Source organism: Ylistrum balloti, unplaced genomic scaffold (assembly GCF_031769215.1).
Source record: "Ylistrum balloti isolate Yb309-2 unplaced genomic scaffold, AGI_CSIRO_Ybal_v1 Utg369822, whole genome shotgun sequence".
NCBI lineage: Eukaryota > Metazoa > Mollusca > Bivalvia > Pectinida > Pectinidae > Ylistrum > Ylistrum balloti.
In genome coordinates, this window is record NW_026781989.1 from 163,660 (window position 1) to 283,370 (window position 119,711).

Below are 119,711 nucleotides of genomic sequence, written 5' to 3' on the forward strand. Positions count from 1 at the left end.
TTTGTACTGTTGAATTCTCCATGGATGCACCATATAAGGAGATATTGCAGTGTGAGCAATGTAATCCAGTGATACAGTTGTCTGAATTCCACTCGTTATCACAGTTAGTCCAGGGAAGTTCTGACTGGAAAGAGTTGACAAGGTATTCAATAATCCAGGAACGCATCGTTGTGTCATACACCAGACTCACTCCATTGATGATTAGTACAGCCAAACCGAACCCTTGGAAATAGATATCGTCCAGTTGTGCTTGTTTAATCAGTAAAACAATGTATCTGTCTAGTTACGATGTGGCAAGTAAGACTCGTCATTTACAATTGATAGTATAGTACTGTATCAGTGTTTATTTAGCATATAAGATAATTATATACATATGTATACTTAAATTAATAAAATAAAAAGATTTTTTTGTGGGTTTCATTGATATATGGTAAATGTGGGTCAAATTATTCAGTAGGATATCTGCATCTGGATGTTTAAATGCCGACCAATATCCGTTCTAGTACGGTGACTTTGCATAATGTACAAGACACGTGGTGTTCATGTCTAAAAAGAAAGGTGTTAGTGTATTGTGTAACCAACATTGACTTAAACAACAGCATTACAACGACGGCCCATAGAGTCTGTATATCGTCAAATATTGTGTGCCGGATGGCGTTCCACTCCTCGTTCAATATCTGCGTTGGATCCTGTAGATTGTAGAACAGATCTGGAGCCGTTCTCCTCTTCCAAGAGTATTGTTCTCTATGGGGTTCAGATCGGGGATTTTGCCGGCTACTCAAAAATATTTTCGGCTGTAAGAACGTTCTAGTCTCATCATCGGTGTGTGATGTCGCATCATCATGGTGTAAAATGAACCTAACGCTTTGCCACTGAGAAAACGGAACAGCGACGGGTGCAAATATTTCGTCCCGATACCGAATTGTCATTGACAATAACTCATATATTTCGATTTCCACTGAATATGCCGCCCCAGATCATCACACAACCCCAACCAAGTCTGTCAGGCTCGCCAAACAGCAGTCTGCAAAGCGTTCCATTCGGCGACGCCATACTAGCTGCCTTCCATCAATGCACAGTAAACAAATTCTCGGCCTTCGCTGAACAAAACGTTGTTCCACCGCCGTCATCGTCGGTGTCGTCAAGTCCAATCAAAGCGATTGTTGTGATGGTGTTGTCTAAGGACGGGCCCTATGTAATGTTTCTCTAATACGTCGAAGCCTGTTGCGGATGGTCTGGCTGTCTACCCGTCTATAAAACAAAATCCTTGCTCATACGTTTGCAGGGCTTTACGAGGTATGATTATTCGTGGTCGTCCGCTCCTTCGGCAATCGGATGTTGAAGTGGTTGCATTAAAACGTTGAGTGCTGTCATTTGGCTACACCCAAACTGTCATGCAACCTCGTGTTGCGTCAACTTTAGCATGCCAACAGCCCTTTCTCTCTCTCTTTTCTTTCCATGGACGACGATGCATTATCTATATACTTTAAAACTTAATGAAGATTATTCAAGTTATAAAGGTTTTAAGATAATGCATAAAGCATTTACGAAATTCACATGAAGAGCCAATCGTTGAATTTCACGCCTGACTGAATTCACTAAAAAAATCCAGAGATTCCCTCTAACACATTACTAACGGAATAATCAGCCTACGTTTGGTGTACAGCAAGGTAACTTGATAATCTATTTTATTTGTTAAGTATTTATGCTTCAACTGAGTTTTGAATTTTGGTATAATTGATATAGTTCGTGCAATACAGGTTAACGTTCTACCTTCTCTGGCATAACTATTAATTACCTGCAACTTGTTCAAACTATTTCATCGGTCTTCGCTTGGCTGATGTTATCCCAGGTATATATGAATCTGAACTTCTTAAAAACCCATGTAGTTAAATTAATCAATGGTGTTTTCACATGTTACTTGATAGGAACTGTTTGATTAGATATGAAAATTGTATTATTATATCTATGCATTCTGTTTTGGGCTTGTTTTTGTTTTGTAATGTTTTGATTATTATTGTTGTTGTGAATGGATCGACGGCATCATAACTATAATGTTAATATCATTTCCTAAGAATGAAGATGTTCGAGAGTAGTTTTCGGTACATTCATTTATCCTGGCTTTTTTATTTATGACATCTTTACAGTTCATTGTTTAACCTTTCATCACAAGGTACCACGTAATGTTGCTTTTGCTACCTACCTCTAAACAAAGGGCAGATGTCCCATATCTTCCATGGGCCTTTACAAGAATATTGAGACATGGCTATCTCTATAAAATACAAGGGCGCACCGCATAGCAGCATCAGCAACGCATATGGAATGAGAAATGCCCCTGCAGACGAACGTAATGCTTGATTAATTATTCGAAAGAGGCTCATCTAGGCAACTAGAGCACTGGATACTGTACTGCTGAAATACATATTACAGGTCGTACTATCAGTAAAAATATAATGCTTTTCCACCTAAACCTAAACTGTAGGACAATTCCTGAATATCAAAGATATATCGGGTATTAATAAGGCAATCATGTAAACTAATGTTCGGAAAAAGTTTACAATTAAATCCTAATAACAAAAAATAAAAGCTTATAACATTTTAGGTAGAGCCAAACAATAAGATTTTAAAAAGGGATTATAATGTACAAATGAATATCGACTATGCAAGAACATTTACATCTGTTTTAAGTACAATATTGTATAATAATGTATAATTATGTCCTTGTATTGTATATCCGACCGAACAATACAACGGCGAACAGAAATAAGATAAATATCACATGTGTTGCAAAAGGGAGGCAGATCAGTTTCACATTAAAAAGTAGCAAGTGCTCGTTACGATATCAATATGCATGCAGTTCAACCAAAACCAATGATAATAAGATTTAAAAAAAAGGATTGTGATGTACAAATGAATATCGACTATGCAAGAAAATTTACAAATATAACATCTGTTTTGATTACAATATTGTATAATAATTCTTTGCAACAGTCAGTATTCTATATCCGACAGAAAAATACAACACCGAACAGAAATAAGATAAATATCACATGTGTTGCAAAAGGGAGATCAGTTTCACATTAAAAAATAGCAAGTGCTCGTCAGTATTTTATATCCGACAGAACATAGTTGCAAACAAAAACAAAAAAGGAAAAATAATAATTATTATCTTAGCCCAAGGCTTCATGAGATCATTCTTTCCTATCCTCGTGGTGTCAACGTGGGTGAATGAATATTTCCTCTTACTATTTGCGGCTTCAATACAAGTAATTGTGTTATTAATTCAATGCTGAACGTTGATGACGTAATGTTATTGTGTTGTGAATGAATTGTATCTTTAAATAATGTCATACCATTGTCTTGACATAGGAACACCCTCGTTTCCCCCCTATGGTATGGCAAGGAAATATCATCCATCATATAACACGTGGAAAAACATGTTTAGAGTAGGAGAAATCGAAAAAATCCATTCCTGCTGACGTAGAGAATAGCTGTTTCAGTCATCAATGACCTGGGATGAGAAAATATGTGTATTTTTTCTCTTAAACAACTCCGATTTCCCGCCCTCTCCATATATAAACTGTTGACACGTGGTCAAACAAAGAGTTTACACAGTATTTCCCTCTTGTTGGTGGCTCTACACTCTTTTCACTTTCATATGAATTGTACCTGCGTGCAACGTTTTAAGTCATGGGACTAGAGGCACGGTTCAGTTAATATACATGCACTTGATTTTTTTCCCCTAAGGTTAACAGATATTTTGAAATTCATTAATTATAGGGTTAGTGCACCTACCAATCTAGATTTTGACATGTCATTCGATCTCATTGAATTTTCCTCGGTACCTCATTGGCTCTTAGATATAGGCCTGATGATGCCGTTTCAATAATTGTTTGTTTCCAGTGTCTCTATTCCTAAACTTGTATTTAAGTGAGTTTATAACTTTAGTATGTTTTGTATAAACTTATATATGATATGCATCTTCATGATGAGATAACGTGCGTACACATCTTTACGGCCTGGAATTAGATATGTGAACTGTATTCGCATGTGTTACTTGTGATTTGTTTTTAGATATTTGTCAGCATTGATGATTATATTTTTTTATAAGTAATATAAAACTTGTAAGCAACAACATCTGCATTTGTTGGTAGTTTAGTACGGTAACTAGATCCTCAATGGATAGGTCACTTTATACATGACGAAGAAATCATTTCATATATGATACTCGTTACTGGTGTATGCTGATTACAGTTCAAACCAATAATTTAACATTTTTGTCACTAAACATCAAATCCGAAAATCACTTTAAAGCAAAACTGCTGAAATGTAATAGCTGGCAAATATTCGATATTATTATTTCGATAAATGAGCATAATGAGCATATACAGTCCATATCAAAACGACGAAAAATGTGACCGTTAATTTCAGGTGTCACTTTCGTTGCTTTCTATGTTCTATGTTACAATATTAAAATATGAGCGATTTTCAACTAACATTATGGTACAACAATAAACTAAGGGACCATTGTGGCATCATTGAGGGACGTTTTCAATGAAAAACACATTAATTCTAAAATAGAGACATTGACAAATTAAAAAAGGCTCCCATTTCGAACAAAATGGACATGAATAGAAATCAAAATCACGGATGACGATTATCTCGAGACAAGACGATGCTTAGAGCTTAACATGACGAAATGTTGATGCATATTATTCTAAATTATCCTCTTCTACCGTATCAATAGAAAAAAATTAAATGTTCCTTTCTTGTCATGATGACAGCAGGAATATGTGAAATCGGTGGTCATTTGTAGCAAAAATAAAAGAAATAAAGTAAAGTATTAGTTCTAACCAGCGCCCTCAACTTTAGACGAATGACTGTAACGCGATACATGGTAAATACAACAATTTCTAGATTAATCCGTTAAGTGACATACCTCCACCGTTCCTGTAAGTGAGGTAGGGTAGTCTCCATACATCAGGAAGACCAAACGAATATCCTACTAAGGTTACAAAAAAATCCAGATTAGATGTCCATCTAAGTGGGACAGCTCCTGCAACCTCCATTGCTCTGTGTTGGCTATGATGTATTAACAATTTTGCGAACTCTGAATGCTTTATCGATTTTTTAAATATTGACAGCTGGACCTCATGATAACCACTTGTTCAGATTCCTGTTAAACGGAAACGGGGAAGAAAACGTGTTTTGACGGACTCTGAAGCGAAAAGAAGGAAGATGGCGCGAGACAGTGATATATCAAAGGCAAACATTTATATTGGCGAGCATACGGAAAGATGGAATGCTGTGAAGACCGAACTGAATTTAAAAACAAATCACGAAGTAGCGTGTATCTTGCTCGACAGGTAAGAACTCAATCCACAAATATAAAAATACGGGACAATGAAAGCTTGAATATTTATGTTTGGTTATTTTGTGCGTGTGATTAAAGTATGTTTGTTGGTTTTCGTGACATATGATGACCTGACAGCTAAAGAAACTAAGACAAATACGATGTTCTACATGCAGCTAACGGAGATCAAAATTTCGGGGGCCCCTTGAGGGGAAATCATAACCCCTCATAATCATAAGATTTTCGAATAAGCAGTCTTGATCTAGATACCTTGAAATATCCTTAATTTCTCATTTTGATGATGTCTCCAATTCAGAAACACTGGTATCGTTTTTCAACGCAAATTTATCCTATAATCTTGTGCATCAGTTTTAATGCAACAGATAATATATATACAGGTGTGATAAAAGTGAGCCTGAACTGACAAACTGTGAACACTCAACAGTCGAACGATTTAATGAATTAGCTAGGTGAACAAAATTGATCGCATCAAGGTATTTTAAAATATATAGATAAAGGTTATATGGATTAATTATCGACTCTCTTTATCTAAAAGTGTCAATATTATCAATTATAGAATGTAAAGTTATAAGGCATGGACAATGTATATATTTTCCATATACATTCTACACAGACAAAACCAGGATGACAGACACGAGTGCACAACCAAAAGTGTTTTCTACACCCATTACCAAGGAATTCATGGCAGCAGAACTCATGGTTTCAGAAATTTCTTCAGTGAAGTCTGATGAGGGGTAAATTTATACATGTAGACATATACATGTGTGCATAAAAGTCTGTCATAAAATCAAAATTATTTCTTGTCCTAATTTTGATTCTTCTACTGTTGACTTTTATTGACCAGGAATAAGAAAAGGTCTATTAATTAACATCACAATAGTTTCAAACTAATTAAAGTAGTAAGTTTAATGCATAAAGTGAAGTATATGTATTTGAATATATTTTCATTTATGATTTGGCAATATCTAATTCTTTTGTGCATACAAATGTTCATGGGTAGCCTTTGGTAACAGTATATTATATATATAATTATTTTGTATTGTATAATATTTATCGTACATGTACAATGAACTTATAATTTTGCAAGCGAAAAACAACAGAATTCTTATCACTAACAATTCATTCTATACAGTATAATCAGCAGCGTGTAAGGGCACTCTCAGACCATGTACAATTCTGATCAGTCTGGAGATCACTTTACCTTGCATTTTATGAATTCAAAGTGAAAGCATCTTCGTCTGAGGCATCTGGTGTTGGAGAACTTGATTCTGGAAAGGAAATGGTTGACCATCCCAGCATTTCCTTGTAAGTACAGTATATCACATTATGGATATAAGCAAACTTACTTGTGCATTCTAGATCTGCATGTATTAAGAAAAATATTCTGGCTTGCTACAATATTTAGGGCGCTGTGTAACCAAATGGTTCAGGCATACTACCATTAATTGCTATAACTTTCACCTCTGGGTCACATGTTCGAGGCTTACGTGAAGCAGTTGCCAGGTAATATTGACTACAAGTTGTTGGTTTTCTCCAGGTACTCTGGTTTCCACCTTATATGACCCTTGCTGTCCATAGGACGTAAAACAACAAAAATAATAAGTAAATAAATAAATGCTCACAACATCTAAAACTTCACATTCTTTAATTACTCAGACTTTTAGACTATCGATAAGCAGTAAAGCAACAATGGAATAAAACCTTAACCTGAGTTTGGAATTATGTAAAATCTTAAAGCCATGAGTATCAATGTTTTAACATTTGCGCATGTTTATTTTGTAACAGAGGAAAGAGAGTACCTGTCAGAAAACAGATGTCAACATCTTTCATGGATCCTTTCAAGTAAGATTACTGTATTCTCGCATTAAATTGTATGCAACGCCTTAGCTTTTCTCTTCATTTTAACAGTTGATTTACTAGTTATCAGTTATATTTAAAATGTAGGAGGTTTTAAAGAATCACACCATGTCTTTATCTTTTCTTTTTTCTTTTATTTTATAATTTTAAGAGCTATTGAAAAGTACACAATATGAAAAATTAATTTTTTCTCCACTGGCACGAAGGGCAAACATTGTCTGTCTGTCCATCCCTCCATCGTCTTGCGTCCGTCAACTTTTCCTTTAAAAAACTTGTGAAATAACGATAGGCCTAGAGTTACCATATTTTGCTGGAAGGTTCTTTGGATGAAGCCTAACAAAGGTTTCCAAAAGAAATGACCTTGACCTACATACAAGGTTAAAAGTGTCAAATGTGTTAAAACCTGAAAAACAACTTATTCTAAAATACTGGAAGGTCTAGAATGATCATAATTGATCAGTATGTTCCCCTGATGGTGCATAACAAAATTTAAAAAGACTAACCTTGTTTTTACTTCTTGAATATATATTCTGGGCCCCTTGTTGTTATATTAAGTAATATAATTAAGTTATATTTAGTTTTGTTTTCTATTTGTCTTTTACATGGTCATCTCCTTTGCACCACGAGAGATAAACACTAGAGTTTGCATACATCCTTCAATATAAAATCCATTTAATTGACACCAGTGTCAATTACAAAGTTTTTCCTAAATGCATATTTTTTCATGAAAGTCTTCCTGTCATTTGTAACAAGTGAATTTATACATCAACCATTTTACAGAGGGGGAGAAATTGAAGAACTGGAGGACAGAGCAGGGGCAGACATTGTATTTGGGGAGGAAGATGATGATGACGATGAAAGTGAGAGTGATGATGATATTGATAAGAAAGTCATTGGTCCAGGAATCTCCAAAATGTCAACTGCAGATGATGTGGGAACCTTATTGGATGACAGATGTACCTTGGTTTTTCATCCATCAACTAAAACACCTTGCAAACTTGAATGACTGTAACACGAGACATGGTAAATACAACAATTTCTAGATTAATCCGTTAAGTGACATACCTCCACCGTTCCTGTAAGTGAGGTACGGTAGTTTCCATACATCAGGAAGACCAAACGAATATCCTACTAAGGTTACAAAAAAATCCAGATTCGATGTCCATCTAATTGGGACAGCTCCTGCAACCTCCATTGCTCTGTGTTGGCTATGATGTATTAACAATTTTGCGAACTCTGAATGCTTTATCGATTTTTGTTTATATTGACAGCTGGACCTCATATAAACCACTTGTTCAGATTCATATCACTTAATTATTACTAAGACAGCTTTTGTCTTTGAAATTAGATATTTCAAAGCACTTGAATCACTGTTTAATTCTACCGGTAACCGCGTGTAAAAAATGAAACTAGATGGTTGCATGGAATGTACATGTATTCTTGAACTTTTAGACTAAGAAGATTTTCAAACATTTGCCTCGAGACTTTAGTGTTTTGGTGTTGGGCTCTCAAATATTGAGAACGTACATCTGTAGAAGGGCCGACTTTTAGTCATATATTGTTTGTTTTGTCTTCCTAATTATTCATTCGTATTTATTAGTTTCCGGTTATAGCTGTATGTCGTCTTAGAGTATAGTCTAGTATCGTCTGCTAGTATCGTATCGTGTGGTCAGTGGTCAGTTTAGTCTTTGTCTTACGTCATAGTCTTATGTCTTATTTTATTGGCTCGTCGATTTCGCGGTAGTTTTTATGTTCCGGTCATTGTTTCATTGTGTGAGCGGCCGGCAAAGGACGAGCATCGTAAGTTTAATCTTTATTATCCTGTACTCCCCTACTGGTGGTATTAAATTATTATATTTATAAAGAGTAAGATTTATATTACTTTGATGTCAAATAGTTTCATTGTTATGTATTGGTACAAAACTACGATAAACCAGTAATGAATTCAAATGACATATTATTTGAATCTGTTAAAATCTATTTTTCGATATATGTACATTATACTATTACATAATGATACAGTTAATTTAGTCCGGATTTCTAGTTTCTCTGTTTGTAACTTTACAGACTTGCCCTACCATCCATAGTGGTCGCAATACATGTATGTAAAATAATTGACAAGGTTCCTACAAACAAACAAACATACACGGGTAATTAATTATATATGTATTCCACTAAGTATGTAGTAACTTATAGTATTCAGGTTTATTTATAATACTTACTTCATATTGTAAATAATAAACTAGGAACGCATTGTTCATAGAAATATCTTATATTAATATTATTCGCTATATCTGTAATGGAATTATGTAACAACAGTTTAATTTAATTCAATATAACTCAATACTGTACTAGTGTTGCAAGTATACAGTTAAATGATCTATTTGTCAAAGTGATATATGTATATTTTGCGTGTGTGATATTTGTTATATGGTTAATGTTATTTGTGTATTGTCATTGCAGAGTTCGTCTTGTACGTACACCTGTCTATGTTGGAATAAACAGACCGAATGGTCCACCTGAACTTACGCAGGCGTCACGTAATATATATGCATGAAAATCTGACCCTGTAACACATCAAGCTTGCAAACAATTCACATCACTTGAACATGTATCAACATCGTCAGGTCGTTCGCCAAGTGTGGTTCAAACAGCATACAAACAAAAAATGGCATGTCATAATTCTGTAACAACATCGCAACCTGCACATTGAATCATGACAAAGTATGTACCTGATATCTGATAACATATAAAGTACTTTCCAAGAAGTGTTTACAAATTATCATTACCCCTTACACATTTAAAATCACTTTGTGTAGAAAATTAAAATTTAGACGTTACACATATGTTTACGAAATGAATTATTTAAAACTGTTAATCACTTTTCTTTCATCTTAAATCATGCAGGTGCGAGAAGATCTGTTTCCTTATATCGTAAAACGCTATACACTAATAATATATAATGATTAACGAACGTGATTTGAAATATGTAAATTATGAAAATAATGTAAATCATAAATCTATAAATTTACATTAATTTCTTTCAGAAAAATTATATCTTTGGTTTCTTTTCGAAAACGCAAAATCACAACTAGATGTATAAAAGTTATATCCTTGATCTAGCAGTCACAAGAATTTGAAGCATTTGCGACTGTCGGTAGTTAAAAGCTGCGACAAATAACTTAAAAAAACTTAAATCCCATCAAAATTATAGAAATTGTTTCAGACGTAAGTGTGAATCAGATACACCATGAAAGTCATATTGATAATAAGAGAAGACATTATGACAAACAAAAGAGATGCCTTATCAAATGCATGGCCTACTGTTTTCCAAGTCATGTCAACCTCCAGGTCATTGTCGGTTTTAGGTGTTGTTAACTCTCTTTCATTTTTTAATTGTTTCTGCTGATCAGCTGGTGATTTCCTGCGCGAAACATCTTTCTTGTTATTTCTATCACTTGACACAGGTTCAACGTTAATTTCTACCGGTTCCACTATAGCAGCTTGCGATTTCCTTTTTAGCCATTTGAATTGCATAACATTAACAAAGGTTACATAATTTTGTGGTATTTTCTCCTCCTCTGACATGTAGACCTTGATCGATAGGATAGTAAGTAGCATGATTAAGACACTCATGGCCATCTGTGTGAGTAGAAGGTAAGACAGCACGGATATTTGGGGTTGGGACGCTTCCGGTAGAGCATCTGTCACGATCGTAAGATACACTGCTATAGATAGTAGATTGGTGATTGAGAACCCTACTCGTTCCCCAGAATCGACCGGAAGTATAAATACGAAGGAGTTTATAGCCGTCATCAGACACAACGGTAAAATCATGTTTACTACGTAAAACACATACCGCCTTTTGAACGAGACTTGCATTTCGACAGCCTCAAACATATCAGAAATAACTTTCAATCCAGTCGTGGATAATTCCCATTTCGAATTTGGACTAAACAATGTCACATCAAGCTCTGAATTCAAAGCAGTGAAAGAAACTTCCGACGGAGTAATGAACCAGGGCGTAAATTGTACTTTACATACCTGACTGTCAAAAGGATAATACTTCACGTCGGCATCACAGGAAACATCAAAGACGTCCGCCGGCATCCAGGTGGCGTCACCGGTGTACGTATACCGGATGTAGAAGTCATCGGTGCCGAGAAATTTCAAACTGCTGTATGTATTTGAAAGCATCATATTTGGTTTCCACACCTCTTTCTGTGACAGGAGCGTAGAAGTAAGACCACCGTAAGATGCTGGTGTCCATGTTAGCCGGTTGTCCACCCAGGTAATCGTGAAAAATCCTGTGATTGAAAATTTTCCTTCAGTTTCGTCGAAACCTTGAATTGTCATTAGGCTAAATCTAATATTTACACTTAGCGGGACAGAGTAATCTGTTCCAGGTCGGACATGTTTCTGGTAACTTGTCATTAGAGCGGTGTAGAGGTTCGTTCCCTCTGTTGACGACTGGGACATTGACGAAGGAATCAATGCCACTAAAGCTAGTATGATAAGCATTTCCTAAAGAAGACTGACTTCCAAACTGGAGTGTAATAACTCAGAGAATCGAAATATCTTGTTAGGAATCGTCTTATGAATGGTAGCATATGACGCTGGATATAATCCGTAAGTATTGAATATTGAAAGAACAATGAACAAACTGCCGACTTCAAAGTAACCAAATATTGTGTCAAACTTTGTCATGTGAATGCTTATATATGTGGCACTGAATGTAATTCGTATTCAGTGTCACACAATAGATGTGGTATCGGCAGTCATGGCGTACATTGAGATCTTTTGTAAGTGCTAATGGGTTATTGACTGGTAGTCACGCTTATTAAAAAGAACACGTCTATTGTATCAGGAAACATATCATCACGTGCTACATTAAAGTAATAAGATTTCTGATAATGTATACATATATATTGTTGATTAAATCAAAAGTACATTATATTTTAACTGATACCTGCTATTGTTTTGCAATTATCAATGAAGTTCTCCCCGTCGACACATTTTGTCTACAGAACAGAGGTGATTCCTTTTTTTTTTTTTTTTTTTGAAGATACCGACGGTTTTTTTTTTTTTTGTTTACATGTGCGATCATTAATCGTGCCTTGTTGGATGTCGTTGTGTAGCAAATGTCCTTTTGTTCTAGTCCACGCATTGGCCGGCTTCACCAGTTAATTTCTCCATTGTGTTAGTAGCCTATTGTAACTTCGATCACGACTTTTTAAAACCAGAACTCATGTTACCAGGGACAAATCATCCTTAAAAGAAACTAATTGTTCAACTTGTGGGGTATCTAATACATCACAGTTGTATCACAGATACTGCCGGGGGATTGAAGAGTTAAAGAAGATATATTTACAGTTCTGTTGTGTAGTCTCTATTGGGTCATACCAATACATTTTATCTTTACATTTCGGTTAACGTCAAGACTGACAATCTTTCCGGACAAAATAGAATCAGCTCTTTTGCTAGTCCATCGATTGTCGGGATTCCCCCTTAAGTGAGTATAATGTCTAACGAATGACAAATATTACTACTTCTTTCAAGTAGCGTAAATAGAAAAATAACAGCCAAAATGTAAGTATATATTAATGTGTGTGTGTGTGTGTGTGTGTGTGTGTGTGTGTGTGTGTGTGTGTGTGTGTGTGTGTGTGTGTGTGTGTGTGTGTGAAGGTATGTATAGATGTGTACATCATCTGTACATACTTTTATATGTGTAACGATGTTTATTAGTAATATAATGTGAAATACATATATATTATAATTGTCTGTAGAAAAAAATGAAAAAAAAAACCCACAAAAAAAGAAAAAAGACAAAACAAATACATATCTCCTTAGCGCGAAAATTGATACTGTGTAATTGCAAATATTCCTGAGGTATTTTATTTCTTTATGTTTATGAATTCGCGGATCTAAACGACTCGTAAATAAATATGTTTTTCTTTGGTAAAACGTTCTTCTTAAACAATACGCAAGCCATTAGTAGTGGTTCTCAAAGTACAGAATAGGAGACGCATTTGTATAGTTTTGTATATTTAAGAATACATCACTTAAGTATTGTAACATTTGAATTTTAGCCCTAATACATACTAACTCACTGACTAACAGACACCGACTACACGGTGAATCATGAATTATTCTAACAACAACTGATCGTGCCTTTTTAATCCCTACACCAACGATTATAGAGATTAATAAATGAATGCCAGTTAGGGGGAATCGCCTGATCATACATCTTATAAAGAGAACAAATTACAATAACGTGATATACGTCAATGTGTCTATTACGGAGAAATTAACAATGGCTTCCTTACGGTATCCGATACCAGATCATACAATGGTTGTGTGACGCCGCGTTATACATGACCTTATTATCACCTATAGCAAGGTCTGTTATCGTCGTCGGTTGGAGTAATTAATAACAATTAACAATTAGCGTGACTTAATCTTTAATCGCAAGAACCAGAAACGATAGCCCCATGTCGTTCCTGTAGATAACTTGGTAATGCCCACACGAATCCGTTCACCAGTACATTTTTTCAGGGCCATATATACATATGTGTGTATGTATGTTTTCCCATTTTTGGGACTAGCGAATATTCATTGAGAAAAATGATCCATAGGTATTTTAGAGAACATATGCTATATATATATAATTCAACATTGTATAACTACCCGTAATAGTTTTTCTTTACGGGAAACACAATATTAAAATATTCTGTTCGCCGCCATAACAGAAAAAAATATTCACCGTAATAACCGGAAAGATTTATACATGTTTCATTGAATTCAAACCCCAATATAGCAAAAAACATACACTGTGCTATTTGTACCTGTTTAGGCGAAATTTGTCTCGGGCATACAACCGAATTTACTTTTTCTATACGACATCAAAAATACACTTTTATTATTTAAGCATTGAACCTCTTTCAGTTGGCATTCATGGTCATATGAATCAAGTGAATTCGAATGTTTAGTGGAAAATTTGGACGCGACCGACGGAATACTTCGAATTAAACGAGCTCTTTGAGTTATACAAGTTCGAGAAAAGTTGATCGACTATGTCTATATATTCACATTATTAGTTATAAGATAATTGCGCCATTTGGTCTTTTTTCATAGAAATTATTACAAACCTCGCAATGCTGACAGCATGTTTCATGTTCAAAAGCCCAAACTACGTAGATTAATACATGTAAGTTACATTTCTATATGATTTCAAAGTCAATTCCTAACTTATATGTAAGATATTTGATTGATCGTGATGTTCTGTAAGTCGCATTTCACTTTAATAATAAGCATTTGTTCCTTCATGTGATAGTAAACATGTATGTATGTTATCGATAGATAAATATTGAGACTTATTTTACAATAAGTGTCACGTGATTAGCAAAATGTTTGCTTTACATTGATGATGAAAGCATGAACATCACAACATTGTCAGTTCAGAAATCGGTGACTTCAATTTTCAATCAACAAAGAACAGACAAAAGAAATTAAGGCGGAGTCATTCAAAACTTTTGTATTTTCGTGCTGAATATAATCATGTAAAACATATAAAATGTATATATGAAAAGCAATCAGACACCATTAGACGCACGTGTGTAAACATAGGTAATATTACATTTACATGTATTTAGCCTTCACATCGCACCTTATCATAATTGTCTCCATACTTAGTTGCACAGTTTTATCTAGTAGAAGGGAGGTAACAATGTCATAACCTATCGACAGTGTCGTTATTGGATTAAGGGAGGTAACCCATCTTCTATCTAAATGAGTCAGAGACGTATATATCACATATGATATATACGTCTCTGAAATGAGTTGGTCATTCAAGCGCTTACTAAATATCCTTTATATACAGGTGCTGTATCAGAATAATAATATAAGATATACGAAGTTTCAACAAGATTGCAAATCTCTGGATTTTATCGATAAAAAATGGAAAAATAATAAATAAGTATGTGTCAAGTATGTACATGTATATTTATACGCCATCAATGAAATAAGGAAACAAAGGCTTGATGTTTACTGAATGTTTAATGTTTATTCAATGCTAAATGTTTACTGAATGTCTAATGTTTATTCAATGCTTGATGTTTAAAACCTCAAACTACATTAATTGGCTGATTACAATTGTCCATAATTTGCAATCGATCAACATGTGAACACAATCAAAATAGACATAGATACACTCTTCTGTTGTATCGACGAGATCCGCTGTATATGTCCAAATAAGTAATGTCACGTTCTCAAAATGAGAAATGAGAAGGTAAACAACAACAGAACAGTCGTACATGTTGATCGATCATGATGTCTTGAAGTTCACATCTATCTTAAATATAAACACTTGCTCTTTCATATGATAATATCAATATGTAAAAGGTGATTAGTAGATTCGTTAACTGAGCGATACCACAGAAAACATGAGCAATTGCAAATTTTTACAAAAAATGACCGAAATTGGAAATCTCTATTTCATATTTACTCAAATACTAAATAATGCACATCAATTTTGAAGAGTTAAAAAAAAACTCTTTTGCAAAATTGTTTAATGTAAATCTTCCTACATGTACTTTATACAGCTTGAGCTTGAGTTATTCAAAACTTGGCTACGTTTTTATTTTTACGCTGAAATATGATCAGGGCAGTATTTATCATAATGCATATAGGAACTGCAAAGACACGGCATTAGAATACACGCTTGTACACACAGGTTATGTCACATTTGCATGTACTTTATATCAGACCTTGCCCGTTCTGTTTTATCTAGCATAACTATCGGAAGGTAGTCTACCCCAAAGCGTAATGAAATAACAAGAACTCTATAATTATTCTATATGAGAACCTGTCTTGGTAGATCAGATTTACAGTTTATAATACCAGGTAGTCATGTTTCCGCAGACTGAGTTGTCTCCCCCACTTCCACTCGCGGAATAGCGCAACCTGATCAAAAGATGATAAAATATTAGAGATTCAGGAGAAGAGATGTAAACAAAGAAAACGACATGACACTCGATATGAATTGGATGAATATTCCACTATAAAATCATGTATTTTCGTAAGGCTTAATTTTCATGTTTTGTTTTCTTCGTCCAAGAAGGCTACTATTATTAAACAGTCAGTTGAAATTTCATCGATTCATTTATTCGCGGACTTCCGCATTCGTTAAAAACAACCACGAAAACAAGAAAATATATTCCTAACGAAAATAAATAATTTTACATACTTTTATGATAAAGATGACGTTTGTCAGCATTTTCCATAACATATATAAGCTAAATCATTTTCTTAGTATTACCGTTACTTGCTAGTTCATACCACAATATCAGTTTTCTTTTAAAAGTAATTAACAACTCTCTCTTTCGTTTCTGCTCCTTTTCGGAGGGGATGGTGCTCGAACTGATAGCCTCCGAACACGTCTTTGCATGTCTCCAAAAATAGGTTGACTTTGACCTTGTCCAGTCACAGATTCGCCTGGTTGGATAATATTCAGGATATCACGGTGTTCAGTAGTGGCTAGTTTTTGTGAGATGCTGGTTACGTGGTCAAGGATTTCTTCCACATTTCTCTGCATTCTGACGAATCCCTGCTCCCTCTCTCCGTCCATTATGTTACGATCACCAACATTTAACTTAAGCACAGACCTTGAGTCTTGTTTCCTCCCTACAAACCAAATACATTTGCTTGTCATAAGTCATTCACTTACTGATTAACATTACATTGTGAAATCTCGATGAAAATCATAAAGCCAAATGATATCGTTAAAAAGTGCGTTATAAAAGTCTACCGATTTTAATAAATGCAGTAAACCGAATTAGCACGCTATCATTATCTAGATAACGAATTGTGTAACTGATATGAGCATTGTTGCTTAATTTCTCTAGATACTTTGTAATACCACTGCATTGTTAATATATACATAAATATACATCTAGTATCATCATGACATTAAAAAACCCTGATATTTGACGTACATACTTTCGAAGGTCATATCATCCAAGTCCTGCAGTAGCTTTTTAAGGCGTTCGGCATTGTTAGTTTCGGGATCTTTTTGTCGCCAAAATAGCAGTCCTCGGAAGCACAAGTTAAGGTCGTTTGGTTCGTCTTCCATCGCATGTTGATCTATATCTAGTAGTCTCTTTAACTCTTCACGGGTGTGTTTATCTACTACAAGAGCAAATACATAACTAAAAAAGATTGAGGATGTTGAAGATTACTGAAGATATGCCCGATTTATGATTAATGTAAACAATACCGTATATAAATAATGGGGAGTTCATCTTGCCTTAATACTTCGCCTTGTTCTCATTGTACTTTTTCTGGAGTCCCCGTGTGAAAGTTTTGTTCATATTATGCCATATATTTGCTGAATCTATTCAAATTGAGTTTGGGTTATGACTTTGTTGACAAGTTGGTATTTTCTTGTTGTTTGTTTGTTTCGTCATCTTATATGAATTGGATGATATCTTAGTGTTTTGATGATAAATATATATATTGCAAACATCCTACCACATTTCGAGGCGACGAACTGTATCGTAGAAAGAGCTTCTTTTGGGGCTTGGTCGCTTGTCGCTTTGTAACTATCAGCTAAAGTACGTTTGCTATCGTCTGACCATTTTTGTATCGCCTTAAGTGCTTTTTCAATTTTGTCAGTAAAGAAATCGTCGTTTGATGACTTTGTCATTTCTAATAGTTCCAATATTGTTTGGAGTTTCCTGTCGCTTTGTTTACTTTTTTGCTGAAGACACACAGTGGAAATGTCGAGAGCATGCTGAAATAAACACGCATTAAGATACTGTTATAAAACAAACTATAATAAGACCAAAAGTTATCAAATGAAATGATGTAATGGTTTATACCATACTTGTGTTCATCCGGCGGAACGTTCTCACGCTTTCAACGCAGGAAGACTTTTTATGTGTGTACTTAGGTGAAAGAGAATAAGTCTGTGTCCTTACTTAATGACCTGTTTAATGTTTGTTTAATAGTGACTGTATACTCGCCTTGAAAATTCGAAATTTGTACTATAATCATTATAAACAGCATATCCCAAATGACTCATGATAAATAGAAATGTGTTTTGCTAAAATCTTAGACATTTTAAAGCTTTTTTCAATAAAGTACAATGTTACCTTCAACGTCGCCAACTCCTTTGAAATGGCAGCATGTTCACAAGTGACTTTCTCGAAATGTCTTTTCATTATTTTGTCCAATTCTTCTTCATTTCCGTTTTCATTTTTTACAATGACGGTGTCGTTTCCTATCACGACACTATCTGCGATAGTTTGGAATTTAACATGTTTAAGAATTTCTTTTATGCTTGTTTTGTATATCTTTTTTTCAGTCTTTATTTTCTCAACTGTCTGCTCCAGTCGATCTAGTTTCTTTTCAACATCCCTGTTACGGTAATACGTTTTCCATGGTTTTGGTCTTTTCTTTTTTAGAGGCTTTGCTGTGTCGTCTACTTTTCCAGATTCGACACTTGGGGCATCATCATCCACCTGCATAGACTCCGTTGCTGGGGTTACCTTTGACGTTGCCATTTGTACTCTACGTAACTCTAAATATACAAAATTTTTCCATATTATCTGCAAATGGAACAGCAGCAGTAACAGAGGGCAAATCATAATGAGGAAATTATACGAATCAGTTAAATGACCTACAAGTTTAACACTTTACAGCTTTTCTTACAGAATCTGACAGAAAATCCATATTCAGATTTACATAACGTTTAAGTAAACAAGTGTCCTTACCTCACGAGTTGAAACCGACCAAAGTAAACAGAGTGTGTAATTTATGTAATGATATTTCGTTTCGTTTATTTGGTGTTACTTTTCTCTGTGCAAATTATAAAAAAAATCTAGAAAGATTTACGTTATTATCAACAATGACTGGTATGAAATATTAATTTTACCCAAATTGTTTTATAATTAAAAACAAAATCATTATCGAGATTTAAAAAGGAGGCAGTTAAACACACACAAACACACATTTTATCTGTAGGCCCATTTAAAACAAACATATCATTAGCATGAACGCATTAAAACACATACAGTCATGATATATATAGAACCCGTAAACTGAACAATATGTTACTTACCTAATACTCATTCCATGGAAAGTACTAGACGATCAACTGTTATATGTGATTATCGCATACTAAAACCTTCATAACTTGTAAACTTCTGACCATAACCTCATATAGTATACACGTTATTGATAATCTTGAAATGGTACCCATTGTTACCGATATCTTATATCTATATATATGTATACATATATCTTATGGTATATTAGTTAAGTGTGATAAATTATCTAATTAGATGAGATACCTGACAGAACCATTATCAGTTGTTTTCTTCACAAAATGTCTTATACAAAATACAATTTTAAAAGCGCTATTCATGCAGGTGTTTTTTCGAACAATTTTGTAATTGTATAGAAATGAATATTATTCTAGCTAGTAAAGAAGATAATTTTACAGAACATTGTGGTAGTTCTGTAAAATTAGCTTTAAAAGCACGCGTTATCTAAACTGAAGATCACGTAGAGTCGATCTTATCTGGAAAATTAAACTACAGCGATCAATAGTTGTCTTCAAACACAATGACGACGCTTTTTTATACGGCTGTCACTGTGTTTAACTAAGGTTTGAATTGCACCTTATTTGCGGAAGTATTGACATTACACGGGTCGTAGTGTTTTGTACACGAGAAAATAAACATGCTTTAGCACGAAAATCATTTTATCATGAAAATATGAATACACTTGTCAAAATCTACTTTCTATCACCGAACGTTTCTAACCGTAAATATACTCAATTTTGTAACTATAGCATACATATCTTCTAAATGATCTTGCAGTTGTTCAAGTCAGAATGTACATATTCCTGTTGTAGTGTGATCTGCCTTGTGTGTAAATTGCATAACATTTTCTATTGATCCGTAGGTACGGGCTACAATCAATGTGTCTTAAAAATCCTGTTCTACTACTTATTATATTAGGGGACTTGGTATAAGGTGGACCTTTAAAGTTAAAAATGATGTTTTGTGTTCTGAATTCAATGTACCTATATGACAGTACAGTGAAACGCCGCTCTTTTAGGGTGGCCTTGAACATGGATGGTTAAAATCAATATCATTATATCCTAATAATACAAATATTGAACTGAGCAAGAACGAGGTCCTCCTTGTCAAATAAGCTCTTATTTTCATTACTTGATCACAAATGGGCAATTATTTATCGGAACAGTATGTATTCTGTCAACATCATAATATATAACAATAATATAAGAATATAATTATCTTGGTACATATATACAAATGTCATTAGAACAATATAAGTTAATGTTTTCCCTATAGCCATAGCAATGCATTTTGAAAGAAATGTTTGCTATCTCACTGTATAATTAGTCGATGTCTACTGTGACTGTTCGTGTATTTTTAATCTTCGTTTGAATACAACCAAATTACTCATTGTCAATTTTAAAGCTTAACACTACTGTAAAACGTTCACTTTTACAATTAAGGTATAAGAGCTGTAAAAAATATATAAAGACATTTAAATTGATATTTAATAGTCAAAACTAAAGCCTGACAATTTGCCAAATATGTAACCAATTACTTTTTATGTTACTTTCCATATTTTTCTTTAAAGATATTTTCCACATCTCAATCTCTTTCTCTGCTCTAATGTGTTCTGAAGCATTAAGTTGCCAAAAGGCAAATAACTCCTACTTAAGAATATATTTTTGTTTTAGTATGTTCTCCTTCTCTCTGCAGTTTGTACTATATCATCATGTGTGTGTACACCTGCTTGTACGGGGTATCATAACTCTAGACCCGGCTAACATTAAAGCATTTTGCACATGCTGTAGATTTAAATACAATGGCTATCAGCTCTAGTGACTTACAGTTGATATAATGTAGCATTACTTCGGTTGTTTCAATTGATATTGATTAATTAATTAATTAATTAATTCTATCCGTAGATGAAGAAAGTTGGCAGATGATATTGAAAATTTAAAAGTATAATCATCGTGATGATGTTAATAATTAGGATTGATTTTATATAAGATATAACTCGTCTCCAAGTTTTAATTTTTCTCGCCAAGACTAGGAAAACTCAATCATAAAAGACACATTTAGTAAAGTCACATATAAAAATTAAAACAAATCTAAGATATTTTGGATCATGTAACTCCGATAATTGATATTTTACAGGCTTCGTTGTCAATACGTAGAAGACAAAATCAAACAAGCAGCCATTCGTTGAGTCATTTTCAATTAATGAATGGACAACGTTTCATGTTATATTGCGTTAGTGACATAAATTAAAAAACAATATTAAATGCACGAATTCACACTGAATAAAAGTCGGATTTTCCTGTAAGAGGTTCCATAAGAGTTTAATTAGCTTGTAAGTCAATATTAGTTTAAGCACCATTTAATTTCATTGAAGTGTGTTACAAGTCTGTCCATGTTTTGTATTTTTTGGATAAATTTATTTTGATCATATTTCACAAAGCCTAGGGAGATTTTTTTCGCTCTAACTTTCGCTTAAGATGAGATAACATGATACGAAGCAGACAGCTTGACATGCCGAATAAAACCATTTTTATACATTTCACAGAAATACATATATGATATATACGATACCTTTTTCTATGTGTGAATTAGATTACTTAAGAAACTCATCCAATGCGTCTTGGCCATGACGTTATGACCGGAAATGTGGAAAAATAAAGTAAATACCAACATGTCATCATAATGATAATCTAAACTCAAATTCAATACAACAAGTTCAAAATATGAACAAAACAAATATTTAGTCAAAGTTTCATGAAAAAGTACTAGGAGAATAAGACTAGGTGTTCCTGAGGAATAAACACATTCAGCTTCATCGATGACATCAGCCATGAAAACTTTTGTGAATCCAAATGAGAACTAGGTGGAGCTATGTATCTTATCTATTCTTTTTGTTATCGAACAGGTTCTACTTACAAGTTTGAAAGGCTTTATGCCATGGACAGTGAAGCGTGTTATCTTAACAATCGATGGTGACTACCTTAACATCCAAACGGTCCTTGTTGGCCATAAATGGAGCGCTCAAAACTGAAAATATATAAAGCATCCACATGTGTCCATCCATCTACATGTGTGATTTAATATTACACTTTAAACATATTGTTGGGTCATTGCTGGATATGATTGTTCTCGAAATAAACAAAACAATCAAAGCTGATCCATTGTTTTCCGTTTTATTGAAATAAATCGATATGAAAGTTAAAACAATATAAATTATTGTCAATAAATAGAGTGATTAATGCGATATTATCGTGTTACAACACTTCACCGCGAACTTTGTACATTGTCATAGTGCCGCCTAGTACATGCAGGGTGTTGGATTTCTCTTTTCTTATCGGTAAATCCACGTCATTATTTTTCTTTGATGCTTGTGCGAGTAACCATTGTTCCTTTTTACCTCGGCTCTCGTGCAACATGACATCTTTACTATGAGCCGAGTAGTATTTTGCATGAGGAAGGTTTCTGTAGTAATACCAGTTTAAACTGTCCATATTATTTAACAATGTTCTGTTACGAATAATATCTTCCAGACAATCTATGGCAGTATTATCCATTTTATAATTGAATTTATTTGCAAAAAGCTGCGGCCTGCTTGTGAGCCAAGTCAAATCTTTTCTACCAAAGACACATACACCTCGAATATACCGACCTTCGCATGAAACTTTATCATTTTCCCAAATAATTGCACGTGACAGGAAATTACCAAAAGTGTGACGTATTTCCATTTCGTAACCTCCAGGTGCCCATGGCAACGTGTTAAGAGTCGCCCAAACGTTTTCTTCTGGTGAGTAAGTGTTGTTTAACCAAGCAATGAATTCTTGTGCAACGTCGTCATTTAGAATGAAATCCACAAAATTTCTAGAGAATGACCCATAAGCACTTCCTTTACTAAGCTGTAGTTTGTATTTAAATGGTTCCTTGTCCTCAGTCGTCTCCACATTACTAGTTCTTGTCAATTTATACTTCTTTTGGAATCTCCATTTTTGCAGCACTGGGTGATTGTATGATTCGATATCATTAGCACCATTTAAAGACTTTAGAATTCTTACAATTTCTAAATTTGTTTTAAGAGGAAATTCTTGTCCCGTAAGGTTTATATAATATTTCCATTTTACTCCGGACTCTGTGCATTTGCGCATGCATTGCATTTCACTTACCACATGCGCGGAACTGGCGTATATGACATTGACGCGGTCCCTGATGACGTGCACATTCGGAAAACATCTGCTGATATTCAGTATGAGGTTATAGACAATGTGATGGGCCTTCCCATCTATATATAAACAATAAACATTATGCGGTCTGTATATAGTCCTGAGTAGCTGTTCTACTTGTTCCGGATCTCTGTGAAGCTTGATTGAGAATGCCAAAGGAAACTCCCTTTCTTCTTTAGCTATTCCGTCAACAGTGTATTTATGTGCAGTTCGAAGCGTGTCGCATTTTTTAACTAATTCTGTGAGTTTACATTCAGGATATTTTCTACTTCCGGTAGGATTAAACCTCAGTGGTTGGATTAGCTTTTTGGCGCCTTTGATGTATATGGAACACGTGCCGTCTAAATTTGGACTCGGCAGGCATTTTGTTGCCAACGGATCACGTGGCAAATCATGATTACAGTACCCAGTTTTCAGTAATGGTGGATCCAAGCGTTCTGAATACATCGGCTTAAATAGCTCTAAAGTTTGCTTCTTGGCATGTCCTTCACTTCCTGGATGAATCCAGAAACTGAAAAATGTTAACATTGAAAACAACTGTACGGCTACAGTAACGATCCAAACACTCCTGATAGGCATGTTGTTACTATTGATACGTCAATTTAAATATGCAATATTCCATGTAACTGTTCCTTTAAAAATCTTCTTTTTAAGTTAAGTACGTCAAATTTCTTAACTGTCATCGTCACTGGTCTCTGCCACTCGTCTCAATAGCTGAGTTTCATTTCATGAATGAGAGTCGTCAGTGCTGAACCTGTGAATATAAATACTCATCAGGGATGTGTATCACTGTCTCGTGATGCTTAGCAAAGGGAAGGGTCCGCCATTTATAAGACATGTATTGTGTTTCTAGGGGCGGAGATTGTCAACTGTCAGTGGTGTCCCTCCCTACGGAACACCGCCGTATATAACAGACAAGGCGATAAAGCAGCTTGCGGGCATGTCACATCACCACAGCAGTCGTTTTTGTGCTGAAAAATAAAATTAATATATAAAAAGTACTACCTATTTTTTCTGTACTTTTACACTTGAAACACGTAAACAAATACCATTACCAAAACAATCATCTCTTTCAGAATTGGGGCGTGTGCGATATGGCTCCGCTCCGTTATTGCCGAAGGACTATTTAGCGTGCCTAATTGTGTTGACCTCATCAGGTCAAATTTCAGGCCTGGTTGAACACATATGCGATTGACGTATTTTGCCCTGAGTGCATTTGTTTGTTACTATATATAACAACGCTATTAAATATACCTGATTTATAACGTTCCCGGACGTATGCAGTATACAATGTACATGGGTACGTCACAGACATCAGTGACTTTGAACAGAAATTTATGAAACAACTCGATCAGAAGGAGAGTTTACTAAGGCACTGGTTTTATAGAATTAATGAAACACTTATTGAATTAAATTATTGTAGAGTTTTGATAGGACAAGAATTGTGATTACTTTTGTAAGATGACCATGGTTATCAGGATCTAAATAATTCGACAGTCATCATACCGATTGCTATTGACTCTAGACTCCTGACGCTATCCTGAACAAAATTGGTTCTTTGGTAAAGCTGTAGCCCCTGAATTAAAGACCCATATATAATGATATATAAGAAGTCGTCTTGTCGCCAAGTTGTCAAGTTGTCGTTTCTAGAATTAATTCCCAAGTACAGTGGTATGTAACATATTATACATGGACTATATAAAAGTTACCGTTTATGTCGAAAAATTTCTATAAATGACGAGATTTACACCTGTCCCTATATCTCAACTATATATATATATGTCGGATTTATCTTAGGCGAGGAATCAGAATGGCGATTTGTAGTGTATATTACTGTCCTCTGTTGACAGTTGGACAACAAACGAGTGGACAGACACACGTATAAAGTATGTACTGGTGTACGTTGAGACAATCAATTTACTATGTCCGGTCGTGTCACTGACCATGTCCGTTCATGCGCGTGTTACTGACCATCACCTAGGCCAATATACACGTTGTTGTATATCTTAAAGAATTATCAATTTGCCTATTATTGATAAGCTTATTTGATATGTTTTACAAAATAAACATAAGTGAATAGCACTTTTTAATACAAATTTAGAATGAGATTCATGAAAGCCAAACAATGAATTAAACTGCATCAAACAGTTTTTAAGTCCTTGGTAAAGCTAAGGGTCTAAATTTTGAAGCTAAGAGAAGTATTTGATAACGAAATATATTTATATACGTCATTATTTTACCATTAACCTGCAGAATTTAAGGTAGACATCCCTAGGTCAGCTGACGAGGAGTTTCGCTAAACAAGTCGGAAATTATATTGTTACAATTATGAAAGTTTTAAAGATTGTGTGTACCTAAACATAGAAACAAAACATTTTAAACAGAGCTTAAGAAACATATGATTCTTTCTTCTTCTACTTCTTTTTCGTCTTTATTATTATAACTACTTTTTCTAATTTTCTAATTACAATAATTATTTTATTTTCAATGTTATCCATATTTGTTTCATTTTTTTTTTCATCCTCGAAAATAACGAAAAATAAAACCCGTCAGTAATAACAACATTGACAGTAACATTTACCTTGCCATCATTTATGCTAAATATTTTACACTTTAAGTTTCCAATAATGATGATCCTTAAGAAATTTTATTATCTGCTTTAAATATATACTGTTTCTTGTATCTCTTCTGTACACCAAGACTTTGATACAAATTTCCATTTTTAATTTTTATTCGACTATTGGTCAATGATCTTCCCTGTGATACGTATATCGATACCTACCTTGAATACGCGACTTATCTCATTAAACGTCGTCCTACGATGGCCCGAACCTAAAGCAGTCCCAGAAAAAATCGTGTTCACCACCAAGATCCTTTTGCTGCCATTTCTGTGAAGTTCGTTGTATTTAGATTTTTACGCTACTGCATTTTCTCCTCTATAAATCTTCAATTCACTTTCCGTTTCCTAAATTATTGTTTTCGGTGTGAGTCTGCTTTAGGTGAGTGCCTCAGCATATAGTTTCCCTGTAATCAAATGAAAATCTCTCTTTGCAGTGTCTTGACGGTAAACATGCGGTTTTGTTCCTCTCGTATACACCTCATCGTCATGTTTCCTTGTTTCGGTCGAGCGGTCACATGATAACTGACCACACATCACAGGGGACATGTTAACTGATATGGCCGAATAGATAGGAAGTGACAGTTACATTGTAATTTACCTGACGACAAGATTAAAGACACAGCTTTCATGTCCCCTTGATGTAGTGTGTTTGTTACTCACTATATACAGAAAGCCTGTAGAAGTTTTATGACGTTCGCCAATCGCTCCTAATATATCATAGGACAAATTTTACAAGTACGTGCTTATGTAGAATTTGACGTCAAAGGACAATTACTTTCACAAAACAGGAACTAATTAATCATGAAGTATGCTGCGATTTAAGAACGTTCAATAAAAGAAAAACACACGTGTTTTTGTTGATGAAGTATTCTAGAAGAAAAATGCTCTACCAGATACTGGTAAATTAAAAATTCTTTTCAACAACGTCAATTTCAGTTCTTTTGCACATGATTTTCGATCGTACTAGTTACAAACTACGGTTATTTAGTAGAAGATATCGAACTTACACTTGTTATTGAATTACGTAAAATAGTTTGTCAAACAGTCAAACCGATGAATTACAAGTTTTAATACTTGATCTTAATCTTATACATCAGGCCCCACTTGTATAAAACATCTCAACTTGAGATTTCCTCAAGTCGAGATTTTCCTCAGCTGATATCTCCTTATAAACGGCTTGTATAAAATTTTCTCAAGGAACAGGAGGAAGTCATCGGCTAGGATGTCCTGAAATTCCTTGAGGAATTTTCATACAAGATATTTTCAAGGAGATATTAGCTGAGGAAAATCCCGACTTGAGGAAATCTCAAGTTGAGATGTTTTATACAATTGGGGCCAGGACTTTCTCAGTTCTCTCACGAAAGCATGTCGTTATAAAATAAAGTCGAGGATTGGTGTTTGCTAGCTTTTATTTGCAGGCTGTAAGTATTCCAGTCGTTATCTACTCCCTTTATGTAGCATTTTATGTTTGAAAGAAACAATATTAAAAATAATGTTGATGCCGTGATGATGATGATTAACGGAAATATATGTGTGTTATCCTTACTGTTTATGTATAATATGTGATTTATTTTCAAACTGAATTAAATAAATACAAAAATAAAGAATAATTCGGTCCAAATATCATTATTTATTATCACAAATGGTCATTCTATTTTAATCAAACAATAAAAAGTTATGATAAACGGTTTCTCTCCTTTATGTGTTCACAAATTTACATAGCTTGTTTTGACCGTTTGCAAACAAAACTTATTCTATAGATAATAATTTGGATAATTAAAAGACACGCATGCCAGTTAAATCCTGTCTCTTCCAGCACATTGTGGTGTTTAATAATCAGGCCCCTCTTGTATAAAACATCTCAACTTGAGATTTCCTCAATAATAATATTGTGATCTGATGTAATTACCGGAAGTTTTAATGTTGCATGTATAATTTTACGAAGTGTGTTGAATAAAATAGTACTTATACGAACTCTTAATACGCATCAAAATTTGCACACCATTATCACCTTTATATTATCTTATTTGACAAACTCATCTTTTCTGCTGTTTGGGATATTACATGTATTTGTATGCTGGTATAAGATTTACACAAAATTACGGTGATGTCCTCGTTGACCGGACCCAAAAGGTCAAAGTGACAGACATGGACAGATATGTATACATGCAGAAGACTTCTAAATGATTTACTTAAAGATATAAATGATACTGGTATGATAAACAATGATACCCCTGAGGCATGTATCGCCCAGTTGTTCCTTGTACATGTAGAAAACACTGAAAAACTGCATGCTGTATGCACCTGAACATACATTTAAAGTTAATGACCTGAAAAAATATGCAGTTTTATTTTAAGTAAGTTAAAATTCAGGCTTTGACGGAAACATAACTATCAAGACATGCCATTACTAAAGGTACTATAAAATATATGTAAAAATTATCTAACAGATAAGTCAGTCACTGATATTTAATGATATTTTATAGATTTAGTTATGAACTTATGGAACACAAAATCAGGAACATTAACTTGTTTGGAAAGATACTGAAAAAGATGTAAATATATATTACATGGGGTAATTTAACTGAAATCAATCACGCGAATTTAAGTGACTTTTGACCGTCCTTAGGTTGGGAATTCGTGCCAAGTCCCTGTGGTGCAAGCCAACACACTGCCGACTAAGTTATCGTGACCTTATGCAAAAAATATCGAAAACAACATAACACTTGATCCTACACGAGAAAAACAAATCAGCTTTATCAATTAACACTTGATCCTACACGAGAAAAACAAATCAGCTTTATCAATTATTCAAACTGTATAAAAACGTTCAGAATAAACCCTATTTAGCACGAGAGAAAATATATTGTTACAACAGAGGCCAGGCTGGTGGTCTCACTCTTTCACCATGAATAATTAATATTAGGCAAAGATTAACGTTATATGTCTCTACACAACATTGTAAATCACCTTTGGCAACATTTAACCTATATCATAAATCTGTATAGGGTAAATTCTGTCAAACATCTTATATAATTAAATACACTGCAGTGACCCCTGGTTTGTACGTGTGTGTCCTGAAATACCACACAGTCACCACACAAAAGCGAAGATGTTCCGCACACTTCTGTGGGTTTTGTGACGCACTGGCGCTGGCTTTTAGGCTAAAATCGGGGTAGGGAGTGACGCAAAAAAACGTCTTCATGTTTACTACTATTCAAATTTTTACCCATCCCTGTACCAGTAGTTAATACACATCAAACCCACTCACAACCGTTAGGAGGTAGTCTGGGCTAAATATTTCCTAAACCATACGTGCAAACGTAATTATACGCGATTTTCCTTCGAAAAAATGAAGTTTTGTAAAGCTGGCGGTATTTGTTTCGAACTCAAACATCTCGAAAATATCGTTGTATGAAAACTTACCTATTACAACCAGTCTTTTTTTTATTTTTGTGAACAATTAAAGAATTTAATTGTGAATGTATTATGATGAAAATTAGCTGTGAGAAGCTCTATGATCTATTTGTAACATCAATCTGTTTTAACTTGACAGCGTAAATTGCTAATGTTGGAAAAATTTGGCGTTGATGTTCAATATATTTCTTTCTGTATAAATGGAAATAAAAAAATCCGTAATTAGTACTCAACGTTTAACAATGACGAGAATATAGATTAGGGTGAGTATTTAGGTAAATTTGAGTCAAACGCCAATGATGCAAAAAAAAAAAAAAATAAATAAATAAAAAAAAAAAAATACAGTTTACGGTATTTCGATATTTGTATCCAATAACTTGAACCATGAATTGCTTCTACGTGTGAAATATTACTGTCACTTTCTCTAAACTAATGTGAAATATTTCTAACTTCGTCAAAAATTTAAAAAAAAAATGGTGTGAGCGACGAGTACAAAGAACAAAGCGCCCAATGATTGACAATGTATATATGTTTTGTTTAGGTCCTGCGCTAATTTGGAGCCTACTGGTTAGAAGTTTTACGATTCTGAATACCTGACATTGTCATCTTTGATTTTTTTTTTCAGGGATATCCGCCTACATATTTCTTTTGTTAATAGTTTGTCCTAGTGCTATTGAAATTGAGTTTGACAGAAGATTCTGTCGACACGTCAGTATTTTTTTGAATAACATATATTTTATAGACGTTATTGGGTATTTTTTTCTTTTAACTCCTGGAGTGTAAGAAAAATGATAAGATTGCATGTTTATAACGAATGCTTATGATCTTGTGCAAAATGTAAACATTGAAGAAGAATTAGATAACGATAGAGATCCTGGTATTGATAGTAAAATTTCAGTGTGTCATACTACTGTAGGTTTAAAAGAATCCTTCTCGACAAATACTCTATTCATTACAACACAATACGAAATGGAAAAGATGTCCTTTCATTTAATCACCGAATATTGAATAAAGCTACATTGTTTGTGAAATGACTCCTAACGTTTTGTCTCCTGTAACAGTATAAAGTAACACGAGTAGAAGTCTGTGAGACACTAGTTCTATCAGCTTCACTTTTTAACATACTGTAAGTTGATAAAAGATACACAGTATAACAGATAGCCTGATAAGCACACCAGTGTCACAATGTATGTCTGTTACAGCAGTAAGATACAAATCATATTTATGTTATACAAAGGACACCACAACAGATGTTTAATAATGATTATGGTATTTTTTGACAGATTCGGACGTCCCGAACTACAAAATAAATTATATTTCCTCAAGCCTTGGGCCGTACATTCTATGCATTCATGTTAAACAGCAGTTTTTTTTTGTCATTGTTAATAAACCATGACTTCGGCAATACTTTTACTAAAAAAACTAACATTGTATTTCAGAGTTAGACACCACGCGGGTTCGGATATGATATTTTGATATTAAATATAATGAGAAAAACATAATTTAAAACAATGCAGATATTCCTCTCAATTTAGCTACAAAATCCATCAAAACGTTCAAATACCTACTTGAGTATACTGTAAATAAACAACTAAGCAGGTTAATCTTGCTGACCTTACGAACGCTATCTACACTTTTCTCATTCATTTTCGTCCATGTACCTGATATCCTTCGTGACTCCCTTCATAAAAATGCACTTCCAACTTACCTTATTGATAGAAAACATTTTAAAACATTGATCCAATCGGCACGTTTCACGTGAAAATATGCAATTTCTAACTCTTAAGAACTGTTGATTTCAATAATAAGACAAAATATGGGCCAACAATTATTTTTTATTGCTTTCAATGCACCGCCGATAGTGAGCGCTTAAAAAATGGTAAGTACAGAGTTTACTTGTGTAAGGCTTATTACATTTGGAATTAAGAACGATCTAGAGGAAAAGCAGTCACGCCATTGAAGAGAAACAAACACAGCATCATGTATTGGGCTTGAGGATGATATACGCCACTGTCGAACACGTAATTACCTTCAAAGATAAAAAATAACAAAGACAGTACCGACAAGTCATCAGAATCTGAATTCAAACTCATATTCAATGAAACGAGGACAAAATAGGAATAAAAAGAAGTACCTGTGTTTGTAGATTGTGGTTATCGTTTGACAAAGCACAGACTTGGAACTAGAACTATAATGGATATTTTGTTTCGAAGGTGAAGCAATGTTTGGTCCGCTGCATTTCCAGTATAATGACTCCGAACAATTTCTTGAAATAATCGTTTTTCCAACAAGTTCACCTGGACATAGATAGGGCTCTTTTTGTTTTGCCTGCCACCGTAACTATAAATAGGACTTTCTTTGCGACAACTTTAGTACGCTTTGGCCGATCTACCTCAAACTCCATACAGTGATTCTTAATCAGATGTGCTTGGTTTGAAGTGTTTTTCGGGTTCAAAGGTCAGAGGTCCAAGTCTACGTTGCTACAAATAGGAATTTTTTTTTTCATGATAACTTCAGTTCCCTTTGTTTGGCAGACCAACATCAAACTTCATACAATCCTTCCTTGCCAAAAGCGCTTCCTTCGGATTGCTTTTGTGGTTTGTAGGTCAAATGTCGAGGGCAGTTTTACCATATACAGTGAATTGGTTTTTCATGTGAATGAATTTGAATTTGCTTTGGACAATTACACTCAAACTTCATGCAGTGCTTCCTCATCAAAAGGGCTTCAAATTGTTTTTCGGGTTTGAAGGCCAAAGGTCAAGGCCACTTACTATAAACATTAAATTTCGTTTCGTTCAATAACCTTATCAAAGGTATTAGCTTGAGATTGCTTTTCATATCAAAAGGTCAAAGGTCAAGGTCATTGTATGTGTAAACAAAAACAATGGTGTTATGTGATTACTTTTCTTTGGACAATTAGACTCAAACTTCATGTATTGTTTCTTAACCAAATGGGCGTGTTTTAGATTGCTTTTCAAGTGAGTTGTCTCTGTTCCTGCCGTATTTAGGGCAAATCGGTACTTTTTAAATTTTAATTCAGCGCATAATTGTGATATACGGATATATCCTCGGCATTCATTTTCCCTTCGAAATTACACATCCAATCTGCAAGTGTACTCATCCCTCAAACAACTGATGGACAATATATATATAAATGGAATAAATACAATAAATATACATGGCTATTTTTCTATATAACTCATCTCCAGAAACCTTACTGGGCAAGCAACACACCCACTTCCGTGGAATTCTCGTTTATTGCACTGGTTTAAAAATTCCACCGTGACAATAAGTAGGTAAATTCAACTTTTGAACCAAAGCCTCGTTGTTATCGATAAGAGTTAGAGGCTGGATGACTGTGTACATGTAATACAACAGGCAATATTTAAAATTGGTGTTTTTGGTTTTTTGGGGTTTTTTTTTTAAATATTTATTCATATATCTTTTTGTTTTCATCAACAGAACAAACGTCACAATTGTCAATGAATAATTTATTTTACGGTACAAAATACGAAAATACGGGATAAGTAGTGTTTCCTTGCTCTGCTTTAAAGACACTCTCTGAGAAAGTATTAATGTTGTATATGTACAAATGTGTAGTAAGCAAGAAATCTATTGAACTTCTTAATGCATGTACATGTAACAACTGTGTATACCTTTACACAGTTTACATGGATTATCATCCAACTGTACCTTTCTTATAACAGGAATCATTTAACAGTAAGGCTATTTTCTACTGATATATATTTAGAAAACATGAGCAAAGTAACAATTTATTAAAAGCACCAACCTGTCCTAAGACAAGTTTCTCTAATCAACACGCAAAAACATGTACGTCTCTGACTGTAACAGAATTCTGGACAAGCAACGCAAAGGGAGATAATAAGTAACACTATTATAAGCTTTATACATTGAGAAAGGAAATAATTAAGTTCCTAGCTCGATGAAATATTCCTGATATAATAACTGATATGTTATGATACAACCTTATCAACCTGTACATTTATAAAAAAAGAAATTAGACTTAAAATTCATAACAAGAACATTTGTTGCCATTATAATGAAAAAAAAAAAAAAAATTCTATAGTTCATATTTTCAATAACTGCTGAAACTTGAAGCAAATGTGATGTTTTTTTTCAAATATACTATAATGGTTTTCTCTTTTAGATATTTCTTTTTCATGTATCTATTTTTTCTTGTTTGATTCCATCCATCAAAAAAGAAATGCCTCCCTCAAAAATAGCTACCCTTTTGAGCTAGTTAGATCTGGAGTCTGTACTTAAAACCAGGACAATTTTCCAAAGGGAAACGTTTCTAGACAAATAAATTTACCAGCGTCTTTATACCCTACAACATGATAGGAGTATCATAAACACTGTCAGAAATATGAAAAATAATCCTATCTATGGACATATATTGTATATATAACATGGTAATGAATGGCCCTCTCGAATATTATAATATATCGGTTATTATAACATTTCTATTTGGAAAATAAAAAATCATTGTAAGTGGATTTGATTGCATAACCATAAATCCCTTTAATTACATGCAAGCTCAATAATTACGCCTGAATATCGAGTGTGGATGTCACACACATTTTGAATCACCAGTATGAATTGATACATCAGGATAGTCAAAACCAATAAACACAAATGTAGGAACAAGTGATCATTGATAACATGTTATAATTTTATCTGTATTTAACGAATTACAAAAACCTTAAACATGCATTCTTGAAATTCAATTAAAAAAGTTCAAAAACATTTGAAAATCTAAAGAGGGATGGACTCTTTTATATGTCTGTGGTCAGAAGTATGTTTTCTACACTGAAATTCTATATCAGAGTTTGATACAGAAGTTTTAGTGGCATAAAACAAAACTGATTACAACACAAACTGCACATTTAACTACAATAAAAAAATTACGGAAGGATTCAGTATAACATTAAGACACAAATGTTTGATGTTCCTGCATGAGGCTAATATGAAGCGTTATCTTCATTGTGATACAAAAAGGAATTGGTGAAATAGAACATGTAACATATCACAATGTATTTGATTATCACAATATACCAGGTATGTATTCATTATGTGCCTTATTTCAGTGAACTTCAATGAGCACATTTTGCCTGCTGATATCTGGCTTTCGAAAACTATACTGTTGGATGGATGTGAGGAACAGGATATCACACTAGTGTTGGTTATTTCTTATAACAGTGTTATGCATACATAAAAACTATATATTCAAAGTGTTGTGCAATAAGGAAAAGACTGTAAACTGTTGTGATAACTTTATAAAATAACCTCGATGTAGACCGTCAGCATTGCCAAAAATATATCCCTTCTAAACAGGGAATCATATATACAGTGTAGAAGATAGATGTTATCTACAAGTACACTCTTCATCAAAACTCTGAGTTACATTTGTAGTCCAAATTATTCTGACATTTTATCAACTTTTTCGATATTGGTCTTGAGTTCATCAAGTCTAGACCGATATAAAAAAAGTCAGCAGAACATTAGAATAATTTTCACTATAATAAAAAGATAACAAACATACTTCACCAGAAACAATCACAACGTAAATATCATCAATTACAGAACACCTTATATCATCTAGTAGAAATAAAAAAATGTTCTCTGTCATCATGAAAGTTTTCGATTTCTTCATCAAAATGAAACTCTTGTATGAACTCTAACTAACTGACTTTTTGTAAGTGTTAATCAATTTCTGTACAGGCACATATGTCCTGCTACAGAGGAATGTGTGATTGGTGTAGAACTATATGAATCTCTGCACAGCCATGCCATTTACATTATCCTTGTTCTATTTGGAAGGATGTAGGATTAATGTAGGACTGCATATATCTCCCCATAGTCACCTACATGTCTTGTTATGGAGGAATGTGTGATTATTGCAGGATTACCCTGTACAATAAGATTTGTGGATTTCTAAGTCCCGCATTCTAGAATACATCTTATCACACTTTTCACACGAAAACATGTCCTTCTTGGTATAGTCTGTATCACTGCCTGCTGTAGTTATCTCCCTTGTTGCTTTGGATATTTTACCAGAAGGTGGCCTTACACTCACGCCTATAATAAAAAAATACAGTTTTCATCATTAATATTACATATAAGATGGCCAGATAACCATCTACATGTACGGCAATTCCTGAAATAATATTTTTGGTGACTAATTCAACTTTTCTTTTGATTGTACATGTAGCTGCAAGAAATGTCAAACCACAAAATCAAAGAGTGTCCTGATTATAAAATTACAATATAAAATATCATTGACTGAAAACTATACATACAAAACATCTTTCAAATGAATTATTGTTTTTTTTTTTTTCTTACAAACCTTTGGAATGTGTCATGGTGTTAAGATCACTGACTCCAAGTTTTGCAGCCTTCCTTATCTGTATGTAGGCACTTATGCTGCTTGAGTTGACAGGAGCCATCACTTTCCCACTGGAAGGTCGACTACGACTTCCAGTACTGGGAGTTTCCCCTCTCCGACTGGCACTTGAAGGTCTGCTGCTCCGTCCCACGACAAACTCCTCCATAGGTGTTTTTGTCTTACTCTCCAACGGAGGGGATTTGGCTTTGCTGTGCTCTTTTCTAACAGTACTGTGCTGCTGATTAAACTGTGTTTTCATTTCTGGGTGTCCACCATTCTGTTCCCGCATAGGAGATGTGGTGTGTTCTTTTGCAGTGGAACTAAATAACAGAAAGTGAAGTGTTTTTTTCAGAACTTATCTCTCATAATATACATCCACATTTATTGGTGCCATGGTCTTAAATCCACTGTAAGATTTATTTAAGCATGCAGTCGGAGAGTCTTGCCAACCCTCTATTTACGAAAGCATGGATATTTACACAAATTCTCAACTTCAGTAATGATGGTGTATGTGTAAAAATTGACATCTGCATTCATTTACAGGAATCTTCACAATACTAGCATCATATCCTACCTCTCTGGCATCCACACATTGTTAGCCTCACTTTGAGCTTTGTCCAACTGTTGCTGGTTCCAGAGTGTTACTGGCTTCAGAGTCTAGAAAAATAAATAAATAGATAAAGAGAAGTAACACCGATGCTACATTAAATTTAGTTTCAACATAATCTGCTTCTGAAAGCAGTAACATTTCATTTAATTACAATTTATAAATATCAAAATGAAAATAGGGATCCTGTTTACATATCTAAAAACAAACAAAAAATACCACTCAATGAGAAAGATCAAAATTAATGATAATCTCCATTTTGCAGCTGTATTGCTTCCTCATACTTATTTACAAAATATAAGTTACAACACATTTTGTATTAAGACAAACGGAACATATAAAAGAGGTGTATCCAGTACTTTCAAAGAAAAAGTTAAAACCAATATGATCAGTAAAGTCAACCGTTGGCAAGCTATCCTAACGCACAATAAATTATATATATAGGCTAAGAATCAATTACACAAAGACATATGTACTGTGTATTATATATTTTTATATTATCAAATATCAATGGAAAATTGTTGAGTGCCATTTAAACTTAACCAAAGAAACAAAGAGAAATGATTGATGGCATCAGTACCGTTTCAACCCATGCTTGTTTTGGAGGTGACCCACCAGGACCTCGCTGGATAGACAAAATCTTGGTAATGGAATTCCTCAGACCCTCATTTTGTTCCTCAAGAATTGTGATCCTTTGAGAGTTGGCCTTCACTTGGTTCTCCATATCAACCACAATATCACCAGTACCTAAAGGGCAAAGGAAGAATATAATCAAGGAATACTACTGACGAGGATAAAATGACAAAGACTATAATACTGTACTTATAGAGACAACATGTTCATAGAATTTCAATTGAAACTAAAAAGCAAATGACAGGAAGATAAAATATCAACCACAACAAAAAAAAAAAAACATTTACAGAGAGATTACTGCAGAAGTAGGAGAATAATACCAGGTTTTCTGAAAGGGTAAGCATTTTTAGCTTTAGTTTAGCCGTTCTCAAGTAAAAACAAGATTAAAAACAATACATTTTACAGTCATACCAAATGTACTAGTTAAAGTATATTGAATACATCAAACATCAAATTGTCAAGGAAATGAAATCCTTTCCCAATCAGAACATTGAGGCAACATTGTGCCTCCCTGTACATAGTTACAGTGAGAGCAAATATTGATGCTGAAACATTGAGAAAAACTGGTAAGAGATTTTGTGAGGGTATGGAAAAGAAAGGACAGAAGGAAATAGGGATGTCAGGAGAGGGAGGGAAATGAGAGAGAGAGAAATTTTTGTACCTGTATAAGATAAGACAATTGATTACATTACTGGAAAAGGTGAGGAAAGAGAAGAGGCATTTGAAATTAAGAACACAGCAATTTGGACTAAAGGTAAAGGGATAAACAAAGACGTAAAAGGGGCAAATATAAAACTGCCAAGAAAGATGGTGGGGAGATGAGGATGAGACGGCAACAGTAAGGTGTTGGGAAAAGACCAAGAAAAGAAGGATAACATTTTTACTTACTACAGATTACTACAGACATTTAGCTAACTTGACTAGAAATTAAAATGACACTGGTTTTACCTTGGAGGTCACGGTTGACTGGTCCGTTAAGATCCGGGTACTCTATCATCAGTCTCTCTCGCTCCTTTGCGTCCTCCAGTTGATGTTCTAAAGTCTTTATGCTGGTTTCCAACTGACTGATGGATTCCTGTAGCTGTTCCTTTTCTGCACTCAAATGTTCTATCAATTCCTGTTTTACAAATCAAAGCAAAATTCCATCTTTAATCATGACTGTGCCTTTGATGTTCTACAGAGCATCCACCCCAGTGTACCTGCCTCTCCTCCAATAAAAATTCTCTGCATCTCTTCCTTAATATAATTAGTAGGACATCATCCCCTGTAAGTGCATTCTCTTCTACAGTATCTCTTTAACCAAAATTACATGTTATTGCTAGTTGTTGGACTTCTTCTCAAACAAAATATTTCTATACTTCCTCGTAAACAAAACAACATCTATAAAACCTAATTAGTCTATTATGTTATTTTCATCCAAGTATTATTTTTTATTCTCTTCATCTTTTACATTAAGTGACATTTTCCCACGAAATTTTAAAGCAAATTATCCTGTTTACAGGGTCGACTGTTCTTACCTCATCACCCTTGATCTTGGTCTGTAACTTGGTGACCTGCTCCAGCGCCTTCTCTAGGGATTCCTGGGCTGCCTCTCGCTCCTCCTCAGCCAATCCCACCTGGTCCTTCAGTTCTTCATTCTCTTGGTCCAGTGTATCCAGTCTCTGCAGCAACATGTCTTGTTTTGTCTGTAGACTCTGTATCAAGACAAAGTTCAGACTAACAGATGACTACAAATGGATATATACATGTGCTAGTCATATATATAGAACTGAAGAAACTCAGTGTACTTGTTACATACATGACATATTAGTGTCTGGATTGTGTAAAGGACTTTTCAAATATTGATAAGAATCTACAATAATACTTTAATCTGATCTTTCTATCAACAGTAGATATACTAAGTAATCTCTTTTCAATTAACCTCATATACAAAATTATCCATAAAGAGAAAAGACATTTAATAACCTTCACCAACACCATCCCATTCTCCCCTCCCTCCTCCTAACAACAATATATTGTAGACTTGAAATAACTGTCAAGATGTACCTGTTATCTATATATGCATACATATATTTGTATACCCGTATCTAAAGCAAGTAACTTGTATAGCCATTCGTAAATATTACCTACCTCACACAAAGGAGAGTAAAGATGATGAGCGAGACAGATAAAAAATACAATACATATAATAATCAAAGAGTTCTAAACCTTTTAATGTCAATGTAAATTCTTACCTTCCCATGTTTTGAAGAGCTCTTATTCTTCGCCAGTTCACGAGAGAGCTCCTTCGAGGACTTCTCAAACTGACTTTGGATCTTTATAAGTTCACTTTGAAGTTTCTGGATGTCTTCAGCATTGGCTTTGTTTTCCTCCAAATCTTTCATTAAACGATCTCTTGTGTCCTCTGTTTTATCAAATGGTGGCATGAAATTAAAGATATTGGAATTTATCTTAATGCAACTCCAACAGTATGGTACATTTGTAAGTGTTTTACCAGATTTATCAATAAAAAGATTGACTTTTATTTACATCCATGTGACAAAGAATTTTTTATTTTGTACTTGGATAACAATACATAGTTTTGTGTTAATCTGGAAACATTTATCATAATGTTTTACCTACCTGAGAATTTACCAAAAGTGGTGTTTCAAGATTTTAAAAGGCTGAGGTAATCAAAATTAAAATGCACAATTTAAGAAAAATTAATGAAATTAATGCATTGCTGTACATGCCTAGAGTTGTTAGTAGGGATTGTTGTCTTTCCAAGTCTGCTTTGTAAGCCTGCAGCTGTTTTTCTAGATCTGTCTTTGTTGATGCTAGCTCATTCTTTTGCATGGTTATCACAGCAACAGTTTCCTGGTGGTCATGTTGCATGTCCTTGACCTTGAGGTCAAACTGTTTCCTTAGAGCTGACTGCACTTCACGTTCTGTCCTCATTTCACTATCAAAGTTTGACACTCGCTTTTCCAACTTCTTACACTTTTTTTCATATGTTTCCACCTCATCTTTGAGGTTTGCTATAACTTCCAGAATGTTGTCCTGGTTTTTGTTGATTCTGTTCAGGTCTTTATTTTGTTCTCCTGCCCATCTGGCCATATCATTGGATGATAACCATTTTAATTCAGCCACTAATGGACGATATTGCTGTAGACTGGACGGTAGTTTCTGATTTTTACACATATTGACAATTAAGTCACCAGTTGTCTTAAAACTTTTCTGAGCAATATGACATGCTTCACAAGGAACAAAAGCTGTCTCTTTTGTCTGACAAGATTTACTGTTGGCGTCCCTTGCAATCTCCTCAAACTGTCTAGCAGTGTAGATGGCACTCATGGCTGTCACAGATTTGTTGGACAACTGACCCACACTGTTCAGGGACATGTTTGAACCTGTGCGAGAACCATCCTCTAGTGGGTCAGACATCTTCTTCATGTTATTTTCTATCTCTTCTAGTTTTCTGTTTTTTGTTTTGATCTGAAGCAAAAATACAACATAAATATTCTGACACAAATGCAAATCATATATTAATATAGATTGTGAAATGAAGCCAGTTTCTAGTAAGCAAATCTCAGATAATAAAAAGTCCTACTTCACCTGATAAAGAGCTGATCAGATTAATGCTTCAGTTAACCCAATCATGATCAACTTAAGTTGAGCATTGCCAACTCAGTTTTATTATATGCATGCATTAAGTGCTTAGAGGTCATACGATCAAAATGTTATTGGTATGAAAACACTTGTTCTGCATTTATACAGGATTTGTACGATCACTCTAAAAGCTATTTACATTTTCATCCACATCTAAGGCATTCTATTACATCTTCAAAGTGATCTACTTATACAGAGTTATTTGTACTTCAAACAAAATTCTTATTGCAGTTTATAAAGGGATCAGGAACGTTTGTACATTAAGGAATAACTATTTAAGATAATATCTCATTAAATCAAGACATTTTTGCTGATTTGTTTATATGTGGAAGCCTTACGTCTGACATGGTTTGTTGGAGCATGGTCTGAAGCTGTATCTGTCGATTACAGTACTGCTTGACGACCAGGCCAACAGATGTACTACTGGTGTCTGTCAGATCTATGCCACCTCGAGACATGGTCTGCTTATTGTAGGCTGACAGAGTCTGCATCAAATACACAAATCTGAAACCAAGCATAAGAAACATGTACAATGATTCAAATCCAACAAATGTGTTCTGCATTATATACCACCAGTAAACTGCCTTTTTGTTATAGTGAAAAGTTAACTAGTAAACTGGTAAGTTGATTTGATGTAATACCTGTCCTTAGGAAGTCTTTGCATCATGATCAGAAAACAATGTATTACAAAATCTGACCTACTACATGAACATACTTTAACTATATCATTCTATCCTAGTATGAATTATCCTCATGTTCCATCAGCTTTTTGTTTTATACCAGTCTGAAATTGACTCTGGATCGATGTAATTCAAACTGATTCTATCCCTATCTGCCTGTTTGGGAAATTTAAAGAGGCTAAAAATGTTTTCCAATCATAAATCATGATTTACCATTTTTATTGATATATTAAATTCTATCAAACAGTACAAAAACACATTATATGCATGTACTTGCAGAATGATTTGTTTGTAAAATATCAGTACATGTACAATTAATGTGATTAGTTGAAAGTTTGCAATAATGTCAACTTTTAAAAACTGAATTGAGAACCATGTTTACTTACCTGTCAATAACCAGTTCATACAGTGCAATGTGGGCCACCTGACATTCTTCTGTATCATCAGAATAACTGTACAGATCAAGAAGATCCTCTATGTCTAGGTCACATGATAGTTTGTCGGGAAATTTCCATGATGGATGCTGCACAGGCCCAATCCTTGAAACAATTTCACCAATGGCCCACTGCAGATCAGATACATCTTGTTTCAGACTCTCAAGAATAGCCGCATTTCCCAGCAACTCAGCCATGGTTCTAGATATACATTTGTAGTTTGTTGTAATCGATATTTCAGCATTTTATATAGTACATTTCATGAATTTCTGATGGTTGAATATTGATGTGTGTATTATAACTAATTATATTAATATCAGCACAAGTGTAAGCCGCGCCTTTCAATACGTTCACGTAGACTCTACTCATTTATGTAGAATCAGTGAACTGACAGGCGGGACAGCGCCATAGTCACTAGTACAGTATGTACGTAGTACCTATGCTACATGTACATTTACCAGACTACCATATCCTCTTACTGACGATAAAACATTACTATATATACCTAGAGGAGTGAGATTACCATGCATAATAAGTTCTCGGATAATACCTGTCTACTTCAGTTGAAAAACACTCTTCATTAACAGTTAAATAATTTGACGAAGAGGTTGGGAACACTCAGCAGCCATATTGTTTACAAGAATGCTAACGTGCGGAATTCTCCTGCTTTATTATTATTCGTCTGGTAAAGTCTAAAAACTCCCGAATGTATGTTATCTAAGGGGAGGTTACTCTATTAGATAAACATCCACGATGGCTGCAGCTGCACGAGTGACACTTGCTGACATTTACAGAGCTCACGAGCGAATACTTCCATATATACACAAAACACCCGTCTTTACAAATTCTACATTTGATAAATTAATCGGCAGAAATGCATTTTTCAAAGCAGAGAATCTTCAGAAGACAGGATCGTTTAAAGCGCGAGGAGCTTTGAATGCTGTCAGTAATCTACAGCACACTCACAGTAGTGCACGGCCAGTTAGCCCAGTAAATGTTGCTTTCCCTTCAGGTTGACAAGGACTTTTCTGCATTTAGTGACACAAATATATACTCAATGTTTTCATTAATTACTTGAAATCGTCGTAAGTAAAGAAATCAATATACAAATGCACTCGCACATTATATTTTATGGTGTTCACAGTACACTGATGTTTATGGCATTACACATGTACATGTGTAAATAAAGCGCAATTGTACAAGCTTATAATCAAATTATATATATTACTGCATCCATCGTATATGTGTCGTTAACATGAGATTGTCATTGTAGACAAGTCCTTGTCTGAAATTGACCTGCTCTTCTTGTATTCTAGTATAGGGTTCTAGTTGCAAACTTTTAATATTAGATTTGATGTGCATGCCTGCATGTAGTAAAAAGTACTTGTGTTATCAGATGTTATTGTAAGTTATATTCACCGGAAGTCTTCAGACCTTGATGTTTTTTGGTTACATTTGTAGTTAGAAGTAACTTTGGCCTATTTATATAATATTTCATGTTGATACCTTTAGTAATTTAGATTTTTTAATTTGTTTTTTATATTGCATTGGTGCATTTGAATCAAAAAGGTAATTAGATTAACATTACAGTGGCATGGTATCGATTAAAGTGGCAAAATAAATTACAATGGATACAAGTGTACATGGGAATACACATTTGAACTGGTTCATTATGACTAGTTTCACACTTTTAAGAGATTTTGAATCAATAGTTTAAAACCAAGTTAATGATTTTGCACAGATCATGAAAAGTCTTGATTATGAAGCATTGGCATGTCTCTTTTTGCTTTTGCTGCACTCTTTGAATTTTGTTAACTGAATTTTAGCTTTTTGTCAATGAAATCTCATTATCTTTTTCAACTGTTTCTTGTACCAAACTTTTGCATTGGATTGACTTCAACCTGTGTTGATTTTTTTTACTTTTATTTTTAACTGGTATAGATTTTATCTAATATTTAGTCCTATGATAAGTTCTTGGTAATTTAACACACTGTGTTAAAATTTCCAGTTTTACTTACATTTTTTTCTCACATCATTATATTACTTATTTGTCCATGTTATGCAATGCACATGCACAAACTAGGAGGCTAAATTCTCAGCTGTTTTGTTGTACTGTAGCCGTAGTGATCTTATCCTTGGCTAATTCTTGCACTCTTTTAAGAATCCTTCACTTTGTGTTACATTGCAGCTACCAGTGCATGTACATATGAGGCCAAATAATATAAATGCCCATTTCACTCCTTAAAGGTTGTCCTATCTATCTTATTTAGTTTTCATTTTATTTTATTATTGTAGACAAGTCCTTGTCTGAAATTTTATTTTATTATACACACATTGGTAATGTATACATTTGTCAAAAAAGGACACACTTCAAATGTTTTTGAAAAAAGGGTCAAATGAGACAAGGTGTACATTTAGAGACATATGTATGTAGTGTAATTATGGACTTAAAAAACAGAAATTAGAATTAGCTAACATGTTATAATGTTCATCTGTGTCCATATTTCTTTGGTACATATAAATATCTAAGTTATGAAAGTTACAATACATTATACAAGACAATATATTTTATCATTTGTGTACCAATAATTTTATTTAAAATATCTAGACATCATAGACAATGTGTTAATATAAATATTCAAATATTCATGATCACACACTTTGTAAAAGATTATATTTGATCTGTTTTTAAATAGGTAATGGCACTTAAGGAGAGAAATCCTACAGTTGCTGGTGTGGTAAGTGGAATTTAAAATAATATGATTGAAGAAAATTGACTAGATTTAGACATACTAATGTTTTTTTAGACACGTAGTATAACAAAAAAACAAGATTAAAGGATTCAAACCTCTTTGTGGAGAGGATAGCAGTCTTTAATCAAACCAAACTTAAGTTTGAAAAAGTATTCTGACTATTTTGCTTTGTCTCAATTTTTTGTCAGGGCAAATAGCTTTGAAGACAAATATTTAAATCTAGTTTGTTGGCCACTAGTCACCATGGTTATATTTTATAAATTTGTGTTATGATTATTACATCATGACCTGTTAGTATTTTGTACTTCTGAAAATTGTAAATATATTGAACCATTTGATTTTACAATGTATTTGATACTTTTTCTCATAAGGAGATCTCCTGTCAGATTTCCTTTTACCCATGCTTTACTTTGTCAGAATGACGTATAGCAGTATTTCCCAATTTCCTTTTTGATTTGTCTGTTCTTCTTATTTACATATTTTTGTGATACATATTGTACAATACATGGAATTACTATAGCATATTGCTGGCTGCATGTGCTTATGTTCTGGTTTGTGTAATGTACTACACTGCTTCATAGTTTTGTATAGATGATTTTATTGGGTATTTATTTTATTGATGAAATAAGAAAAAAAATATAGAGGTTAAATTTGAATTCTGTATCTTGTAAAACGTTATCGGAAGTTTTAGAATTATGCAACTGAATCTATAGTAGCTTTTTGTAGGAAAAACTCTGTTTTATTGTGGTGTGCATTTTAATGTGTTGTGCCCAATAAGAGAGGAGATGAAATCATATTCGAATAAGGAAACAATTACCAACCAATAGCTTATAGGTGTAGCTACTAGTATAAATAATAGATATGTAGATATGTAGAAGGTGGCTTTACCATTAAGGTCACTGTCATCATCATCCCTGTGCCAGTTTTAACACTACCATGCACAAGTTTTCGAAAATCCATCTGTTGCTTGTACAGGTAACCCACAGTACAGGTAACCATGGCCAGGCGTTGGCATGGGCAGCAAGCACTGTAGGCCTTAAATGTGCAGTTGTTGTACCACGGGACACTCCGCAGGTTAAGAAGGACGCCATCACAAACTACGGAGCAGAGTTAGTGTTATGTGAACCTACCCCTCAGTCCAGGTTAGTTTGTAGGCCTAGCATACTATTGAACAGTACAGAATTTTGGATACCTGGAATTTCATAAGTAAATATAGTGATGCCTGCTAAGAATTTTGAAAAATTAAAATAAGTAATCATATGTATTCCAAAGTTTTCTTAATAGTTCATTGTGATATTTTTGTATTTTAGACAAGAGACATGTGACAGAGTTGCTAAGGAACAAGGATTGGAGTTTATACCCCCGTTTGATCACCATGATGTAATTGCGGGTCAGGTGAGCTGAAGTTACTTTGTGTACTAGCAGCTACTTGAGGTGTTTAATTTCATGCAGGAAAAAAGTGTTACATATCTAAAAACTTTAAACTCATAGTTGTCAGATTTATGTATTCATACACATTATCCAATAAGTTTCCAGACAAACACATGTGATGCTTCAATGTAATTTAAACATCTGTTAGTGCATGTAAAGCTCCTTAGCCATATTTATTCATTTCATTTGTGCTGACCATTATGCACCATCTGTCTCATATTAACGTTTCACATTTTTTATGAAATTTTATATTGTTGTCCATAAACCTGTAGCACAGACTTAAATAAAATTAGAATATCATAGGTATTATTGAGATGTCTTGTAATAATTAACAGGGAACTATAGCTATGGAGTTGCTGAAACAAGCACCAGACCTTGATGCCATTCTAGTTCCTGTCAGTGGAGGTGGCTTGTCATCTGGTATAGCCATTGCAGCAAAGGCCATCAAACCGGGCATCAAAAGTGAGTAACTGTCACCAATATAACCTTGAAATCAGAAATCTAAGATGAGTTTCTGTTATTCTAAATAGTCTGTAAAAATAAGGCATCAAAAGTGAGTTAATGTCACTTCAAAAAGCCATCAAACCAGGCATCAAAAGTGAGTTGCTGTCAATTATATAGACATCTAAGCTGGCATCAAGAGTGAGTTACAATCTCTATATAGCCATTGAACCAAGCATCAAAAGTGAGTTACTGTCACTTTATATAGACATCTAAGCTGGCATCAAAAGTGAGTTACTGTCAATTATATAGACATCTAAGCTGGCATCAAAAGTGAGTTACTGTCACTTATATACACATCTAACCTGGCATCAATAGTGAGTTACTGTCACTTTATATGCCCTTCAGGCTATATAGACTTCGTCTCACTTTTATGCAGAGCCATTATAAACAAGGCATCAAAGTCCTTTCCTGTCACTAAATATACATGTAGCCTTGTATTAATATTTGATCACTTATTTAAGCAAGCGTAAGAACCTTTGATACCAGTACGTGTTCCATTTACCCATTTAATATCTTCTATCATTCCCTGTTACAAGTCTATTAATGATGTCTGTAATGTCCTGTTTATATTGTGATTTGTTTTCTTTCCTTTTGCAGTATTTCTTGTGGAGGCTGAGGGCAAGATGTGTGAGAAGTCCCTGAGAGCAGGTAAAATTACACAGTGTTGTTATTATTGTATAATTAAGTAAATAAATAGCCTGAAAGTCTAATTATAACAGCTCAACTTGTTGATTCCTAGGTAATTGTAATAAATTTCACATGATTGATGTTTTGAATGATCCTCTGAATAACATAATGTAAGCCTGTAATTATTATCTATAGCCTGCTTTCTATACACAGACATCAAGTATTCCCAACTATTATCTATATGCAGGGTTTTCCATAAGAGCCAGTCGTCGGCCAATTTGGCCGGCTACTTTGATTATTTGGCCCCCTACACCAATCCAGTTCCGCAATAATGTTCCGAACACGACTACACGTACACGGCAGGCCAGCCTCCTACTTTCACTACACAGCCTACTACTAACAAAATTATGGAAAACCCTGTATATGTACTCTTTATTTACACATACTAAATCCTTCACCTGATTAATATTTTATAAGTGAACATATATTAAAGAAAGTAATATTAATGAATCTTAGTGAGAACTCTCATCCCAGTAACATGTTGCTTTCTGTAAAATTTTAAATATAAGTAATCGTCTATTACTGGTTTTCCAACATCTCTGAATAATGATAATAAGCTTGGGTTACCTAATGATGTATTTCATTATTATATACAATTATATGTATTCTCTTTATTGCCTCCAAAATGAAGAGTACAGAGAGTATAGAACATGGATAGAAAACATTTGATAGTATAAATACATTATAAATAGTACATGTATATATAGGTGCACATGGACATGAAACATCAAATTGATAAATTATCATAGAGTATATATGGAAGAGTTTACATATACATAGTAAGTTATAGTTTTAATTCCACATGTCAAGTGTATGTCATATGAATTAGGATATATATATATATATATATATAGCATAATGATAAATAAGTATTAATAAACTTGTGTAGTACAATAATGTGTAAGGTATGCACTAGAAGGATAAATTTGTGGGCCAGTATCACACAGGGGTTGGGGAACCCACAAATTTACACAAAATTATGTAATTATGTCATACACATACAATACATCTTCATTTATAACATAATTAATATAATTGATTCATACATATATATGATATAATGATGTATTTCATTATTATATACATTTATATGCTGTTTATTTGTAACACTGATAACTGCCTGCCTTATCTACAGCTTTTTTCTTTGGTGGTTTGGTTGGATAACACTAACACTTGCCAGTATATGTTTGTATGTATATAGGTGAGAGACTTTGGCCTAACCCACCCCGATTTCTTAACACAATCGCCGACGGGATCAGGATGCAACATCTAGGTCACTTAACGTGGCCGATACTCTTAGAACTTGCAGAAAAAGATGTGTTTTCACTCGTAAGTTACCCACTGAAGATTTACATGTTTGTAATGTGTATACTTTGATTAGGTGAGAGATTGTGGCCAAATCCTCCCCAGTTTGTTGATACCATCGCTGATGCCATACGAACACAGCAGCTTGGTCATGTGACCTGGCCTATATTGCTTAAGCATGCTGAAAAAGATGTCTTCACTGCTGTAAGTGGATATAAAAACAAAACAAAACCTGGTTTAATGTCATATTCTTTCTGAATCTATGTACACAGTATGTACACTACATATACAAATGATTATTCTTCTGTTTAAGTTAAATGTCCTTTTATTTTAAATATGGCAAAATTTTGTATGCATTTACAAATAAATTACAATTCACTATATCTGTCGTTAAACTAAATATTATATTGTATACTGTAAAGGTCAGAGGTTGCCCACAAGAGGTCAGAGGTTAAATATGTAACTACATTTTTACAATTGTGTAAATATAGCCAATTATCAAATATGCTATTAATGTAGCAGGATTTTTTATTTTTGACATACTTAACATCAACTGTATGTATTTATTTTGGGACCCAAGGGTCCAATTGGTAGTGACTATTATTAGTGATTTAAATTTTTGTAATTTAATGAAATGGTCTATATATAGCTAATCCCTTCAGACTCAGGGTGAAGCAGGTTTGTTTACTGGAATAGCCCAGAGTCTACTCAGAGTGTTATTACATATAAGTGTGTTCATTATAATAGCAATCAATCCTGATGAAGAATTAATGTTTCAGAGTGATGAGGACATGATTAAAGGGATGAAGTTCACATTTCAAAGAATGAAGGTAAGAGATCATTGACTAACTTGTGTTACATTGTATCTGTTTACATTCTGTAATCCTATACACTCACTAAAACAGACTGTTTACTTGTGTTACATTGTATCTGTTTACATTCTGTAGATCCTATACACTCACTAAAACAGACTGTTTACTTGTGTTACATTGTATCTGTTCACATTCTGTAGATCCTATACACTCACTAAAACAGACTCTTTTCTTGTATTACATTGTATCTGTTTACATTCTGTAGATCCTATACACTCACAGGAATACACTGAAATTTACCTGTATTACATTGTATCTGCTTACATTCTGTAGATCCTATACACTCACAGGAATACACTGAAATTTACCTGTATTACATTGTATCTGCTTACATTCTGTAGATCCTATACACTCACAGGAATACACTGAAATTTACTTGTGTTACATTGTATCTGTTTACATTCTGTAGATCCTATACACTCACAGGAATACACTAAAATTTACTTGTATTACATTGTATCTGTTTACATTCTGTAGATCCTATACACTCACTAAAACAGACTCTTTTCTTGTGTTACATTGTATCTGTTTACATTCTGTAGATCCTATACACTCACAGGAATACACTGAAATTTACTTGTATTACATTGTATCTGTTTACATTCTGTAGATCCTATACACTCACAGGAATACACTGAAATTTACTTGTATTACATTGTATCAAATTTACAATTTGTAGATCCTATACACTCACAGGAATACACTGAAATAGTATTACATCGGATATATTCACTAATGTTTTTGCTGTACTGTTGTGCATTTTTTTAACAACTGAAGATTAATTCATCTTTGACTAAAATCATACATTGTTTAGTTTAGATGTACCTCTTTTGCCTGTATCATGTTGATATGAACACACCTGCTGCTTGATGATGTCTGTACATACTGTTGGTGAATCAATGACAAATGTTGATGTCAAGTTAGTTTAACATTGTAAATAATTCATTCTAATGTGGAACCTGTTTCTCTACATCTGATTTACATGGCATTATTGTGATATAACATCTGGGCTTGATTAGATTTAGCCTTATGAACTACATTTGACCTTTTAGGTCAAGTACAATTTTTTTTAACAACATTCGACCTCTTATAGGTCAAGTACAAATTTTTCATATTTGATGCTGTACCGTAGATATACAATAATATTGTCTATATCCACTTTCCCCTTGATACTATTTGTGTATATACTTTCTCCAGTTGGTGATTGAAGCTGCATCTGGTGCTGCTGTAGCTGCTGCCATGTCAGACAAGCTTGCAGCCATGGACAAGGAGATGAAAAACATTGGAGTTATTCTTTGTGGTGGCAATGTAGATATTGAAAAACTACCCTGGTACTAGTATAGGATAGTAATAATATACATAAGTTTTTTAATGATAGGTCTGTTTTCTCTGTCTGTCCAGTAAAATCTGAAATCATTTCCACTGTGTTTCATGTATGTAAATCATATACTGAATAGTTAAATTTTGACATCAAAAGGCTGGTTCTTATCAGCTGTGTAAACCTTTGATTCTCAAGTTGTAATTGGAACTGTTTAAGTGAAAAGTTACCAGTTTGTAATTATATATGTCATCCGTTGGAATCTTTATGTTGACAGGGATTTATTTTATTTGTGTTTACTTATTTGTATTTACGTATTTGTTTATTGAATTTTGGTGAAAAAAGAAAGTATTTTAAAAACTGAATTATTTGTGTTTTATGGATAAATACATTGTGTACTATAAATAATTAAATGGGGAATGATGAAGGCTATAGACACGTCATAGGAAACAACTTATCATTGAAGCATTTAAACCTGTTTATTACAGTATTGAATTTAAACAAAATATAGATTGAAGTATTAAAGATAATCAAGAAGATACTAAATCCAAGATGTTCATATCTTATCAATATAACAATATATTCCAGGGATACATTTCAATGAGAGTTTAAACCAAGATATGTAAGATTTTTATTTATTTATACAAAAGTTTTGGGTATGGTCAATTGTCTTTTGTCAATACTAGTTCATTTCATGCTTTGTTTTATAAGATTTTCATGTTTAGGTGTTGTATCTGACTGATTAAATTTTGAAATACTAAAAATGTCAAGATAAAACTGTTTATATGTCGTAAATGTTTATCATATAATGATACAGTGATCACAAAACGGTCTATAGAAGTGTCACATTCTAGTGATTAACTTGTTATAATTTCTATATCTTTTCTCCTGGTATTGATGTTCAAATTCTGAATAGGTTTTGATAAGCTATAAAAGTGTTTGTTAACCATTGAATATCCTCAAAACTTGTGTTTGCTGTAAACAAATAAATATTCACAAAGATAGTATAAGATTTGTACCAATAGATATCCACCAAAACTCGTGTGGTGTGAACCAATAGATATCTACCAAAACGTTTTTTGGTGTGAACCAATAGATATCTACCAAAACGAGTGTGGTGTGAACCAGTAGATATCCACCAAAACGTGTGGGATGTGAACCAATAGATATCTACCAAAACGTGTGGGATGTGAACCAATAGATATCTACCAAAACGAGTGTGTTGTGAACCAGTAGATATCTACCAAAACGAGTGTGGTGTGAACCAGTAGATATCCACCAAAACGTGTGTGGTGTGAACCAGTAGATATCCACCAAAACGTGTGTGGTGTGAACCAATAGATATCCACCAAAACGTGTGTGGTGTGAACCAGTAAATATCCACCAAAACGTGTGTGGTGTGAACCAATAGATATCCACCAAAACGTGTGTGGGATGTAAACCAATAGATATCCACCAAAACGTGTGGGATGTGAACCAATAGATATCTACCAAAACGTGTGTGGTGTGAACCAGTAGATATCTACCAAAACGAGTGTGGTGCGAACCAATAGATATCTACCTAAACAAAGCTGGTATTCTATATGTTTGTTGAAACTAATTGGTTTTATATATGTTGATTTTGTTGTTACAGATATATTTTTGATATACTTGTTTTAAACTTATGTGTAATTAATACTTGTATATTACCAATTGATAATTCCATTGTATCTGGTATCACTATGTATACAGGAGTTACATGCATGTCAATTAAGCATTTTAATTTTATAATGATAAGATAAGTCAAACCTCATTTTCTCAAACTCATATAATTCAAAGACCTGGTTCAATTGGAAGCATTTTGCAAGTCCCAGCCAAACTTCACACCAAGCACTTCATCAAGTACTCAAACTCTCTTAATTGAAATACTCGGATTAATCGAATTTTCCCATGGTTCCACATACTTTGAAATAATGAGGTTTGACTGTATATAATGATTGTGCAATATATACAAGGTGCTGTACTTTTATGTTGGTATTTCATGGTACATTGATTAAGACTGTAGCTTCCAGTAATAAACTGCATCCTTTTAAGAACATGATTTGTTTTTGTAATTCATTTGATGCAATGATTCTATAGACTAACCATAAACACCTGACATGTTTACGTTTTTGTGATATTGATAAATAGTATGTCAATATTCAAATAAGGAAACCACACCATCAGCAGATAAGTACTACATGAAATAAACTTCCGAAATAATTTTTAAAAAAAATGTAACCTCCTTATTGCAATAATCCAGACAAAGTTCATAGGTCAAGTTCTAGTTTGACGGTCCTAAGTGTAGGTCTTGACAATTCGTACTATATTTAGTGTCATCAGTCAAGACCTGGACATTTGTAACATTTCTTATAATACGTTGTTTCCTTGTAACAAGAGAACCACAAAATTATGTCAATAAAACTTGTATAAACAATTACTGTAGTTTAAATATTTGATGAGTTAATTTCAAATAAATTATTAAATATTAGTTATCTTCATAAATGTTTAACGATGTACTTATCACCCAGATTGAAGATCTTTAATGAAAATAACTAACAAGGACGCTAAAAGGGATAAAGTTTATTGACATTTAACAACATGTAAAATTCCTTGATTAGGTAACAAGTTTATGAGACATACTTGACGTGAGAGTAACCATGTTACTAATTGAATATCGTTCGAGACTGTACCTCAAAATGCATGTTTGGGTCTTTGGAACAAGTGCCTTAATATATATATATATATACACAATGGAAATGAAATTCAGTAATCATATGATATCATCACAACGTTTTGCGTTATAAAATGTTCGAAGATTTCTCGTCTTTGAATTCAAATACATATTATACGAATTTATAATCTGTTCATATAAATTAATCACGCATGCATTGTGGTCAAACATTTAATGGTAGGCGGGTACCGTGACCACAGAAACTGTTCTCCATATATAAAGTTACGCACTTTGCAAATACATCGTACGTGTATTTGATAACGCATTAAGACTCGATAAGTCTCTAAATGACTTCAGTTGTCGACGGACGGGCATAAAAAAATAATAAAAGACAAAACAATATCACCTTAAAGCGGAGTTAAAGGTGTGTAAAGTTTAACATGACTTTGTTAACTATTTCTCACACTATACTGCGAGTGTAGAAAACGATATTACAACAAATAAGTCAATAAAAAGACTGGATATGCATTTTTAGGTCATCTGACCCGAAGGGTTGCGCTGTGCGCAATTGATTTTAAACCTTACTCCTCTTTCGTACATTTTATGGGTTTCAACCAGATTTGGTCTGATGCATCATTGGGTGAGAGCAATCATTTCTGAAATTTAGAATTTCGATTCAACTCCTCGGGGTCGAGGGACGAAGCCCGAAAGGGGAAAGTGCTGAAATTATATTTTAAACCCTACTCCTGGATTTCAAAAAGCTTTTGGTCTGATTCATCAGTTAGGGAAGATGATTATTTCTTAAAAAATAGAAATCTGATTCGATGCGTAGGGACTTGTGGGCTGGGCCCCAAAAGGGAAAATAAGACAAAAGTTTGTTTCAAAACGTACTCCTGTTTAGTGCTTGAATGGATTTAAACCATATTTTGGGTCGGAAAGATAATTGATAGTGAGAAATTATTTTTTGAATTCAGAAAATTTATTCGACCCCTTAGGGACGTAGGGGTGGGGCCACAAAAAGAAAAGTTAGGCAATATCTTGCTTCAAAATGCTACTCTTTAATGCTTGAATTGATTTCAGCCCAATTGTCTGAAACATCATTGAGAGTGAGTGGGGAATAATTTCTTAAATTCAGAATTTTGATTCGACATCGAGGAATAAGGGGGGGGGGGGCGCAAAAAGGGAAGTTAGGCAATATCTTGGTTCAATATGCTATACTTTCTTGATACTTGAATGGATTTCAACCAAATTTAGTCTGAAACATCATGGAGAGTGGAGAATCATTTCCTTAATTCAGAAGGTTGATCGACCCCTAGTTAATAGGGATGACCTTGATCCACTTGAAAGGTCACAGTGATCAAATGTGTTGAAATTCTTTAACAACTTCCTCTCAATAACCAAAAATCCCAGGATGATATTGTCCTGTTGCAGGCTAAGTTGTAAGACTACCAACTTTGTTGATATGAATGGCATTGACCCAATTTAAAGATAAATGTTTAAATGACTTCTTCTGAATAATCAAAATGCACAGGGTGCTGATATTGGACCAACTTTCAAGGTCACAGGGGTCAAATGTGTTAAAATGCTTAAACAACTTATTGACAAATGACTTTTTTTCAACAAGCAATGCGTCCGGAGTAATGGCAAGTGTGTAGTGTATGTATATGATTTCAAATTTGCAGAAAATATCTTGATGGACCAACAATGTCTTCAATGTAAGCTGTAGAGTAGTTGAGCAATTAATTTTCGGCCTATCCTGCTTCTTTCATATATTGGTCCTTATAGTCAGATGACCGTTAAGGCCCCATGGACCTCTTGTTCGTTTTACGTTGTTGGATGTAGACGGGGATTAAGACTCGATTGTTCGCTAATTATCGTCGTGATAAGCTTTGTTATTACATATAATATCGTATCATGTATCATGACCACCTGTAGTGGTAGAGTTTTTCTCAACAAGATTTCTTTTAATGAGATTGGAATTAAAATCGAGTTATATAAATTTTTTTTTTTCGGATAGATGTGTGGCGTCTATCATTGGTACATAATAAATAGGCTATTGTACATTCAGAAGATCAAATTACAACATACTCTGTATAGGAAATCTTTTATGAATCAATCTGATACAGGATTTATGAACCGAGTGAGAGGATTTCCGAGCCTAACGCATCTAAGATTGAACTATTTATATCACTGAAATACTTACTGGAACATTCGTGAAATCAGCATTTTATCAGAACAATACAAAATCCAATCTTCAGATTTTATCTTTTTCATATTTGAAACTTATTAAAATCATTCCGTCCCAATAACAAAATACCGACAGGTCAAAAAGACGTAGACAATAGAGAGGCTCATCGTAAAATTGTTAATCAGTTCTAGATATATGTACCCAATGTTAATGGAAAGAGCCAATCTATTTTAATTGATGGTGATTAACTGTAATGTTACGGCTTTGTCATTCTGAAGAAGGAAGAGGAAAGTCGAATCCAGTTTTGCCTTTTAGCCAGTATGTTGTCATAGATCCTTTGCCCTGAAACAGATAAATACAAGAGTTGCCAATATGTCATGATGTTATTGCATATTAACTCATAATTTTCATTTCCAGTTATGTTGGAAATTTATCACCGACAGCAATGTAGTATTTAACATATATTAAAACACATTGTATTTCTTAGACTCTCACATTTACATATCGAGAGGGCAGGTCACTTTCAAAGAATGAAATGAAATGTTCAATGTATGTATATCTAATTTAATATTTTAAGTGTTTTAACGTATGATAAACCGTTGTTTGGTCTTCGTAAAGACTTAAAGGAATCGCATTATTAAAGTGGCTATCTTAGAGATGATACTTTCTATATTTCAACATTTCAATGGTAGACAAACTCTAACGAAATAGCATAGTCTTTAATAAGATAAGTGATAAATGGTGGCTATTATAAAACATGCTACATTTCAAGAATAAGCATGACGTATCCAAACTCAATAACTTTATAACAAATAACCTTTTGTTATCCCAGAACTCTGTTTTGACATGTATGTTATACAAGGATATATTTAAGCGATGTACCATCGTTACATGACATTTATGGTAATTATGAAGTACAGAACTTGGCAGTGTAACGCAATATGTTCTGTATACCTACAAAATGTGGTCATTCGTAACGGCCATGCTACAAGAAGACAATTTAATGTTTTATCCATATTCCCTACACATGGTACTACCATATGTCAATTATGAAACAATTCAAACTAAAATATAAAACAAAATATCAACCATCGATTGAATGGAACAGCCATGTTGACGGCGTGGCGTGGCCGTTTTTATGCCTACACAAATGCCGTCGCGCTGGTGTCTACCCGGATGTCATTCATCGCAGCGTAAATCGAACTTCTTTCTGACTAGTTTTAAGCAGTGTTAGACTTCACAGATATGTACCTTGATGGGAATTTCTCCTCGGAGGATGATCTGGTACACTCCAAATGTATCTAGCGCTTCCTTTGTAACACTGCTTATGTGGATTCTTTTGGCTGTGATATAAATAAATGTTCTGATATCAAAATGTATATAAAATTGTAACATGCTGATCATTGTAATATTCTTATCGAAAAAAACCACGGAATAAAAAGTCAAAAGCAATTGAAGGACGATGAAAATTGAATTTTTTTCTTTTTTTCCCCGATGGAACAAATTTTCACGGTTTTCGGAAAATCTTGAAACGAAGGAAATGCCCTGGAAATATATTTTATATTCAAGGTTATCCATTTTACAATTCTATTTCTTTCTCTAAAATGGTTAAAAATAGAACTCCACGAAAATAATCACGTTTACAGTAACATACAACCATAGGTGTCAAAATGTAGGCCCCTAGTATCATTGAGGAGTCCAAGCAGGACGGAACACTTGTATATGATACAGCATAATGTTTAATGATTCTTAGGTTTAATAAAATCATGAAACAATCGCAGGTGACATTGGTGTTCAACTTACTGGACAATATTTTCTGTAACAAACAATATCAGATCATTTCTTCACTATTTTAAATATCTCTGTAATTCGAGCACGTCTTTCCTGCATTTTAAATCTATATAGTCTGACTCATATAGACTGGGCATTAGAAGCAACAAAGGGAAGATCTGCATTATCAAACAATCATCAAATAAATACAAACGTGATCACCTTCTCCATTAGATTCCATGCGGGAGGCAGTGTTGACTGTGTCCCCAAACAGACAGTAACGTGGCATGGTTAACCCAACTACTCCTACAATAACAGCAGCATTTAAATAAACTTCCCATCCAATTTTCAACAATATGCTTAAGCAATGAACTGTTACCAGATGGTTATATATAGTCTATATGAAAACAATCAGAGTGACAGATAAACAAAATGATCGCCCGTCACTCGTTCCAATCTGAGAACAGCTGAATCTATAAGGTTCCTTAGGTGACCATGAACAACTTTCTTGAACAACATCTGTATCAAATAGAATCATCACGAAGACGTACACTTGTCTTATTGATAACAGGATTTTACCTTTTTCATTTGTTTGGATTAAAAGCCAGGAATTTACATCACTCTCAAAAAGAACCACATCTCTGCTTAATAAGATATATATATAATCATAAACGACATTTATTCCAAATAAAGACAAACATAGAATGCTGTAATATAACTAATCTTATGTCGAATAAAAAACTCAATTTGTGATCATAATAGTTCATAAGATTATCGTTTATGATAAAGAAAACATAAAGAAAATACCAGCATGACAACATAATTATAGTTCAAATTCAAAGTCTATAAAACTACGGCAAAATATGAACAAAGGAAAGATTTACACGGTGACTCTTGACAAAGTACAAGGAGAATAAGACCAAGTGTTCGGAAGAGTAAGCGTCTTCTGTTTTATCGCCGGCATCCGCGACGTTCTCTATTGAGAAAAGGTATACAAAGGTTACAACAGAACCATCAGGCAAACTAACGAGCATCACGTGAGGAACAGCACCATTTCATCTGTTCTTCAATTTGAACTTTCTGGCGTCAGTATTTTGGTTAAGTCCACATCGTATTTCAGATTGTGAAACTTATAGACATCGTATGAATGCAAATATACATTTGGCCACAGCATAGAGACCATTAATTTCAGTATTAACATTTTAATCAAGACTGGTTTTTCCTTATGTGAAAATAAAAGTTGTCGTTCTGCATGAAGTGTCTCCTTTTATGTTTGATACCGTATACCACAAAGCGATACAATCAATGGAACGATAACACAGATAAAACTGGGGTATTCCATACTCCAACAAAACATCAAGTTTGCTTTGCCACCTAAAGCAGCGTTTGCACGCGTGTTACCAGTAAATCATATACGTACTCATGTTGTTTTTAAAAATGTCACGTCAAAAATTTACAAATTCTTAAGGCGAGCTCCATTCATCACTGTCAACAGTATAAAGTCTTGGCGAGGATTCAACTGTTCTCATGAAATCCACAAAAAAGTCAATGCATGGTATCCAAAATGCCAAACAATAGAAGAATTACGGGCTGTATTGATTCAAAAGTAGCAGAGGTTTCCTCAGAACATTATTCGGCGTCAGGTAATCGATATGAGACGATTATACTATACAATACAAATAGACCTATAACATACATGTTACGTTGTTAAAACTTGCTGAAATGAAAAGTATACGATATTGATGTTTATATTGATGAAAAATTTGACCTCTAACCTTTGGTATAACAACATTTTCATAAGATGTGGAATTCAAAATATACAAATATTTGTTTACATTGATGGTATTTTGACCTCTGACTTTTGATAAACTTTGGTATAACTACATTTTCATAAGAAGTGGAAATCAAAAGATACAAATATTTGTTGATATTAATGGTTTTTGACCTCTGACTTTTGATGACCTATATAGTGACCATTTGAAATGGAAAGTAGTCCGGAAAGGAAGGAATAATGGAGTATAAGTATATGCATTTTTTAACTGAGAATATATCGAAACATCCTCAATACTTCTGGGGTTACTACCACGTTCGGTCTCTGCACCCCTGGAACATGTCATGGCAAATTTGAAGGCTCAAGTGAAGTAATTTGATTGGTTCAAGAAGAAAAAAAACTGACCAATCGCAGGCTGATACAAATCCTTATAACAAACGAGCAACACTCAACTTTAAAGCTCTTACAATATACCGTTATGCATTCGTTTGATGTACATCAGAGGATCGAAATAGTCTTTTCGTCTTTTCCACAAGGTGTCGCTCACGGAACAATCAATTTGGAATTACATTTTGTATATAATGTTGTTGCCTCTTGTATGTAGTGTTGTTGCCTCGTGTTGTTGCCTCTTGTATGTGATGTTTTTGCCTCTAGTGTTTTGTCTCCTGAATGTATTAGTATTGTTGCTTGCCTCCAGCTATGCGGTCATTAGCCTCTTATTTTATTTCAAACTGGATTACAAGCACAGCGATATCCTATGCAGTAATGACCTACCAGCACAACAAGCCCCTGTATGAAGGCCTATGCGCACTCTCGTGTTTTCGTTGGGTCTGTGCCTTTGACGAAAATTCATGACGGAACTGAGTATGGTAAGGGACATATCTGCTATTTGAGAGGCGTGGCTATTGCCTCCCTTGCGGGAAAGTCCCCCAACTACCATGTATGCGTCTCCGATGGTTTCAACCTGTTAATAGTAATGCCAAAATGAAAATGAAAAGGAAACACTTGTTTGAAAAGCAACAGTATTTTAAAGAAAATCTAAGCACAATTTAATCACGCCATTTGTGATTATATCGATTTTTTATGAGTAGAAAATTTATCCTATATATAACAAAACATGGGAATTGATATATGATTAAAGGAAACTTACTTTGTAAACATCGAATTGGGCGATGATGTCATCAAAAAGAGTGTAGAGGTCATTTAGAAGGTTAACAACCTGCATAGCAGTACTAGAAGCTGATATGCTTGTGAATCCAACAATGTCTGAAAAGAATATCGTAACTGCTTCAAACTCCTCTGGGTCTACAGCCTGTCCCGATTTAAGCTTTTCGGCTACAGCCCTGTAAAAAACATATATATTGCGCTGTCAGTATGGGCATGTGTACTCTCTCTTTAAAGTATACTGCGATCGCTTCATTGAACTATCCTTACAATTGTCAGAGTTTACGAAATGGTTTTCACCATATAACGTGTACTTGTACACACACATAGGATAATCGATGGTTTCCCGTTGGCAGAATTAAGTAAAAATTGATAAATATATTACCGTTGGTATATTCTGGTATTCGTACATCACAAAACGTATACCGTCGTTTGCAGAAATATGATTCAAATATGTTTAACTGTGCGTTTCATCTGTAATAGTAGATTTTCTTTATCCTCAATGCAGTATCATTTCTGTTATGAAGTCGGTATATACTGACGTTTTTATGGTGAAATAGGTACACGCGAAATACTATTGGTAGATCCTCTATACATTTGATATCATAGGTGTAACGTAACTGTATGTACGTACTGTGGCAACATCCGGTAAAGGAGGCGATCTGTTTTATGTTTCTCTTCAGATAATTCCATGGTTCTATGTCCAACTAACTCCTCAAGGTTGTTTGCATATTTTTCTAGTCTGGCAACCATGTTATCAAGTATCCCGGCTTTCCTTAAAGAAAAATATATTGATGTGAGAGACGAAAATGATAATGATAATAATAAAGAAGAGACTAAATGACACAATCTCGATGGCTTTTGATATACACTATGTACTCGCAAACATCAATATATTATTTACCATATATAGAACTTGAATGACAAGTTATAATGCCAAAGTGTAATATTTGGCAAACACATTTGGTAAATACTTAACATATACGTACGTATGATAGATATAGAAATAACGTGTCTTTGTCTTTAGTTACAGTTGTGGTATACCCATTCTGCAAAAGTGGGTCAATGACAGTGATGCCAGCTGAGGCTGATTTAAAAGTTGTTCTCCTCATGTGCACAGATTTTACATTAGGGAGACATGTACTATTTTATAACATGCTTTCCATCCTACATACGTTTTTTCAGCGATTTCCCAGATTTCCCAATGAATTATAACTGTACACCACTAACAACCCTCGTACTATCCAGTATATTAATCAATATCGGACTCTCACCCAGAACTTTATTCGAAATTTACCCTTGATCGAAATCTTAATATATAATGAATGCTCATACTTTTAGTAGTAGGTTCCAAATATGAAAAAAAAACAATGCTGCGTTGGTATACGTGTACATAACATAATACATTAATGAATTGAATTATCACCCCGACTGGCAAGAGGTAACCATCTACGATTTCTCAACAAAACTGTAATATTTATCTTACTTCCCACTATTTTGACTTTTGACGATAAATTTTATCGTATCGTATGATGGTCTCTCTGTGGGTTCTTCCTTCCAGCAGGATTTCATCATATCAATCAGTGCGGGTTTCTCATCATTTGAAGTTTTAACGTCAGTTATGGGGCGACACAATGGCGGCCCGCCACTTTTTATTTTCGATATGATATCTGACAAAATAGAAGAAAAATACAGATACAATACAAAATGCTAACATGATCTGTTTTAAGACATATTTCGTATCTATTTGAATTTAGCATCCAGTGTAGTCAAAGTGACTCTGTTATGCTGACATGTCGGTATTTTCTTGTTGCCTTTGTTATGAAGTGGCGGAAATGAAGCTCTTCATTATCGGGGGTAGCACCACAAATACACGTCTCCTTTCAAGCCAAAGCGAAGCAAAAGTTGACGATCGCTTACGGATTTTTGAATCTCAGCTGTTGGAAATTTTGAATATTTAACATTAGTTCTAGGGATGATTTTTTTTAAAGGTTCGATGGCAGAAAGTAATTAAAACAAAACTGTCGCTGCACTTAATCATTTTCTTCTTATTTAAATGTATTATAGGGATGCTGGGATAGCAAGAAAAAGATATTCTCAAAATTATATTTCATCTCCATAGCAACCGAAAAATGTAAATTCTGAAAAAAATGTTTGCTTAACAAAGGGGGTGCTTTCTTTATTTTTTCCGATTTTTTACCCAAATGTCTCGTTTTTCAAAAATCAAGAAACAGCCTGAATTATTTATGTTTGGGACCTAAAATCTTGAAATTGATCCACATAGTCAGCGTTCACGTATTTCAAATCTACAATTTGTGGTGATCATTCTGTTTTTATGGAACAGCAGGAGTTATACTCAAAAGATGTACAGTAGTAATCAGAAAAAAAAACGTTGAAATTTTTGACATTAAAAATCAAATCACGACGACACTATAAAATGTACAGTTATTGGTAACAAAGTATATCAAAATACCAAAGTTTATGCTATTACGTTTTATTTTATGCTATGTTAAATTATGCCCTACTTCCGGTAAACGCGGGTTTCATACATCCGTAAGCGCCGATGAATACGGACAATATCATAGAAGGTGATTAATCAAAATGAAAATTGTTATTGGGTCTTTGGAACAACAGACTCATCTCAGGAACATAAAGTCCTCGATCATAAAGTTAATAGAGTCTCCTCTGTTAATGGTATATCATACAAAATGATAAAACTGCGAGTATACTGATTACGTTCAATATATTTTTGTATTTAGGGTTAGTGAACGTCATCCTCTGATATCTATATCGTATAATTTAGATATTTTCCAGTCTAAGATTCAACGGTGTAGGCCATTTAGGTAATCACAATTTGCCCCAGATCAGGTCATTGTCTTAGTCGATGGATTTGCAACATTGATTTTATAATGTGTATATAAACACAGGAGGCTATTACACGTGGTTTTACTACATTATCAAGCTGATTTTCCTGTAAATACTATTAAAATATTTGCATACACGAAGGACACTTTTTTTTGCCGAAAATGATCATTTGTAAAACCTCGTGAATAATTATTAAGAAATAACAGAAGAGAAGAGAAACATACATTATAATGAAATCATGACCATATACCGAGATACTGAGAATGGTTCATAATTGTTTGCAGGCAAGTATGCGGATTGTTTTTACGATTTGGTTTCCATGACTTCTTATTAATAAATGTTTCATTGAATTTGAAATTACAAAAAAAACCAAAGAAAAAAAAAAACAAAGAAAAACAAAGATGAAAAAAACCAAAACAAAAAAAAAACCAAGAAAACAATAATGTGATTGTCTGAAAGTATCCACGTAAAGATACCGTGTATCATCTTTTATCTATTATCAAAATATACAAACCATAACCCAGATCAGTTTTCTAAAGTCTGTGCGACTTAATTAATAATGATAATTATCTATAGTACGTAGATTAAATACATACCCTTTGCTGTTAGTGTCGGTATGGGGAAGATTCCCATGCGGAAGTATATTTCGTGTAAGACAATTCCAAAAGCATAAATGTCTCCTGCTTGCGTTCCATTCCGTGGCTGGACTGGTGCCCTCAGCAACTCGGGAGCAGTCCACAGCAGAGCTTAAACGACAAATACAATTATCAACAAGACCATTTGAACAGGAAATGTAAGTAAAAACTTGCAAGCGACGTTATTTCTAGTAGACATCATAGTTCGTGTTCCATCTTTTAATCCAATAAGTGTCCTCTATATACTGAGGAAGCATTTGTTGTCTTTAGATTTGCTATTTTATTTTTGTTATGTCCCATAAACACTTGTATGATATATTAGTAATACACGGTAAATGCTGCTTCGTTTCATTGGTGTATCACTTGGTGGCATACGGCACAAAACACATTAGGAGAAAACACAAAATTTAAAAAAAAAAATAAACAAAGTACTCTTTTTGTTGCTGATGTTATTGAAAACATCCAAGATATATTTCTTTTTAATTAGTGGTGTGTATTTTTTAAAATAACAGCTACAGCATCTGCATATCTTTCAATCCATGATTTCATCGCAACATCCAAGAAAAGTATTGACAACCTACAGTTGTATGATGTTAATCACTGTTTACTATTACTTACCTTTATACCGCTCCTCTTCATATTCCCGTTGTTCAGTGTTAGAACCGACAAAGCTACTAATACCATAGTCCGTTATCTTCAACACCCATCGATTATCTACGATACAGTTCGAACTCTTCAACCTCCCAATCGATTTCAACACAGACGCGGACAAATAGATCAGCCCCTGGAAATCACGGGTTTAGAAAAATTATTTCTGAAAAAAAAAATTTCTCTCCAAAGGAATTCTAGATATAGCTTCTGACAATAACGTATCCGTTAGCTGTTCATTTTTCATAGTTCTAAACCTCATACCAGCGTCTCTAAATCAGAGTTATAGTCGCATAGTGGCTCGGGCAGCGTATTAATTACAGTGAATACTGTATCTGTAGGGCCATTTACAAACTTCTCCTAGACTGTCTTTTGGTATTCTTCGAGTTTAACATGACATCAGGGTCTTGCAGATTCGTTCCGTAATTCTGCCAAGCTTAGCCTATAACTATCACATGCTGCTGGTGAGCGAAAATAAAGAATGTAGATGACTGTAAAGCCAAATTCAATGTTGAATATTACTAACATATGCTCCCAGTGAATAAAAAATATGGGATTTTAATATATGTAAAATCAAAACCAACATTGACCACTTGTACAGGTTTTTTTCCGGAAAATTAAATCTTTATTTTTCTGAACATTAGTTCCTTTTAGCAAGAAACTCTAATATCGTTACACTTTACTCATTGTATCACCAAATAATGCAAAATCATTTACCGTTGTATTTTCCATGGGACTAAAATCTTTTGGCTTTTACTGGTTACTAGTAAATGCTGTTCACGACCACCGCTATTGCCATACCCATATAATATTTTGAGTGCCAACGAATTCATCGAAAATAAATTCCACACGAAAACTAATGAATTTCCAGTATGCTGATATTATCATATATTGTAAAAGACAAAGATAAAATTTCTGTAATTTCGAGTATATCATATATGTAATTTGGAAAGAATTACTTTGTTGAATTCGGTTTTAGGTCATATTAGCATACTGCTGGTATGCTGAGATCCTCGAAACGCTTCACGGCACATTATCGTTCATCCCTTTTTTTTTTTTTTTTTTAGAAATATCATTATTAAAGTTTCAGACACTGGCTACTGTTTGGTATGAAATATTATCCAACTGCTAGTTATTTACTTGTTTTGTGGTAACACGAGACCAGACTATAATGGTTCCTATTATGATGAATGATCAACTAATAATTTAATTTAAAATACGGTGTTAAAAATATTTTCTTTCTTTCTTTTTTTTTATTAATGAATTGTTGGTGTTTAAGATTTAGAGTAATTTGGTGAGGCGACACGAACACATGGAAATATCGAAAGATACTACACTGTAAATCACCACAAAGGGTCAGAGTTCAAAACGCATTGATAGCAAAAATTTTGGTTGTACAATTCATTATGTATCTGATAGAGAAATGATTTATTCAATGCAAAAGAAATGATAAGAGACACCAAAGCAGGTAAAATAAACACATTTTTGGAGTTCTTCAAATTACCTATTCTTTATGTTTTAGTGATAGAGTAAGTATATATTGTCAATGCAAAGCTATTTTATGGTAGTGATCACCTAAAAATGGTCAAATCCTCACATTGAAAAATTTATCGCCGTGGACATAATCTTGTGTTCAACATGACGTCAGTTTAATGTCCTTTTTTATAATCCAGCACATCTTATTTTTTGGCCGTTTTGTTTAAGCTCTATGCATAATTTATAATATTTTATTCAAGACATAAAGGCTACAGCTGTAGCTACGTAAGTTTTGTATTGTTACCTCCAGACAATCCGTTATCAAAGACATTTTGAAGGTCCAGTCTAACTTAATATCATCGTTTTGCAAAACATCCTGCAAGAACAATGACAAATGGCTAAAACATAACATCACAGTTTGCAATAAACACATATCAATGATATAGCTTAACTTTTTGAAAACTCTTCGAACGTTATTTTACAATGCGTTGAACACTTACATATTTTCATATCGATAAATCACACAAACTAAGTGGAAATGTTGCAAATGTTTATTTTAGTCGCGTTGTGTGCCAAAAAATTTCAATTTGCAGTAATTGATCGTTTTCGTTGATTCCTTTGCTTGAGTTATGGTAACACATGTCAGTCATGTGACTTAATGGCGGCTAAATAGTGTTCAGCGTGAATGAATTTGTGGATTGCAATATTAATATGTATCAGTTATACTTGTTCTGAACATTTTGTTGTCGCTATATGCAAAATGCATTTTATCTTTGTTCCATGAGTGCACTGTATCGAACAATTTTAAAATACCACTTGCCTGTAGACTGCCTTTTGAACAGTACTGAAACAACACACATACATTGGGTGGATCAATACAGGCGCCAATAAACGGATTAACGTTGTCATGAGTCATTTCCTTCATCTACAACAATCGCAAAAGTAGCAAGGTCATCCCGTGTATATAAGTAGCACATGAATTGATTTGGACACAGACCATTACCTTTCTAATAGCATATAAGAAAAATAAATGAAGTAAATGCCAGATTTTACCGCTAGGAGTTCCACATAATCATTTCTAGTCAGCACCACCATTTGGTTCATTGACATCCGTATAGACACTGTCAGGCCCTTGTATTTGCCTGTGCTTATAAAGTGATTCTCGTCCTCACCGTTATTAGATATTGTAGCGAGACTCAGCTTACTGAACTGTAAAGAGATACAAAATGATTCCGGTTAATTCAACATATTATCGGTTATGATTACGACATTTCAATCATATTAAGATAAATTGCATCCTTTGTGAATAATGCGTACAATAGGGAATTCAACAAAATATGCAAACTGGACATGAACATAAATGTCTAATACATGACCTAGATAATGATTAAATATATTCATATATGAATAAAGAAAACGCAACAAATTATATAATTTTCTGCTTCAATATCAAATTAAAAAGCGATATGGATCAACGTTTGACAGAAAGTTATACAAAACACAATCATATATAATTAAAACATTGTGTACGATTATACTTAAACAACAAATGATATACATGTATATTAAAGGGCAGTTACCATACTACCAACTCCTGTTTGACCTTTATGTTTAAAAATATCCTGGTACTGTACTTTCCATAACATTTTCTTGATTTCGTTCTCATATTTCTTCTTTCTGTTAAATACAAAGTTTCCATTTAACATTAAAAGAATTCACATACTGGTGTCTGAATAATTTAAGAACAAAGTTTTTGTATGCAAGATGTATCTACAAAAGCAAAAAAAACAAAAACAAAAACAAAAACAAAACAAACAAGCAAAAAAGAAAAAAAAAACCAAAAAACAAAACAAAAACAAAAAACAAAAAAAAACCAACTAGATAGTGCCTTATAAAATTATCATCGACATTCTCATTTGAATATGTGAAACATCACTTGTTTCACGTTGACAGCTCTATATCAGAATAAACAAATGACAGAGTAACAAAATTAGTGGTGTTGTATTTAAGTATGTCTTGATAAATTTCCTACCTGTGCCAAAGACATACGAGGACAATGAACACAGCAACAAGGATAGCTGGACATAGAATTCCAAAGACAACCGGCAATGCATCTGGAGAAAAACCCAAAATCATACAACGTGAAGAGATGTTACCAAGATTTTTATGATCATTTAACGATCAGATAAATACCATCGAAAGAATGATTAAATAATATCACCAAAATCACCTCTATGATCAGATTCATGAAACGATTCCGACACTTTTTTTCCGACACTTGCCGCAATCAATTTTTTGCGCACTTTAAGCAAATAAACTCATCGATGAATTAGCACTTTCTTTTAATTATTATGTTTTCGATGTACAGAAACTAATATTCGCGCAATTGAAATGCAATGCAATATCTTTACAGCGGAAGTCTCTAAAATAAGACTACAATCAAAGATAGTATAATTTCTGTCAAATACTTTATCTACATGTTTACTGTACTGTACATAAATAAATATTCTTCAACGTAATATGAGATATCTTGAAATTTACCCGTACAATACGTTGGCCAATATTGCAAATATTATTTGTAGATTCCGTGTATACTTATATAGAGAGGTTAAATCATCCGTGGAAGGACTCAATATTACATTTTCACTTTAAGCAAATTTATATGGTTTACGGACTCTTGGTATGCAAGGTACTGAGCTTAGGAATAAGCGAATTTGATATCTTGCTCAAAGTCTTTACATACATCTATTTCGTTAAATGTTTAAACGTAGTGGGCTCAAAGTATTTTAGTTTAAACGTAGCGCGCTCAATTGTTTTAATATGTTTCTATCTGTAAATTAGGGAAGTGTTCAAAATGAATACTAGTCACAAAAAATCGATATTAATTCGAATAATTGTTTGACTAGAAATAACCCAACCGTGTTAAATAGTTTGTAATATTGCAAACTTCATGATATCAGATCGTTGCCACAAAATGACCTGATTTGAATATATTTGTCATGTATCACAACCGTTTGTTTGCTCTGTCTTTTTCAAACAAGTTGAATAAAATTCAAAATGAATAAAATTATATAACATGTAAATTCGCTGTTTAGAAGGAAGAAAATGTCAAATATCTCTCTTCTCCAACACCATTAAAAGTTTAAAGTATAAGTATACGCACTGTAGGGTATAACGGGACATCCGGTGTTGTCAAACCCACACAAAGGAACGGCTGGTGGAGGTAATCCATTGCTCGTCAACCACATCGGGTCTTGCGATATTTGAAAAACCTATGTGCATATTTGCAAACTGTGTAAGTAGAGCCTCGTTTCGTTTTACACTGTACACAAATTATTTTCGAATGTTTCAAGGTTTCCCTATTGTCGAAGACGAAAATAAAAATCGCAAAAAATACCTTGCAAATAGAATGAACAGAGGAAATGTAAATATATAACATAATAGCAGTGAAAAGTGTTTCAATTTCTTGAAACCTGTCCTTAAAGTAGAGAAACAATTCCAACCTTCGGAAAACGTCAGTCTGTGGTTTGGTAATGCAATAATTAGTTTGAGAGAGTATCGTGTTTTTAATACGATTTTGTTGAACTCACTTCAGTTGCTTTAATGTCCACAGTGGCAATTATACGAGACACTCCGGACGTGTTCTTCCAATCAAGAATCCAAAATATCGTTTCACGGTCGCCATTGTTATCGAAAGACACCGTGCCATCAGGACCTGAAGTTAGAGACTTGTGAATGACAACATCGTTTTCTGCGCATGATATTTTCATATATCAAATGTAATATTCATTCGATGGACTTTTTTTGGATATTATCCTCATTGCTCTTTTCTATCTTACTACTGCTTTAAGTGAGTTAAAATTATCTTTAGTTTGTTTTGAATAATTTCATATCTTAATAAATTGTGCATTGAAATAATGTGTATTGAAAATATACATTCCTATAGATATATGGAATATTTCAGAAAAAAAGATACATATATATTATATCAATATGTATGTATTGACATATTATGAATCCGTGCAATTATGATACAGCAAGGTTGATTTCAATAGCAAAAACAATAAACACATATCTCCCACGTACCTAGGAATGTTAGGTTTTCAGTGAACAGGAACAGCCCACGCCCATCTCTGTAATCGAGGTTATAAGCCTTTGTGTGGTTCAGCCAGAGGAACCAAACATAAGCAGCATCGTAAACTGTTGCCACATTTTTAGATCCCTGTAGACAGTATTATAGTAATCTATAATGGTAATGCCGTAATTCATTAATGTGGAAATTGTTATATAAGTGAACGAGTTGTCGTAGCCTTTACATGTAATATTCAAACGAATAAGTATAATCGTAATGGAATAAACAGTGAAATTTGATAACATTTGCCAATAGAAGTAGTCATTTTCGCAATTTTTGTTTCTCGTAACGTCATAACAATATACCAAGATCCCCATATCCGTAGCCTCAGTGTTACTCCATGGCGGGTCATGCATGCGTGAAGGCACTTCTGCGATAATTCGTTCGACATGCTGCCTGGAGGAAACATCCATCCATTGTGCCTGTAGAATCTAAACAAAACAGCACAAGAGCACCTAGAAATATACACACATGAACGTTTTTTTTTTTTTTTTTTTTAGAAATTTTGTATGTGTTTCTATGTATGTAAACTTTCATAAAGTTTGTGGATTAATTAGCTGTTATGGTATCATTTGCCTGAAAACCGACTGCATGCATGTTTTGAATGGATTTACCAAGATTTTACATTGAAACAGAATATGCTAACCCATCCGGAACACATTATTATACTCGCGTATACAAAAATCTCTTCTGCTAATATTTGAATTCGTTTTTTATGTGAAATATGGATTAATATTTTGTTTTCATAAAGATATCCTGGTGTTTTTTGCAACCATTGAAGAATTAAGACAGTTGACTCAAAATAACAACATGCTATAAAATTTCGAAGCTGTCTATAGAACAATTCACCAATTGTTTAAATATGCTAATACGTATGAAATCAAACAATATAACAAAGGCACTGTTGTATCTCGATTTACGAGACATCGGCAGTTAATACATCGAATATTGATAATATGTTTAACCATTTTCTTGTGTTATAATGTAAACAAACACTCTTGAAACTTATTTTGGTATTTATAGCAGCTGAACTCCAAATGTTCTGTGATTGATTTACTGTGTTAAAGCTTGTATAGCCAGTCTTTAAGTCAACGAACGTCGCAAAGGATCACCGTTATTTAAACGTTCCACTTTTGCAAATTACATATCATATCTTCCTTTGCTAATTTAAGATATCGTCTCCTTTGCAGCATGGCAATTTGTTGCAGTCATATTTGTAACAAACTAGGACTTTATTGACGGGATATCAGAAATGTCAATGGGATCAACTTTCTAATATGCAGAAGTAATGAAAATATCCTGCCACTGGTGAGCTCTCAAACGGACATTTTATAATCCTCAAGAGAACTCTTCATCAACTGAACAAATCTACATGGATGGTTATTAATGTCATATAGCTATAAGGTTCCTCCCGTATCTAAAAATTGCTCTCTTCATCATCATTTACCTACAAAAAAATTTCTTGGTCGATTTTTCTTTTTGTTTTTTACTCCAAATATCTCTTAAGAAAATTTCAAATATTTTCAATTCTACTCTTGTATGTATACTCTCGTTTAACTATGTTTGTGCTTCCTATAACTTTTCCTGTATTTTCGAGTTAATTGCCTGTTATCTACATTATAATCTGCAGATGAATACGTTGTATAAACAGCTGGCCTCTGGCTGCTAGAACTCCCATGCTACGTGTACTTTCCTCTCTTTCATGTTATTTGATATTTCATGTCCTTATTAACCATGAGAGCTTCTTGCAGGATTTTTATTTTAGAAAACCAGAACAATGAAGATTTGTGTTACACTAAATCCTAGCTCACGTTAAAATTTAGTGACGTGCTTAGTTTCATGCGATTTCTGATTCACATGACCGTTTCAGAAACTTTACATTATTTGAATCAATCAAAAATGCGAAAATATGTTTTCAAACGCGCAATTGAAAAACTGAATTCCCAATTAAAACGCATATGTATTCTGATAATAAATGAAGTACAGTATTGGCTATGTTCGAAATAGGGAAAGTAAACTTCAGAATAGTTAACAAACTGCATCAAACAAAACCATAACCCTCATCCATCCCCAAGTAACTCCAACATCCTCAATGCATAAGATCTTTACAGGCTATGCTGTTTTTTTTTTAAATAATAATATATGACAGGTTGACAACCTCCTCTGGTGAAATAACCGGTTTTATTCCTACCTTAATGACATGTCTATATGCCTTTTTAGCCTTGTCGTCGTCCTCATCGCCTATTTGCCATGGACTGTATTCTGCTTCCCCTGAAATTGCGTACGGATCAATAAACACATATTCTCCGTTACACATGCCCAGTTGACAGGCTATCAGCATGATCTTCCGGAACAGCCTCGAAGAGCAGACGACGACAACTAGAATAGAAAGGATTTCAAAAGCTGACCTATCACAATACAAAAGACACGCAGTTCAATAGCACATTTCAATACTTTTTTTCCGTAAGTGCATCAGTAACATTGTGATGAATGGTGCAATGGATCATTGTAAAAGCAAAATATACACGTCATACATATAATGAACTTCATGCCTAAATAAGTTGCCTCTGGAGTTTTTGTGACATTTTTTACTCGGTGTCCTTTGACATCCGTGCTACAATAGTGTTATGTTTGTAATTACTTGCAAGCGCATGTTAAGGTTATTAGTACTACATTCATACAGTTTGTCCTGTGTGGCAATTCCTATAACTGTAGTAGTGACTGCGCATGCTTATACATTCTGTTTTTAGCCGCCATGCTGGAATAAAGAAACATGTGCTTGTACACAAACTTTATCTTATTCCTGAATGCTAAACACACAGACACTACAGATACAGTTGAGTCTATTCAGACATGAAGATATAGTGTCACAGAGTTATACTATTCAGACAACGAAGTGCTTTATTAATTCCTAGAATTTAGAGAAAGCTTACATGTAAAATAATCTTATTTACACAAGAAGTAAATGGTACTTGTGATTGAAGACTGAGTATTATATTCATATTGAAATGACCTACTTCTTGCCGTGGTTCTTAGATGAATCAAGGTTTTGATCATATCTTTATCCGTTATCGTATTTCTGTCGAATTCTGTATAGGAGGCTATGGCTATCTCAGTGTTTTGTAGTGCCTGAACGATACTGTTTGTGACATAAAGACAAATCCCTGAAAAAAACACACTTTAAGGTTAAGTCAACACGTATCAGTGGAATACACAATACTGATGTAACATAGTGATGTTTCTAAATGACACAAGATTAAATGACACTAACTTTTTAAATAAATACAATATATGTATGACAAAGACAATGAAAGGGACATCCGTGTTAAAATATTAATTTTGTTACTGGTTGTACATGCTTTATACATTTCCATTTACGTTTCTATGTTATCACAGTCGATTTCCAACGTCCAGCTTGACCACTTCTTTGGTTCTGGAAATTTTAGCGATGATAACATAACGTAATAGTCTTGAAACTGTAAATACGAACACGTGATTGCAGAAAGGACACAAACAGTAGCGACACAGTTAGTAAAATCCCGTTTTATATTACAGGATTTTATTATGGGTATGCCAAAAGTTATTTATTAACTCTAAGTCAATTCAGAATTACGAAATACGTAATATAAAGTGGCCAACATTATCGCGGCCGATTCTGTCGGGAAGCGATTTTGTGTTCAAGAGAAAGTGCTTTGTGCACATGTGTTATCATGTATGACGCAAATATCGATATATCTAGAATCATAACAGCAGATAAGGATTTCTTTTTTATAAGTATTGATAAGCATTGAAAACGATCTGTCATTGTTCATAAGACTTTTATATAGATATGCAACAATGAAAATTCGTTTTAACATGATGTCGTTTATAAATTAGACAATGCCAAGTGGTCATGAAGTAGGACGTAAAGTTAGTACAAAAGACATGCAATCGAGTACCATATTTTAATAGAAATCTAGAAATGTATTAAGTATTCTCACATGATGAATCAAACAACAGTATACAGTTGTTTTGTCCTTTGACTCGTCAGTGAGAATAGGGCCTAAATGTTGAGGAAACAGAGGAAGCCTTTGAAGGCAATCTAAATTAATGAAAAGAAAATTCAAAATCTAGATGACGAAATGTGCTAATTCCATAATTCAATAAATTTCGTAATTTTCAGAAATCTGAATCAGTAAAGGTCTTTATAATGAATCGTATCAGTATTTGCTGTAAAAGAAGTTATGTTTTTCAAAGATAGATCTGTTTGGTGAAGTACGTTTATACAATGACTTTATATATTGCTCCAGCAGACAAAAATGTATTCTCTTACAGAATGGCGTATACCTGGAATATGAGAGGAGACTTCCAGAATTTTTATCTAAAATTGTGATAACTGACAAATTACACAAAACAAATCGACCTATAGCCATGCCATACAGCTTCAATGCACAAAACGTGGCTTAGGAATAACATATGGCTGAAATACGATAAGCAAATTGTTTAACAGACATAATACATAGCACAATAGACAAAACAAACTGATTTGAGGAGGTAATATAGCTAAATTAAACAAAACAAACTGACTTGGTGACATGTAATATAGCTAAATTACACAAAACAAAGAGACTTGTGGACGTGTAACATTGCTGAATTGTACAGAACAAAGTGATGTCACGGCATGGAATATAGCGAAACTACACAAAACAAGGCTAAACAACACAAAATAAAATTATCTGATGACGTCACATGGTCATAAGGCTAAATTACACAAAATACAATTATCTGATGACGTCACATGGTTATAAGGCTAAATAACACAAAATAAAATTATCTGATGACGTCATGTGGTCATAAGGCTAAATAATACAAAAAGGCGAATCAAAGACATGTCATGTAGCTCAATTTTATTTTTATTCTGACGTAAGAATACTAAGGAAGGGCTTTTTTTCTTTCTAAAACATTGAATTCGGATGCATGCTATCCTTTCAATTTAGCAGTAGTAAGAAGCTTAATAGAAATAACGCATCTCATTCTCGTTTAATTGATATCGTCTATTTTGCATACTTTCTAACAATGTTAAATGCTCCATAAAAGAATTTAGTGGACATACCGTAATCCTCTCCAAATATTCCAAGTCTGTTCCACGAAAATTTCTGAAGTAATGACAGGACTGTGTTACCCACTTTATCCGTCGGTCCTTTCGTCCGAACTAAAGTCTTGAACAAAGATTTGTCCGATAGTAGTACGTCCAGAGAAGACCAGGAAATGTGAGGGATATTGTAGTGTGAAGTCATATACGAAACTGGTATGTTAGCTTGAGAAAATAAGAAATAATAAAAAAAAAACATGAGAACAATAAAATTCTATTCATTCAAATATACACGTCTTGAATTATTTTCATAACAAGTCAATATTACAAGATAATGTAAGATATTTTCGATCTATTAGCAATCAAAATCGTAATTTGCTAATATTACATTTGACTAGGGCAAAATATTGGATTTTAAAAAACACACATTTTACATGGAAACTCTTGAAAAAGAATGTACAAGGAGAAAAGGACATGACTATTAATGTTTTCTGTACTATAGGTAACATCCTCGTGTCACTAACGCAACGTAATTGTAGAGATCGATCACGAACGCCCCTTTGGTACTAATCATTAGATAGAAAGCTCACATGAGTTGTATGAGATAACTAAATTAATATGGTCCAAAATGTCACGATTTAAAACAGATAGCTTCAGAGATGCCTCATTAATGACGACTTCGTGCACCTTGGTATCTATCGATTAACAAAATCATCAATAACTGTGTACGCTAGTGTTTATGCTTCAAAGAAGATGTTAGGAGATGAACAGTAATATCGAATGAATTGTAGCCTACATAATGATTTAAGGTTAAAATAATTTGCAACCGCATCTACAATAATTTCCAATATTGTGGATTTAAATGAATCAATTATTGTTTATTCTAGACAGTAATGTCGTAATGAGAAGTAGTGCAAAAACCTAGTTTTATGTTTCAAAAAGAAGGTACAAGTAATTATATGGACAGAACAGTGTAGTTGATCAAATGAACTAAACTTTTTTGTTTTGACATATTTCTTACAACTCCACCCAGAATTTGTATTTTACCATGCTGATTGAAACAAATATGTATGTATTCCTAAGAGATAAATAAAACGTTTTTTTTTCTGATGGGGTGATGAAGAACATCTAGTAGCAGGTCATGCATTTTGTTCATTTATCCAGCTGATTTTCATCATCGGTGCCTATATTTTGTACTCCATTTTTGTTGTAATGGGAAGCAAATTGTCATGATTTTATGTGCAATTGTCCTAAAATATTGCGATATTGGATAATGGAAAATTGTGATCCTGTTCTTGTCACAATTAAATCTATATGTCATTAATAAATTATCTTTGAACAGCTATCATTCTTTCGTTGTTCTGGTAAGTACAACTGTTACAACACCAAGCTCCAGTCTCTGAACATGTTACCAAAAAACACAATTGTACACAAGTAAAACATTTTATTTTAATTGGACAAATCCTGTTTACCGGAATAATTCAAATAATTCTGGATTTGACCGTCATTCTCTTGCTACGGTTTAATCTTACCACGTGACGATGGATGCCCGAATACCAAATCCACTGTGTCGCGTAGAATCATGTCCACAACTCGACCTGTAGACTGAACACCGTCCTCAGAAAAGTAATTGAGAACCCTAGAGAGACAAAATATGATTGATAAATATTTAATGAAAAATGGTGACTGTTGCGTTAATCTGAGGCTTTTGTTTGCAAGAAAAAGTCTTCGGCTAATGAAAAACATGAGAGCGCCCAAAAATAGCACCTTAACAACTAGCAACCCATCGATGGATTATACAAAAAAAAACACAAAGTTGATGAATTAAGTTGCAGCTTTTTCATCGTTCTAGGATTCATCAACGATGAAAACATTGTGAATTGTTGAAACCTAAAAGGCAACTGGGGAAAGTAAACGTTGGTCGAAACAGCTGTAAAAATCAGATGAATAGATGAATTTACTTTAAACTTAATATTCAATATTTAATTTTAAATTTGATTTTAATGCTAAGGAAGCAAAAACTGAGCAAATGAAGCGCTACACATTCTTTGTTTACCTAAATTATATACTGTTTGATGTGTATGTCCTTTACTGTTAAGTGTTTTAGTGTTTCATATCGACTCAGAAGCTGGAAATCCAGCGTGTTTATACAATACATTAAATAGATATCAAAGGATACTACAAAAACAAAGGTGAAAGCATTTTAAGCTAAATGATGAATTATATGCGACATACAGCTCTTTCGCTTTACTAGGACTCGCCAGAGATGCTACGATCCAAACGTATTGAAACTAAAGTAACTAAAGAATGTTAAAACTGGTTCACAATGATTATGTCAGAATATATACGAAGAACTCTACTAATCCTGTAATTTAAATAACTTGATGACTTCTTAAGAAGATAAATAATCTATTTTCCAAGTTGTACCTCTTTTTCATCATTTTCAGCTAATTTTTGATTTGGATTACACTATATCTTTGCTGAGTATATATATTTATTCCTAAAGCCGATGGTAATAATGCATATATTATTTCTTATGTATCTCATATATTAACTCGAAGTGCGGTTCGAGATCTAGATTTAACCAATTTACTTCCAAATGCCTTGTTCTGTATATAATTGATACACAGGAAAGTTATCTTTAGTGTTTATCATATGCAATGAGATAAACATTGTTGACTGAATACGTGATGATGGGGAAGGGTATCACAAAAACGAAATCTGTCTCGTTAAAACGCATTAGTTATTTTGTTTTATAACAAAATGACCTTATTAGCACGCGATGGTTTTCGGGTTTAAGAGCAAGCGAAAATCGTGACTCGTTAAAATTCAACCTTTCTTTTTTTGTTAGTTCTCTCGTTCTAACGCAATAATTATCTCATTAAAATTGTTAGTAAACTTGTGATAACGCCTTAGTTATTTTGTTCTATCAAGTCAAGTATTTCATCAAAACGTCATAAAATGTGGCACAGCGGAGATGGCCAGTTCAAGTTAGAAGTCAAACTAGGAAGATACAGGGACCAGTGAAATGTTTTAAAAAAGCCAAACGCTTTCCACGTCATTGAATACCCTTAAATGTTCACAAATTATTCATTAACGTTTTGATAATAACCTCACAATATGTAATATAAGATTAGGATGCGGGTTCCCAAGTCGGCTTGGCACAGGATCTAAAATTACAGTGATCCATAAATTATGTGACCATTTCATGGCTAGATATCTTTTTAATACCTTAAGATAGTGTGTTCTTTTAACTTGCTATATCTGTAATTTTGTGTAAGATGAAAAATAGGGGAAATATGAACATCGCCATGACGTGAACTATGACATCATCTATGATGTCATCTGACTAGTTTTTTTTTTTTTTCAAACTGGCGTCACGGAATCGGAATACTGGAGAATGCAACTTTATTTCGAAAGTCATTTGCCAGTAAACAGCGATTCGTATCATACAAAATGCTATCAAAGCAACAAATGCACATATTAGAAAAGAAAGCCGGGATCTGTGGAAGAAAAAAGACACAATAACCAAGGACATCCATGGAGTAGCAGAGAGAGCGTTCAAAAAATTATACTGGAAACTCCAGAGAGGTCAGTAAGAAAAGTGCTACGTAACATCAAAAATCTGAAGATCAGAGATCTGCTAATTCAGACTTTAGCTATGGAAACGTTTACAGAATGTTTTCTATTTGACTTGAAGCTGTTTTCATACAAAGTGCCAGTGATTCAACATTTGAAGGATACAGATGTTACAATGAAGCAGTTTGCTCATTGGATAACTGATAACATGGATATCACCGATAGGGTATGGGTTTCACATAAATCTTACTTTCATTTAAATTCACAACTAAAGAAGTATACTTGCAGTGTATGGAGAAAGGAAAAGTCAGACTACAGGAAGGAAAGTGAACTGCTGCATGATGCCAAAGTGACAGCCTGGTGTGCGCTCAGTTCGGTCGGTGTAATTGGACCATTTTACTTCGATCCAGAAGGTAAAACGACATCAGTAAATAGTGGAAGGTCTTTATATATTAAACATGTTAAAAAGCAAATTCCTTTCCGCACTTGGTTTCAACAGGATGTTGCAACGCTACATATATCAGGAGTAGTGTTGAATTGGCTTCAGGAAACATTTGGAGAAAAATTCCTTTCCTAACGGACAAATGTTCTATGGCCTCCCCACTCCCCAGATCTGGACACATTGGACTTTTTTCTTTGGCATATTTGAAGGACAGAGAGCACAATCCCAGGCCTGAAAGTGTGCCAGATCTCAAGACTGCGATTAGGAAAGAAGTGCGCAGAATTACGGCTGCAATCTGCAAGATGCAATCAACTGTTTTAACGGAAAGGCTCAACGTCGTCATTTCGCAAAAAGGACGTCACACTAAATATATTGTTGGATTTTTGAGAACATTTCCAATTAATTACACATTCTACAAGAACGAAGATAAAAAGTATTGTATTTCTGTAAAACCTTGTTTGTATCCATTTTAAAGTGATCATTTTCATTAAACTGGATCGTGTAAAAGTGCTTTTGGTATATGGTATATAATGGTAACAGAATTTATGGGTCACCATGTACCATATGACGGAACAATAACATCGGGAACGGCCTATGCATTTCGTTATGTTATAAATTGTATCTCTATACTGTAAACAATTCACTTTCGTGAGGGTTTTATTTTCGATGATTTCGGAAACGATCTTAAACCACGATTTCATACGCCAAAGAACTGTTGCAATCAGTAAAATAGATTTATTGGGTTATGTGTGTCAATTAAATGATATGTTCATGACATAGTCATTTATTGAAAGCCACAAAAAGTATGCCGAACTAAAATATATGATATTAGAGTATGTCATTTGGCATATATATTCTTTAAACTTCTCACCATAATAAAATCGTCATCATAGGTCTATCAACACCCGTGATTATATTAACTCATTTTGATCCACGAATCATGTATTCTCATAGCAACATTAAACTTACGTCCAAAGCATCACAGACGAGTGCTAAGAGGACAAACCAGCTGATCATGCAGTGTGATTAGTCATATGGCGCTCCAGTTTCTAATTCTAATTTTTTATTGAAATGTCCAATGGACATCTGTGTCTTGTACAATCTCTGATTTTGCAGGTGGTAGACAATGCTGGTTGACTTTTTGTAACCGAGAAATGTAATAACCTACATGAAGAGTTAATTAATAAGGATAGTGATACAGTTCAGAATACACACAGATATGCTTTGGAGCAGCAGACATTGGTCATGTATTATACGTTGAGAGCCGAAACACTCGTCCTCTTGAATGGTCGCCATTTCAAATACCCAATAAACGATAAACTTCATTCTATGCGGCGTTGAGATACATTTTATCTCAATCCAAGTTAAAATGAGTCTTTAGTTGGCAAATTGATTCAAAATATCCTATTTCACCCAAAAAGTGGGGGGGGGGGTAATTTGTTTTGTTTTGTTTTGTTTTTTTTTTTTTTTTTGCCGCTCTGTGTGTAATTTTTAATGTTATGTTGTTGAATGGATGGCGTGACGTTAATGATTTGTTGCTGTGAAGTCATGCTGTTTTATGTTTTACAGGGGTCGTCTCGGAGGTTACTTCATTGAAACCATTAAAACATCTATTCACCTGCCGGCGGTATGATTATTTTTTTTCTCTTCTTTTGAAATCTTTGATTGATGTCGAATTTCGGTGATAAATATGACTTAATGATATAGTGTGCATTATCAGTTCCTGAAATAAACTAGCACATCTTTACAAATGTAAAGAGTGTCTTTGTTCTTCATTAGCAACGGAAGTTGAAAATCTACTTTCTGACAGTGTGTGCAGTATTTAGAGACATGAAAATCAAAGTAAGATTCTTGGAAAGATATGGATCGGACCATTAATGATGGCAGTACAAAGACAATAGGATCAACATCTGTCGTTTGTCATCCTCGCTGAAGGTAATTATGTGGGAAGCATACGTCAATGTTTGGATGTTGTCGGCAAAATTGACATGTTATCAAAGGCTGCGAGGATATTTGATATGTATGTGATATGTCCAACAACTGATCTGATCACAGCATACCTTGTCAAAACGAACCATGGGTAACCTTCTATATATATATATATATATATGTATATATTGACGGTTTCTCGAATTTTTTCGTGTAAATCCTTCTTTTGCTGTTATTTGCCGTCTTTTCTTTGATTATAGCTGTTTCCAGATTTTTATTCTTTGTTTTTTTACTCTAAAATAACAAATGTTTGTGAGCGAATTATTTTCAGGATATTCACGTATCCGATCAGTCGTGAAAAATTGATAACCGCGAATTTGTGGATTTCATTTTTATGTTGTTAACATTCGGCCCTAAAGGCACCACGATAAATATACTGCAGCTAAATTTAGAACATCACCTTGCCATTAGTTTTGCCTTAAACGTTCACATCCGCACTGACGAAAATAAATATCAGTTCAGTCCTCCAACTTATATAAACCTTTGAAAATATTTGCTTCTTTATATCCAAAGTTTGATTCATGAAGATGTCAGTTGGTAAACTAGGTTTATATTCTTTTTACATTAACTTGATTCAGTTTCGACATAACGTATTCAGATGTGTTCTGGAAATATTAGGATGCTTTCAGGCACAGTTTAACATATAACGGTAACTTTTTGTAGTTCTTCCATGACAATTAACCGTAAGTAAATCAACGAAAGAGCCATGATCCCATCTTAATGGAAGGAAAGCAGAAATACCCTGAACCCTTAGGAACACATATCGCTGAGCTAAAAGATGTATTTTATTATTTTTATGTATGTCCAATTCATGAAAATAAAATAGTTTCAAACGCTTAAAACATTCATAAAAATGATTATCTAACAGCGGAACGCTTTGATAATCTTAACTAAACGTAAAATAAAACGTGTCTACTTTTGGAAAAGAGTGAGTTTTAAAAGCTACGGTCCTCTTAACTTAATGGTGGATTTTTATATATGGATAAATCGTAGACATTGTCTATATACTCACTCCGAACTCCGAATAAATATTGTTTTTCCGTTGTATCTGTTCACTTTCTTCTTGTAGTACATTGTCAGTGATTTCCTATAAAGTCCTGGCTCCGTAGCGAATTTGACTATTCTTCTGTATTCCTTGATTATTCTATCACCAACAACTACATAGATTGTATACTCTCTCCTCTGTTTGATTTTTGATGCTTCCCATATTTTGTCATCAAGAAAATAATGAAAAACAGACTCTTTGTATCGTTTCCTGCTCGTCTTGCACTTTTTACGCTTAAATATGTCAAATTTGCATACTTTAGAAGCAGAGGAACGTTATCTCTGCAACTTAATATTTTTGTCTATCAGTCCTGTATTACCTGTGGCATGTCGATCTTCAAACGCAGCACTTCTTCTCTTTGCTTCAGTTTCCTCTTTGCTCTGTATTTTATGCTTATTTCTTTTCCGTATTTTCAAATGCTGATTTTGGATACTTTTCTGTCCCTTTATCTACTGAATCCATTTTTTCTTTGTTTATTTTAAAACCTGCCTCTTTGCCGTGCATACGCCCTAATATCCATCAACAAACGTTTAAACCAGGTAAGTGTTATTTAGTAACGTACTCATTGAATGTGCATTACATGTATGAATAGATACACACCTTTCAATTTCCGTTGTTTTTCAGTCAAAACATCACAAGTTTGATCGGTTTAAATTAAAAACTGGTCTGGTTTTGCAAACAGCTGACAAACATCTCAATGGCTGTAAACGCCATAATAAAGCTTGTTTGAAAAATTTCTGTGACAGTAGATATTGATATCTAGGTAACGATTATCTCCAGACTCTAGATAGAATGATATTCTCACTTCTGCGAAAACATAGAGTCAGAATATAAACAAACAAATACACCTTCTATCGTATTCACCTGTCACAGATTAAATACGACCAAGACGTGTTCCACGATGGCGCTACTAACTTCAAATTTCCTGGCGAAAGTGACAGTCTTAATTCGTTGAAAATCTGTCTCTTTTCTCGCTGAATTAAAGCCTATACACAATGCATATACATGGGTGTCGCCATTTTAACTCCGTAAATTGGTCGGGTCAGTGTCTTGTACGGAAGATCCATAAGACATTTTGGTTTCCTTGATATTTAGACAGTAATGTGCATGGTTAAACTGAAGGGGTTTGAAAATGTCAAAGTTAAATTGGAAACGCTAATAATCTGATACTCAATCAAAAATTACCTAATGAGTGTTATTTTTAAGCAAAAGTAAGTAAGACAAATAGATATCGATATGTCTTTTTTAAGCTAGTCAATCAATTCAAAACCGCGATTATTCTGTAAGGTAAGCGCGATGTGTTTGAGCTGTCGTAATAAATACAACAGACGATTGCAGAGACGAATGAATGATAAAGTTGCTTTGTTTGACCGAGCAATGTATAAAAACATGAACGAGAAATAGTAATGGTGAACTGCATATTCTTACATCCATAGGTGTGTTTTTATGTGTAAAGAACTTGTTAATTAACACTAAATTGTAGGAAAGCAGATCATGACATCACGCTGAGATTCTAAAGATAGAAATATCAGCTGACATATATTAGTATGTAGAGAAGATCGAAATTTATTCTATACAACATTTACGTAGGACTGCAGTAATTAAGTAATTTTATATAATTTTAACAACATTCTAACTTATAATTTCTTAATTTCCATTTCATCACAGTTTTGATGTATGGAAGCTCTTCAGCATCCAACTCAAAAATGAAAATATATTGTTAATTTCAGCATATACGTAATTAATACATTTTGGTCGTAATGTTCTATTTGCAATAAAGATGTAAATGATGACAACACAGTTACGGTAAAAGAAACAATCATGTGTCAGTAAGCTAATGAGCTAAGACAATCCAATGTTTCTATTGAACCTCGAGATAAAGTACACACATCATACCTAACATCATTCACTAATGATAAGGAGGTAAACAGAATTTTAATACACCAGGTACTATTACAAATACAAACAGTATACATTTGACCACAGCATTAAGATCTTTGGAAACTTTCTATTACAAGGGTCAGTGTATATTTTGTTGTTTAATTGCAAAGAAATCAGGACGACTAAAACGCGTATGGAATGTGTCTGCGATAATGGTGAACAAACACTATGGTAATATTATGTAAGTAATGAAATGATGAATGGGGAAATAAAGGTTATATACCATCATCAGTGAAGTACAAACTTAAGACCATACAATTCTAAAAAAGGGGTATGATATTCCGAAAAGAATTGTCGACCTTCTATACTTTTTGCGAGAAAATACGGATTTACAAATCGGTGTATCTGATCTCGTAAAATTATCTTCGGAGCATTGTGGACGAAACATGCATATGATCACCAATACATGAAAGGCCGTCTAAAAGAATATTTTGGAAATGATGATATGATTTCTGAAATGAACGGAAAGCAAAACATTGTGACATTAACATCAACTGCAAAATCCAATTATAAAAGATCAAAAACAAATGACCAAGAGGAAGAATATATGTGATATCATCAAAACTGCTGCAGCTTTGACAAGAGAAGATGTATGTGTATTCTACCACCTCCATGAGTGGTCAGGGAACATATTAGATGTGATCTAGTATAAGTGGAAAATCAAGGGTAATAGACTTTTGCCAATCTACACAAAAGCCGCCCTTGCACCACAGACAGAAACTTCTAAAAATCCTCCATTTCTACTCCAGCCGCATTGCGACACGATGAGATGTTCCTGTCGCAAGAATGAAATGTTCTGTTTCACTGCGTGCTCAAAATGTCGCCTTCTAAGTTGTTTAAATACTGAAAATATCATTGAGAAGAATTTGTTTGCCTCAGTTTTTGACAGTCAGAATTTAATCACTAAGTTCATCCTACAATAAGTTCTAAAATTAGTGGTACATCATAAACGTCCTAAATAATGATAAATACGGACATTGCAGAAGTATTGTACGGTCATCAGATGGAAAATACTTTTAAATAGTCTTTTATGTCATAGAAAAAACTTCTGAAAGTTCATTGACCACATATATATTTATAAACATTTAGATTATCAGCATTGTGAGAGGTTTCCTTCCAATGTTTATTGTCGTGATGTGTAAAATTCTGTCTATCCGTTGTATTTCATGAAATTAAACATATAAAAGTGCATTAACCACTTACATTTTCATCACTTTATTCCATTTTGGAAGGGATGGATTATTTTACCTGTATTCTATATGGCATTTATCTATCAAAAATGAATTGAAGAAAAGCTTTGTTTGATTTTTGAGGTTTGATCTATTCGTGGCTATTACAACTCTATATATAAATACCATTGCAGATAAAGTTCGTGTGTAAAACTGTTTCTTTTCATGTTGCCGTACTAGTCCTATTGTGGGTTTATGCATTTGTAGATAATAAAAGTACTTTACCACGTCTTATCTGGTATAACATTGTCACTAGTGTGAGCCAAAGAGAAAGCTAATTGCCTAACCTACAAGTTGTTATAAGCACCAGACGTGAATTTTAGAAAACGCGTGTTTTATCCGTGTATTGCGATATATATTAAAACAGTACGACACCTCGGTTCGTATATTTTGTAAAGCCTTTCTCAACATCAACATCTATTTCCACAAATAAGTGGAATAAAACAACATAACATGAAAAGTTCCCATCAGTGATGTCATCCTTTCGTTTCAAATAAACTTTTTAAAATCTCAGATAAAAAGTGCATGGATTGTTGACAGCGAAAATGAACATGTTATAACAATTCAGCAAAGTGTTTAACAAGTATGAGCGAAGACACATTACGAAGAAATTTAGATAAGCCTGGTATACGTTTTAAAGCGCAAGGGTAAGCAGGTCTAACCGGTTTTAATAGCGAAAAAAATTAATATTGGCAATGGAACTGAATTGCCTAACTATGTATTAACAGATATAACCGAATACACTTAGACATTTGTACTACAATATTCTACCTTATATCTATGTCGTTCAGTAATCCTTCACTTATGGCGTCTTCCATGGCTATGGTAAAGGCACTTGCTGTCCGCTGAAATGACATGCTGTACGTTGGCGTACCATTCATCCATAACATGCCGATAGTAACATTAATTCCATTCGTTTGACTACAACATATTGTAAAAAGTATATACAAAATCGTCCAAGACATTTTTTCTTCTCTAACGTGTCTGTATAATTTTTTATCCAATATCGGAAATGATGCAGAGCTTGGAGAGGATCATATATGACAGGAACATTTACATGCCGATAGTAACATTAATTCCATTCGTTTGACTACAACATATTGTAAAAAGTATATACAACATCGTCCAAGACATTTTTTCTTCTCTAACGTGTCTGTATAATTTTTTATCCAATATCGGAAATGATGCAGAGCTTGGAGAGGATCATATATGACAGGAACATTTACATCCGCGGCTTTATGTCTATAATGATGTTTTACAGTATTGTTGAGTGTTGCGTTCACGGGAAGGTATTGGCGGAGATGGATGTCTGTTACATGTTATTGATTGGCTAGTGGTTAGTGTTTCTACACCAATCATACGTTGGCGCAATTAAAGTTTGTTGTCGTCATGACAATAAACAAGTTTTGAAATAATCATTATTTTCAAACGATTGAAAATTAATTTGAATAAATGGAAAGTCGTTGATACCCTTGATTCCATCTAGTGTGCCAATGGACATGATCAAATGCATCAAAGTTTATCTAAAGGCTTATCAAGGTCATTTTCGGCCATGCTGATGATTTCTAAGAAAGAATTACCCTCGCATTAATAGCTATAGCATATTGAAAGATCTTGCCATAAAATTAAGACAAATTCATTCATCAGGGTTTAAGACGTTCTTGTTACGAGGAACGTTCCAGTTGACCTTCCCGGAGATGTAGGCGTATTTTACATATGTGGTAGAATACCGTACAGAGTAGAAATCTGCGAATGGTTGCACTATTCAGAATATGCACATGTACTTGACATTCTTTTGAAACCAATCGGGTATATGAGAGTTTAGAAATTTGTTGAATTATGGGACTATTGCACCACCATCTAAGTTTTGGCATTTCTTTCGGTCAATTCTAGTTTCCTTCAGTCGCTTTCTAGGCTTTAGAATTTGTTCTCTCAAGATGCAGTTTATTTCTTTTTCTGACTCTACAGTAAATCAATCTACATTTGTCTTGAAATACAATAACCACTTTTGTGTCTTTGCGCTATCATACAGAATATGATTGTCAGGAGCTAATCAATGGAAAGGTCTTTTGGTATATCAAAATCCAAGTTCCATTAATTCCACATATAGAGTGTACAGTATCAAAATAATGTGTAACACTAACACTGAATGGTACTACTAAAACTCCCAGAACAAAGTGTGGATTGAGAGTTGGTTGGATATTTCGGGTATAACTTTCAACAGAATATTAAGATTTATCATGACCATAAAGAAGTATAGAAGTTGTGATAGAATAAGCTTATTCCGTTCAGTGTTTGTAGCATATTTAGTTACAAGAAAATGCTACAACAGCTTCATTAAGACGACACACTTAGTACTTTGCATTTGCTTGTACATGTAATTAAATATGTTGCAGGTATTGTTCTGAAATTAAAATTAAATCCTAGTATTGAAGTCTGGCTTCAGTGTTCATCAATGGTTAAAGTGAATTTTTAATTGTTAACACTGAAAAACAAGGAATTTCAAAGCAAACATTAAGTGTTACAGATATCAATCAGACCTGTCTTAACAAATCTTCAGTTGTCCAAACATTGTTTACTTTATATAGCGAATCTTCACTAATGCTGGTTAACTCTGACCAGGCTTTGAGTCACTGGGGCCAGCACTTGCCAAAAAAATACATGATTGTTATTGTTGGTATAGTTTTGGGATAAAAGAGTCTACAAGAGTTGAAATCAAATTGCTCAAATTGACTTTACACTTTCCTTCATCCAACGAGTAGTGAACAGTCGACAAGATTCAGGAATTTGCTCTCTTTGCTTGGTAAGTGAAATAGATGTTTTCGAAAGCTCACAAAATACAGTTTTAAATTGCAGTTTGTGTTAAAGATACCAAGCTGATGAATGTCGTTAGTTTTAATGAATTTCAGTATGTATCATAATTATGCTGACTTGTTATTATGCTCGTGTGTTTTTTTGTTTTGTTTTTTTCATACCGAAAAAAGACCATACGTAACTAGTGGCTAGCTATATTTTTGTACCAATTTTGTAAATATAAAAAATAGTTTTCATATATTTTTACAATGAGGTGACTTTTATGGGGTCCCGTTTTAGTATTTATCTTCAAAATGTGATATCAATAATTCGAGTTAGTTATACCAATAATTCTCGACATTTAGTTATATCATTCATTCGAATTCGTGAGAACGATGATTCAGTTAATGATATGAATGCTTTGAACTATTGATGTAAAAAGATAAATGATTGATATCAATAATTACGGGCATTTGTACATGTCATTAAATCAAATAAGTGATGACAATGATACATTCGATTATTGATATCAATTAATAAGTAACGATTTCAATTATTCGAAATCGTGATATCATATTTTGTCAATTTCTGATTCAAGTAAGACATGTCCTACATTAGATATCAGAAAACAGCTGCGTGGGTTTTGGATGGGTATATCATGAACTACAAAAAACCAGAGTGTACTCTGTTCATAATCCACTTCGTAGTTTCTCCATATGCCTTCTTTAAATGCCTTTATAACGTATTGAATATTCTTCAGGTTAACCCTTTATCAAAACATGTTTGTACACAATAATTATCCACTTTATGGAAAGTTTATGATAATATATTAAGTGTTTACGTGTGCGCAACAACAACACTTATAAAATACTTATACACGTAGCAGTGAGAACAGACTTGAAACATCACAGAAAATGACTTTTTGAGTCTGAGCGTATAATCTTTAATGGAACCTAGTGGTATGAATAAGGTCTGATGATCTCATAACTAACGTTGATGTCAACATGTCTAACGTGACTTCATCTACGTCTTAGCTTAATCGTCGTGGATTTTGCCATCAAACGATTATTTCCATATATCTGTAAAGCTTGTAATTTGGTTCAGATTTAGTCGATAGAGTACATTTGTCAATCAGATTTAAGTACAGTTAGAAGGTTGATCTCGTTTATCCAGAATCTACGATAAGATAATTTTAGCACTGATGCGGTAAAAGTAGGATTCTGATTTGTGACAACAAGCACGTTTCAGGAAACCTGTTTTATATACCTAATGCAATTTCATTGTATTTCAAAGACTAAGCCGATCCATTAGTCCTTAATGGTAACCTTTTACTTTTTTTTAATTTATGAAGTGATTGGTTCAATGGATGAATTCCAACGTGACATGCAGGTTACGGAAAACGAAGGGGATATTAAGTCCACCAGCACCAGCAGTGTCCACCTACTGCTATCTAAAGACACACAAGTGAATAGAAATAGAATAATCAGTGCCATATAAGGAATTTAACAATACCATACAGCTGGTTCCTCCCTCTTTAACTCACCATTGATGCTTAAGGTTTACCTTTCGAAACCTAGAAGGCGACTAAAGAAAACCCAATGTGATCTGGGGAAAAAACCCAACAACAAACCCAAATGGGGATGTGTACGGGCTTGTTCCAAAGTTCAATAATTCTGGTACATGTGTATGATCTGAAACCATTTGAATGAATTCAAATTTATCATGCTGGTTACAGGAAATCTTGGGAACTTAAGAGATTAACAACAGTGTTTATCACTGGATAGCTGAAAAACTGCATCAAAGATACAAAATTGAATAGCAGTTAGTAAATAAGACACGCGATCAACTTTAAATAAATACGGTCGACATTATTGCGAATAAGAATAAATAACAACCTGTCATAGACTACCTATCATAGACTTGATATGCGGTGTTGAAGGGCTGTCCTCAAAAAATGTAGATGACAGGGTTGTAGAATTTTGATGATTGCATTGTAATATATTGAACAGAGTAGAGCAGTATTACCTTTGAAAACCTCCTCACTCCGACCTGAGTGTGCAATTGATACCATATTTGGTCTGAGAAAGAAGGTAAAACACTCTATTGTTTTGTTTGCTTTCTGCGAGAAAGGAGCGGCAGTCAGGATTGTGATGAAGAAGTAAGACGATATTGTAACAATACCACCACATATACACAATAGGCAATCAAACATATTTGTTTGTTACCGGCATTGGTTTCACTGTACAGATACGCCCATTGAGATTTAGTTCATGAAACGGATGAGCATGTCAATATGCCGGAAAGGCATTAACTATTGCCATAAAATGGCCCCTGAAAACTCAGACTGGGATAACATGAAACTGGCATACGAAAATAATCCACGCATGGGGGTATGTTATGAGTGAAAGATATATACTATCTGAATATGGTTTTTGTATAAGAAATAGGCGACAATATTGGAAGACAACAACCGCTCGTTATCTCAAAACGATGAAAATAACTTTTATGGAAACAAAATGTTCCACATTTTGAATGCAGTCCCAGCACAAAAAAAAAGTTCTCACTATGTGCTTAATAATCATCCATTTGTCTGCAATGACGCTTTTTCGTAATTTATCTCAAAAAGTTCCTATTTCAATGTTTAATGTGCATGCTTAAATCAACTCATGAGTGAGCGAGTAGAGTACGTGTTTATAATCAGATATCTTAATTGAATTTTTTTAATCCTTCACGTGTTTCTTTGAAACTTTCGATTTACATTAAATCTAATTTTGACATTCTGGACATGACATGCTCTAAATCGTTGCGTGCTTTTGTTCGTTAATTGTCAATTGTAGACAAATAACCATGTCCAGGTCTGTTTGACTTCTGTGAATATGTCTTTGCTAAATCGTAATCTACAGACCGAAACATACGTTGCAAGTAACATATACCTGAAAAAGTGATCCTCAAATGTCACGTTTGTTTTTGTTCTTGATGTTGAACTCTCTTGTTTTGGTGTATACAGTAACTGTTGACCGACAAGAATCCAAAGCAAACTGATTACATCTATGTTTAATTTAACAGACAAGATTAATTAAATCACACATTACATTGTGAAAATGTCATTACCTTTATCCTTACCAACGCAAATATTTGCGATGTAATTAATTGAATTGTCATTTCTTTTCATGTGAAGTAATTAATCATTTGCAATGGTAGGATAACATCACATTTCATAGCTATTACATGTAGATGGATTTAAAGAATTCCACTGATGTATCATAAAATCTCACAAGGCTACACATGAAACAACATTCTATGTAAATTCTGACGTTACAACTTACGTCTGCAGTCTGTCTTACAACACAACTGTAGATTAATAGAGTGAAACGTGCATGTAATACCCTTTGGTATTTATTATGTCTTTAAGCTACTTGACGAGATGATAATGAAACTTGTGTATCTACGGTTTCTGGACCAGGTGGCTTACTGTAAGGTTTTAAATTACCTTCCCAGTTCTGTATCCAGGGATAATTTCTTCCCAGCATAGTTTTGCACTTGTACCAGCTCGCTTCATTCTTAGTTCGTCCTTTAATGATAACATAAGAGATTTAGCATTTTTGTTCCATCTCAAATTCGTCCTCAGTGTTAATGGACGAAAAAGTCAGAATTAATTGGGGCGAAAATTTCCCGTTATATAGTAGTAAAAGAGATATTGTATGGATCTTGGGGAGTAACTCTTCGTTTACACCTGGACTTATAATCTTTGTACTTTTTCAGGAGTTTCCTTGTAGGAAGGTGCGTATGATTGTAATACTAATTGAACACGACTTGCTAGCATTTCGTCTATAAAAATATTGGATCATGTAAATATAAGGTTTCCTATGTCAATGAACAAACATATCTATTTTTATCATATACACGGATTGTAAATGCGTAGTCAGACATGGAAAAGTAAGTACATTGTATGTGTTATCTAAATATACCTTGATATAATCTTAGTATCGGGGTCCAAATATGCAGACATGCCTTTCATTTTATATAACATATATTCAAATATCAATTATTCAAAGAATGAAAAAAAAATTAATTTAACCCATTTCGAAACGGAATCCAACGTAGCATAATATTAGTTCTGTTATTTTATTTAATGAAGTTCGGAACGAGGTCATATTCAACCTTTGTTTTCTGTTTTCATCATTTGTTTAATATTGGTTCTATTGTTACTTACAGAGTTATTGCTGAACATCAATGAGGTATGGAATCAATTCGTAAAAATGCAGGCATGTGGCTTTCAAAATGAATCTCACAAATTTTGGCGAGACTACAAATTTTGAACCGCCATTGAGCGGCCTGGTAACTCTTGGGTATTCACTTCACAGCATCCTGTATTTTGCCGAGGGAAAAATTTTGAAAAAAAATCACGGCTCTTTATTCAAAACCTTTATTTGAACTAATGGTAAGAAGAGCTCTCTAACCCGTTGTCAAATCAATATGGCGGAATAAAGTATCACGAAACTGTTACGAAAAAAGGTGGACTCACTTTAATTAATTATTCCTTTGCGGGATCATTATTCCCACTATGTTTGTTTTATCTTAATTAGCTATGACATGATCGTTAACTGTAATAAAACTAGTCGTAACAGAGGTAATTATATACCTAATTCACCACAAGGTATAAAGATGATCAAAGAAGAGCGAGACAAACAAATTCCAATTAATTTCCGATATGATACTACGAATTAAAGCTCAATCACAAATTAAGTATGATTAGAAATGTTTCCAAACATCCTCTTTCGTCACTGGAATACCTCCTATGTCTTACAGACCATATACTGTGTAGACGTATTGATTTTAACTGTTTTCCTGAATAGATATCTCTTTTACTCCTAAATTTATATTTCGAGATTACAAGAAAAGCCTTAATAACGCAGAAATTCTTGATCTGCTAAGTAAAGCATAACTAACCTAAGTTCTCTTGTCATATGTACAAAAAAAATCAAGAAAATACCAACATGGCAACATAATCATTATTCAAACTCAAATTCCATACAACTAAGGCAAAATAAGAACAAATGAAAAATGTACACGGAGACTCCAGAAAAACTAGAAGGAGAATAAGACCGGGTATTCCGGAAGAGTAGGAGTCTTCTGCTTCATCGACGACACCCGCCATGTAAATCTTGGTCAATCCAAGTAATTAATGTCACGTTCTGAAATGGGAAACGGTATACAACAATGGAACCAACAGGCAACAGAGCATCAAATACGTCAAGCTTCGTGTCGCGCAGAATCTTTCTCAATGAGATCACTATAGTGACCATAGAATTTCCCTATAATTTCATCAACCTACATCTTTTGAAACCTTGTGTCACGAGTTTTTTTCAGTTTTCAGGACTTCTTGCACGGAAATCGTGATAATGGGAACAGGTCATTGAATATCAAATCAACTGTGACATGTAAATATCATAGGCTGGAGATGCAGGGATAATGCTGTACGAAAATGGAATATTAACAAAATAAACAACAACACAATACCGACAAGTAGTAAAATTTAATTCAGACTCTAGATCTATGAAACGAGGATAAACCATGAACTAAAAAACGTTTCCTGGGAGAAAAAAATTACGAAGTTCTTGTATTAGTAATGTCAAGTCCACAACTTAATTAGGATAAGGAACCAGAAGAAATTCTTACGAGGTCTTAACATTTTCAAAGTCATATCCACCAGGAAATATATTATTTCTTAACTAGATTATTATAATGATCACACACCTTTCTCGTCATCTTCATCAACCAGCATGTCTCGAAATTTCTTTCTTGAAAATTTATCATCAGCTATAGACATCTTGTAATAATAATAAAAATGTTATCGGGAATAAACCCTCGAACACGGAATCAGCTGCGACAGGTTATTACCGTGTGTTAGAAAAGCAAGGATGACGTTGTCTAAAAGCAGACAGTCTTAACAAGGAAGTCGAATCATTACGCTAATGACAAAGCTTGGTGGAAAGCTGTCCGTGTTTGTTCCGTTGTAAGGAAAAGAATCAAGACAAACAGCTTACGTAGAAGAGTATGTTGTGTCCTTGGTTTCCGGTTTCAGATGACAGGATTCATAATTTTCCTGTTATTTAAAGACAATACATCATCGGTATATCTAAAAGTGAAACTGAATGACTTATCAAAATCTCCGTGAACTTGATGAACCAAACACAAGTCAACAAAGAAAGGGGCACAGTTTGTCCCCATAGGTATTGTTAATAGCCGGTTAGAAGGTTACTATCAAAACCTTCGAAGACTTTTCAAACTAAAAAGGCGATAGATAATGTTTCACGATTTCGTCCATCGCATGTTTTTTCTTCTTAGACTCCGTAAATTATTCTCCAGCATAGTTTACAACTTTATATATTTGTAACGTCGTTCGCCTTTCTTTAAAAAAGAGGATCTGACAACTAGAGCAAAAATGTTACTTTGGATTGGAATTGGGTACGGTATTGTACAAGATGTTTTGATGTAAGAGATGAGTTTAGAGAAATTCTCATGTAAATAGTATCACAGTAAGACCCTTAATCTGATTTAGTTCTATGAATCATAGTATATGCTTTGATAAACGTTTGGATTGACAGTTTTATAATAATCGATTGACTTGTTTTCAGTTTAATGAGACCAATTAAAATATCACGTTACGTGTCTAAATAACACAAGGTATTTGTCTACACTATCTATAAAGTCAATTTACCGACTCTTTCATTCATTGATAACCTTACTTTTTGTGAGACCAAAAATAATCGACATTAACAGATTTTTCCCTTGTTTTCAGATTACTGAAATTATGTTTTTTAGACGGAGTTTTCAAAGGTAATATATATTCGCTTTCGTTTCTTTACATTTAACCTAGTTTAATGATCAATATTTATTAAGCACAATTTATCATATTCTTCTTTCATCGTTGTAATCTGATTTGCTGATAATTATTGTACACTGACGACAAAATCTTATATTTCCATTCTTCAGCTTGCTGTAGAATACGATTCCAAACTTTTTCAAATACATAATATATCACATCACTTTAATTCGGTTCTCCCGGGAAATATATAATAAAAGTAGATTTAATCATTTTTTCAAAATGTTGATGCCAAATTCGATTATATTTTAATTTGGTCTTGGTTACGGCAATTTCATTACTTCTATTGGTTGTTTATGTTACTATATATACATGTAGCACCTATTCTGACATTGATTGTTCATCAAAACAAACTCATTCTTAATGGTTAAGCACCAGCCTTGTAATTAATTCTTAAATTATCATGTAGTTTGACGTAATGATTGAAGAATATCAGCTTCAAGGGAAAGAAAGGAATGAGATCCAAAAATAAATCCGGTATCTGAATTTTATGGCTTAGTCACATAATCTCGATAATGTTAATATTGAAAAATGGATCGGTAATAGAAATTAGGCCCAGTGCTAAGTGCTGGTGTGTCAGTAATCACCATACATTACAACGCTCCCTATAATACAGTTAATATAAATGGTTGCTTCAATTTGTCATTAATTGGATACCAGTATCGACCGATAGGTATACCGTAGTGACCGTGGAATATTAACAAACCATCGCAGTGAGACTCGTTTTCATGGTAGCTTGACTAAGAGGATAAAATCAGAGGAAAATTATTTACACGTTAAAATTTTCCATGAATAATTTGTTACTATGGAAATATATTGGACAACATCAATATCACAGAAATACCATAAACCTGGCATCTTATTTAATCGTTAGAAATGGAAGACAGCTACTCGTAAAATTGTGGTTATATAGTGTAAGTGAGCATTGTTGAACACTATATAACGAACCTATAAACTTTTTTATGAAAGTGGTGATCACTGGAGAGTTTTCAATCATTGTCTGTACTGACAACTGTAGTCCTGTATGTTAGGTGTTATCCTGAGCAAGGTACAAAACACAACAAATGCAGGAACTCTAAGGAATTCCGTTTTACTTTTTATCTATCTAAGTAATATTACTTACACGATTAGGTATATTACAAACTACGTAGGTGATATCACTCTAATAAAACGATATCGTCTATTCATAATAGTGATATCACGTATTCATTACAGTAATATCACCTATTCATTACAGTTTCATCACCTATTCATTACAGTTTGATCACCTATTCATTACAGTTTGATCACCTATTCACTACAGTAATATCACCTATTCATTACAGTAATATCACCTATTCACTACAGCGATATCGCCTATTCATTATAGTGATATCGCCTATTCATTACAGCGATATCGCCTATTCATTATAGTGATATCACCTATTCATTACAGCGATATCGCTTATTCATTATAGTGATATCGTCTATTCATCATAGTGATATCGCCTATTCATTACAGCGATATCGCTTATTCATTATAGTGATACCGTCTATTCATCATAGTGATATCACCTATTCATTACAGCGATATCACCTATTCATTACAGTGATATCACCTATTCACTACAGTGATATCACCTATTCATTATAGTGATATCGCCTATATCACCTATTCACTACAGCGATATCGCCTACTCATTACAGCGATATCGCCTACTCATTATAGTGATATCGCCTATTCATTACAGCGATATCGCCTATTCATTACAGCGATATCGCCTATTCATTATAGTGATATCACCTATTCATTACAGCGATATCGCTTATTCATTATAGTGATATCGTCTATTCATCATAGTGATATCGCCTATTCATTACAGCGATATCGCTTATTCATTATAGTGATACCGTCTATTCATCATAGTGATATCACCTATTCATTACAGCGATATCACCTATTCACTACAGTGATATCACCTATTCACTACAGTGATATCACCTATTCACTACAGTGATATCACCTATTCATTATAGTGATATCACCTATATCAACTATTCACTACAGCGATATCGCCTACTCATTACAGCGATATCGCCTACTCATTATAGTGATATCGCCTATTCATTATAGTGACATCACCTATTCATTATAGTGACATCAGCTATTCATTACAGTGATATCGCATGATAAATAGGTGGATTCACTATAATGAATAGTGCTACCATCATTTAAAATAAATAGGTAACATCACCATAATGAATTAGTGATATCGCCAAAATGAGTCGCTTATATCATCTTATCATTTTATTGGTATCACTTTAGTGGATTTAAAAGTAAAAAAGGCGCCATATTGAACCGACGCCGAGATTTGCTTAATCAAGAACCGTCTACTCGTGAGAAATATTGAATACTGAAAATATACTGACAGAATAGGAAACTTTTGTCTTAAATATCAAATGAAAAATCAACAGAATATTTCTCTCGTCGATGATTTCAATATCATTCTTTTCAAGAATGCAAAGTTTGTTTAATTGATGAAAACTTGAAAGTTTACTTTCGTTACCCTTCAATGATCAGTGGATTTATTTATTTTTTTATTTTTTTTTTAATTTTCAAACATAGGCAACATATATTAAGAGAACAGTAAAAAGTTATTACGTTCATGGGTCTTATTCCATGCACTGTATCAGAAAATCATTGGTTTTCACGAGAGATTTTTGCTAGTAACATGCCGCGTGCGTTTGAGCAAAAAAATGTCAGTTGTGGCTGTTGACATGCTAAAGGTTGGGATATCTCAAACTAACTCAGCAAGACGGTTTGGAGTGCACAATAATACATATGTTACATTCTATGTGTTGGGAGTTTTCAGCATTTGGAGTACGGCAAGGTAACGTGATAACCTTTCTGTATCTGTTATGTAAATTAAACAAATGAAATACTATTAGCCAAATGTGTTTTATTTATTTTCATATGAAATACATGTAAACATGTATAACTTAAATTTCCATGGTGCTCATCTGACAGATTTGAGATATGGAAGACCAGAGTGAAAAATATTATTATCAACCAATTCGTACCGAAGTCCAGGACACGGGTAAATTTAATGATGATGAACAAAGTGGCACATGGGCCGTTTTGGGGTGGCGTAGACAAACGTCTTAAAAATGAGCTGTGCACAGAATCTATGATGGCAATATTTTGAGAAAATAATTACTCAGTGTTCATGGGAAGTGATATAAATAGCCATGGTACATAATGAATTGTCAATTTAGAAGACTGTATTGGAGTTACTCAGTATCTCCCTACATATTTATATAGGCATTCGTACAAATGTGTGTGCACTTGACTGTATCTTCATTAAAGTGGGATATGAAATAGATTTTGATGTTCTGTATAACCTTGCACACTACAACAATTGTCATTACGGTCATGACTTACACCTTATCACTTCCGTACATCTCTCATATAGGATACTTCTTTAATAATGCTCTCATGATTCGTCATTATTTTATAATGTGTTTTCTTATTGCAGAAAGGGTTATTTAAAGATATGTTGTAAAATGTATAATTCTGTACGCCCCTAATTAAGAAACCATATAACTAATTATTTGTGGTAAGAAATTGTATTTATTTAATTATTCATTTAATGTTACTATACCACCAAACTGTCAATATTTTCATTTCTGTGAAAATCCGCAATACAATTAGCCGATATTTGTTTTATTTATTATTGTTTACCTATTGCTTGTCTTTGTCAGCAAAACGCTTTAACCAACGTAGTTTCGTTTTGTCTCTCTACCAAAGTGATGCGATTTGTGTTGTGAAGATAACACGTTTTCAGTGTGTTTTAGAGTGCTGAAAGACTCAGATCTTGACGTCTTAAAGGTATACTTCATCACTAAATGACTGTCATGTTCGGAAATGTAGCTAAGGTTGTGCCTGACAAACTGAAATAATGGAGTTTTCAAATGTACCAAAAAGTTAAATATATATATATATATATATATATCTGCTCTCTGTGTACGTTATGTATGTACAATTACATTAATATTTGTTTGAAATATTAATTAATCAATATATCATACTTAAACTGAAGTTTAAAAGAAAAAACAACTGTACCTGTCATCACGGATAAGTTATGCTGATCGTCAAGACAGACTTGGCCAAACGATTTACATTTGCAGGGCTCTCGATCTGCCAGATTTGGGGCCGATATTGGGCCCCATTCCCAATGCAAAATAATATCTTTTTTCCCAATTTAGACCCCAAGTTTTCCCAATTCCAAGGAAAACACCATTATTTTTCTAAGGGCTCCAGTCCCAAAATAGGGTGCGAGAGCCTTGATTTGTAAATGTTTAATTTAACCTGAAGCACCCATGATTAGCCCATCGAATGACAAATATTTAAAAAAACATGTACAATATTTAATTTGTTATACACTTATCTGTAATATGCATTAGACTACATTTACATACATGAAAGACGACCCCAAATTTTTTAGCATGATTCGGGTGAACAATGCATGACATTTGGTAATCGTTGTAAAACCAGTCTAGAAATGATGAAATGCAGTACATTGAAAACAGTCAGTAAGATGCTCCAGTATTTTGAGCCAACTAAATATTGAGTTGTTTTTACCCATTTTTCCATGCAAAAGTATAATTTTAATTTCAACCCAAGCTTCTTTGTTTAACTAGACCATTGATCAGCTGTGCTGTCAACATGTCTAAGAATGATATGGATGAAGTTGTGAGACAGGAGCTTTCCCTACCTGACCTGAAGAACTTGGGAGCTGAAGGAGGTGGCTGTATCAATCAGGGCCTGGTGTACATGACAGGACAGGGCACTAAAATTTTTGTCAAAACCAATTCAGATTCTGAGGTAAAAAGTCTCACTGTACAAAAAACATTTAACTATAGAAAAATAGAATCATTGAAAAGAACCTGAAATCGATAAAAAGGAGACAACATCACTTACTCCCCATAGCTTCTTGCTGGAACTATAAGGTTCAGATATATATGCATAATTTCAATCAATCTTGTTGTTTGATTTGGTTTCCAGAGGATATATATATATTTTTTTACTATTAAGGCACGACTGATGTTTGATGGAGAGTTTGCCAGCCTGCAGGCCATACAGGATACAGGAATTATAAGAGTCCCAAAGCCGATAAAGGTATAGAACAACAGTTACTGTGTTACATATAATACTGACTTTATAAAGACTTTTTAAATAATCATATAGTCTAAAGGGTTCAGTTATTTGGCTGGAGTGTTGCAGTGAAATGATGTCATTTTGAAGTGTTAGCATAATGAAATTACTGACAGAATGTTTTCTGTTATACGCATGCACCTGTTTAACTTATAAGTACATTACTTCATTGTAGTTTGCTTGTAGTCTGAATTTGTGCAGTACTAATGTATAAGAGTGTAAAGATTCCTTTATAATTGATTCGTTTGTAATGTATAAAAACATGTACTTTTGTAGTCGCTTAAAATAGAACTTCAGTAACTAATGTGCAGTATCATTCAACTCATTTGAAAATTTAGAATTATCTGCCCTTTGCTAATAGGTGATGGACAATCCAGCAGGAGGAGCAATGTTAGCAATGGAGTACTTGGACCTCAAACGTCTCTCTCGTCATGCTGGCAAATTAGGAGAATCTCTGGCTCAGTATTAAATATAGATTATCTCCCTTAAACCATATTCTACAAGTCATATTCTTATAAGTCCCAGCATTAATCATTAAGATAAAAACTTAAGTTTTAATAATGTATAAATGTAATGAACTGCAGTTAATATTCCTTCATACACATATAGTGGTTGTCTCAAGTCAACATAGTAGTGTTTGAAATTGGTTAAAATCTGAATTTTCTGAAAGAAAATTTTACATAATATGTATTTTGGTTTTTATATTTTCATATATACAATGTGGCTGAAGCTTGTCATTGTTTTCTCCAACGTTTACAGGTATTTTGTCCATGTAAAACTTAATGTATTTTGTTTCAATATCTTTCTATCTTCAGTAGATTAACTTTATTTCAGATGTATTTTATTGTTAAGTTTCCAGCTCAAGCTACTGCAAATACAAGTATAGTGCAATATTGAACTTAAAGGACTGATTGCATTCTATTACTGTACCATGTACTGTAAATGTGGAAATTTGATATCTTAAATTTTCTCTTTGTTAAGACAGACCTAAATGCAAAATGTAGCGTTTTAGGTCTCTGGTTGAGATGATTCATGCTGTCTTTACAGTCTTTTTACTGGAATCTCATCAAGACAGGAGTACCTTTTTATCTCATTAAAGAGAAAAACAGAGAACTTTTCCCACATTAAGTCTTTGATTAATATACAGATATTTTTATATCATTGAGTAACTTTTAAAATAATATTGGTTTATTCATTGGTGTCATATTTTCCAGACTGCATCTTTCAAACTCTAAGGCTGAGAAAGAAGCTGAAATGGCAGAAGGATTTGTAGGGAAGAAATCCCAGTATGTGTCTGAGTTTGGATTCGATTTAACTACTTGTTGCGGTTTTCTCCCTCAGGACAATACGTGGGAGAAGTCCTGGGTGGTAGGTAACTTAGTCAGGCATTCAAAGGTTTTGATATAATATTTCAAAATACGTTCAATATAAGACAGTTGGTGTTTTTTTAATAAGATTTTTACCCAAACTGTTATTTTTATAATTTCTTTTAAATAATTGTTTCATATAATGACTCGTTTTGAATTCCAGACATTTTATGCAAGGAAATTGGATTTCCAGTTAAATAAGATAGAGAAAGAGGTAAGCAGCCTTTTATATAGCAAGTTGAATAACATCTTTGTATGGTCCTACAGATATTTCGCGACAGGTGATAAAATGCAGCCTGATAATTATAAAGCACTGGGTGATTTGAATATTTTATACATAAACACAAATATATCTTGGGCATATTAATTGGTCATTCCACTTGCAATAAAAGTAAAGAAGGAATTCAAGTATCTGTCCTCATTCTGCTTTTGGACAAATCTTACACAAGATTATTAGGTCACCTAACACAAAGTCCCAGGTGACCTATTGTGCCTTCTGTCTATCCTTGTACATTGTAAATAATTTACATTTTGACATCTCCTCAATAAACAGAAGACCAAGTGTTCTGATATTGGGACTGCAGCATGCTGGGATATAGGGCTACCAATTTTGTTCAAGTGCATGGCCTTGACCCACTTTTAAGGTCACAGGTGTCAAATGTTTCAAAATCTTCAAATGACTTTGTTTCTATAATCAAAAGGCATAGAAGTCTGACATTGGGTCTGTAGCATGCAGGGATGAAGGGGCAGCAAGTTTGTTCAAATGATTGACCTGGACACAAGGTCAGGTAACATGGGTCAAATCTTTGAGTATTTGTACCGGTATTCATTTTCAGCAGAAGTTGCAAAACAGGTTGGAATTTCGTTGTCAAAGAGATTCATTTTGAAAATTTCAGTGCAGGGATCTAAGAGTTAAATTTGTTCAAATTTCTGCAATGTCCTTTAAATCCACCCTTGCCACAAACAATACTCTGTAGGCTTTGATTTATATACTAAATGTTGGATAAGGCAGTTTTGTAGGAACAGAACTTCAACTCAGGTGACTGTTAAGACCTATTGGCCTCTTGTTTTCTTTTCAAAAACTGAACACATGATTTTACATCTTGTTATCTGTAATTTTTGTATTCATTTTGATTATTTTGTGTTGAGTTTCACTTTTATGACGTCCAAATTTATCGGGGTGGTTTTGAGATTTATTTACATTTCTAGTTACATTTTGTCTGTACATGTTACAGTTTTGTGAAAAAAAGTACATTATTGCCAATTTACACATACAATATTTACATCAATCAAAAAGTGTTACGTATGAATTTCAGTACAATGATAAGGAAGCTAGAGAACTTTGGTCCACACTACAGCTAAAACTACCAAAATTCTTCCAAGGATTAACTATTAAACCAGCCTTGATGCATGGTGACTTATGGGGTGGAAATGTAGGTGAATTGGAGAGTTGTCCAGGTGGGTAATTCTTAAACATGATTTCTATTTTGCTTTTGGTTTTAATCAATGGCCATGTAAAACTTTTATTATTGGTATTCACATGTACTGTAGACCCCATTTCTATGGGTACTGTCATTTTCACATTTTAATCCTATCTGTTACTTTACCATACCATACAAAAAACATGTTTATATTACCTTCCCTATTACTATATGGTTCTGCCTATCCACTATATTACCAAGCCTGTTACTAAACAGTTCCCACTATCCATTATATCATCATCCACAACATAAATGTGCCTGTTACTATACTGTGCCCTGTGTCCCCTATATTACATCCCTGTTACTATACTGTACCCAGTGTACCCTATATTACCTTCCCTGTTACTATACTGTACCCATTGTCCACTATATTACCTTCCCTGTTACTATACTGAACCCAGTGTCCCCAATATTACCTTCCCTGTTACTATACTGTACCCATTGTCCACTATATTACCTTCCCTGTTACTATACTGTACCCATTGTCCACTATATTACCTTCCCTGTTACTATACTGAACCCAGTGTCCCCAATATTACCTTCCCTGTTACTATACTGTACCCATTGTCCACTATATTACCTTCCCTGTTACTATACTGTACCCATTGTCCACTATATTACCTTCCCTGTTACTATACTGAACCCAGTGTCCCCAATATTACCTTCCCTGTTACTATACTGTACCCATTGTCCACTATATTACCTTCCCTGTTACTATACTGTACCCATTGTCCACTATATTACCTTCCCTGTTACTATACTGAACCCAGTGTCCCCAATATTACCTTCCCTGTTACTATACTGTACCCATTGTCCACTATATTACCTTCCCTGTTACTATACTGTACTCAGTGTCCACTATATTACATCCCCTGTTACTATACTGTGCCCAGTGTCCACTATATTACATCCCCTGATACTATACTGTTCCCTGTGTCCCCTATATTACATCCCTGTTACTATACTGTACCCAGTGTCCCCTATATTACATCCCTGTTACTATACAGTACCCATTGTCCCCTATATTACCTTCCCTGTTACTATACTCTACCCATTGTCCACTATATTACCTTCCCTGTTACTATACTGTACCCAGTGATCACTATATTACCTTCCCTGTTACTATGTTGTACCCAGTTATCACTATATTACCGTCCCTGTTACTATACTGTACCCTGTGTCTCCTGTATTACCTTCCCTGTTACTATATTGTACCCAGTTATAACTATATTACCGTCCCTGTTACTATACTGTACCCTGTGTCTCCTGTATTACCTTCCCTGTTACTATATTGTACCCAGTTATCACTATATTACCGTCCCTGTTACTATACTGTATCCTGTGTCCCCTGTATTACCTTCCCTGTTACTATACTGTACCCAGTGTCCACTATATTACCTTTCCTGTTACTATACTGTACCCAGTGTGCACTATATTACATCCCTGTTACCATAGATTAACTATATATATATATTTTATTGACTAAAACTATTTTTAAAGAATCAATGCTATAATAAGAACTATGGACAATTACGTTTTTTACAGTTGTGTTTGATCCAGCTAGTTTTTATGGACATTCGGAATTTGAACTTGCCATCGCTCAGATGTTTGGTGGATTTAGTGAGCGTTTTTTCCAGTCCTATTTCAAATTACTGCCTAAAGAGCAAGGTTACTCCGAAAGGTTGGAACTCTACAAATTATTCAACTATTTAAACCACTGGTATGTATATTCAACGTTTAGATTAAGCTGGTTACTATGAAAAACAATTAATTATTTCGACGAAGTGCATGTATACATTTAAGATATTGTTCATTAAAAATAACAAGTACCTCAAAGTTGAATATATCATGATTAAATGCTATCTAAATATAAATTTCATTTTTAAAATAACAACGACATTGTTTGGTTAAAGGATTGGGGGGGGGGGCAGAAGTTTAGATGTTTTAGCTGTATACATATTTTACATGTACAAAAACTAACATTGTAGGTACACTTACATCATTTAAACACAAAAAATATTTGCTTAGAATAATACTTTGTAGGAAGTACTTGTCAACTTAATTGTATTTAATGAAAATTGATTAGTGTATTTGATACTATTTCAACAATTGATTATTAACAATTGTCGCAAAGGACTATTCCAGCAAAACATCTACTCGACTTCAGTAAGTACTTAGTACAGAATAAATGCCTGTTATTACATACTATGGCTGGTACTTGTTAATAAACGAAGATTGCAAGATCTGATCTCTGAAATGAATATTTAATGTACTAGGCTTAACTGGAGGGGCTACAATGGTACATGTATTTTATTGTCAGCCTACTTTGCCTCAGGTGAAGATCCAAGATCCACGGTTCAATACTCCCTACCTGTGTCAGGTTTTGTCTCTCAGGTAGCTGAGAGACAAACCATTCTCTGTTGATGTGATTGTTTCATTGGGCAATACACTTTCGTTTATTTCTCTGGGTAAAATGTTCTGAACCTCCCATATATTTAGGGTGGAAACGACCAGACACTACAAGGAGACCCCACCTTAAAACGACCATGCCAGCAAACAAAATCAGCAAAATTTTGTCAAACATTTATTTATGTATATAGTGATGCTTCCTCATATGATAAACTACCAAATTGTTAATTACAGGAATCACTTTGGAACTGGCTATAGAGGATCAAGTATTGCAATTATGAAGAAGCTCGCTCAGTGAAACGATCGATAAAATGTATTGGATTTTAAAACTATTACTGCGCTGTAGTCACCTACAGTAACATATGCTTGATAAATTTACCTGCGATCTTGATGTAGAGGATAATCTATAACAAAAAGAAAAGAACTTCAATTAAGATCAATCACGCGGAGGAAAACGTAAATTAATTAGTGTGAATGAAAGTTATATTGTACATAGAATATCAATGATACTACGAGGAAGGCCTAATGAAGAAGGAAAGCTACTACTGATGAGCTGAAACAGGAAATAATGACGTCATTGCATAGACAGGATAGACGTCATGGCAGTGTGGATTTCTTTTAGAGTGATTAAGAATACAAACTGCCGTTACCTGTATTAACGTTAAATTTGTTCAGTGTGTCATTTTCGATGTTTTCCTTTATGAAGCAAGTCTTAAACTGTCGTTTCTCTCAAAAAATCTATATATTCGTCCTAATTTCTTCACTCACACTGAATCACGTCTGACATTTAGTGAATTACAAGAAGGCTTACACGAACATATAACAGGCTCCCATCTAGAAACACACTTAACACAAGCACTTATCTCGCTGATAAAAATACAGTATTTATGTCTTATATATATACATGCATACCCTTTTTTCACCGCCGACCTTATTATGTAGGGAATCCGTCCTAAATAACGAAAACTGATGAAAGAATCTTAAACACTATACAACAAAATGAAAACAAAACCTTTAACGTAAGTAAAATGTATCAATTGTTGTCCACGACGAAGTCACTATCTTTCTGTTACTTTTATGTTGCAAAATAAATCTACACACGGCTAGTGTTCTCAACGAATGTCACAACATACATAGCATTATCGTTGTATATGAAATGTTACATATAATGTATTCCTTTTGAGTTACTGTCGGTATTACATTAGACAGTGTTGTTGGGTCATGTTATGTTTCAAGTATTTTATCTTTGTTGCAGGTTGAATTAACATGTTATTTTACAATGATTGCTGTATCTTGGTTGATAATTAATGTACATAATGGAGTCTCACCTGTATTATATATGTTGACTTTGCTGAATAATTGCATGATTTTGTTTCATTTGTTGACAATTCCGCTGCAGTTACATCAGTAAAAATGCATTAATGTGATGTGAATTTTCTTTTGATAACTGTTAATGTCATTTTGTGCATAGCAATAATATGTGCATCGTTTTATATCTGTCTTTGAAATTTGTATGTACGCGTATTGAAAATACTCTGTTAAATGTGATTATCTAATTACTTTGGTAGTATTTTGTCACAACTTGGACAAATCTCGGCATAACACTATTTCTGACCCTTTTTGCTGGTTGTTTGATGCCGGTTAAGGTGTCACCAAGTATTCCTGTTGCGGCAAAGTTATCATATGATATACTATATTCATACATGTATGTTTTTATCATATCGCTGTAATCAGAATCATTGTTCATTTCATTTTCATGGGTTTTTTTTTTAAATAACTGATTTGTTAAAGCTTTGATATAAACAGCATTTGTTTCATGTGTGACAAAGGATAAACACTGTACTCTCGTCCTTGTGCATTTGGATTCATTTGGATGACTAAGAAGAGTACATTTCTAAAGTTTTTGAGTAATGGTCGCTAATAATGTGTAGTTGGTTAATATTAGTGTTATCGATTTAAGTTTTTATTTATTTGCATTTAGCGTACTGGTTCGGCATTATATTATTTGTTTGATCTTATTAAGGTATATGTTTTTTTTTTTTTTTTAAACCCAATGTGTTCAGTATACATTACGTATAAAATGTTTAGAATTTATAAATGCTAAGCCTGGTTTGTTTCCGTTTGTAAATTTTCTTCTATTTGACTATTTGTTTTTTCAATAGATGATAGTGCACAGTTGTGTGTCCATTGTTAAATTCTTTTAAAAGAAATGAAATAAATTTTGTTTCTGTATGTTCATAGTTAATTGTTTTAACTTATTTCAAACTAAACACAAAATAGTGTCTCTATTTTGCTCCTATAATAATTTTCAGTACTGCTTAAATGTCTTTTAAGCTAAGCTTGTTTACACGTCGCAGCATACTCGATTTGGTATATTAAAAGCAACTAAATGATATGAGTAGCTAAGGTTTTCAGCTGGACTCATTACGCACTGTGATTTTTGTCCAATATAATAAATGTCGGAGTGGATTTGAACGTAGAACATTTTGGTAGGACATGAAATTTGTTTGATTTTAGGCTTTACTGCATAGTATATTCCCCTTTTTACTTTTATTAATCGGGCGACTTCCAGAATACAAACAACGTGATGTAAACCATTGGTCAGAATATTTATTTCCAACATGTTGATCGGATACATTACGGCGGGTTGTCGCTAGTAATAATAATAAATAATGATAATAAACATTCTTTATTGAGGATAAAACATGTTTAGCCAAAGACTAATCTACCACATGGTCCTCTAGTTGTGTAATTACTTTTGCCTCGATCGTTTTAGGGAATACTTGCTGTTTTCGTCTTGTTTAAGTAATTTTTCAGCGAATTTTATATAATTGCTTTAAACAATGTTTTCAATGTACGATACAGAGCTACAAAAACTGTACACGGGATTGTTTTCTCATTCGCTCATTTTCCCTTTTGTCAAAATCACGAGAACATTTATTCAGATTTGAAGTTGAAAACGATATACAGGCGCTGTATTGTAAGAGGATTTAAAGTTGTCCATGTTGAAAATGAGCGAGGATGGAAAACTCCTGGGCGAGTGTTGACGTAAATCTTGACATTATTGAATCCCCTCTAACATAAACAATTTTGTGCATTGCTATTAAATGTTTAATACATGCTATGACAATAGAAAATTATCAGCAAATAATGACAAGGAATATAGCGAAATTGAATTCTCGCGAATATTTATATCTTTACAGTATCTTTCATGGCTGAATATAATAGGCTGCCTGTTTTCAAATAACGTACAGTTAGTCAGGCATAAAATATAGCACGAATAAACATGAGCAGTCATCCATGAAATGTTTTAGATACACCAAAGTGACAGCCGTTTTTAGATCAGATCGCAACATCAGGTACACATGTATGTATTCATGAGTTAGGCACACAGGTAAACAACATTTTACTTATACATGTATCGTATTGCATAGAAAAATATTTTGAAGGACTTCTTAATGCATGAAAGTTCAACTGGATATCAAGATGGAGGACAACGAATTAGAGGATCTATTGAAAGAAAGACTCAATTTAAACAATATAGCATTTGTTGAGAATAGAAATGGATATATTAGCGAAGGAAAGGTGTTTCAAACGGAAGATGGAAGCAGAATCTTTGTCAAGGTAAACCGGAAGCAAGGGGTAAGTATATATTATGTAGTCCTTTCAATCTGTTCATATAGTGTTAGCAATGGTTTACAACTGACAAGTGTTCGACCATAGCGGATTTTATTAATATATTGTTTCATAGTTACACAACTGCACTTTGCGCACCTTTAAACATCATTCCAACGTCAATCTTCAAGCAGTGATTGAATAATACTTTACTCCATCATCTTGACCTGTTAATAAAAGCACTGATCAATATGATTGTAGGACTTTAGTTTGATGGTAATGCTGACCGAAATCAAATATCCACAAGGCTGGGAAGCCCAGGGATAACGGTGGATCCCAAACGCTCTGATCACTTTTCTTCTACCTGCAGAATCTTTGATTGGTTTGTACATCTACCGTTTATCAAGGTCTAGAAAGGACGTATTTGGAGATAAAATACAGCAGTGAACGTTGGGTTTTTTTAAGCAATGAATGGATAAAAAAGTAACTCCCTTTGCATATACTTAAACAGATGTTTACAAATCCACTGGGCTTATTGAGTAAATAACCGTCGATTAGAGATATGGTCACCAAAGGTTTATAGTAACTGGTCTGTTGTTACCTGTTCCTGAAGTGATTTAAGTCACAAGGTCAATAACCTCATTCGGTTATTGATATGGTACAGGTCCGTTTGTAGTAAATGGTTTGCTAGAGAACTTTCTAAAGTAACTGATTGGCAAGGATACTGTCCATAGTAACTGATTCGGTAAAGAACATTTGTGGTCACAGACTTTCTAAGAACCAGCGGTAACTGATTTTGTAGAGAGAAATCTTTAATAACCGCTTTGGTAGGGAGCCTTCTATAGTAAATATTTACGTAGAAAGTGTTATGTGTTAAGTAATTTGATAGAGAGCATCTTTAGAGAACATTTGTAGTAAGTACTGAGGTATATGATATGGTAGAGAGACTTCTGTGGTAACTGATCTGGTAGAAAACCTGTATTACATAATCTGCTAGAGGACCTCCTGTGTTAGGTAACCTGGTAGAGAACCTCCTGTGTTTGGTAGGCTGGTAGAGAGCCTCCTGTGTTAGGTAGGCTGGTAGTGAACCTCCTGTGTTAGGTAGGCTGGTAGAGAGCCTCCTGTGTTAGGTAGGCTGGTAGAGAGCCTCCTGTGTTGGGTAGGCTGGTAGAGAGCCTCTTGTGTTGGGTAGGCTGGTAGCGAGCCTCTTGTGTTAGGAAAGGCTGGTAAAGAACCTCCTGTGTAAGGCAACATGGTAGAGAACCTCCTGTGTTAGGTAACCTGGTAGAGAACATCCTGTGTTAGGCAACCTGGTAGAGAACCTCCTGTGTTAGGCAACCTGGTAGAGAACCTCCTTGTGTTAGGTAGGCTGGTAGAGAACATCCTGTGTTAGGTAGGCTGGCAGAGAACCTCCAGTATTAGGTAGGCTGGTAGAGAGCCTCTTGTGTTAGGTAGGCTGGTAGAGAACCTCCTGTGTTAGGCTACCTGGTAGAGAGCCTCTTGTGTTAGGTAGGCTGGTAGAGAGCCTCCTGTGTTAGGTAGGCTGGTAGAGAGCCTCCTGTGTTAGGTAGGCTGGTAGAGAGCCTCCTGTGTTAGGTAGGCTGGTAGAGAGCCTCTTGTGTTGAACCTCCTGGTAGGCTGGTAGAGAGCCTCTTGTGTTAGGAAAGGCTGGTAAAGAACCTCCTGTGTACGGCAACATGGTAGAGAACCTCCTGTGTTAGGTAACCTGGTAGAGAACATCCTGTGTTAGGCAACCTGGTAGAGAACCTCCTGTGTTAGGCAACCTGGTAGAGAACCTCCTGTGTTAGGCAACCTGGTAGAGAACCTCCTTGTGTTAGGTAGGCTGGTAGAGAACCTCCTGTGTTATGTAGGCTGGCAGAGAACCTCCTGTGTTAGGTAGGCTTGCAGAGAACCTCCAGTATTAGGTAGGCTGGTAGAGAGCCTCTTGTGTTAGGTAGGCTGGTAGAGAACCTCCTGTGTTAGGCTACCTGGTAGAGAGCCTCTTGTGCTAGGTAGGCTGGTAGAGAGCCTCCTGTGTTAGGTAGGCTGGTAGAGAGCCTCTTGTGTTGGGTAGGCTGGTAGTGAGCCTCTTGTGTTAGGAAAGGCTGGTAAAGAACCTCCTGTGTAAGGCAACATGGTAGAGAACCTCCTGTGTTAGGTAACCTGGTAGAGAGCATCCTGTGTTAGGCAACCTGGTAGAGAACCTCCTGTGTTAGGCAACCTGGTAGAGAACCTCCTGTGTTAGGCAACCTGGTAGAGAACCTCCTGTGTTGTACCTGGTAGAGAACCTCCTGTGTTAGGCTGGCAGAGAACCTGCTGGTAGAGGGCCTCCTGTGTTAGGTAGGCTGGTAGAGAGCCTCCTGTGTTAGGTAGGCTGGTAGAGAGCCTCCTGTGTTAGGTAGGCTGGTAGAGAGCCTCCTGTGTTAGGTAGGCTGGTAGAGAGCCTCCTGTGTTAGGTAGGCTGGTAGAGAGCCTCCTGTGTTAGGTAAGCCTCCTGTGTTAGGTAGGCTGGTAGAGAGCCTCCTGTGTTAGGCAGGCTGGTAGAGAGCCTCCTGTGTTAGGTAGGCTGGTAGAGAGCCTCCTGTGTTAGGTAGGCTGGTAGAGAACCTCCTGTAGCAAATTACTTGACAAAGAATCTTCTGTATTAAATGATTGGACAAAAACAAAAATCTGTTGTAAGTGATTTCGTAGAGAAACTGCTAGCTGATTTGATAGGGAATCATCTGTGGTAGAGAACTTACCGTAATAATTGCCTATGTAAAGAACATTCTGTAGTAACAGATTTGGTCTGTGGTTACTGATATGATAGAGAATAGTCTTTGATAACAATTTGGCGGAGAACATTCCTTTTATAACTGATTTGATAAAGAACCTTCTCTGTCAACTGATTTGCTAGAGAATCGTCTGTAATAACTGAGTTGGTAGGGATCTTTCTGTAGTAACTTACTTGATAGAGAACCCATTAATTGGAATACATTTCATTTCAGGCACGACTAATGTTCGAAGGAGAAGTTGCTAGTTTGGAAGCACTGAAAAACACAAATGAAATTCGAGTGCCGAACCCAATTAAAGTAAATACATTCACACAAAAACACAAATCCTTTATTTCTCACTGAAGTCTGTTACCGGTGAAAACTGGCAGTTGCTATGTATATGATATTATTTACCGTTGCGCTGCTACTGTGTAGTCTTAAGAAAGCAGTGTTTATTGCTGGATCTTGAAATACATAACTGCAGGTAATGTAAACCAATTTATATAATAGTGAATTATATTGAAAATGATAATGTAAGCATCAAATTGCTTTCCTTGAGCATTCCTGGACATCATAAGTGTTAACTGGAAACCGCAAATTCAGTATTCAGCATTTATCCATTTGGCATTCGCACATTCAAAAATATATTACTATGTTTTGTAAAACAATCAATTACCCCTTTTCTAATTATGATTTTTTTCTTGTCAGATCATGAACATTCCGACTGGAGGTTCTGCACTAGTTATGGAGTTTCTTGACATCACTGAGCTTTCGAACCAGCAGGCAGCTCTTGGAGAGAAATTAGCACGGTAAGGTTCCTATGTACTGGGAACGGTACATTTTGCCAATAAAGATTGACAACACACAAGCTGTTCTCAGTGAATTGTAAAAGATCAAAGAAATACTAGACAAATCGTTCGTATGATATGTACGTGACATCTGTCTAAAAGAACTCACATAAGTTTTCACGTGATATACTATTGTTATCTGAAAGTTTGTAAAGTTTTTTATTCATTTATTTGTTGATGCCATTATAAACGATGCGAAACAAATGAGTAATTGAGACAGGATAATTATATGAATGATGAATCATATTTAACACACCATGGACGTGTATTTAATACACTCATCTCATTCTATTTAAAAAAAACCAGTCATATTATGTGATATCCCTAAAATATTACTATCGACACTGAGAGCAAATATATTGATCTTTTCTTGCGCGGTGCCTTAATGATCAACTTAAATTTCTGATGTCTTAGGTATTCACTCTGTACATAATATTTTTACCACAAAACAAATACGTGAATGATCATTTTTCATAACAAAATGTCGTCCAATACTGGGTTGTAATTAATATCATGTAACTCCAAGACGATAATGAATATTGAAATATTTCAAATTTCCCATTATCAACATTTTGTAAGAAACATCTCACTTATGCGTAAATCAGACGTTGAATGTTAAAGGATCATTTCTAATCCGCGCGAGCTAGCTTATGATTTTACTGTAATGATTTTGATTTTTCGGGATAGACAAGTTTCATAAATCTCAAATAAAATCGACACAAATTAAACATAGAGACCATTCCACACTTAGAATGAAAAAAATTGATAGTTTAAATGTCGATATAGTTACAAGTCGAAACAACAAAATGTATACATCTGTGCTGATTTTGTGATAGAATAGCCAGTCACAAGTGGGATTGAAGTTGTGTCTATCAAACTATTACTTCACATGTGTTACAATCATAATACTTTCAAGTGGAAAATTTTGTAATATTATTATAACTTCTGAATCACAATCAAATTATTGATCTGTAGGTTACACCTGCACAATGACAGATTACGACGTCGGGCCAAGGCAACCGAATGTACAGTAGGGGAATACGAACGAAGTCCGATAGCCGTAGAGAAGTTTGGATTCGACATGGCAACCTGTGTCGGCTTTCTGCCTCAACCTGTTTCTTGGTCGGAAAACTGGACGGTAAAACATGATAACAGATTTATCTTTTTGTATACAATTAGTATTTATTTTTCAGACCATCCAAACCTAACGAGAAGTTGCCAATACATTTAAGACACTTCAAGATGAATTAACTTATCAACGTAAGCGTAACAAAACCTGAAGCTCAATCAATTTATCGTATTTAAAGCTTCATTGATATGACAATTGTCCTTAAACTTCTGAAGACAAAAAGATCTTACGATGTTATGTAGTTTCCTCTGATATAACAAGTTAAGAAAAGAAACGAATTCTCGTAACAACGTAGCAAATGCCCTATTTTGAAGACAGCTTCATCATCATGAGAACAATTAGAATATGAGCATATGTATCTGCTAAAGCGGTATTATATGTATGTATCGGTTTTATCTGCCACTGATCAAAATTGATTGTACATTAATCAACATCCCGGTTGATATAATAAGCTGATATATCTGTAACATTCCTTGCTGCTTCGAATTTAGAAAGAAGATCTTGGAAGAATGTGGATATTGCTACTCCCGATGTAGATTTCTTTCGATCACTGACGAAACCTAGAAGGACCGAAAAGCTGTATGATAGAGTGTGATTCACTACGTGTATTTTGATCTATTTTATTCAATTCTTAATATGTTTTCAAAGGTGATCTTCATTTTTCCGTGTATTGTACAATTTTCCTTTGACCATATACAATGTTTAAATTTTTGTTAGCTCGAAAGTCAATACGGTAGTTGAAGAAAGTAAATCAAAATTGCATTCATTATATCTACCCTTGATTACATAAAGATAGATGTAGTAACGAACCAGTGCGAAGTGATTAAATAGGTCAGACAACGCTATGAAGTAATTGAAAAACGTGCATCCTTATTTCTATATACAGTGAGATATCGCTTAAAATCCGGTTCATAATTGAGACCACCTCGCTTTTACGACTATTTAATTTCAACCCTAAAACATGTATATGTCTTTGTATCGTTAGCTTATCAGTTAAGATCACTGCACTATTTAGAGCATCTTAGACCAATTTTGGGTGTAATCAGAGCATTAACCAGTCATAAATTCTCCCATAAGTTACATACTACGTATTCTACTGTCAAATTTACAACTCGGTCAATATTACATAATGTTTAATGCTATAAAACTAACATACCGATTTTCGTGAATGTGGAAAATATGGACAAAATTTGTCGAAAGGGAAGTCTATTTGGTCATACTCATTCTTGAGACCACCTCGCTATTAAGACCAACTTTTGTACGATCCCAAATGTGGTCTTAATAGCAAGGATTCACAATATTCATTTACATATATTTCCTACACTCGTTTAGCTAACCATTGTATTATAAAATCTTTGTTCCAGACCTACTTTTCCAATTTACTGGACTATCGGATTGGATTAATTGAAAAGCAAGCTTCATCGCCTGTTGATACAGTAAGCTCAATGATTTGAAATATTATATTCATTTTAATAAAAGATTTATATGAAATACATCTGTAATTCAATTGTTTTCAATTTTGTAGATACTCTTCTGAGCATAGAGTAATTAGTAAAATAGAGAGAAAATTGTGGAAGTTTAATTTTGGAACTGATACATCTCTACATACAGATTTATTTATCCTTTGTTTTCTTGTTATTGATATTATGTACTCTCGATCGCCTCCTTGGTTTCAAAGTTTAGGACTTTTATATCACTGACGAGACAGAAAAAGGAAACAGCTATATGATACAGCGTTTGATCAACAATGTGTTTCTGCTGTATCTGATTCTAAGTATTGAAAAAGATTATCAACTTTCATGTTTTTGTACAACCATTGTAAAGTCCGATATAGGTACATATAACGTAGTATTAGTATGGCTCCTTTTGTGTATAATATTAGATAATTCTTAACTTCCATACGCTAGCTGCTGATACCTCTTTATTGATACATGTATTGGACCCTGAAAATTAATACAACTAACTGTTATTACATGATCACCAATTTAACTACCACTGCAACACAATATAATGACATATCTAAATCATTGCAGCTACAATATAGAATATTGAACATTTTTCTGGTTGCTTCCCTTATATCACGCAAGTTTTCTACATGTTCTTATGGTAATAAATGTAGTTTATTTTAGCGATGAACAATACATGTAAGTCAGTTATTATATAAAAACGTTTCCGTAACATATATCTTTACATAACCGTAAATCGCTTTTTATTACTTACGTCAACATTGCGTCTTCTGAAACTATATGATATGGCCGCTAACAGATGCTGTAACCCTGCAATAAAATGCCTTAGAAAAAATGACTTTCTTCAGAAGGCTTACCCAAGTTAACATTTGTTAAACAAATAGATGTTTGCATTCAAAATATCATGTTACGGGTGACTGAAGACAGAAAATTCCATCTGTTTCGTTACGCTGTAACTGCATCAGATAGGGACATGTAGACTTTTTCTATTCATCCCACAGAGTTTCTGCTGACGTGTTAAGCACTTTATTAGTAGTTGTTTCATAAGGGTATTTTTATTTGGCTAGTTTTGGTTCCTGTTGGTAAACTAGCTTACTTTGTATTGATTAGGAGTATTCTTTTCCTTTTCCAGGTAAATGCACACAAAATGCGCGAACTATGGACAGAGATTCTGCTTCTTTTGCCCGGACACTTTCGGAATATCGACATCAAACCTTCTTTACTACATGGTGACCTCCATGTTTTCAACTCTGGGGAAACCAAACATGATGGACCAGGTTAGTCTGACTTTGAAGCAGATAAGATACATTTTACAAACACAAGATACTGGCAATACCCGCGTATAATCACGGGACATAATTCCGGTCTTAATGCTATTTGTTGATTTGTTTGTTGTGGTTTTATGTCGCTCAAACTAAGGTCAAATGTGAACTATAACCTCAGGACGATGAAGCAATGCCGTGTACGCCTCTGATTAGAATCGAAAAAGATATTTGCTTACATGACTACTAAACAACCATGTAATTGAATCTTCTCGCTAAGTGATAGGTAAAGACCTATATGCCAGTAACTTCTGAATGACACAGTTGAGTGACCTCAAAACATCTCGTGGTGAGGCAACACATATATCCAACTGAATAAGTAACTCGCTTTATTGCTCGCTTCATTATGGAAATGCAACAGACAATGTTTAAGTGGTGAAAAGCTATGAAATTATAATATATATTATAAAAAATGTTTTTTAAACTTGGTATTAGTAACATTTGTATATCTTTTCATTATAACGCTTTAAACTGAATATCTATAAAATTCACGTTAACATCTTACATCACAACTGGATCAAATTTACAAAAAATAATAATAATAAACATCGTGTGTCACAGGCTAAAACCTGATCACATTTCAGAATAAGATTATGTATTACAGACTGCAAACTCATCAAACTCAGGATAAAACCGTGTATTACAGACTGCAAACTGCTAAAGTATTATTAAATTTCAGAATAACATTATGTATTGCAGACTGCAAACTGACCATACTCAAGATAACATCATGTATTACAGACTGGAAACTTATCAAATTCAGAATAACATCGTGTATTACAGATTGAAAACTGAACAAATTTAAAAAATCACGTGTTCTAGTCAAAACATTGATCAAATACTCTACAATATCGTATATTTGACATTAAATCTGCTTTCAGTAATATTCGATCCAGCTTCCTTTTATGGTCATTCAGAGATTGATCTTTCCGTGGGATTTGTTTATCCTGGATTCAACCAGCAGTTCTATGATGCTTACTTTAAGTTAATACCCAAGGCACCCGGATTTGAAGGCAGACTGGACCTCTATATGTTAAATCAGATATTGAACTATTGGTATGTACAAAATATCTACAATTATTAGTATTTTTTAATCTTAATACGGATCTACCAGTGATATTTTTATCAGTTACCTGTTACCTGCACTGTTTTAGGCTAAATAACGATTTTCATACACGTTTAATTTTACATATTCTTGTATCTATTTAGTTTTAATATATCATGTAAATCAGTCTTAAAGGTTTGAAATATTGGTTTTAAAATCATTTTATGATACTTCAATAATAGTAATGAAATCAGCATCGTTTTCGTTATCTTTTAAGACTGACGTCATATTTAATACATGTATTATGTATCTGTGTTATATGTCTTGTAGGAATCATTTCGGTCCTAAACAGTGCCGCCAACGAACTATTGATTTGATGAAGAAAATTACAGACACTAAACCACAATGATAGTGAACGAGGTTTTCAAACACCAACGTTAAAAACCTGACCTGTCATGAATATGAAAGTTGACAAATATTGATTATTTTATTATTTAATGGGGGAGGGGGGAATTAATCAATATTTGTAAACACAGTGGAAGGTAATATATTGTAGTCATGGCTACCTGTATGTATAATATTTTTTTTAAATGCAAGTTACATTATGTTTGGCTAAAATGTCATTTTTTAAAAAAAAATGTTATGTTTCTAAAGTGATATCGTATTGTGTATTCAGTTTTGTGACTCCATTCGGCAGTCTCGTATGTGATTGATTATTTGGTTTTAATTATTTATCACGTGTTATGTATTTGATTTCACTGCATACAATATAGATGTGATTTTTATACAGAGTATTGATTAACTCTCCCTCGGGCAGAATTTCATAGTTGTTAAATTCTGAGAAGTTAAACTCCACAGACACTTTTTATATCAGTACTATATTCTAATACGATGATAAAATGATGTAGTTAAAACACTTCCACCAAAACATTCCTTGCGCAATAAGAAAGTGATGCACTGATGTCTTTTAAGCAATAGAATATATGCATTTGAGAACAAATACCAACAGAGTGACAACATCAGTGCCCTTTTTCTCTTGCTATTCCAAGCCGAGGAGAGCTAATAGCAAATATGTCACAGAAGACCTGCGGAAATAGTATTTAACACAAAACACGGGGCAAATGATAATGTTAATTTAGCCACACCATAAAAATATAAAATACCATCTTTCTCGTGGTCGTTATCTTCTACTTCGCATGTAGAATTGCGCCAAGCAGTATGTATTGTAGTAATACGTCCATGTATTCCTGTCTGCATGAGAACATTGTATACCACAGGGGGCTTGGTTGTGGAATTTCGAGTAAGTATGACATCAGTTAATAAACACATCCGCACAAATTCAGTCATTATACACATTTGAAACCGTATGAGAATTTGGGGAATTGATACATTAAAAAACTCTTTTAACTTTTTGAGAATTTTGGATATTGATAAAATCGATACCCCAAGGTTTCAGAGTGTGTATAAACACTGGATTTATGTGTTGTGATTATTAACTGATGTCATGAAAATCCTGAAACCGAACCCCTGTGACCATGACCATCTCTTTGAAACACCATTAAGCTGAAACTTAGTAGAAATGTTTAGTAACTTATGTCACTTTTTTGGAAACGAAAAAATCTTACTATGACCAAAAACTTATCCCAACATACAATTGGAATTCTGAACCGGTTTCAATAGGCACTATCCCATACTTGTTCGCAATACCCTCACTACAATCCCAATGCTCAAGTCTCTAAGTCCCATGTTAAGGCCCATTGGAACACCTTGCCTTTATTTCTGTCCCCTATACAAGCCATTTCATGACTATGACCTGAAACGACTCTAAATTTAAGAAGCACGTTTTAGTATAAATTTGATAATATTTACATTATATGTTAAATAACGAATCATACTGCGTCC

The 119,711-nt window shown here is 34.0% G+C and overlaps 8 protein-coding genes across 10 annotated transcripts; 3 read left to right on the plus strand and 5 right to left on the minus strand.

Moving 5' to 3' along the window:
* Positions 1–10,453: 10,453 nt before the first annotated feature.
* On the minus strand, positions 10,454–11,752 carry LOC132545064 (acetylcholine receptor subunit beta-type unc-29-like). The gene has a single exon (XM_060208732.1). The coding sequence runs from the start codon at positions 11,750–11,752 to the stop codon at positions 10,454–10,456; it is 1,299 nt and encodes a 432-aa protein (XP_060064715.1).
* A 4,843-nt stretch (positions 11,753–16,595) lies between these two features.
* Positions 16,596–18,792, minus strand: LOC132545065 (uncharacterized). The gene is made up of 4 exons (XM_060208733.1): positions 18,382–18,792; positions 17,759–18,020; positions 17,228–17,416; positions 16,596–16,912 (listed from the first exon to the last, which is right to left on the minus strand). Exons 1-4 carry the CDS (start codon positions 18,790–18,792, stop codon positions 16,596–16,598), a joined length of 1,179 nt encoding a protein of 392 aa, XP_060064716.1.
* A 3,797-nt stretch (positions 18,793–22,589) lies between these two features.
* LOC132545084 (beta-1,3-galactosyl-O-glycosyl-glycoprotein beta-1,6-N-acetylglucosaminyltransferase-like) lies at positions 22,590–24,128 on the minus strand. The gene has a single exon (XM_060208753.1). The coding sequence runs from the start codon at positions 24,126–24,128 to the stop codon at positions 22,590–22,592; it is 1,539 nt and encodes a 512-aa protein (XP_060064736.1).
* An 11,163-nt stretch (positions 24,129–35,291) lies between these two features.
* On the minus strand, positions 35,292–42,191 carry LOC132545079 (coiled-coil domain-containing protein 157-like). Its single transcript, XM_060208748.1, has 10 exons — positions 41,947–42,191; positions 41,219–41,384; positions 39,965–40,706; positions 39,467–39,636; positions 38,750–38,926; positions 38,181–38,349; positions 37,180–37,346; positions 36,567–36,649; positions 35,954–36,312; positions 35,292–35,685 (listed from the first exon to the last, which is right to left on the minus strand). The coding sequence occupies exons 1-10, from the start codon at positions 42,189–42,191 to the stop codon at positions 35,513–35,515; spliced, it is 2,451 nt and encodes an 816-aa protein (XP_060064731.1). The 3' UTR covers positions 35,292–35,512.
* Positions 42,192–42,747: 556 nt separating this feature from the next.
* On the plus strand, positions 42,748–51,041 carry LOC132545072 (probable serine racemase). Of its 3 annotated transcripts, none has more exons than XM_060208740.1 (9): positions 42,748–42,936; positions 44,691–44,732; positions 45,723–45,889; positions 46,058–46,142; positions 46,514–46,640; positions 47,280–47,330; positions 48,571–48,698; positions 49,454–49,504; positions 50,744–51,039. In XM_060208740.1, the coding sequence occupies exons 1-9, from the start codon at positions 42,748–42,750 to the stop codon at positions 50,882–50,884; spliced, it is 981 nt and encodes a 326-aa protein (XP_060064723.1). In that variant the 3' UTR covers positions 50,885–51,039. The 3 variants fall into 3 exon arrangements, with proteins under 3 accessions (XP_060064723.1, XP_060064724.1, XP_060064725.1); XM_060208741.1 differs by lacking the exon at positions 48,571–48,698 and adding an exon at positions 48,751–48,878; XM_060208742.1 differs by lacking the exon at positions 44,691–44,732 and having other exon boundaries at positions 50,744–51,041.
* Positions 51,042–56,011: 4,970 nt separating this feature from the next.
* LOC132545066 (atrial natriuretic peptide receptor 2-like) lies at positions 56,012–94,124 on the minus strand. The gene is made up of 20 exons (XM_060208734.1): positions 94,052–94,124; positions 91,785–91,865; positions 73,223–73,369; positions 72,397–72,584; positions 70,511–70,636; positions 70,160–70,295; positions 68,106–68,187; positions 67,654–67,750; positions 67,127–67,282; positions 66,894–66,998; positions 66,378–66,449; positions 64,568–64,733; positions 63,911–64,060; positions 61,936–62,119; positions 61,084–61,224; positions 60,436–60,628; positions 60,060–60,249; positions 57,737–57,820; positions 56,996–57,087; positions 56,012–56,086 (listed from the first exon to the last, which is right to left on the minus strand). The coding sequence occupies exons 1-20, from the start codon at positions 94,122–94,124 to the stop codon at positions 56,012–56,014; spliced, it is 2,538 nt and encodes an 845-aa protein (XP_060064717.1).
* A 4,820-nt stretch (positions 94,125–98,944) lies between these two features.
* On the plus strand, positions 98,945–107,399 carry LOC132545059 (ketosamine-3-kinase-like). Its single transcript, XM_060208726.1, has 9 exons — positions 98,945–99,048; positions 99,861–100,044; positions 100,255–100,338; positions 100,736–100,836; positions 101,589–101,742; positions 101,905–101,955; positions 103,058–103,199; positions 104,768–104,942; positions 105,866–107,399. Exons 2-9 carry the CDS (start codon positions 99,886–99,888, stop codon positions 105,927–105,929), a joined length of 930 nt encoding a protein of 309 aa, XP_060064709.1. The 5' UTR covers positions 98,945–99,048; positions 99,861–99,885; the 3' UTR covers positions 105,930–107,399.
* A 1,694-nt stretch (positions 107,400–109,093) lies between these two features.
* LOC132545067 (fructosamine-3-kinase-like) lies at positions 109,094–118,218 on the plus strand. Its single transcript, XM_060208735.1, has 8 exons — positions 109,094–109,273; positions 112,234–112,317; positions 112,708–112,808; positions 113,823–113,985; positions 115,341–115,412; positions 116,575–116,719; positions 117,646–117,820; positions 118,140–118,218. The coding sequence occupies exons 1-8, from the start codon at positions 109,094–109,096 to the stop codon at positions 118,216–118,218; spliced, it is 999 nt and encodes a 332-aa protein (XP_060064718.1).
* The last annotated feature ends 1,493 nt before the right edge of the window (positions 118,219–119,711 follow it).

Coding starts and splice junctions, on each gene's coding strand:
- LOC132545064 (XM_060208732.1), bottom strand. CDS start 11,752: ATGCTTATCATACTAGCTTTAGTGGCATTGATTCCTTCGTCAATGTCC.
- LOC132545065 (XM_060208733.1), bottom strand. CDS start 18,792: ATGGCAACGTCAAAGGTAACCCCAGCAACGGAGTCTATGCAGGTGGAT. Junction 17,417..17,758: donor GTTCGTCGCCTCGAAATGTG/GTAGGATGTTTG, acceptor TTGCTCTTGTAG/TAGATAAACACACCCGTGAA. Junction 16,913..17,227: donor GGATGATATGACCTTCGAAA/GTATGTACGTCA, acceptor TTTGGTTTGTAG/GGAGGAAACAAGACTCAAGG.
- LOC132545084 (XM_060208753.1), bottom strand. CDS start 24,128: ATGCCTATCAGGAGTGTTTGGATCGTTACTGTAGCCGTACAGTTGTTT.
- LOC132545079 (XM_060208748.1), bottom strand. CDS start 42,191: ATGGCTGAGTTGCTGGGAAATGCGGCTATTCTTGAGAGTCTGAAACAA. Junction 40,707..41,218: donor TCCAACAAACCATGTCAGAC/GTAAGGCTTCCA, acceptor TTTTTGCTTCAG/ATCAAAACAAAAAACAGAAA. Junction 39,637..39,964: donor ATCCCTACTAACAACTCTAG/GCATGTACAGCA, acceptor TTGATAAAACAG/AGGACACAAGAGATCGTTTA.
- LOC132545072 (XM_060208740.1), top strand. CDS start 42,748: ATGGCTGCAGCTGCACGAGTGACACTTGCTGACATTTACAGAGCTCAC. Junction 42,937..44,690: donor CGCGAGGAGCTTTGAATGCT/GTCAGTAATCTA, acceptor GTTTTTAAATAG/GTAATGGCACTTAAGGAGAG. Junction 46,143..46,513: donor ATGATGTAATTGCGGGTCAG/GTGAGCTGAAGT, acceptor AATAATTAACAG/GGAACTATAGCTATGGAGTT.
- LOC132545066 (XM_060208734.1), bottom strand. CDS start 94,124: ATGTCTATAGCTGATGATAAATTTTCAAGAAAGAAATTTCGAGACATG. Junction 73,370..91,784: donor CTGGATACAGAACTGGGAAG/GTAATTTAAAAC, acceptor TGTTTTTTTCAG/GGATTTGTCTTTATGTCACA. Junction 60,629..61,083: donor CTTTACCGGATGTTGCCACA/GTACGTACATAC, acceptor TGTTTTTTACAG/GGCTGTAGCCGAAAAGCTTA.
- LOC132545059 (XM_060208726.1), top strand. CDS start 99,886: ATGTCTAAGAATGATATGGATGAAGTTGTGAGACAGGAGCTTTCCCTA. Junction 100,339..100,735: donor GAGTCCCAAAGCCGATAAAG/GTATAGAACAAC, acceptor CTTTGCTAATAG/GTGATGGACAATCCAGCAGG. Junction 104,943..105,865: donor TTCAACTATTTAAACCACTG/GTATGTATATTC, acceptor TGTTAATTACAG/GAATCACTTTGGAACTGGCT.
- LOC132545067 (XM_060208735.1), top strand. CDS start 109,094: ATGAAAGTTCAACTGGATATCAAGATGGAGGACAACGAATTAGAGGAT. Junction 112,809..113,822: donor CTTGGAGAGAAATTAGCACG/GTAAGGTTCCTA, acceptor ATTGATCTGTAG/GTTACACCTGCACAATGACA. Junction 113,986..115,340: donor CTTGGTCGGAAAACTGGACG/GTAAAACATGAT, acceptor TCTTTGTTCCAG/ACCTACTTTTCCAATTTACT.